Genomic DNA, 144,179 nt, shown 5'->3' on the forward strand with positions numbered 1-144,179 from the left:
TAAGCAACAGCAGTCAGTGGTTCAGCTCATTTCAGACTGGGACATGCTGCAGACACAACGGGAGTGAGAGTGAAGTTCTGGTATTTTGAGTTGGTCAATAACAATCAAAATCCTTTTTCTTTTTTCCCCCCAAAAATCATTTTGTATCCATAACAACCCTAATTCAGCTTGGCCTTGCAGAAAAGAGAAGTGGCATCCCACTCATTAGTGCTTTGCAGTGCTCTGTTCCCTGGCATAGGTGGGAGCAGCTTTAAATCGTTGGGGGGAAAGGGAGGAAATAAAAGAGATAAAACACGCTTTTTGAACCCTGTAATGTAAATTTGCAGACAATTATTCATTATGAACTGCCTGCAGCATCACACCTCTCTCACCTTTGCTGGAATGTCTGAACATTAGGGTAAACAACACAATGCTGTCTTATCATAATGCGGTCTGCTTCACTGCAGCAAGAACTTGTCAGAAACAGATTGTGATGTTGACTTCTCAATAGGGGGAAAAAAGGGCCTAAATTAGACTTCTATAAAAAGAATATTGCATATTTATTTCCACAATAACACCAAGGAAAAGCGTTAGTCAAGAAGCAAGCAATTGGGTGAATAAATAAGCTTGTCTTTGTTCTCATCAATTAAGTTATTACATCAGTTGGAAAACCAGTGAATTATAATACAGATGTTTAATGAAACACTGCTGTGCCTATAAGTCAAACTCCTATTTTGTGGTGTGATTTTGGCTGCATAGTTTTGTGTGTGTTAAACCGTATTTATTAGCTGATACCCATTATTATTTTGAGCAAGGTATAATTCAGTTGTCAGGCTCCAGCTCTGGAAAGGAGATTTAATCAGTGAGAGCCCGCTTTGCTGCTGAGCATAAAACAATGTGGGTTTCATGAAGCAATCACACCAGTGTGAAAAAATGGGATTAATTAGTATTGTACAAGAACAGGCAGCATGCTCATTAAAACCTTGTGAGCTGCCTCTTGATAAACTGCCACTTGATAGGGCCGCATTAATGTGACAAGGCAAAGACTTTATTTCCAAATCCTTTCTGATTATATCTCACTTTTAAGTTACCTGAATTGACTCTCCAAGGCTTTTGGAATACAAAGATCAAAATTGCAGCAAGAGATCCCCAAGACACCTGGACAAAGGAACCATGCTCAGATAGCAAGGCTTCAAAAGACAACTTTTTTTTAAACTCCCATTCAAACAGAAATCAATAGCTGTACAATGAAGCCGCTCCAAAGGTGGTAAATTTGCATTTACACTCAGCAGGTTGGGCTGAAACTAATTTGACAATTGGCAACTGCCTTAATGAATCCCATATACAAATTCTCTGTGTAACTGTTTACCAAATGTTTATAGATATATAAAGTCTTATGAATATTCCTATGGTTTCTAATATGCTTTGAGGCAAGAGGGAAAAATAGATAGGTATTCCTGTCTGTACATCTATTTTATGTAGTTTAGGTTTATTGCTGTCCAATGACAAACATGGGTATATATATATTTTATCCTTTCCTTTAGAAATGTTCACAAAATAAAAATGTAGATTTCCACTAGTGGATTTGTTTCTACATGACAAAATGTAATAGGAGATATGCCTGAATAACAACAGTAAATGTTGGATAGGATGTATTTTTGATCTTGTGTGTTATTTTCCTCTAGGCATAATGTTTTATTCCTTCCTGAATTTGTAGCAGTTCTGATGATTTACTTGCACACCAGTCTTTCCTTTTATTTATTTATTTTCCTCTTAGCTCTTGTGAATTAGCAGCTATAATAAAATTAAATCTGAACTTTTAATAGTTACCCAAATCTACAGTCTATTGCATGATGTATAAGTGAACCAAGATGCTGACTTTTATGTAGCTTTAGCTGACATTGTATGTAAGGGCAATTGTAATGCAATATACTTATCTGTCAGCATGTATTTGTAGGTGTGGAAAATGCCACTCAGAGAACAGAGATCTCTGATTCCCTGAAGCTTTTTCAACTATTTTATTTTAAGCAAAAACGTCTTGTTAAATCTCAACAAAAATTAAATTAATGCTTTCTACCATGAAGTCTGAGTATTCAGTTACCAATTAGAGATTGTTTGCAATCGTACTTGTGTAAATCTACCAGAAGATACCAGTGTAAGGCATCAGACTGGAGGCAAGGTACCTGAGCTGGCTAGATATGGATGAGTACAACACTTTACAAAGTGATGGGTTGCAATATTATTAATTTAAACCCTACGATTTCATTGTTGTGATCTGGGCTGCATGATGTAATGCAAGATGACAGCCATTGAATTAATAGAAAATGGGATTCATCTCTTGAAATTTCACACAAAATAGAAGCAAGAGAGACAGACAAAATAAAGGGAGATAGATAGACAGACTGATAAATACTACTAATACTTTTAAATTTAAACTGAATGGGTGAGATAATTTTAAAGTACTAATGGTATTTATCAACAGTAAGATGGCAGAGAAATCACTCTCTCTCTCGCTCTCTCATTGATTGCTTTGTTGAGCAAGTCAGTGAATATTTTACACTTTGTTTCTTTTATTTTAGCAAATGAACTGCCTGGAGCTAATGTAGTGTAAGTGGAAATTTCAAGCCCCGACATCCACTGCATGATCCTATAATAGGAACTTTCTTCCCCTGCAAGCTCTGTAGCATAGTCTAACAGCAAACTCCCTGCAGTCTTTCAGGTAATCACGTGGCTGATTTATAATCCTATAGCTTTGGAAGAGGTTAGCTAGGTAGTTTAAATCATTGGTTTTCTCTAATGAACTGGGGTCAGGGAGAAAGTATTGCATTATAAAGGCTCTATTTGGTTGTTACTTATGCCCTACATACCATATCTCCGCATTTTTTACATAATTTAAATCAAAATGCCATTTTACACAATGGTATTACTGAAAATTGCATAAAATGAGCATTCTTCCTCCTATTTATTCTATATCTTGGGGGAAAGAGGAGTTGGAGATTCGTGTTCAAGAGTAGAGAGTGACAATAGAATGAAGGAAGATTTCTTACCCCAAAGAAAATGTCCCACAGGGTTAAATTCTGCTCTAACATATGCCTTTGAAACCCCAATACTAATGCCTAGATAGCAGGGAGATGGGTGTATTAGTAATGCATGAGATAGATAAATAGGCTGATATCAGAGAGGTTTCCAGAAACTTGTCTAAAAGGTCCTGAAAGTTTGGAGGAAATGTGTGATTTCCATGGACCTCATAGGCAGCTGAGTCTTGCACAAGCAGCGCTTACTCAGTAGATCACCATCAGTCTTGTTGTCCTTGATAGCAGGACAGTGATGATACTTGTATACAGATACACTCCTTCTGGACAATTTTTTCCCCATTGTATTCAGGATTTTCTTCACCATCAGGCATTCAACCAGTTTTTACTTTGATACATTATTTATACATTAAAGGCAAAACTAATATTTGAGTTACTCTCTTTCCTGTGTCCCTCGGTAGCTGCTTAATGGAGTATGAGGGTATGTCTACACTGCCCGCCGGATCGGCGGGTAGCGATCGGTTTATCGGGGATCGATATATCGCATCTCATCTAGACACGACATATCGATCCCCGAACGCGCTCCTGTCGACTCCGGAACTCCACCAGAGCGAGCGGTGGTAGCGGAGTCGACAGGGGGAGCCGCGGCCGCCGATCCCACGCCATGAGGACATGAGGTAAGTCGAAATAAGATACTTCGACTTCAGCTACGCTATTCACATAGCTGAAGTTGCATATCTTACATCGACCCCGCACCCTAGTGTAGACCAGGCCTGAGACTCTTATTGTGTCCTGACACTTGAATGCCATGGAGCAACTGCTAGTGCTACTCTTTCCCTATGGTAGTTCCAAGTTTGGGGAGTAGTGGGGTAAATTATTCCTGTCTTGGCCCACAGCAATTTCAAATTGTCCATTTCCTATTACCTAAAGAGTTCTAGTAGCACAGCTTTTTTTACCACCAGGCCTGTACCGCTGCAAAGAAATGGTTAAGCAGTCACTGGGCTGCATTTAGAAAGACTTTTAAGACCCATTTCTTTGCCATGGTTTCCTTCCCAGCTGACTGTAAAGCTGCAGAAAGCAGAAGAGCATAGTATCTGGGCTCTTTCACTGAGCACTTCAATGTATCAACTTCAAGGCAGAAGCCCAGAAATCTGGGGTATTAGATATGCCATCATCAGGAGGATCATCCATTGTGAGCCATATTTAAGCAGCTTTCTCTGTATCCTCATATGAATGATTGATGAAAGAGACTGCCTATTTGCACATTGTTGTATGCAGTGGTGTCGTAGCCATGTCAGACCCAGCATGTTAGAGAGACAGGGTGGGTGAGATGATATCTTTTATTGGACCAGCTTCTGCTGGGGAGAGAGACAAGCTTTCAAGTTAGACAGAGACCTGAGGAACAGCTCAGTTGGGTACCTTGCACTGCCTTATATCCCTGCACTACTATGCCAAGTGAGACTCAATTTGGCACTCTGCAAGGTAGAGGGAAGCCAGAAGCCAGAAAGAACCCTCAGACTTTTCATGTGCAGTGTCTCCAGTTTACACATAGGCCTGGCAGGGTCAGTTGTCACAGCACAGACAGGTAATAAGAGTTATTCATTCTATCAAAAATATGGCATAAGGACCCTTGAATAACTGGAATCAGTCATGGAAGTTATCCCTGTATGTAATGTTAGATGTGAGGGTAACGTGTTTTTAAATTGTATGCTACTAAATACAGGTAGGGTACTGCCAAGTGCATTTCTAACCATACTAGTTAGTAATGATGGTATCCTGAACATCAGTGATACAACACAGGAAATAGCAACAAAGAGTCCTGTGGCACCTTATAGACTAACAGAAGTATTGGAACATAATCTTTCGTGGGTGAATACATGCATCTGACGAAGTGGGTATTCACCCACGAAAGCTTATGCTCCAATACTTCTGTTAGTCTATAAGGTGCCACAGGACTTTTTGTCACTTTTTACAGATCCAGACTAACATGGCTACCCCTCTGATACTTAACAAAAGAAATGATTATTCAAAATACTAAGGGAGAAACATCCAATGGCACTTACAGGAGAGTAACACTGGGCCCTTTGGTAAATGTGGGACTGGGATTCAGCCTGGATTGTCTTGGGGCTAGAGTAAGACATAAGCTGCCAGGACTCCTTGGTTTGGTTTCTGGATCAGCCTGTTGTGTGGTTTTGGGTAAGCCACTTGTCTGTATGCTGCAGCATGGAAACTACTCACCTACCCTTTACCCTCATGGCTAAGACCAAAGATACTGAAGAATTTCAAGTAACTTTACTGACCCTTCAAAAGAAAAATACACTCACCCCAGGTGAATGGGCAAGAAGGATTTTGTAGAGTTGATAGATCTTATATTAGCCCTGAGCCAGTAAAATTCCACCTCTTTCAGGAGATTTCCTGACCACCAGGGTGAATTCCGCTGAATAACTTGGAGATCCTGCAATAAAACAACACTCCTTTCTTTAGCGGGCCAGCTCTATGCAGTATGGTATATTGTTGGAGCACATTCAGCTTGGGCAGGGTGATGGACTATGATTTAATATGTCTTCTCCGTCTCTGTCTCCTCCAGTTTTATGAGCGTGTGCAGCCTTGGAGAACTTATTAACTCAGAAACTATGAGGATACCTCACCCATCCTCTGGTATTTCAATCTATCTAACTAATGAAACGTGTACAAGGTTGGAAGAAACTCTTCAAAACATTGCCCAAGATATAACAGTGAAAGCACTTGCTTGTTTGAAAGGTTTGCGGAAGGATCAATCTGTACAAAATTGTGAGCAGCAATGTCCCTCTTTCACTCAGATTTTTCATGCAAGCCAATGAGAGAAGAGCCAATGAGACAGGCAACCTGGAAAAGGGGAGGAGCTGCTCCAGGAGCTTCCATGTGGTCTTTGTTGCTATAGAAACCATTTCTTTTGTCTGCATGTGAAGCTGCTTTATTTATAATCCGGCTCTCAGGTAAGGCAACTTGTGTCGTGACATGTGGAAAATAAGAAAGGAGGATGGGGGTGCAAAAATGATTAAAAGAGGCAAAAAAACCCACCACAACTAGATACGTACACAGATAAAATCCAAGCATGTAGAGTTACAAGTCTTTTCCCCTTTTCAAGAATGCAGTAATGCACTCAGCCTGCTGCATACAATGTATCTGTATATATACAAATATCCTTGTCCTATAAGTATGTATATTATCTTTGACTTCCAACTGAGAATCTACAACCCAGTCGCATTTGAATGATGCAATCTCCCTATAAGTGTCTGAACAAAAGAAAAAGATATTTGTTTTATTTGAACAATTGATTTTTCCTGGCTGCATCATGCTAGGGGAGAGCTTTATAGTTACTCTCTTATTTTTCTTCAGTAGCAACACACACATAAAATATGAATTAGAGCTCTCATGTGCCCACTTTGAGGTACTATCCTTCTCTTTCTGTTTGTCTGAGAAAAACCTCAGTGATTGCCGTAAAGTAACTTCCAATTGCCATCTTGTGAAGTGCAAAATCCTTTTAGTTTTTACATTAAAGCAAAATCCCTTTAAGCTTTTAGTTGAAAAAGTGCTAAAGGAACCCAACCAGATAATTCAATGACTTGTAACTACTCTTAAAATAGAGGTGGATGGCACAGCTAGAACTCACCATCACATGTTGTTATTGAAACAAAATATTTAGTAAGTTTAAAAAAAAAAATTAGCCATTTATATGAATCTGCATTTCTAAACTGACACTAGCTAGGACAAAATGACAAAGATTGTCAGCCCAGATGCTTCAGCGCAGAAAATCACCAGCTGGTAGCAGAACCACATTTTTTCTCTGGTATACTTGTGTATTTACATGTGTTGTCCTCTTTCTTTGGAGCATCAGGTACTGCCAGTGTCAATAAAAGAGGTTTTTCATGATCCAGAGTGAGCCAGCTGAGCAGTATAATAAATACTTATAGCTTTTTTTAGGGAAAATAGATCAAAAAATAATTCAGCAGCATAATGTTACCTGTTTAAGGACAAGGAAAGAACTCAGGGACTTGGATATGGACACCCAAATGCCAAAGACAGGGGTAATATTTGCACTAAGTCAAAAAAATCACCTGGTGATTAAGGTCTTCTCTAACAACAAAATTATATTGCAAATTTCCTTGACTCCAAGCAGAATTCACTCTGCTGGCATTCTGAATAATGATAAGGGCCTGGTGATGCAATATATATTCCGGAACACTTTGTCCACATGTTATCGGAATGCCCACAATGAAAGAGTTATGGGAAATATATCATCATCCCTAAACTAGAGTTTATACAGAATATTACTCTGCCATGGGATCCCTTTATCTACATTCTAGATGGCCTGACAACGACTCCCCAAATGCTTGAAGCCAATTTAAAAAAGGATAGTAAGAGCGCTCTAATAGCCAAAGTTATTACCACTAAAGTGTAAATCAATGCAGTGTATATTCCAAGAAGGAAGTGTGGATCTGATTGAGCTTTGTCTTAATGGAAAGAGCGTTTTAGTTTAATTCTACATGCGTAAAGCCAGATTTTACATATATGGTGCCAGATTCTGCAGTCAGTTGTGCCTGTGAATCTCCTGTTGACTTCAGTGGAATATGCATACATTCATCTTTAGAACAGAAATTGACAAATGTTCTTCATTTTTTACCATATATGATTATATATAATCAGTTGCCTTCCTTCCTTATTAATCTAGCCCCATTAGTTTTGTAAACCCTATGTCAATGCCCAGCTTCAGCTGTGCTGTACCCAAGGCAAATGGATGAGAGACGTGGGGGTTAGAAGGGAGGAAGACTCTTCTATAGGTACTACCTCATTCATCCCTACCCCACCTCTGACCCCACTGTGTGTTGCTATTCAGGAACTCCACCACACGGGGTACACCAGCCCCTACGAAGGATCCAGTTCTGGATCTGACCCATAAACCTAATTATCCTGAGTTAATCCAGCAATGAAGAAAGTTGGAAATTGGTCTCTTTCTTATTAATAATGAAAAAAATGATGAAATTCTCTGAACCTGCCAATGTCACGAGCAATACCACTTTTCTCTAAGGTGACTGGCACTAGCTGTAGGCTCAGAAGTGCCAATTATAATTAAAATCATTATTTTCAAATACACGTTGGTTTATTCCTGGTGAAAAGTGAAGAGAATTTTAGAGTGACAGATCTCTGTAAAATATAAACTTAAAGAAAAAGGTTTTTTGAGGCTGCCTCTAACGATTCAGTTTCAGGTGTGAAACTGGCATTAGGTTGAAACATGTCTTCCTTAAAAAGCATCTTGACCAAGCTGGCATACTGCATTATATTAGTATAATTCAGATTCAGGCTGAGCCATGTAAAGAGAACAGATGGTTATTTAATGGCCTAAATTTTCAAAAGTCGCTAGTGATTTCTCAGTTCCTCCATGCTGAACTTTCAGACACCTTAAAAAGGCATGATTTTCAGAAAAGTGCTGAGTGCCCATCCTCTGAAAATCAGGTCCCTGTAAGAATTCTCAGATTGGGCACCTAAATTCACCAGCCACTTTTGAAAATTTTGGCCAAAGATGGTAATAAAATGTCAAGGAGCAGACCGAGCTCCAGAATTGTTTTTGGAGGGGATTTCAACCTGTTTAGAGATGGAGATTTGCCGGTGAGCTAAGGGCAACAAATTCTTTATGCGTCTGACTAGGTTTAACTATTTACCTATAACAATGTGCAAGTAACCATAGTATCTAAGGGTCATATCATTAACTAGGATATTCAGCATTGTCATGGCTGGAGAGAAGTCTCTGTTTCACCCTTGCTGGGTTTCTGTTCCATAATTTGAGCTTGATTCTCAGCTGTGGCTGCAGGAGGGTATAAATTGCATGCACGGGGTGGTGGTTTGTTCACTACTGGAGTAAAAACAACAAGGAGTCCAATGGCACCTTAAAGACTAACAGATTTATTTGGACATAAGCTTTCCTGGGTAAAAAAACCTCACTTCTTCAGATGTCACTACTGGAGTGGAGCTTTAAACTCGGGCCTGGACGTCACAGGAGCCCTAAAAGTAGAAATGGTGTCAGAGCATCTTCTGAGTGCTCTAGCCCTTCTAGCTTCTGCAACAGCCCCTGGCTGCAGGGAGAGAAGCAGGGTCTGTGAGCAGCTTGTGGTTGTATCTGCTCCAGGATGACTTTCTACCCCTGGGGACCTGGACCCCAAGTTTGGCTGGAAGGCAGTGAAACTCAGAAGCATCTGGTACAGACCGCCACCAGTAACTGGATACTGGACTAGATGGACCACTGTTCTGATCCTGAATGGCAACTCCTATGTTCCGATGGATTTGGTCAATTACCATTCTATTTAGATTCATTTGTACAAGGCGATCAAACAACCTCCTTTTCCCTGTGCATTTGTTCTGTGGTAACCCATTTGCTCAGATTGCATCTGCCACCATTTGTCAGCAGGAATTATCCCAAAGGGTACAAGGGTCTGGTTTGAAAGCTGGAAGCTAATGAGGGATCTAGATTTAATTCTAAAATGAAAAGGAGAAAGCTCACTGAAAGCTTGATTCCACTCACATTGCAAGTGACTAGATTACATGCCAGGGAAGATGCTATAGTTGAAGATTATTGCCAAGTGCTATTGAGGACGGCTAGCGAATACATTGCGCAGCTATTTTGCCATTGCTGTTAGTCTTAAAACCTTGGGTTTTTTCCTGCCCTGTAATCTTGTACTCATGTCCGTTACATTCCAAAAGTTTCTGTTTAAAAGCATTTCCGCTCAATATGATTAGCTGCTATTGGGAGGGTTCTGTATTAACGACTCAAAGCTTAACTTCAGATATTTTGAGGTGGTTTTAGTGGGCCTGGCTGAGATAAATGAAGTCTATTTTCCCCCTGATTGCCTTGTTGGATCTCTTTGTAACTTCCCCTTGTATTCCTTTCTGTTCAATACTTTTCAAAGTACTGAGAGTTTAAAGAGGTACAATAAATCCCAGATCAGTTTTTAATGACCATGGTAAGCCTGCTTGTAATATGTCAGTAAGCTGAGCCTAAAAGCCAATGGGGAATAAGCCATTTCTGCCTTAGTAATTGCCTCCACAGAAAGATTTATAATGTCATTATCTGAATCTACAAGAAATAACTCATAGAGCTGAAATACCCGAAAAATATTACAATTCTTTTAAAATCCAGTCATTCATAAATGCTAAATCCTAAAAGATTTTTCAAGATGTTTTATGTTAAAAAATAAAACCTAGTGAAAATATAAATGTACTTTTCTGAATCAGATTCTTCATGTATCTGTTTGCAGCCCTGTAGTTTGTTGGGCAGGAGAATGGTGCAGTGCATTGCTCAGACGTAGCACTGTGCTGTTGATAGCACAAATGAGTTCTGAAAAACCACAGAGAAAGAACATTCCTAGTCATTTTTCTTTATCTAAGTATGATTCCAGGGGGGAAGCGGGTTAGTTAGTACTGCAATAAAATTAATTTTAGCAATAAAAATCACTTTCCCCCTATTTTCCCATGAAAAACCGCACGAAATGTCCTGATAAATGTACTGCAGCACTGTTTAAACCATTTCAGCCAGCTTCCTTTGCCCTTAGCATTCCCCAATCAGAAGATATCATTCATTTCTTTCAAAATGCAGGAAATGCACTCTTCAATTTGTCTGGTGTTTAATAAAGTGCTTGAATTGCCATAGCTACCCTCATCTTCTGATGCTTTAATATAGTGCAAGATTTATACTAATTTCAGCTAGACTATATTCTTCAGAGTAGAAAACTATTACACTTTAAAAGATACTGTCAGGGTATTTTTCATATTTTTTTTAAACAGTAACCTCTTGGAAACTTGAACTTAAAATTTCTTCCCTGCTGATTTATTTTATTTTTATTTTTTTGTCTCTGTCTTGCATGCATGCATGCTGGTTTGTTGTTGCAGAGTTGCTCATGAGTGCTGGGCTTCTGGCATAATTTTATTTAATCTCTCTTCATAGAAATCTGCCTCCTAGTGAAGTGTATTTAAATAGTGATAAAACTCTAGCACTGGTTTTTAATGAACCAGTCCTCTGCCCACTGGGGTTTGATCCACTCCACTAGAGTCAAGGAGCTTTGGAGCATGCCCCCTGTCATGCTTTATGCATCGTAACGATCATCTACTGTGTTTGTTTCTTAGAGCTTATCTACATTACCCACTGGATCGACGGGCAGCGATGGATCCAGCGATCGATCCTTGTGTGTCTTGATCCACCTCCCCGAGACGCATAAGGGAAGTCAACAGGACACGGTTTCCTGTTGACACAGTGCAGTGTAGCCACCGCTGTAAGTGGATCTAACTACGTCGACTTCAGTTACATTATTCACATAACTGAAGTTGCGTAAGTTAGATCGATTTACCGCAGTAATGTAGACCAGCCGTGGGGTCCAATCTTGCTGTCTATGAAGTCCATGTTAAAACTAATGTTGATTTCAGGGGCAAGATTGTGCCCTAAAACTGCAAGCTTATTGAGGCAATAACCTTGATTGAAATCCTGGCCTCACACAAGTCAATGGGAATTTTGCCATTATCTGGAATGGAACCCAGATTTTACCCCATTTCCTGTACTGTCCTGCTCAGAATACAGAAATCACTCAGTATATAGTAATTATTTATTCATCATTATTGAGTATTATAAACTTAGAAGTGTTTTTTTTACTTTGGAAAAAAAAATCAGCTCCAGGAAATAGATGTTCGCTCCCATTCTGGGCACTCAGACGTTGGCAAGGTCTCCTGAATCTACTATGTCTGAAAAGAATATTGAAAGGTTTATATCTTGAATTTCACAGTGATCTACAAACAGAAGGGTGAGTATCTGCCTCTGGATGTGCATGCATTTCCCGTTAGCATTAGTGACATTCATGTATGTGAATAAGAAAGGAAAATACCCTTTAATATGCTCTTCATTTATTTACCTCAATTACAAGTTCTGTAGCTAGACTGTTAAGCTTTTGGAGGATTTTATCTTCTTTCTGAGACGTCTTCTATACTGAAACATAGCAAGATAGCTGAAGATTTTAGGAAACTAATGGACTTGGAATTTCTGAACCAACTGTCTTGAAATGATGTTAAAAAAAACCAAAAAACACACATGCACGCACAAAAAAAACCCTCCAGCCTCTTTTATGAAAGCTTATTTCCCTTAAAAGCAGCTGCATACTGAGTTGACTCAGATTTAGAAATTGAAGTAAGCTTGATGCATTGTTTATCATTAGCTTTTAAAGCCTAATCATGATTGAGATCAGAACGTAGCAACTAAAATAAAATAAAACCCAGCAAACTAAAACTCTGTGAAGGAATTGCAGAAGATGCAAGGTGACAGCCTGGAGTGAGCCATCTTGGGCCACATCCTTAAACAGGAGGAATATAAATTTGCTTTCAGCTGGATTGTCGATAATAGGATTGATGGCAGAGAGATCTTAAAACCACAATGAAGGATGAAAGAATATAAAAATATCCTATTGCTTCTTCTGTTGGAGACCCATCCTGTAAGAATCAGGGCTAAGTAAGGAATTGAGGTTGGCCAGGATTAGCCTCTGGTTACTCATTTTGTGCCACGCTTTTTCACTATTGTATGTAGCAAATGTTTGCTGACAAGCTAACCAGGAATAATAGAAGGATAAAGGGCTAGAGTGACATACTGAATGTTACAATTGTTATTCCTGTCTTCTAAATGTGGTTTACCTTTGACTGTGTCAAAGGTGACTAGTCTAGGACTCCAGGCAACTAGGCAGATGAACAGTTCAGGATATGTGTGTTACTCATACCTAAAAACCAAGGCCACCGTCCTGCAAAATATCTGCCTATGTGAAGTCCACTAAAGTCATTGAGGCTCTACAAACATGTAAGGGCCCATGCGGGTGTTTCCCTTTGCAGGATTGGAGCCTGAGTTATGAATACCAGCACAATCCCTATTCTTGTTCTCATGAAAATGCCCATCAGTTGGTTGGTTCACTTGTATCTTACATAATATACATAACATCTTTCAGAGGTTATTCTCCACCACCAAAAAATAATGGTGTTAATAACGGTAATATACATAACATATATGTGCTATCTTGGGCTCAGACTGTCACCTGGGAATATGGACCTTGTGCTTGGGATGCCCCATCAGTGCAAAGTGGTCCTACAGTGGCCATACAAGCTTTTTTACTGCCCCATCTCACTGCAACCCAGTGTAGGCATGTGGAGAGATGGAGAGGAGGAATGTGCCTCAGATCTCTTGACTAAAGCCACTTTTGCACTCTTCTCCTACCCTGAGTTGCACTGTGCACTCCATGGCAACAGCCAATGGTCAGAGCCCTTGTATCTGAACTGTATTTTCAGATTTAAGCCATGATCCTGCAACTGACTCCACATAGATAGACTCTTGTGCCCCTATGAAGTTAGTTGCAAGACTGGGGACATAGACTATAAAATTCTTAGGGTAAATATTTATAGGTACGGTGCTCAACAAATGAAAAACATAATAGCTGTCAAATACCATCAATTGTCCCATTGGCATCTCAAAATATCTCCCAAAGAGAACAGCAAATTCTCAAGGCCTCAGCATTCATGCAGCATGAATGAGAAGACAATACACATTTTGATAGAGTGATTATGAAGCAAGCATTTTAAGTAAAGGCAAATTCAATTTTTTCCCCCAAAAAACAAAGAGGAGTTGAATTAGGAAACTGCATCACTCAGTGCTGTGAGAAAGTGCTTAAGGGCTGGTCTACACTGGGGGGGTAGGGGGGAGAATCGATCTAAGATACACAACTTCAGCTACACTCTTTGCGTAGCTGAAGTCGAAGTATCTTAGTTCGACTTACCTGGTCGTCCTCACGGCAGCAAGTTGACTGCCATGGCTCCCCTGTCGACTCTGCTTACTCCTCCTGCCAAGGTGGAGTACGGGCATCGATTCGGGGATTGATTTATTGTGTCTAGATGAGATGCGATAAATCGATCCCCAATAGATCGATTACTACCCACCGATCCGGCGGGTAGTGTAGACGTGGCCTTAGTCTGTATAGTTGTGGTAATTACTGTCAAGAATCTCCTGTTGAGGGATCCTTGAGAAGAGGAAAATGGACACAAAGAACTAGTAAAAACACAGTCAATTGATTTTGGATTTATCTGCAGAGGATGGTTTCAGGAGGGAGGCAACTGTGGAAAATTTTTGTGTTGCTTGTAGCATAGATTCAAGCTTAGAAAAAAAACTAGAGCTACAGACTTTAGGACGACGATGCTGGGTGTACTGGGTGCAGAGGACTACATTCAGATTACTTCTGCATTATGTTTCTTAGTTTAGAATTTAAGGTTAAGTAACTTTTTTAATTTTAATTTTCAAAACAAAAATTTTAATTTTAATTTTCACTATTTTCATCCAATCTCCAAATATTACACATCTCTATTTGCATTCACAATTGACCCACAAAACTGGGTTTGGATAAATGGTTCTGGGTTTAGCCTATGTGTAATACATGAAAATGACATAGGTCAAGAGAAGAATATTTAATGTCCTTAGACAAGAGCTAACTGATCCATTATGTTCCTGTGAATCAAAATATGGGGGAAAGATCCAATCACATTTCCATTTGTCTACTTGAAACCTTAAGCTTGGGATATGAAAGATCATTTGATAGCACAGGGAGTATCTGCCAGTGGAGATGGGACTAGGGAGCGCAGAATATACCAGGACAACACAGTGAGTGAGTCTGTCATACACATAAATCAGCCACACTCCCTCTGAATTTCTAATTGTTTCCCTAAAAAGGTTTTAGTCAGCCCCTTAAAATGATGATCATACAAATGCATTTTTATGGTGTCTGTTTGCTTTTAGTTATGCAAATTTGTTCAAGAGAAACGATGCACTCAAAATGCTCTAAAATTTTTCAAAACTTACTGATGTCTATAGTGTGACAGAATGTACAGTTAATGCACACCAACGGGGTCTGGGATTGTAATGATTTGGCGGGGGGGGCATTCTTTAAATAAAGAGATCTCTCCCTTAAAAAGGAGAACAAGACAGAATCTTTTCTTAAGAGAAGTCTGTAAATATTGGTTTATAATCTTTGCTAATGCATTTTCTGTTCAGTTGCTTGCTGGGTCTATAGTGGGAAATTGGAAATGCAACTGCAAAGGCATAGATTAATCTTTTCACTGTAGTGAATATATTTAAACTTCCTTTTCTAGTATTAGAATTCCATTCATTTTTATAATCCTCTTCATAGGTGGGTTAGTGCTGAAGATCAGAGGAGCCAAGGAGACAAAGGGCCAGGACCATCAACATCCAGCACATTCGAATGCTACTTTTAATGCTTAATTTAGAAAGTGACATAAGAGTCAGCAGTTCCAGTCCAGCCCAAGTCAGCAAGGCAGGAAATTGTTACCAATGTGATGGGCTGCTTACTAGCTTTCTACAGCTGGATGAAAATTGCCATTTATTTTTCAGCTTTTCAATAAAAAAATTATCCCTGAAAAAGTTTGGGTTTTGAAAACCATTTTTGGTAAAAAAAAAAATTCCGTGTTTGACCCAGCTCCATAAACCTTTACCAAATACTGAACATTTTTGCCAAACACTTTTTGGTTTCTGTCTGTGGATGTGTTTTGTTTTCTCAAAAAACTGGAAAAATTTGAACAAAGTGCCTTTTTTTTTTTTTTACAAAAATGTTTCAACCAGCGCAACTGGCTTCTATTCCAGCTCTACAGCTGTCCTGCTACGTGACTTTGGGCAAGTCACTCTACTCTCTGTCCCTCTGTCTCCAACCACACACTTCCCCCTTGGTCTTTCTTGTCTATTTAGACTGTAATCTTTTGGGTTGTGTAATTGTATCTAAAGTACCTAGCACAATGGGACCCCAGTCACAGGTAGGGACATTAGTCATAACCATAATACAAATAATAATAATAATTAATAAATATCCGCATAAAAATAAAATATCACAGCCTGATATTTTGGCATTGATCGGCTGGGGCAACTAAACGGCAGACTGACTAAGCATGGAGACTTTTAGATCAGAACTGGGACCTACAATCAGAGGCGGATTCATCACTCCTTTACACTAGTTTTGCACAGCTGTGACTTCAAGGGAATCATAGCAATTAAAACTGGGGCAACAGAGTGGTGTAATTAGGTCCCAGCACTCAACCTCTGAAGGTTGAGGCAAAAATGATGCTTGCATTGTTGTGGCTTATGCTGAACCTGGTTTAAAAGTCTATCTGGCAGCTCCCACAAGTGCTAAATTCATATATTAAAAAAAATAAATAAAGCAAGATGAGGAAATCAAAACTGTGACTATGATGCTGTGAATTTATAGAGCCCTGCACCGTCCTAAATCCACAACAGAGCTCCCATTGATGTCAGTGGGCATTATATGGCCCATAATATGTCAGGCCATCTAAATTCAGTGGTTTAGCACTTAGAGGAGCCTTTTGGAAAACATCCTGAGTGTTATGATTTACAGCACTGTAGAGCTGATTAAAAAGTCACTCGTTAAAAAGGTATCTTTTATTATAATTGCTAAATATTTTTTGGTGTGGTTAGTAGGTTTCGCCTTTAAAATGATTTGTGTGTCCTGGCTCTTCTCCCAAGCTGTCAGATCAAAGCCACTGGCTGGTAAAAGATTTGTACTGGACTGAAGGGAGCTTTGCAATGCTCCACATTTTCACACGTACACACTGCACAAGTAGGGGGAGGCAGGGTATTCCAGCGGATAGGGCAGGCGCTCCCAGCTACTGACTTGCTATGTGATCTTGGACAAGTCGCTTCACCTTCCTCTGTTTCAGTTTCTCCAATGGCTATAATTCTTTGGTATTTCTACGTGGAAAGCAGGTAAGTGCTAGGAAATTGATGATCATGCACGTTGATGTCAGTGCACCAAATGTGATAAGGAAAAGTGCCCCAGTTTGGGACTTCTAAGCAGCGCATACAGGAGCGTAAATATTGTGACAATAGTAGGCCCATACAAGCACTAAAGTAAGCTGATCCTCTCCCCCATGGCTCTGGTCTCCCTGACTTCTCTTCCTCCCCATCCTGGTCCTCACTACATGGAGCCTTTGTGTTGTCCTGTAGCTGTCTACATTGGGAAGGGAGAATACCAACTAATCTATCCAGATTCTTCTCCCTGTTCTAGAGGTGTTTGTAAAATGGAAACCTCTTCCAAGGGCAATATATGTTTTTGAAACATTTTTCATCTCAAACTGGGCCAAAATATAAAGAACACTTTTTTTTTGTGGGAAAGTTTTTGAAGAAAATATTTGTTTTGGAGCAACCAAAATGGATTTTTTTTTTTTTTGGTTTCCTGGCTGCCCGTCAGCTCTGGAAAGGTAGAAAGCCAGGCCACTCAGCCTTCCCCCACAGCTTCTGGAGCCAGAGACCCTGGGCACTCAGCGTTGCTCCTCCCTCCCAGCTTTCTGCCTCTCCAGCTCCCAGAGCAGAGTGTGGAGGTTGAGTCAGAGAGTCAGGGAACTCAGACTCAGCAGCCCTCTGGGAAAGCTTTTGTCAGTTTTATCCATTCAAAGTGAAATTGACAAGACCCTTGTAGGCAGGCAGCCGTGGCGTGATCATTTCAATATTCCCAATGGAATCAATTCTTTTCTGGAAAACTGAAATTTTCTTGTAGAAAATTTTGGTTTTGCAATAAATTAATTTTTCATCAGCACATCATTCCAACAAAACCTTTTTTGACCAGCTCTACTTTGGATCTGCTATTATATATGTCCCAGGACTTGTTAGATTGGATCTTAATGAACATTCCAAGCACAGCTTGCCAGACGGAGTGAGTCCTGATTACTAAAGGACTCTGAGTCTCTGACACCCAATCATAGACCGGTGTGTTCAGAGTCACAGAGGTCAGCAGTAACTGGTTTTCCTTATCACACCACTAGTGGCTGCATATCTTCCTATAGTTGACAAGCAGCATCCTCACAGGAAAGTCTGCTCTGTGACATTGCTTGCTAGGAATGGGATGGATCACTTGTGGAAGAAGTTGATGCTGGCAGAATACCATGCAAGTGAAGTCTACAGTATGCACAGTGCCATTTAGCTTCCAGCAAACCTGACCCCTGTGTTCAGAAAATAGACCAGACAAGCCACCTAAACAGTGATTGGTGCATTGTGGGATAGAAGCATGAGGACTGTTTGTACCACTAGCTGTATTATGTCAGTGATTCGTGTCCACATTGTCATTCTATGGGTGGAGACTGGACTGGGTGAGGATCATATAATGGTTACCTTTATCTGAACCAAGTCTAATCCAAATAATGATGTGATTGCCTGTGAATTGTTGGGAGCATTTAGGCATATGTGTTACCAGAGACACACATGGTGGTTAGCTTTGCAAATTTCTCTAGTGTAGCCAAGGGCTGAGGATAATCCAGAGGAGAGAGATGAGTTCACCTGATAGGCAGGAGTGAATCTGGTATCTAAGAATATCAAGAAACATCCTTAAAAAAGCAATTTCATAGCTGAGTTGCATTTTCAACCCACCTTTACTCTTGACTTGAAGTCTGCAGCCACCTCTACAACTTTGTCTTCTGAATAAGATACTGCTTTTCTAGCAGAACAAAAGAACCATTAATGACACCAATTAACCAGTGTAATTCTCATTTACACCTCTTTATTACCTTCCATATACAGTATGTGATACATCATACATCCCATTAATTGTTAACATACACGTAAGTCAAGATCTTTTATTATACTGGGTCATCATTCATTGATACAAAGATATTGTCACATTACAGCTGAGTCCACATGCACCACTGTAATGGGGAATCCAACACCATTTTCACAGCAAAACTGATTGTATAACTAGGCCCTTTGAAAATGCTTGGTATGAAATTTGGTCCCCTGCCAATAGACACTGATGAAGAGCAAGGTGTGATAGGGACTTGGAGTGAGTTTTGTGCTGTTTTAAATAAATATTGAAATACATCATTTTGGCCATTTTAAATTAGGACACTGAGCAAGATGGTTATTTAATCACATTGTGATGCTTTATGATTTCTACTCATCTAACAAGCATAATATGAAGGAATTCATTTCACTAATAAAGTGGCACCATTAGTTTGAAATCAGGGGTACAATTTTGTAAAGCCATAAGGTGAGTTAGGATCCTCCTGTTTTCAGAAGTGATGTAAATACTTAGGATCTTTTTGAAAATGGGATTTAGACACTTTTGAAATTTTTAAACCTAAATTCTCATGGTTTTATTCTCTCTCCTGTTGTTGTATGAAAGACACACACATAACAAGAAACTAACTGACTCTATATGGGAGATGTGACATTAACTACACACAAAGTGCTATCACACACACCAAATAAACTGGGAAATATATTGTGTCTCTACTCTCTTTTGAGGATAATTGTTATTTGTGACATTAATAGGTGAGAAATGTTCAGACATATATGTGTCCCTTAACACTTTGCATTTCTATTGGACTTTTTGTTGAAAAGTCTACAAATGATTTGTAAATTAAATTAATGTTCACAGTATTTCTGTAAGATAGGTCAGTATTATCATCTCCTGTTAGCAAATGGGTAAATTAAGTCACAGAGAAGTTTAGGGAAGTTAGGATCCTAAATATCCTTGAGGATCTGGGCCTTAGTGTCTCTTCCTAGAATGAAATAAGTCATTGACAGAATAGGAACTAGAACCCTGAATGCCTGATTCTCCACACCCCGTGCTAACCACTAGGCAAAGCTCCATCCTCTGTTCAGTAAGCTGTCAAGCTGAAATTTAAGATGTGTCTGCTTGACTTGTACATCACTTGCTTTACATGGGATTTTTACTATGTGATCATTGGTGGACCATTATGCTCAGTTCTTAGTACTAGTAACTGGAGCTGATCAGAAAAACTTCAATGGAACAATTTTCTATCAGAGACAGCAGCTATATAGAAATCTATACACTTCACAAAATCTTGGTGATCTTACCAAAATTTCACTTTGGAGAAAAAAACGTGGGAGGGGAATATTCTGACAAAGTTGACATCCCATTTTGACATTTTCAGAATGAAACGTTTCAGTTTTTGCCTTTGAAATGACTTTTCATTATAAAATTGTTTTATTTTGTATGATTATATATTATAACAGCATAAAATAACATTTAAAAAGTCAAAACCATTTTGATTTTGTTGAATCAAAATGTTTTCATCAATCCAGAATGATTTTTTTTTTGCAGATTTCTCTTTTACACGGAATTTCCAAGTTAGGAGCTTTTGTTCCTAGTTGAAACGAAAACAAATTTCAAAATGTCAAAATCTTCCAAGAAATGGACTTCCGTACAACTCTACTAATAACCCTTCGATTGCGATGCACTGTGGAAAAGCCCCATTGGGAAGAGTGCCTTTGATCAAAACCTTTCAGTGCTACAATGCTTTTGGTAGAAGGAGCAGCTCTGCATCTCTTCCTCCCCCACCCTCGGCTCCAACTATTCTCCTCCTTGTTTAGGTGTGGTCTCATATAGTAACAGGTCATCCCCTCAGCTGGCCTGCACAACTGCATGAAGACTTCTGGTGAGTCTGCATTTTCTTTGTGTCCTCCAGGATCTTCCTCAGCTGGCTTGGCCTTTTTCTTACCTTGCCCTGCATCTCTGTGGCCCTAGAATATTGCTCCTCTACTGTCACCCTGTCTATACATTCCAGCTCCATTACTCCTGTTACTTAATTTGAACCAAAGAGAACGAGAACTAGGAATTAATAGCAGGGTATTAAATTAATACTTCAACAGAAAGGACGGAGTCATTACAAGGTAAACTTACTACTGTTACACTAATACACAAAATGCATCTATGCTTCTGTATTCAGGGCCGGCTCCAGGCACCAGCTTATCAAGCAGGTGCTTGGGGCAGCAACTCCGGAGCGGGGTGGCACTTTCAGGTATTCGGAGGCAATTTGGCGGAGGATCCCTCACTCCCGCTTGGAGCGAAGGACCTCCCACTGAATTGCCGCAGATCACGATCGCGGGTTTTTGGGGGGCGTTTTTTGGCTGCTTGGAGCGGCAAAACCCCTGGAGCCAGCCCTGTCTATATTAAGCCAGTATGTACCTTTATAATATACAAAGGGAAAATAGCTACAAGAGTGGTTTGAGGTTAAAGCCTCCGCAGATATACAGCCTAACAAGGTGTTAATCGGACAGCAGGTGAATATAAATAGAGAGCGCAGAGTGTAGGTGCATGAAGAAGGTTAATTGTGGATGCGAAAGCAGTGTTAATGCTGTATCTCACAATAAAGACCTGCTGAACTTTATGTACCTGAGTGGAAGTCTGTTACCATAATGACCCTCAAGAAGCAGTAGTGGTTTTCATTCTCTTTGACTGTACTTTAGTGGTTGACTGAAGTAACAGGCCATGAAACAACTTTTAATAAGTAACTGAATGGCTTCAGGGTGACAAAAGCAATTAGCTATCAATAATCCATCCCTGTTATGCCTCGTGCCCCAAATTACTTCAGGATAAAATCCTAGTTAACAAGGGGAGGTTTCTCTAGTGAGATAGACCATGTATGCAAAACCTTTTCATTGCAAACTTACTACTGTAATAATAGTCCACCACGGCACCCCATTGGTTATTAGAGGACCATCTTCAAAGCAAGGTCTGTGGCTTCTGAAGAACACTGATAAATCGTCATGAGTAACTATCTTTTATCTCCATTTAATAAACAGGGAAACTAAGGGCTTATCTATACAGTAACTAGACACTCAAGGCTGGCTCCTGCTAGATGACTTGGGCTCACAGGGATCGGGCTGCAGGGCTTTTTATTGCTGTGTAGACTTCCAAGCCAGGACTGGAGCCCAGGTTCTAGGACCCTGCAGGGCGAGAGGGTCCCAGAGCTTGGGCTTTGGAATTAAGCATGAGTGTGTTTATTATTTTTGTGTAAGTCTGTGTATCTCCTCTGCTTAATAAAGAGTAGTTGTGTTTAGAATTCTGTGTGTCTGTTCACTTGCACTATCATGTGCCCCTGAACAGTTAAACTGTAAACCCCAAGTACCCACATGGCTGGTGTTCTGGGAGAAGGTAGGTTAGGTAGTTGGACTGCAGGGTTCCAGCTGTCAGAAGGGGGTACTAGACAGAGGCTTTCTAGGCATATGAGCATGTGCCTAGAGACCCCAAGCCAGGGACAGTGCCTGGACTCTGTTCAGCATCAAGAGGCTTAAAAAGCCCATAGGGCCCAGTAAGATGGATCCCAAACAGAACAGCTTGGGGAGTGTCTCCCTAGGGGGAGCTCTACCAGGGCGGTGTGTGTGATACGAGCTCCTGGAACCTAATGCTTTAACCACTAGACCGAGTGCCTCTCTGGAAATTGGTTGAATTGCTGTATAGCTTTCCTTCCCTGCCCGTATTCTCCGTGGTTCACTGTAAGGAGGCTCCATTGTTGATTCACACAGTTAAAGCCCTGCATAAAGCTGATGAAGTTCTGGTGATTCATTGTGGCAGGTGTGGCTCATTTACTCTATCTAGATTTAAAGGCAGGATCAGGAGTGGCTGTGCTCTTCTGGAGAGTGAGAAGAAGCTAATGAGCGAGGGTTGAGGAAGGTCTATGGGGAAACCCTAGCAATAGCCAAATTCAGGGAGGAAGTGAATGCTAATACCGTGTTACTGTTGCGTTACCAATGAAACCAAACCCCCGGTTGGAGATGAGTTTCAACACTTACTCAGGGGTCTGTGTGTTCTTGCTCAGCCCATTCCCATTCACCTACAGTGATTTGTTATCTCGTGTACAGCAGTCTTAGAATTGGAGTATGAAATCCCTATAGGATACAAACCAAATTATAGAATATAGAGAAAGAGAGGGGGAGAGAGAATTATAATTGTATGATAGGGGGTGTGTGTGTGTGTGCGGTAAGCTTGCATATCTCTATCTCTCTAAAAATAGACAGCATAAAGAAAATCTTGGATTTCACTGAAAACAATAATTATGCCAGTTATGCTGAGAGCAGGAATACAATACTGAAAGTATGAGTCTGTGCAGCACATGGGGAATGGCAACAATACAGACATTCTGGGGTGTCAGTAGTTAATGCTCTCGTGTTGGGGTGGGGTTGCCTGCTCTTCTTTGGAAACAAGGAGTGAAATCCTGCAGGTCTGACACAGACCTTCTCAGAGAAAATTCTATTGGCTTCAGTAGTATTGTTCTGAGGCAGGGTTTGACCCAGTGCATTCTCATCATTTTAGGGTGTACCAAGCTTCACCCTACAGGCCCAGTTCATCACTGGCACAACTGCATTGACTTCACAGCAGTGAATTTAGCCCTAGATTTCTTGGCTTTGGGGACAATGAATTACACTGTTATATCAAAGAGGTACTATAAATATACAGAGGGAAAAAATAAAGCAAAAATTTCATGGAAGGCATTAATTACAGAAGGAAATTCCTACTATGTATAGAGGGATCATTTCAAATCATGAAAGAGCTTGGATATGGATCAGAATGTTGCAGTTGATCTCTGTCTTTATAATGAGCTGAACCAAAATTCTGGATGCAACCACTGTAGGGGAATTTGGGTCTGGAGCCAAACTTCATGGCTCAGACTCATTTCTGATTAAGTCATCTGGCTACCTGCTGACACACGAGGAGGAATCTTCTCTATTGTTTAGTCAAGTTAAGTTTTCACACGATGAGGCCTCTACTGTTACATTTGGGAGACCATTCCAAAATCTAATAGATTTTACATTCATAAAATATTTCCTGATACTAAGCATACTGTTTCCATTATTCCTAGTTATAGTCCTTTAGACCAAGTTCAGTATTTCCTGTCCCTTCTTGGCCTTCACCCACATCAAATAATTGTAGAGCACTATCCTATCCTTCCTAACTCAATATTTGTCTGGTACTGAGACACCCAAATCTGTACACACATTGCCATATAGAGCAGTTTATCAGGTCCTTGGTCTCTGGTCTGGTGTTTCCATGTGTATAATCCATCTTTTAACCCCTGTCCCCCCACTGAATTGCATTGCAAGCCTATATCTAACTTGTCTATTATCAACGTGAGTTTTCTTCTGTTATTAGCCTTTCCCTCTCATTTTATTTATATATTTGACTATCTGTGGCTTGGATTATTGTATGTTTTTCTTACTAACTAAGCAATACCACTCAAAATTGAAAGAGTTTATTGTAACAAATTCAAACAACCACAAAGTCAAATGAAACCACGATCTGCTGGTGGATGTTGCATAAGTAGAAAGAGCCTTAACTCCTAGATTAAATTATTCATTGCAAATTTTCTTCTCAACTCTAGTCTTTGCAAAACACAGACACACCAACAACACTGAACCATCATTCCCAGAAGAACAGGGCACAGAAGTAGCATTCTTGTTTTGATACTTGCTTTCTCTAATCATTTATGTATTACTGGTCTGGAGATTTTGAAAGAGAAAGTATTTCATCCTCCATTTGCAAAAAAAATACTAGGATTTCTGTGGCCCTGATTCTCCAAGTATGATCAAGAAGCACTTGGGGCAAATCTGTGATCCAGGAGACCCGGCCAATTTCCAGCATAAATTAGAGTAGCTTGAGGAGTGCTCTAATTTATGGTGTCTACTAACAGAATTGTTACAGCAGCCAGGGATCAACTAAGCATAGGGATAGCCAGCTATTTCCCATTTTCCATGGCCACATTTCCTATGTCTGTGGCTATGAAGAGGTACAGCAGCCGTGTATCACCTAAGGATTTCCTAATGCAAACTGGGGTGGGTCTATAGGTGACAGGAGTCTCTATAGTCCTAGCAGTATAAAGTAGCCCTGGTTATCAGAGAGTTGTTTGAATTATATATTTTTTAAATTGTCTCTCTTCAAATTTTTTGTGTCTGCACGTGTCATGCACACGTGTTCTGTCCCATCTCGTGGCACTGAGACCGCTTAGAGAGAGATTAACGAGTCTGCTCTACAGCCTTAGCTAAGGGCCATATGGGTTTTAGTTTATGCAGTAGAGGCTCATGCACTAAGCTCCAGACTGGGGTCTGTCGGCGTTACAAGTGGGACTGAACCTGGGACCTCTGGAGCTTAGTGCATGAGCCTCTACTGCATGAGCTAAAAGCCATACGGCCCTTAGCTAAGACTGTAGAGCAGAATCGTCAATCTCTCTCTAAGTGGTCTCAGTGCCACTAGATGGGACAGAACACCACACCCAGGAGGTGTGTGGGTTACATGCATATGTGTAGGGAGATGTAGGGCAAGAGTCAGACTATTTTTTACAAAGTAAACAACAACACATCTCTGGAGTACAGTACTAGTCAGGCTCCAACACTGGATATTGTGATTAACATCCCCGTTTTACACATCACAGCCTACATTCAGCCTAATTCAGTAGCCTTTTGTGAAACTCTTCGATAGCTACATGGGAATCAGGATGAGCGCCCGTTAAAACTTAAATAGCTTCCCAAAGAGGCAAATGGGCCAGGGATGAGTCAACTGAGATTTTGATAAAAACCCAATGGGAAATCTGTCTGTGAGTCAACTCATACGAGCTAAAAACATAGTAATGTGAACAAAGCTCAGCAAAGCTTCTCCGGTTGCCCTGAAGTATTAAGTGTTTCATTTGTGAAATCCCTAAAGCCTGCTAATACTTGAAGGCTTTGCATGATGCAGAAGGTGCACTGCAAAGTCAGGGTTAGTGCAGATGGAAGCCAAAGGACCAAGATCATTTTTTGTGTCTGTCTGACAATTCTTAAAGCTTAATTTCCGATTTTACTAGTGGATTAAAAATAAGATATCAGGTGGTATGTTTAGGATATTTAAAGCAACTGTACAATGTTTCTCTCCAGGAAGTTCATGTAACTCCAAAATGGTTAACTTTTCAGAACGAAATCACTGGACCATATATCATGTAACTCCATTATATTCACCCTACAGCAAACTACTTTGGCTGTTGAGGAGATATCCTGAGTCCCTGCTGGATATTGTGATGTACAGTAATGAAAGGTCACTCATGTTGTGTGTACTCCAGAACATATCACATAGATTGTATGATGTTCATGAGACCAAAAAACAAGACACCAGTCAGGCACCCAGCTAAGCAGTATGGCTCTCAATTAGTTAAAATAGGAAACATTAAGAGGAAATATAGTTTGAAATGAACATGCTGAGTTTAAAAACATGGTGATTATTTCTCAAACAGAGAAAAACACATTGTTTCAACATGTACAGTATCACTTTTATTGGAGTCACAGAAAAAATGTCTCCTTTTTAACGTCAGCTGAGTTGTTTTCTTTGTTAGAAAGACTTTGAAAAGCTAGGGTGCCATCTATTTTGTGTAGGTGAGGTTTTTATATGTGGGAGAACCCCCAAAGTCTAATAAAAACCTTTTAAGTAAATCTCACATAGCTCTAATCTCTCAAAAGCTCCCGTGTTCTTCTCTGCTGTTCTTATTTAATTTTTAATAGGAACAATTCCATGCAGCTCTGAAGCATGGCTCAATTAAGAAATATTCCTACCAGGCAGCTTGTAAATCCTGGGAGGATTTTTTTTTCCCTGCAACTCTCAATTTTGGTTTGTTCGGATTTAAAAAAAGAGTTTATTTTTAATTGCATGTTCCATTTCACACTGTTATTTACAAGTAGACAAAATAGCTTTCAAAGGCTCATGTATTTTATGCTAGAAGGAGACCACAGAACACCTTGCTATCGTAGTCTGAAATTACAAAAGGGATCTTTGATCTAATTCCCTAGGTATTAGCTGTTCACCAAGTATCTCTAGGTTATGGGAAGTAATTAAAAAAAATCAACCCAGTGTCTGAATCAAAACTCCAAACCCAGGTATTTTAAAGTAATCAAACCTTAACTCCTTTATGATTCACTTTTACTCTTACAGTTTATGGCACTGTTCTTGCTGCTCTAGTTAAGTTGTATCAGCATTTCCATTATAAAATGCTGCTTTCAGGGGTTTATAACTTAACTGCAAAAATTTGCTCTAGGTTGAAGCTAGCATATAAAATTTGAATCTGAAGGAGCCATCATGACTTGCTTGGAAAATCAATCATATATATATATATGATATATCTGTCAAAATGCAGCATTTTTGAGAATCCCATTGTGGGATCTTACAGTGGCTCACAATGCTGTTGTTGTGTCTGAATGAATGTGCATTGTCATTAAGAGAGCAGTAAATTGTACTTTCAGCAATACCACTTTGCATGGTGGTCACAGCAGATTTTATTTGCTGATCCAGAGTTTACTGCTGTCTATCAGAGTCTTTGCATTTACATCAGTGGATTTGGATCAGGCCCTAAGGAGGGCCAGGTCAACATTTGAGTGGGAGACTTCCAATGAACACCCAGCGTGCTAAAACAATGGTATCTGTAGGTCAATAGACGGTGTTCTTTCCTCTGAGTCCCTACCGAGCTGATGATATGGTGCTACTTGACATGCCATTTTAGATGGGATGTAAAACTGGACAGCTTGGCTGCTTATACTTATTAAAATTCCCATCACACTTGCAGTAGTTTTAGCCTAACTGGTTGGCCAAATTCCAACGTAGGTAATTACATTCTGCCTACTTAAGGGTCCCCTGCTTTTTTCAATGGGATATATCTGCCTTAACTTGCTAAACTTTTGGATGGATAAAGTAGAGATCAGTTGCTACTTTCCATGCTGCTTGTCCAATACCTATAAAAATACCTATATCTCTATATAAATAGATAGATAGATAATAAGGTATCCAACACAGGTAATTATATATGGGTAAATATTAGAGCTGGTTGGAGGATGACAATTCCATTTCATGACAACTTTTGAGGTTTCAAAATTTGTTGTTGTTTTCGTTCCATGTTAGAACAAAACCAAAACCTTTCAGATGCTTTCACAAAATGGAATTGTGTCAAAATGTCCATTTTCAGATGAAAAGGGGTAGGGGTCCAATGCAGATCTCTTTCTATCTCTCTCTCTCTCTCTGACCAGGGAGTAAACTCTGGACCTCAGAAAACGTTGTCAAAATCTATACATCTCTGCAAAACATTCTGGCTTCAACAAAAAGCATATTGTGATGGAACAATTCTGCTCTCTCAAACAATGCAAGTTATAAACATCTCAAAAAGTGCATTTAATTTTTTTTTACAAAGGCATTTAAATAAACTGGCATCTTTTGATCCAAACCTTGCCAAAGTCAAGAAATACAAAGTTATGACTGACATGTCCATCTTTATCTTGTATAGGACTCTCACCAATAACAATGAATTAGGGGACTGAAGCAGTGATCTAAACTATGAAATTATTGGCTTCGGTTACTTGGCATCACATTATTTCACCATCAGTCAGTCATAGTTTTTATTTTCTGCTATTCTTGAGTACTTGAAGGCAAATGGCAAAATTCCACCAACCAAACATTTATTTTTCTGCATTCCATTTTTATACACTTTTTGTATTTTAATGAAAAGCAGTTACACAAGTTATCTCCACAATCCTTGATCTTCTCAGAGACAAGATGTGCCAAACCTCACTCTTTCGATCAGATCCTTTGTTATGTAGGTCAGTGTCCCTCCTTTGAAGGCAATGACTAGTTTACAATATCTGAGGACCTCACCCTTTTATTTTATACCCCCAAAATCACCATGTGATAAGTGCCATTAAATAGCATCTATTGACCAAGAAAATTCAATGCATGTTTCAGGAGATTTCATACTGCAAACTGTGTGGCAATGGAACTGTGTGGCAATGGATTTGCTTACAAATTTCCAGAGTCATTATCAAGATGTGGCCAAATTCAAAACAGAATTGTTGTTTCCCAGCCAGACCTTGTATAAATCAATAGATTTACACCACATTTCCCCATCACTGGAAGCACATTTCCCCAGTATGTAATAGAGCATCCCTAAAATGCTTTGGAATAATCACACTTCCCTCAAGATATGACTAGAGAATATTTATATGTGAAAACTATGCAATTTGAGAACTGCAAACCTCATGTTTTGCCATCTATGTCAATTTCCCTACCCATCAGCCACCGCTGCATGGATATGTCTAGGGAACAGGGCTGGAGGCTCGGGGCCTTTTTTTTTTTTTTTAGGGACACCCCATCATTTTGACCTTGTGAATCAATCTGCAGGGAATAATAGGTCCCCAGTCTCACCTCAATGATATTTTAGCCACACTTGCTGAAGAAGCAGGAGTCAGTCACATGGTTATAGCAGTCGCAAGTTCTACCCACAACAAGCACCCAATTAGGTATATTTGGTTATTCTATAATTTTCCTTGCAATGTTAGTACTGATGCCAGGTGCTGGACTGACAGCCCTGGTAAATGAAACCTGAATTTTATTCCAAACTAAGGGTAGTGATGGTGCAAGAATCACTACACTGCCTAAGTGTGCTTCATGCCTAACCTGGAGAGTCTGCATCCACAGGTACAAGGAGAGCTGAGACTCCATTACCTGTTCAAACCTTAGTACCTCTTCTGAGACTGACAACAAAGATTCCATTTGTGACCTTGGTTTCTATCTTCTGAACACTTGTCTGCTAGGAGCTGGCCTGAAATAAACAAGTGCACTTCACATAGGCCCACCAGATAATAAACATGGATCCAAGGCTGGATTCTTCAGTCTTGCCCCAGGAGGCATATTTGATTTGTTGCCATTTCAAAAGGTTTGATTAGATTTAACTCTTACCATGCCACTAATACTAAGTTCAGTCTGTTATGGAAGGAACTGAAAATTGCTTACATTATATTATATACTTAAAAAACAGTTTGTCCACTTTAAAATGATGCTTATTTACCAAGAAAGGAAGCCAGCAACTGTTCTGTCATTGGTGAATAATGCCATATGAGTCCCGATTTATGCAATGCTGGGAAAATTATTGCCTCTAAATATAGCCTTGTTTGATATGGAAGTGTCTTTGGAATAACAAATTTTCTCTTATGGACGTTAATATTATACTTTAATAAAACCAAAATCACTGCTACAAATCTCAAATTTAGCTAAAGGGCATGCATTGTAAATTCAACTTTGTTACCCTCACTTTCATAACTCACAAGAGCCAGTCCACTTGGTGACTCTGATTTACTTATTCCTGTCTTACTAGAGGTGCTGATAGAACAAATACATTGTAGTATTTTGTACTGAACTGACAGGAAAACCATGCTTAGCCCTGTGTAAAACCTTCCCATTGTTTAATGCTTTCTGTCACGCTATCACATTCTCTCTGCATAATAGAAACAGCACCCACAGCTAGTAGGCTGCAAATTATAGAATAGTTCATCATTCAAGGCTCCCCAGCGTATGATAGTATTGCAAATATTTATATTAGCAGCTTTTGTGTTTGCCTGCAAGACTGGAGATCTTTCTGAAAGTCATATGGAGAACATAGTAATAACTACAGCTCCATGCACAAACACTGACCATCAAAAAACAGAGTGGGTGATGGAACTGCTGAAGTTCCAGCCTTTTACAAACTTGTTTTTCCATTCAGGGCAGAAACACAAGTCAGTATTTGCAAGTAGTTCCTACCACCCAAATGCCCATGCTTCTTTGTGAAAATAGTGAATGCTTTGCCCTGCAGTAAATTTACAATTATGACAGATTAGATGGGTTTAGATGGAATTTAATAGAATTTCTATACTACAAAAGCTATGTTTGCTGGCTGAAGTTTTGAATGTTGTCCTTGAATAAAACAGATGGAATTCTGGTGGGGAAAGAAATGATGTTTTGTCACACACACACACAGACACAAACAACTAATATCGTCCACTATTGTCAGGACTAGAATGAAGACCTGTTTTCACAGGGAGATAACTTAGCTTTAAAAGAGCCACTTGGGCTCAGTTGTGCATTACCTTGACCATACCAGTGTGGGAAACTCTGGCAGGAATTCTGCCTCAGAACTCAACCAACAGCTGCCAGCATACAGGAAGAACTCATCTGCTACGGCACCTCTACAGAAGGGCAGGATACTCATTGCACAATCTGATGCAGAGAGCCCTGGACCATGCAGGGCTGCCCACAGGATTCAGGGGCCAGGGGTCTTCGGCGGCGGGTCCCAGGGCGGAAGAACCCCCCACCGCCGAATTGCCACCGAAGACCTGAAGCGGAAGAAGCTCCGGGGGCCCGGGCCCCACGAGAGCTTTCCAGGGGCCCCGGAGCCAGTGAAGGACCGCACTCCAGGGCCCCCGAAAAACTCTTGTGGGGGCCCCTGCAGGGCCCAGGGCCTGGGGCAAATTGCCCCACTTCCCCCCCCCCCCCCCGGGCGGCCCTGGGACCATGGTCTCTGCTCTAACCATGTGTGTTCCTCTGACCAAATGGACTGCATTAATTTGTGACATGTCCCTATTACGGGCCACACAAGGGGCTGGGCTCCTGCACATTCTCCCTCCCTCACACTCCTGTCCACTCATAGAAATGTCTCTCACTACCTGAAATACTAGATCTTATTATGGGAGAGACCAATGTATTTCCTTGCCCCATTTTGGGACGTTCCATTCATATGGATGCTTTTGTTATCAAAGTGCACAAAGAAGAGAAAAGGCTTCCTCTTGTGGAGACTCATTTACATTTTCACAACTTGCAAATGATTGATTTTAAGAATGAAACACTGTGCTAAATTATGCAGAATGGCCTTTTTAGATCATATGTTTTTGGTGTGTTGTTTGAGAAAATGCCCGAGTTACACCTGGAACTTTTTACATCATAGGTACAGAAATGTTTTTTCTTTTTCCTTGGTAATGCTCGCTTCCTCATTGACATCATTCAGTGGGTGCCTTGATTACAATACTTACAAAATTGACTTTCAGTGGGACTTTCCCCCCCCCAAATCCTTTAGGCACTTTTGAAAAATCTCTCCCATAATATTCTAGGTGCCTCCTCAAATTGTAACTACTTGGCAGAATTGAACAGGCAACATTTCAAAATAACAATCCCCTACCCCCCCGAAATCCCAACATCATCCTTACAATGGTATAACCCAAACAGCCAACACACATTGACATCAGGTAGCTCATGGTGGGTGTTGCAGTATCACAAGCCAATCAGACTCTCTGTGTTACTTGACTGGAATGGACTCTACTAAAAAGAATCAGAGGTTTGACTGCAAGTATCCTATCCTTATAATACACTAATAGGTTTACACCTGGAAAGTGCAGTAAGAAAATTGCAAGTGTAAAATGTTATGCACGTACAAGTGGAAGCTGGACAGAAGCCTAGTTGAAAATATATCCTTTTATTTCACAGTATGGCCACAATCCTGCAATCTTTAAAATAAATACCTTTTGCAAGGGAGAAGTCTACAGGCAGTTACAGTAGCCTTCTGTGTAATTATCACTTTAAACTAAACACCCTGGGTTGTTGTTTTTTTGTGAACCAAGCTGCATTTGGTCCTTTGAGGAAATATTTTGAGATGGATAAATGTTAAAGTGTAGCGGTGAGACGTCACAGTTGTCTGCAAATCTGGGGCGGTCGTTGAATTTCTGACTTTGTACACTAGTTTATTTCTTATATCCATTCATGAATCATTTGTTAGTGATACAATGGTTATCAGATGCCACAGGAGCATGAAAAATGTCCACTCTAATAAACACTATCGTAACTGTCACTTCTTTATGATGTGCAGGAGGATATGTACATGGGATTGCCAGCTTTTCATCAGCGCAAAGTTGGACACCTTTTCTTGGGAATTCAGTTCCTCATCAAGCTGTCCTTCTCAGAAGTTAATTTGGTGTAGTCAAGACAGGCAAGCCTCCCATGTGCACACCTGCATGCCCACTTGCCCCTGCATCAGGGAAGTTGGGAGATCAAGGATAATATGCTATTTTTGGTTCCCACTCCTTGTTTGAGATGATTTACTGATCATATTAATTAATATTATAGGCTGGTTTTATTGAATTAGATACGTTTTTTTAAATGCTAGAACAGAAATTGAACTCCTATCAGGACCAAATAACCCAAGATCTTGAAGAAAAATGTAAGCAGTTATGGAGTATGAATAAGAACAGGATTTTTAAAAAGAGCTGGCCTGAGCTGTAGAGATCAGATCTGTACATGGAGATGAGCTTTCACAAAGCTTGGGGGGACAGGGGGTGGGGTGATGATCACCTCTAGGATTTCTAAGAGAACAGGAGGGCAAATAAAGTTAGAAGAGAAAGAGACAAGCAGGGAGGATGTAGGCAAGGACAGAATCCTGGCAAGCCATGAAGGTGAAAACAAGGAGGAAGTGACATGTTCATAGTAACGGGACAGGAAGATCTGTTTTAGAAGTAACGTGCTGAATAGCCTGTTTTTCACTCCTGTGCTAACAGTAGGCACAGTGGGCCTGATTCTCAGTTACACTAAAGCCACTTTACAACTCCAGCAGCATAAAGCAGCCTCCTTAAAATGGGCTTAAATGTAATTAACGCTCATTTTAAGGTCCCTAGACCAGTGAAAAAAGTTGCCTCAATGTAAATGAGAATCAGGCCCAGAACTTTTATTGTGTCAGATGCGTTCTTGCCCCACTATGTTCAAGGCTCCTGTTCCTCTCAATACAGGGTTACCAATGGCCTGATTTTGAAAGAATGCCTCCAATTTTCTCAGCACAAAATTATACCCACAACTTACTTATGGGTGTAAATCAGAGGACGTGTAGGCAACTATCAGATTGTGCCCACCTATTATGGTAAATACTGTCATTTGTGCTCACAATTAAATGAGGGTGCAGGGTCTAACCAGAAAAGAAAAGAAAAAGCCATGTTGAGGCCTTGTTAAACTTTGAACCTTAATTATACTTTGTAGGAATCCTCAATAATATATTGAAGGTTCTGAAGACTATAATGAGAGTTTAAAGGACAGAACAGTCCCTCATTTTATATTGTTCCATAATATGTGGACAACATGGTGTCACTCCATATAGTGAATGGCAGGTAACAAAATAGCAGAGTTGCCTGTGTTTCAAATGTGTTGTCAGTTTTCCAGATCATCCTGAGGCCCAAGGGCAATCCCTGCACCCTCATGACTGGTTCCCTCCTTCAGCTGCCCTTTTCTTTATCACAGCTGATTAATCCATTTCCCACCACCATCACCACCTCCCATAGAGTCATAGATTCCAAGGGGAGAGGGGCCACTATGATCATCTGTTCAAGTCTGACCTATAGAACACAGGCCATAGAACTCCCCACAAATAATTTCTTTTGAACTAGAGCAAATCTTTAAAAAACAATCCAATCTTGATTTAAAAATTGCCAAACCGCTTGAATCCCCTTGTTCAAGTGGTTAATTACACTCAGAGTTACAAATGTATGCCTTATTACCAGTCTGAATTTGTTTAGCTGTAGCTATTGGTTCACTTTTGGTTATACTTTTCTCTGCTATCTTGAAGCACCCACTGTCAAATAGTTGTTCCTTATATATGTACTAATAGACTGTAATCAAATCTCCCTTTAACCTTCTCCTTGTTAAGCTAAATAGATTGGGAAATAGATTCCCATTTATAATCATTCTTGTGGCTCTTCTCTGACCCATCTTGAATTTATCAACATCCTTCTTGAATTGTGGACACCAAAACTGGACACAGGATTCCAGCAGCAGTTTCACCAGCGCCAAATACAAGGTTAAAATAACCTCTCGACTTCTACTAGAGATTCCCCTGTTTACGTCTTAGCCCTTTTGACTACAGAATTCCACTGGGAGTTCATGTTCAGCTCATTATCCAGCTTGGCCCCCAAATCTTATTCAGAGACACTGCTTCCCGAGAGAGTCCCCAGGCTGTCTCCTAACTGGCTCCACGCATCTCATCCATCTGGATCCTTGCAGCCCCTTCTGCCCTTTCTCTATGACGTCTCTCCCCCAGCACCTGAATGAGCCCCCTTTCCTACTCTCTACAAAGTGCCCTGGCACCTTCTGTTGCTGAGGAAAGAGGAGCAGCCAAAGATCAGGGAAGAGAGGGGAAACTGACCTGCCCAATGAAAAGCAACTTAGAGAAGATGTATCTGCTCCTCAGCCTGGACTTTCAGAAATCTAGGATTGTCCCAGACAAACTGCTGCCCTTGCCTTCTGTATTTGCTGATTCATTTCTGAATGCATAAGATGAACCTCAGGAAGGTCGGGGTTAAACACTGTGGGGCAGATCTTCAGTTGGTGTAAATCAGCTTAAATCAGCTGTAGTCATTGGAACTATGCTGATTTACACCAGCTGAAGATCTGGGCCAGAAGCTGGTTTTTAAAATTATGCCTGGTAACTTTACAACCTATAATGACTTTTGTAATTATGACCATCGCAACCTCTTCCCATGCTTCTGGATGGGCACCAGAGAGAAAATCTCTCCCCTTTCTATAGCATTGCATGGCTAGGTCCATTACATGGGTGTTGGGATGGTATCTTCCTCCTATTGCCAAACTCAGCTTGATAGACTGATGGTCTAATGCCACGTAATAAATCCTAAGTGCCTGTATGAATACATATGGCGGAGTATGCATCATATTAGATAAGAATGGCATTTCACGAACCATATAGTTGCAAAGTAGAGCTGACTCTGAGTGATGGAGAGGTGAAGACTGTTTTAGGTTATAATATAGTGTTCCAAGTGAATATGAAACTATTTGGGATTATCAATACATTTTTAATTTAAACAAATCAAATTATACTAAATTAAAGATGTATTTTGCCAACACTGTAATATTAAATGCTTAAAAATGTTAGATGTCTGAGATAAATATAATAAAACAGCTTGTTTAATCTACAAATTAATCCAAAAAAATAAATTGCATTTTAATTACCTTGATAATGATCAAGCCAAAGCATGACTGGCATATCCCTTTCAAGAGATAGCCAAGAAGCAGAGAAAAGCAACATTATGGGTCAGATTCAGCTGTCATTTACCCCCCTGAAAATACTGAGTAACTCCATTCAATTCAATGAGTTTATTCCAGTTTGCAATGACCTAATTGAGAACAGGATTTGGCTCTGTACCTGAAGTTAGGCCAACACATTCCTACCCTGTAGATGGCTCTAGTAATGAAAACCTGTCTTGCAAATGACTCATTGTGAGAAGACAGTGCTGAAGATGTTGAAAATCAGGATGATGCATTTGAAAATGAAATTAATCAATATGAAGATGAGGATCAGCAGTCTATCAGAGCAGAGCTGTTTGATAATAATGAAACCTGAGGAAACAGCCGGCACTAGGGAAACACATGAAATTGCAGGAAATGTCAGTGATAATAATGAATTAGTAACTATTTCAAGACACAGAAGAGACAGAGTTTGCAGACAAAGAAAGGTGAACTAGAAAGTTATGGTACTTGTTGAGGCCAGATTTTTTGAAAACTTGGCTGTATACATGTGTATGCAAAATATATGTCTAATTTTCTTCTGCAATTACCCTAATTGTGTATTCAAGTTAAACAATTACCCATGCAAAGAAATTTTATTAGTAATTTATATGTTGAGCTTCTCAATCTGCAATGCAATGATGGGAGCTGCATGTGCAAACTAGGTTATTCAGTTACCCGTGTACCTTTTTCCCCCTGTCAAATCTGGGACAAAATGTTTATCCAAAATTAGGTAATGGATTAAAAGGTGGAACAAATGCTCCTCAGTTAACATCACTAATTGGTTAAAACAACCAATTATTGACACAATCACTGATCCTATCTTGCAAGATCTTCTCTCTTAGAGATAGTGGCTACTCCTCAGCACACAGCAGCTTTAACAACTACCATCCCCACCAGTGCCTCTGGCCAGCACACAGCAGGTTGTCATGTGGCATTTCTTACTGCAGTCACATATCTGTATTCATTGACTGCCCTGGCTGGCTACTGGCTTGCAAGCAGAGTGTCAGTTTTAACCTATAAAGCCCTAAATGGGTTGAGCACTGCCTGTTTAGGTGGCTGCTCTCCATTTGGCATACTGCAGCTGAGGTTAACAGAGATATTGGAGAACCCTGGTTTCAAAGAGAACAGGAGTACTTGTAGCACCGCAGAGACTAACAAATTTATTTGAGCATAAGCTTTCGTGGGCTACAGCCCACTTCATTGGACGCATAGACTGGAACATATAGTGAGGAGATATAGATACATACAGAGAACATGAAAAGGTGGGAGTTGCCCAACGAACTCTAAGAGGCTAATTAATTAAGATGAACTGTTGTCAGCAGGAGAGAAAAAACTTTTGTAGTGATAATCAAGATAGTTTCAAAGAGAGCAAGAGAGAGCTGCTCTTGGAGAATTCACCTAGAAGGAGACCTTAGCTTTGGAACTTGCTCCCCGTGGCCCCTTCTCAGTAGTTCAAATCTGTTGCCCTACAGGGGTGCACTACAAACTTGTCTACTCCCCAGGTTTTGAGAGCGGGAAAGGTGAGTGGAGTCTTGATCGGTGTGCATCAGTGGCTGGGATTTGTTAGTGTTTTAATTCCCCTTTTTGGGTTTTGAGAAGGCTGCTTCACTTAGTTTTGTTGTATTGGTGGTGGTGTGTTGTTTTGTGTATTTAATATATGACACAGGCTCCTAGAGGCCCAGGATAGGCACTTTTTAATGCTTTGTATAAACCTAAAGAAATGTATATCAGGAGGAGCACAGATAAGTAACTGGTGGAAGGGCTCAGAGATGAATTAAAATATGATTTCAGCTGACATTCATCTGATGAGCCTGAAAGGGACAAAACCCCAAACAGGAGGAAAAAACAAATTATGAGACACACATACTTGGCGAAGTAACCTAAGGTCACCACTCCATGTGCCAATTTTTGCACATGGCATGAAATCACTGTCTTTTTTTTTTTAATTGACTGCTTTGAAGTAGATACAGTTAACTTAATAAATGACAGGTGTTGGCAACTGTAAGCTGATCTTAATCGCCGCAGCAGCAGCCAAGAGGGGGAATTCTCCATTGCCAGTGATGGTAAAGAAACTGGCAGTAAGAGGCTCAAGGTCTGTTTCCGGTCCTAAATGGCTGCCTACATGGCAGCCATTACTGTAGTATCTGAGTGCCTCACAATCATGAATGTATTTATTCTCAGAGCAGCCCTGTGAGGTAGGAAAGTGCTGTTATTCCCATTTCAAAGATGGAGAACTGAGTAACAGAAAGACTAAGGGCCAGATTCTCAAAGCCCTTAGGAGCTAATTCCCTTTATGTACCTAACTTCCACTGAAGTCATACTAGGTGCCTATCTGCATCTTTAGGCACCTAAGCACTTTTAAAAATCCGTCCCTAAGTGACTTGCCTGAAATCATATAAGAAGTTTGAGGTGAAGCAAAGAGTTAAACTCAGGTTCTCCAAGTCGTCCTCGAGCTGCCTGACCACTGGGCCAACCTTCCTTCTAGGGCCTTGTTGTTAGGGTGCAACATGTGATACGCTGTCCTGGGTGGCGAGGGCTTGGCCAAGAGAGGGGATCCACTTTTGGAGTACAGTAGGACTAACTCTTGGAACTCCTACTGAAATCACTGACACCAACAACTAATCCGTAAGGATTTGGCCATCATTTTGTAAGATGTTGGCTGGATGTTTTTATTTATTTATTTTTAAACATTTAACAGTAAACAGTGGAGTGGAATAGTTAATCTACCCTACCCTTCAAAACGTAATCCATAGTCAGTAACTCTAGCATAATATGTAAAATGCAGCAGGTTCTTGGGAATTACACAGAGACTGAACTAATGTGCCACCACATGGCTGCAGAAGCCACAATCTAGACTTGGATAGATGTTTATTATATATTTACCGGATCATACTCCTAAATCTAGAAGCTAGACATCTTCATGGGGACTGGTGCTCATTTACACTAGTGGTATTGTAAAGGCACCTTAAAGCGAATGTGTAACATTTTCAGAAGCACCTAAGTGAGCACCTTGACTTTCAGTGTAACTGAGGACTCTAAGTCCTATTCAGGCATTTTTGAAAATGTTGCCTAGTGTAAATGTAATTTTCACCCACTTTATAGCTACTTCATGCTGCCAAGAAGGTACAAAGTACAATTGTAAATAACATTTACTTGTATGATCTTCAAAATAGTGCTTCTAAAGATTAAATGAAATCCAGGTTCACACATTCCTTGGAATTGTATTGCAACAGTGTTTACTGCTTCCCAGAATCTGGGAAGCAGTAATTGCAGAATCCTATTTTAATGCCATAATAGAAGAATATTTGCCTAGTAAACTGGAATAACCAGGTATTGCCTTTTTTCTTGGGTTTGAATTAAAGGGTTAGTCTGAACTATACATCAAATTGAGCACAGGGGTTTAAAACCCCCTTTATTGGAAGAATGCAAACAATATAGCCTATCTTTTTTTATTTTTATTTTTCATTTTTATTGAGTACTTTTAGGACCTCTGATGACAAAGGGGGAAAAACAGACAAAAATATTGCTTTCCGTCTATTGTAATAAATAATTTGCCTCAAGTTCCAAGTCTGTTGTTAAATGAAATTTGAGGTAATCTTCTAAGCAGAGCTTCAGGGCACCTGTGACTTTTAAATGGAACTATTCTGTTTCTAGGGAAATACATAGTTTTAAAAATTAAGCTTGAGGCTAAAAGCCTCAAACAATAAATCTCTTCCAGCACACTTCTCTGGGGATAAATGTACTATGCAGTCTACAAGCAGAGCACTTGGCCTACCTTTGGGTCTCAGGGAAGCAAAAGTTCCTTTGTCCTTCCTTAAAGTATGGATTCCAGCTGGAGATCCTCTGTGCCTTGTTGAGTTTTCAAAGACTCTAAAACATCTCCTGAAATTACTCCATCTGTTGACTTGGCAGATGATCTCTAAACAACTAGAACGGGTTAGAAAATTATCATCTAAACATTTTTTGTCAGAAAATGCCATTTTTGCAACATTGCAAACAAACAAACAAAAAGTCAATTCCAAGAAAAATTCTGGGGGGGGGGGGTATATTTGAAAATGACACTTTTTCATTTCTGAAATAAAATTCCAAAATTTTCTGATTTGGTGGGAATTTTGTTTTGAATTTTATTGGGATTTTTCACTTTATTTTATGATCTGCCAGGAACAGTAGTACATACTATGCTCTACAACTGACATGTCATGGTTACGTTACATAACGGTTAAAATAGTCTAGTTTAGTTTTACTTTAAAATCATTGAGGGCAATTTCTGCTTAGTACTGATGGGTCTAGAAAAGAAGAGACGATATTTCCCAGTGTTTCCTGTTTGTGTTTGTAATGAGGACATGTGGCCTCATGGATAGAGCCCTGGCCTAGAGCTCAAGAGACCAGAGCTCTATTCCCTGATCTGCCGTTGTCCTGCGTGACCTTGGGCAAGTCACTTCCCCTCCCTGTATGTCAGTTTCCCCATCTGTAAAATGAAGATAATAATACTGACCACCTTTGTGAAGCACTGGGAAATATGGAGGAGTTGGGAGGGGGAAATGAGGTTTGCTGGACAAGGAGACTGAGACTGGGGCTGGAGCGTTGGAAGTCAGGGAGAATTTGGGACTCTTACAAGGAGCCCAGAGAGGGAGACTGGGGCTGGTTGATCATAAAGAGTGGGACTGAGATGAGGAGTAGAGACTGAGACTCGTTGGCAAGGAGAATGGGACTGGCAAAAGGAGCTAGGGATGGCAGAGAGTGGAACAAGGACCTGGCTGGAGGTGATGGGGTAACAGACAGAAGGGTCTGTGACCAATAGACCATTGTCCTCCGGAGTCTAGAATGGATCCCAAAATTCCTGAGTTTTAGCATTCCTCTGCTGTCACAATTATCTGTGAAACCCGCTGACAAAGTGTGTCTCATCCTTCTGTCCTGCTGGTCCACATAGTAATAGTAGGTTATCACCCTCTATTAGTTATTCCATTAACTCAGCTGGTAGATATCTGTGTGGTGGCTTGAAAGGTCCCAAGCCTACTGATGAACCATGTGGGTGTCAAAATGATGCCATATGAAGGAATCTTTTCTTGGGGGGGGTGTCAATTTGCTACAAAATTACACACAAAAACCATATTAAAAGAACATTGAGGTTTGAAAAACCAAGCACTCAGAAATAGGAAACGTGGGAATTAAAGTTGCCTGGGCAATTTGGCCCCTTTGTGCATAGGCATTATGATATAGTCTTTAATTACAAGGCCACATTTTTCCTATGGGATCTCTGCTTCATTCACTGCACAAGATGGACCTGCTCTTGGGATGAATCAGGGTTCACAAGGGAAGGAGGGAAAGAAGGAAGGAATCTGTTGTCTATAGGACCCCTCCTTCATTTCTTGCAGAATTTTGAAGGTATATAGTGAATGAGGCAGACGATTGCAGGAAGAGAAAGGATAATCTCATGGTTAAGGTACTTGAATGCTGACCTGAAAAATTGGATTCTATCCTTGCCTCTGCCACAGAGTTCATATGTGATGCTGGGCAAGTTACTTTAACCAAATTTTCATGGGTGGTCACTAATTGTATGTTTCTCATTTGCTTTGGTGTCTGACTTGAGACCCTGAACTGCAAGAGTGCTGGGCACTCACAACAGCAGCTAAAATCAGTGGGAGCTGTGCTTGGGTATACAAAGTACTTTATAATGCTAAGTACTTTTAAAAATCAGGTCCTAGACATCTCAGGTTGGACACCCAAAATTAGTAGAAACTTTCAGGTAAATCAGTTTTTCTTCTGTAAAATGGGGATGATAATATACCCTCATCTGACTTGGATGTTGTATAGATAAAGTAATATGTTTGTCAAGCACTGAGATACTATAATGATGGCTACCAGAAAAAAGCCCCAAAAGAAATTAATCATTCTGTCTTCAGAGCAAGGGTTGAATAGTGTGCAGTAAATATGGCAGGGGCCACACTTTGAAGAAAGAATTAAACAAATTATTGAATAGATGCTCATTAGTCAAGTACCATTCATTCTGATCACTGTCTGAAGCAGAGGTCCTACAGAAAAAATAGCTACCATGATGCATACACACAAGGGGGGATGAATTAAGTTCCCCAGGCATATATAAATAAGATATAGATTTTTTTTAATACACCCAATGGTAGCGCAATCTGTCTATGAGGGCATTCTTATGATCCACTACCTTGTATTATATTTCTGAATGTTACATATTAGAAACAGAGAGTAATTATTTTTGCTCATGTATCATAAATGTTACACTACAATGTAGCCAGCTATTGTATTGTGCAGCATCCCCAGACAAATGAACAACACTTTGGTTTCTATCTCATTCTGTATTTAGACATTTATATTATTGACTTACATAGAGGCTGACTGATCTAGCTGTTTTCAGTTTACTCTTCAATGCATTATGACTTTGGTATTTCAGTCAATACATTGATCATTTGTATGACGCCCCATCTTAAACTGTTTAATAAAATGTAAATAACAGGAAGGTATAGCCAAAGTCAAAATAACTCACTATTGCTGGTTATACACTCGTCAAAATCCTAAAGGGGCCATGACCTGATTGTAATTTTCCCCTAGAGCCATACAATAATTTTAGCTGTGAAAGGAAATTTTATGGCATGTAAGATTAGCCCACACTAATGCAAGGTCAAAAATAATAGAATCAATAAGCAAACTCAATCCTGCTAACATTTTGAGAAAATTACTACCAGAAAACAATGTCAACAATGGATTGAAATGGGTCTCCAAAGTTGTCTTATTGATTTCCTTTCAGTTTCACGACAATCTAACTCTTTTTTTCCCCTTTGCAATATGGCATTCTTTTGCTTTTTTTTTTCTGCCCCACCCCCAGATCTGCAAATTATAACTGTGGAATATTTTTTTGCAATGTCTACTATTATATGTATGGCAAAATAAATGTGATTACGCCTACATTATGGAATAGGAGAGAGCCTCTGATGCCATCAATAAATGCCTAAAAAGCCATAGACTGGTTTTAAAGGTTTAATTTTGTTTGTGATGAATGAAAACACCAGCACAAAATAGAAAATAAAGTGAAAGCAACTTTTAAGGTCTGTCTGGAACTGTCAGAATCAGGAATATTAAAACTAGAGAGAGAAATTCAGTGCTTAACATGTACTTGGTAAGTATTGCATTTCACACAGTTAATACTTTATGCTACCGTATAACCCCAAACCACACAAGTTATGTCCATGAAATGAATGAGTTGCAGCCTTAACTTTAAAATGGAGAATGTGTGGTCTAGTGCTTTGAGCCAGGAGCTGACTTCCTGTTTTCCACACCAATCTGATACGATTGTGAGCAAGCCGTGTAATTTCTCTGTGTGTTAGTCTAGCTTCCTGTAATAAATGTGTAATACATCTCCCCTATAGGGTGTATGCAATGTGTTAATGTTTGTACAGTGCTTTGAGATCTTGGATGAAAGGCTCCATATGAAAACAAAGCAGTAGCATTCTCTCTCTTTTGCTTTAATTCTTATTTAAATATGCCCAAAGGTTGAGTACACCACTTCTACTCTTTCCCTTTACGTGGGTGACTGGATGTTTCTGGTTATTTGTATATTTCACATGAAGCACGCCTGGTATGTTGAGCTGAATGAATAGTGGGAGAAAATGCTGCAAATATTCACCTGAATTAAAAGGTGTATTTTGATTCAACCCATGTCCGTGACCCTTTCATGTTCCTTTTCAATGAACATTGGAGTACTTCAGCTTTGCTGACACAAATACTTATGGAAAAATATTTTAAGCTCAAACGCTTGAATATTCATCAAAAGCAAAATTGCAATTGGATTTTCAAATGTAGTAGAGAGACAGTAACATATGATCTGCATAACAAACCAACATACGGTGGGTGAACTGTGACTATTCACAATGAACTGTTCATAAACAATCTGCGGGGCAAAAATAAGGAGTAAACTTGAAAATTTTATTATATGTTTGCAGACAATTCATGACCATGAAAAACTAAATTAATCAAATCTATTATTCATTGCTTATCATTTCTTCAGCTCTTCTTTAAAGTATCTTTCACTAAATTGGACAGCATGCATTTGGATGGCAAAAAGCCAACATTTCCTCAGAGGTCAAATAATTACCACCATTCCCCCAGCCTAGACTCTCAGCCACTATGGCCTCAATTTAAGAGAGTCTCTCTATGCACGTGCTGAAATGATGCCTATCCTTGTAAAACAAAATGTCCTGTTACGCTAACATATGTGGTTATCCAGTAGTTCCATGAGCAATGGGAAAACCTCTTTGTGGGGGACTAATCCTCTTGTATGTTTGGAGGTCTGACATTTGCAAGCTATAGTTTCTGACCAGAGATGGTTTCAGGTTGTGATTGGCATTTTGAAGTCTTAAAGTCAGGAATGTTTGAATCTGGGATTGTAGTTTTTGGGTCTATCTCTAACATCAAAAGTAAAAGTTGTTGGGTTTTTGTTGTTTTGTAGTGAATCAACTTCTCATATCATTACAATGGTGTTTGAGCAGTTTTTATATTCTGAAAATATAAAAGGGGCATCTCCTCCACCATTAGCTTGTGCGTGTGGTTTGAGGAAAAAGAGTATGTGAGACTGGGAATTGAAACAAAGGTATTGTTGGTGCCACTTATTACCACTGTAGTGTTGTGTTGTGTTGAGTGATTCCACTTGTTGCCATTTCTAAGGGAGGCAGGTGCTGTTGGGTGAGGACTCTGGCTGCTTTAAAACGTACTGGTCTTTTTTAGACAATGGGGTGTCTCTTCTTATTCCTTCACAGATACTGATATTACAACATCTTGGATGTACTGATTTCTCATTGGATTCACTTCATCAGGTTTCACAAGAATATTCTTGTTTTATTTTTCCAATCATTGTGGGCTTGCACTCTTCAAAACCAGCCAGAAATCCAAAGCTAAAATCAGCTAAAACAATGTAAGACTCTTCAGGCAGGTGATGTAGCAGAATTATGATACATCATCAGGCAGAACACTACAAAAACTAGTAGTACAATAAGATGAGTTGCACCAGTGTTATTTGTGTGCATTTAGGTCTAGTCATTACAGTGTTTGATTATAGCAGCCCAATCTCATACTTTTTTGCTTTCCTTTTCTCCCCCCGCCTCTCTGAGTTTAATATTTTGACCATGCAAATGTATTTTCGGTTGAGGCTTAATAATCTTCAGACCTAACTGAGATTTGCTGTAAGTAGAGTCAACTCAACTGATTTTGCTGGAGTTATATCATATGCACCATGTCATACCTTTAGCACTTGAGCAAAATTAATTTGTATTTTTCAGTTTTCGGCTGCATTTTCTTTTCTTTTAAAATTTGTATTTGAGTGAGAGATGAATGGGTCACATTCATCTCTGGTGTAACTCCACTGAAGTCTGTCTCCAGTATTTCTAGGGCACCCTTGAGCATAATAGCTAAGTGCTATATACAGTAATTAGGGTTTCCATAGTGGACTCTGCTCTGTGCTTCTCCAAAGTTCAGCAGTTTTGCATATGTCTTGGGTACAACACAACTCCCTTCCTCCCCCAAACATAATCTTTTTGGGCTTTCTTGTAATAATTATATTAATTATTATTAGGGGCAAATGTATTATATAGTCCTGATGTGGTCGTTGCTGTAGCAACATCTGTGTTTTGCAACAAAAGCAAGTGCTGCCTTCCTTATAAATAGGGCTTAACTTGTCATAAGGGCAGGCTATCAAAAGTTCATTTGAACAAGATGATTTTCTGTGAGCCTGATGCCACCAGCAGGAACAGATGTTTGGACAAACCAGTATTGGCGACTACTCAGTATGCAAGATTTAGCCAACAAATAACGGTGGAGTTTGTGAATCTAATCAAACTTTGACAGTCACCCAGAACTTGTTTGGAATGCATTTGTCACTGTCATTTTAAAAAAGCCTCCAAAGGGAGTTGTCACATAAAAGTGTGTGGTATGAACTCAGGGACCTAAAAAATCAATCATGGCAATTATTTTACTAAATTATTTTAAACAGTAGTGTGTCCAGAAATCTCTCTGTTAAATGTCTGCTGTCACAGCAACAAGCTGTGCTGTTTCCATCTCTGACCTTTTTCATGTTAAAATGTGTGTCAGTATGTAAAACAGAAATGCTCCATACTAAGATAACTGCAGCACTGCTTTGCTTTCCTGAACCAAAGGTCCTGAAGATGCATATTTTGCAGGAAATGAGTATAATGGGACAATTCACCATTTCGTAAGGGGGGGGCAGAAAATCCCAACAACAAGCAAAGGTTGCTTTTTTTCTATGGTTGTTTTGTCATGTTCATTTTCACTGTAATATATTTGAGGGAACAGAATGAAAGACTTAAATGGCACACGTGGTGAATAGATGATTTGATGATCAAGTGTGAAATGACCATTAAAGCATTGACCATTTATCCTTAATACTTAATTCAGACCCGAGATCCTAAGTTAAATGAGTTTAGTGGTTTCAGATCAGTACCAAGTGGACAGGAGTCCATATGTCACAGAAATCTAAATCACCATGTGCAGTTGAACAACAGCAACAGCACTGACTTAGAACACACAGGGATGAGATTCGTGGATGATGACAATAAGAATGTGAGTAGTTCCCCCAAAGTGGGTTTTGAGAAACATTTATGGACATTTCCAAAACATTCTAACTTTTTTGTAAAGGGTGTTTTAGAGTTGATTGGTTTGTTTGTATTATTATGTTTTTGTTTTTTCCCTTATGAGAAATTATGGCCTAATATTTGTCCTAAAATTGGATGCAACACCCCCCCTCTCCAAAATAAATAAATAAATTAAATAAACAAACACTACCACATCAGCAGCTCACTATGGACACTTGGGAATTGTGCCTTCATGTGACCACAACTAGTCATTTCAATGAAATTCCTTGATTCACCTGTGAAAATGTGGTAAGTGCATGTTCTATTTCAGTGCACACAATTAACACACAACTTACTTCAAAATTAGGCCTTAATGTTTCACATCTACACAGTCATCTTCATGCCGAATAACACCAAAAGGAGGTGGGTTGGTGTAAGTCCCAAAAGCTTCATTTACTCCACTGGCATTATGCCAATTTCCACCAACTGAGAATCTGCCCCACTGTTCCTTAGAGATTTTAGTCAATAAGTGGAATCAGTGTCATCATAGGCGTGTTTTTTAAGGCTACATTAAAAGACATTTGTAAGGCACTTTGTCATGCCGGGATGAAGATGCTCTCTAAGTGTGAATTTATTACATATTTATGTGTACACACTATGGCAATATCTGGCCGTGATTGGGGTCCCACTGTGCAACATGCTGTACAAACACCGAATGAAAGAATTGACAATGTAACATAGATATTATTACAAACTTTATATACAGAAATCACATCCATCATCTCTGGCATGGAAGGAGCCCACTCTTCTATTTCTCTTAGTTCTTTGCCTAGAAAATCATGAATGTATTTGGTTGATTAAATGTAACACATCAATAATATCTGTATACTCTTGTGCCTCAGAACTTTATAAAATCAGCCTCTGGGATACCTATTATTGTAGTTATCTGTAAATATATAAATCTGGTACAGGCAAGTAAAGGAAATGAGCTGTAGTAACACTACTCTGTTCTTCCACCCCAGTAAAACTCTGGCATTGGAGAGATTGCTATTGTCCGTTACTGACCCAACCTTGTGATATTTTTTCCTGAGTGAATGTATTTTTCTGAATAAGGGAGTGGAAGTACATAAACACTACTCTGGTAACCTGTTTGGTTTCCAAACAAGACTCTGAATCAGTGAAAAACAAAGCTGTGAGGGCCTGTTGCAGCTGAGATACAGATCTAAGATTGTGTAGTTGAGCCAAGGTGCATGTCCCAGAAACCAACAGAGAGTCACAGCTGTGAAAGAGTGCAACAGACTGGCCACATGCAGAACAGCTATTCTGGGATACTTAACCTGAGCAAATGCAAACCCAGAAAACCTGTTGTAGAAGTCCAAACTTGACCCTGAAATAGCAAAAAGCAAAGAATTCCAAAAATATAAAATACCACACACACCCCCTCCCAAATTAAGCGTGATCACATTGTTAAAGCATGGAGACTGAATGTCAGGAAATCTGAGTTCTATCCCAACTCTACCCTCCAACTTCATTTCTGACCCCTTTTGTGACACTGAGCAAATTACTAAACTGCGTATGTGTTATCAACTAGACTGTCTTCCCTGAGCAACAGATAAGAACCACAGAAGAAAGAGGGCTATTTATGTTTAAACACAGAAAATGGTTCAATTTTTGTCAGTTCCCTTTTGAATTAATCTGATTACAACTGCAGCACAGTCCCAGGCCAGATGTGAACTGTTAGCTCTTCATGCTCTAAGCCACAGTACACAGCTCCTCCCATCTGACCAGCCACTGTAAATGTGCTCCATGGTTTGAAAACAGAAGAACAAAATCCTTTTCAGAGAAACTGTAACGTGGAAATGAGGCTTGGAGCAGTAGATTCTCTCTTTTGAGATTATTTGACTTTGGAAAGTAATGAAGGATTGCAGGAAGGTTAGATTCATTCTCTCCCAGAAGAAGATAGTATGAGAATTTCCTGGAAAATAATAGAGCCACACGGTGGGTGAGGTAATTTTTTTTTTTTTTTATTGGACCAACTTCTCTTGATGAAAGAGACAAGCTTTTGAGCTACACAGAGCTCTTCTTCAGGACATTAATAGTATTGTAAATCTGGGCTAATACTGACATTTTTTTCAGGACCCTGAAAGAGAGCTCCGTGTAGCTCAAAAGCTTGCCCCTTTCACCGACAGAAGTTGGACCAATAAAAGGTATTACCTCACCCACCTTGTCTCTCTAATACCTTTTTTTCTGTGAGTTGAACCTTTACAATTGCAGACATGTATGCAGAAATAGGAGCCATTTTGTTCCCAAAGTTACTGTAGCATTTTACATATACAAACACAGTGTGCTCTCTCTCTAGCTTATTTTGTTGTTGTCATTAATTTATAAAATAGTAATTCTGACTCACTCATTGATACAGTTGCAGTTGAAGTACAACAAAAGAAAACATACCTATAGTCTTCATGAGGGAGAGAGCATATGTATATTTCCTCTGTACCAGCTGCAGTAACTTCACCTCATGCCATAGCAGCTACCCCTGGAGACAGTCAGACTCTAGGGGGCCATATTTTCTAAAGAGTTCAGCTCTCATTTAGGCACCTATATTAATGGCTGGGTTTTTCAAACGTGTTCAGCTGTTCACCTGTTCACCCAGGAGCTACTGAGTGCTGAGAGCTTATTAAAATCTGACTCTAGCATTTTAAATGTGCAGTAAAGAGAAAACAGCACAGCTGGTATAGAGTTGCATACTTCCATTGTATTATTGCCTGTGATACGCCAGATGTTTTATGTAGGATTTTGAAGCTAGCTAAAAATTTGACCCAAATTTGCAGCCAGCTTACATTTCACTGGGGTTATGTGACATTTTATACCATGACAGAAGTCCAGACTTGACCCTGAAATAGCAACTGCTATTTAGCTAACTGCAAACATGCTCTCAAGTTTTGAAGGGAAAAGACAAAAATTATTCTTCAAAAACATGATTCAATAATAGCTCCTGCACTGAAAATGGTGGAGGGTGGGAGATAAAACTAAACTAGTTTCTTCATATTAGCCTTATACATATCATCTTGAGAAAAATAGTGCAATATGAATAGTGATCACTGGTTATTTGGCACTCATCTTCTAAACCAAATGGCACGTTGGAGATATCACATGCAGGATCAGGTTAGCATGTAGACTGAGCACATATGCTACTTAGTAAAAATAATAGTCTCACCAGATTCACTGAGACCTCAAGGCCAAGAATCTGTTGTCCAACTGGCTTGTAAGAAAAGCAAATGCTCAGCCGAAGCTTATGGGGATGATACTATGTTAAAAAGGGGGATGCAATCTTTGGTGCAACCTTACGGAAACAATCTGAAGAAAGGCAGAGAATGAAGTAAAATTCAGTGCAAGCCTGGGGCAATGATATTACTATATGAGGCAAAACCATGGATACTCAGTTTAAGAAAACATGGTGAGCACCATTTACCCTCTCTACTCTGCTAGTGGAAACCAGCAGAAACTTGGGTAAGGAGGCCCCAGAGTCAAATGTCTACCCAAAGCGGGACTTAGAGCAGCGCGAGGCACCCTCACTATGTTTGTGGGTTCCAGACATGGCTGATGCAGCCTGAAAGTAAGTAGGAGCGGCATTAAATTCACTAGGACAGGAAGTGTGGTGCAGTGGTTAGGGTACTAGCTTAGGCTAGAGTTCAATTCTCTTCACCACCACAGATTTCCTGTGTGGTGCTGGTGAGTCACCTAGTCTCTCTGTCCCTGAGATCCCCCTTTTAAAAAAAAATGGGGATAGTGGTATTAATCTACCTCAAAGGGGTGTTGTGAGAATAAATACATTAAAAGAGTGTGAGCCATTACGGCAATGGGGGCCACATAAGTAACTAAAATACATACATAAAATAGATGTATAATGACTCTAGGATCTGACACATGGCACATTGTTCTAATCTTTTTTTTTTTCTAGCTAGAAACACTTTCCCATAGGAAAAAGTCTGTGCATTTAACCTGTATGATCTGTAGCTATATAAGTAAAGGGAGTGTGTGTAATATCATAATGGGATATTGCCATGTGTGCCATAAAATCTAAAGTTAGAAATACATAATGCAAGAGCAGGTTTTCTCACTTTATTTCTGTATCTGGAAAGTTCAGCACTGGCACCATATCAATATTTATTAATGCATTGTGAACTAGAACCTGTGATTATTACTCATACTATCTCTTACTTTGCAAGCTTCAGCTCAGAAGAATAAAACCACATCTGCTTTTACTCTCCCCATATTTTATTCAATGTTTTAACAGCTTTGCCATAAATATCTCATCCATTATGATTCAGTTGTGACTGTATCAACGTCACATCTCCTGTTTTATTGCTGTCATTACTGTTAAACAACACACTTGTTAATTCTGTTAACTAAGTTCATTGTTCTCACTAGTCAGCAATCCCCATTTGTTGAGTCCACAGCATTATTGGTTGTAAATCAAAACCAGTGACTGACTGAAGCATTTTCCTTCATTTGGAAAATGACAATAAGTTCTACATAAAGGCTGCTTAATAAAAAAACCTATTTGAGAGGCCAGGTAATTACTGATTTAGTGAGAGCAGAAATACTGGTATTTGTTCTCTGCAAGTCCCATCACATCAACCAGATGAAAGAGGTCTGAGTATACACTAAGTTGAGGTGAACTACTCAATACATGTACTTGATACTATCAATAAAAACAAGATCAATGAAATGAAGGGGGAAAAGGGAAAGAGGGAATGTTAGGGTATGTCTATACTACCTGAAAGATTGGCGGGCAGCAATCGACCCAGCGGGGATCGATTTATCGCATCTAGTATAGACGCGATAAATTGACCCCCGAGCCCTCTCCCGTCAACACCTGTACTCCACGAGAGGCGCAAGCAGAGTCAATGGGGGAGCAGCAGCAGTCAACTCACCACGGTAAGTCGATCTAAGTACGTCGACTTCAGCTACGTTATTCACGTAGCTGAAGTTGCGTAACTTAGACAGATTTCCCCCCCCCCCAAGTGTAGACTAGGGCTTAGAGAAACAGTCAGATGGAAAATATCTTGCTCAGTTTTATAACTACTTACCTTCCATTCTAGCTCTAATGCTCATTACTTCTTGAAGTGGGCAAGCCCTATCACCCTTGACATAATCCCGAAGCTTCCCTGCTCCGTCACAGTAATAGCTTCGTTTGGCAGGGAAGTGTTAGGTGAAACAGTCCTAAAGATACCTTGACATATCTCTCTTGCTCAGGACCTCTGAGTTCTGGGAAATATTCTTTGTGCCCTAAGAAATAGTATTCAGAGAGCACTGGAATATACTGTGATTAAACTGTGCTGTCCATTCCAAAATAATGCATCAAACTCTTCCCTCAAGAGAGGGAAGTTCACTCACACACACACACACACACACACACACACACACACGCCTATGACAAAGAATGGTTTGATCCATCCTTCCTGTGGGAAATATTTAGAAGAGCTATTTTAACTTTGAAAACTCCACTGGATCACTGCTTCTTGGATCCAAACTGCCCTGGAGGGCTATGTGCCCACTCTGACTTCTGCCAGCTCTCACTTTGATGAAGTGCTAAGCGTGGTACCTTCTTTGTGTGTAATCACTTTCCCTTGGGAGTGCCCAGCAGTGATGACCCTTTACCTAACAAGCACCATTTCCAATATTTTTAAATAAAACCAGGTTTATTTGACACTGAAAACAGAAAAATCAAGAGTAAATCCAAGTTAAGGAGAACGTAACATGCTCATCACAGTGTTACACTAACTATGAAGTAAACTACAGAGGCTAGATCATATAATTTAAAATCTATTCATTAAGCAGGATTAAAAATCTGTACAATTAGTCTATTTACCTCTGTACTAAACGCAGTCTTGCTCCCAGTCTCCTCACTGCAGCAGGGAAGGGGTGCACTGTAGTAGTTCTATCCCTGTTGCTGCTAATGCTCCCAAATGGACCAGAGCAAGCACTTTGATGGGTACATTGAAAGAGCAGAGTCAAGACTCCACCCACCTGCACAAGAGGGTATGTAGCAGTTCTGTGAAGCCTGCAACATCCCACACACAGGAAGTGTCAGCATGGTACACTGGTGTAAGGGATTAAAGAGGCATAAATCCCTTGTACCAGCACACAAATGGGTCCTAACTGGGTCCTAAACAATTACAAGATGTACTAGTAAAACATTAGTTCTCTTGCCTCCAGTAACTATGCACCTACATCTAGGATTGATAGCAACTGAGATTTGTTGAGCTGCTGCATCTTGGCCCATTTCAAACTGACTTTTGTGCAAAAAATAGAATCTGCCCTTTTAAGGATATGTGAGTCAATTGATTTCACAACATGAGTAAGCTTGTCTTATTTTGAAAAATATGTAATCATTAGATCTAATTTTTTTTAAGTACAATTCCTAAAGGAAAATATACCTCGCTTATGATTTGAAAGTTGTCTCTTGAGAAATCTTCTATGCCTGGTGATCATTTGAATTCCTTGCAGTCCTTAACTTGCTGGCTGTGTGTTAGAAATCATTTTAAATGAATTGAATAAAATTCACAAGTGTTATGTGCCAGCATATGATGAACTCTTAGGAAATATGACTCAAATCTAGATTTTCTTCTTTTTTATTATAATAAATAGGAATGGACACACATGATTTTAGTGACACTTGTCTGAGTGAGATCTTTTCTTGGCTTGTTATCAGTTGGAAGCATGTAATGTGTTGGTTAAGTCAGGTGGTTCAAGATATTCACAAGATTGAAAATTTTTATTTTGCTATATTTCATTGACATTTCCTATAGATACATAACAGGATGGAACCTCTACAAACCAAATAGTGCCCAGAGTATGCATGGGTGCAGCTGCTATTGATGCTAATTAGGCCCAATTCCGTAAATAAAATACAATTAAATTAAATGTTGTTGTTTTTTCCTGAGATATGTATATTCTCATTTTTAACCTACACTAGCCATTTTCCCCAGGGGGTCCATAAGTGAAGGCTTTGTTCACCCTAACCAACTGCTGAGGTCAATACTAGGGTACGCCAAGCAGGCAGCCCTGTCAATGGAACCAGATCAGATTCAGTACAATAAAAAGATCAGACAGTGCGGCCTAATAGAGCAGTATGGCCTAGCAGAGGGACTAAGGAGACCTTGATTCTATTCCCATCTTAACCATCAGACTGCTGGGTGATCTTGGCTAAGTCCTTTTAACCTCTCCATGCCTCTGTTTCCTCGTCTGTAAAATGGGGATAATGATACTTAACTACGCCGTAAAGTGCTTTGAGCTCCATGGATGAAAAGCACTACATAAGACTAGATATCCTACTTAAATCTACCTGGCCACCTTTTGGGGGAACTTGGACTATTAAGGGGCAGATTTTCAAGTGCTTGGCACCCACAGTCTGGATCAAATTTCCAAAAGGGCTCATCTCCAATTTAGACACACAAATAATTATCAGAAATGCTCAGCACCTAGCAGTTCCCTTTGTGACACTCCTGTTTAGACTTTCAGAAGATGATGCAAAATTGTTCAAAATAGTTAAGTCAAAGCAGACTGTGAAGGTTACTAAGGGATCTCACAAAACTGGATGACTGGGCAACAAAATGGCAGATGAAATTCAATTCTGATAAGTGCAAAGTAATGCATATGGGGGAGGGGGAGGGAAATAATCCCATTATACATATAATGTGAACTGTTACTATCCAAGGAAGAGATCTTAGAGTCAAGCAGTCAAAAAGGTTAACAATATGTTAGGAACTATTAGAAAAGGGTTAGAAAATATGATGGAAAATATCATAAAGCCAATATATAAATCCATGGTGCACCCACACATTGAATATGGTTTCCAGTTCTGGTTGCCTCATCTCAGAAAGGGTACAATGGAACTGAAGAAGGGCAGCAAAGATTATCAAGGGTATGGAAGGCTGCCATTTGAGTAGAGACTAAAAATATTAGGGCTGTTCAGTTTAGAAAAGAAACAACTTGTAAGGATTTGATAGAAGTCTGTAAATCATGAAATGGTGTGTGAAAAATTAACAGAGAAGTGTAATTTACCTGTTCACACAATACAAAGAACTAGGGGTCACCCAATGAAGATAACATGCTGTAGCGTTAATACAAATAAGAGGAAGTACTTTCTCACACAATACACAGTAAACCTGTGGAACTCATTGCCATGGGATGTTATAAAGGCCAAAAGTATAACTGGGTTAAAAAAAGAATAATATATTCACAGAGGACAGGTCCATCAATGGCTATAAGCCAGGATGGTCAAGGATGCAACCCATGCTTGGAGTGACCTGAAACTTCTGACTACCAGAAGCTGGGAGTGGAAGACGGGGGTGTGGATCACTCCATAATTGCCCTGTTCTGTCCATTGCCCCTGCAGCTCTGGTATAGGCCATCATTGGAAACAGGCAACTCTTACGTTCTTAAAAGCTCAACATCCCATGTGTGGACTGAACGTCTGGCCACTTATGTTAGTATGTTAATGGGAGCTGAGCTCAATCTATGCCCGTTTTGGCTAAAATTAAACTAAGATGGTTGTGTTGAGCTCATGTGCTTATAATTTGACAGAAGCTTAAGTACCTTGCTGAATAGCGTACAGCAAGATGCACCTCATCGGGGGCCCATGAAGGTAAGGTACTTCCCACCTGCACTAAAGTAAGAGACTCCTCAGGCCAGGCAGGCAGGGTAGTCTTTGTTTAAGTTAGTATTGTATCTGACCCACACTCTTTCTTCATTCTCTGTAGCCTGACAGCATATTTTTGTATCGCTTTTTTGCTTAACCACCTTTTGCTGTGATCAGCCTCCACTCAGACAGCAGTAATGACTGAGACAAGCAATATGCTAATGGTATAGTAATGCACTGCATATTGTAAAGCAGTCACTGGTAGAATGAATCCTAGTGAGGTTCGAGAATGGAAAGGGGACATGGGGTGGGTCTGCTTCTCCCTTCACCCATGATTGCCCGGTGGGATGGGCTATTCTCATGGACCCATCCTTCCCTTCCTGGTCTTAGGTGACATCTCCATTTCAGTGCTGTGGTCCAACTCTAAAGCCTCGGAGTGGGTCACACCCTCAGCCCCCTATTGTCTTTTTAGCTGTCACTCTGCTTCGGAGAGCCAACTTCTGAAACCGAGATCATGTGGGAGACACTCTCTCTGGTATCGTTCCCATGTCGAGGGGGCAATAACAGAGACCACTCTTGGGTGTGGTGCACGGTGGGGTAGGGCTGCTGTGGGGCAGTTGCCCAACTATGGCTGAGGAGAACCTCCTTGGTCAGCACTGGAGCAGCATTCAAAGGGAAGAGAGACAGGAGTCAGAGCCTGCCTGGGCAGTGAGGCTCTGGTAGGGTTCTGTGTCTCCAATGGGCCAAGTTCAGGGTTTGGCCCAGTGTAACTTCCATTAGCTTTGACCTGAGAATGTACCCGGCTGAAAGGAAAATTGTTACTTAGGTTGTAAAGAGCTGTGTGTATAAATGGGACACCACTCACCTGGCTGCACAAAATATGCTTCAAATTATGTCAGTTTAAACTGGGCATTGTTCTTATTCTGTTGCATTGTGGGAGGTTTTGTTTTCGTTTAACAATCAATTATTACATTTATTGACAAAGAAATGAAAGGACTTGAGGGTACAGTGGAAAGCAAAGGCCTGCTTTATTCTAAATATCTTCTCAGCTACACCTCTACCTCGATATAACCCTGTCCTTGGGAGCCAAAAAATCTTACTGCGTTATAGGTGAAACCGTGTTATATTGAACTTGCTTTGATCCACCGGAGTGCGCAGCCCCGCCCCCTCAGAGCACTGCTTTACCGCGTTATATCTGAATTTGTGTTATATCGGGTGGCGTTATATCGAGGTAGCGGTATATTAAGTCTGTTTGTTTATAAGAAGTCTGAAAGCGGCTGCTGTGTCCCTTTGCTGAGATGTTTTATGTTTCTGCAGAATTAGTAATTGGAGAGGGAGCGCCACTAATTCCCATTTCCCCATTTGCAACTTACTGCTAAGTAGTATATCAAATTGAACACAGTGTGTAGCTCGGCTCAGTGACAATCAGTTTACCCATTTGTTGGTATTTTCAATTGAATTTAATAATGGAACTAAAGCTGTGTGGAACAGGGTGGCAATTGAACCTGTTCTGCACATGGGTTTTGTTTGGAGATTCAGATCTGAATCAACTCCAGAACTACCAGTGAAACGCAGACAAAACACAGCCCAAAAGCAACTTCAATCAGCCCAGGCTTGCTATCATTTTGAAATTTGATCCAGAATGGCTCAGAACTTGATCCAGTCTCTCTAAAAGGCTCTCAGTCCTTAACTGACCTGGTGTCAGGTTGTCCTATGATTAAGGCTGAGAGTTCTGGGTTCAATTTCTCACTTGTGCATAACCTTAGGCGTGTAATGTAACCTCAGTTTCCCCATTTGCAAAATGAAGTGAATAGTACTTTCCTATAAGGGGTTATTTTTGAGCCTTTACTTCAATCATATTTATAACCTGTAAAGAACTCAGTTCCTCATATGAAAGGAACAGGGAGAAGGACTTTTTTTTTTTTTTTAAAGAAGTTGTGCATAATTCTGAAGGGGACTTCCTTACCCTAAACTTTGCTTTCAGCACATTAACTGTATTCCATATGGACTTTTAACTCGTTTTAACTCAGCTTTGTTTCCTTTCTATAAAATTTTGTTCCAAGGAATTCTAAGGAGGACTGATCTTTTCAGTAGGAAGCATAGTTCTGAAAAGAAGTGACTAGAATGTGGGAGGGATTAAATAAGTTAGCATTTATATAGGGCTTTACAACACCAGAGTTTTCTACTGTACAAATATTAAGGGTTATAACCCTGATCTTGTGAGGTACTCTGCTCTTATCAACTCACTGAAATCATTGTGCTTGTATTCCTTGACCTGATTCTGCAAGCCTTGCTCACATTGAGCAGTACTTACGCATGCAAGTAATTCCGTGGGTTCAATGGGGTTCATGTATTAATAGGCTGAAAGGTGAGAGAATTGGACTATATCTCTCACTACTTTACAGTACTCACGGATAAGGGCATTTGGTGATAACTGTGATACCCACTATGTTGGGTGGTTTTGTTTTGATTTTATTGAGCTGTTGAAATCAATGGGATTACTCAGCATGAGTTGTACTGGAAGGGTTGCAGAACTGGAAGATGATACGCCATGGAGATCCTCAAAAGTTAATTCAAATGGCCACTTCCGGCACTAGCTTTGGGGTACTGACAGTGAGTACAACACAGTGTGTTAACTTATATGCCATTTCCATAGCAGCTAGGAAAATAAATGTACATCAGTCCTGAAGCTCAGGCCTACCTGAAGAGAGGCTTCCTGACTGAAAATTTCAGTAGCCCAGTCTCAGTTCTAGACAAGCATTTGCCAGCTGGATGACCTCTACCTGGGCAACTGAATTTGTATTTGGGAATGTTATTAATCTGTGCCAAATGTATGATCTCATGTGAAGCTTGTACTTGGTATTATTTAATTTGGTTCCAATTATTCCAGAAAAAACAATTAAGAAAATGAATAATTATAAAAGTAAGGTCAACTCAATTTACTTTACTAATGTTTTTAGTTACTAAACTCATTATTGCTAATTCATTTCATAATCTTTGCCATCTAACCTCATTTGTTTCATTTATAAGTGGCAAGAAGGGAGCATCATAAAACTTCAGTGAAAACAAAGCAGCAAAACCATGTCATTTTAGTGATTTCCTGAGCAAGTAATTATCCATTGTTAACCTTTATGGGAAGAACTCTTCTGATTTAACCACAATATAGTTGTTACATTTATCAAACAGAAATTTCTCTCCTTCCATTTGTAACTGCAACTGCCTAAAGTGAAACAAAAATTTAATAATTGTATTATATATATTTCATTTATAACATATATATCAATTTTCTAAGGCTTAGAAGCAAGCCATTTTGCCTTTTTACTACATAATCAAAACTAAGAACTTATAAGTGAATTTCAAATAGTTTTTTGGTGAATCTGAGTCCTGGGCTTGCAAATATACCCTGGAAACCTTTTAAGAGCTGGTTCTCTCACAGTATGTAAGACCTGAGCCAAGATCCATTGAAATAAACGGGAGTCATTCTATTAATTTCACTGGACATCAGCTCAGGCCTTTTCACTTTAATCTTGCAAATTACAATGTATGGGCAGATCCCTGCACAGTTTACACCTGGGGGAATTTTGCACTACTGCACGTGTGCAGAATTCATTACTTCCCTGTAGAAAAATGACTTTCTGACAGGGAAGCAAAGGGAAGCCTCAAGAGTGGTCACTCACCCCCTCACCTCCAGCAGAGCAGATGCATTATTTCAGGCAACGAGGTAAATCATAGCAGGGGGCGGTGCTGGGGATGCCCCGGCCAGTGGCTCCTTCCCTGCGCCGGGCCCAGCTGCTAATCCTGGCTGGACTGGGATGGGGAAGGACAGGACCGCCTTTTCCCCTAGGGTTGGCAGGTGTCCGGTTTTCAACTGGAATGCCCCAGTCAAAAAGGGACCCTTGTGGCTCCATTGAGCACTGCTGACCAGGCAGTTAAAAGTCTGCTTGGCAGGGCTGGCAGGCTCCCTACCTGGTTCCGTGCCGCTCCCCGGAAGCGGTGACATGTCCCTCGATTCCTAGGTGAAGGGATGGCCATAGGGGCTCCGTGCGCTGCCCCCACCCCAAGCGCCAGCTCTGCAGCTCCTATTGATTGAGAACTCCAGCCAATAGGAGCTGCAAGGGTGGCACCTGCAGGTAGAGGCAGTGCACAGAGCTGCCTGGCCACGCCTCCACCTAGTTGCTGAGCGACACATCACTGCTTCCGGGGAGCTGCCCAAGGTGAGTGTCACTCGGAGCCCACTCCCCAAAACTCCTCCCACATCCCAACCCACTGCCCCAGCCCTGAGCCCCTTCCCGCACCCAAACTTCCTCCCAGAGCCCGCACCCCCTCCTGCATCTCAAATCCTGCCCCAGCTCGGAACCCTCTCCTGGACTCTGAACCCCTCAGCCCCAGCCTGGAGCCTTCTCCTGCACCCCAAACCCTCATTCCCAGCCCACCCTAGAGCCTGCACTCCCAGCCGGAGCCCTCCCACACCCCCCCGCACCTGAACCCCCTACCCCAGCCCAGATCCCCCTCCCACACTCTGAACCCCTCAGCCCTATCCTGGAGCCTCCTCCTGCACTCCAAACCCCTCATCTCTGGCCTCAGCCCAGAGCCCATACCCCCAGCTGCACCCAAATCCCCTGCCCCAGCCTGGTGAAAATGAGTGAGTGAGGGCTGGGGAGAGCGAGCGACAGAGGGAGTGGATGGAGTGAGTCGGGGGACAGAGCCTCGGAGAAGGGGCAGGGCAAGGGATGGGGCCTCTTGTCAGGGGTGGGGAAGGGAGTGGGGCAAGGGTGTTCAGTTTTGTGCAATTAGAAAGTTGGCAACCCTATCTTCCCCTGCAAGGAGAAGACTGAGCCACCTCAGATCCACCCCCAGAAATCTTCTCTGGCTGCAGGACGCTCCGCACCTCTCCCCCTGCTTCCTGCCCCATTGCTCCTCAGCTGCAGGGTCACTGTATGGGGAGTTGCTCCTTCTGTCTGCCACCCATGCAACTGGATCCCTCCCATTGAGCCTTCCCCCCGCACCCAGAAGCTCCCCACTGAGCCCCCCACATCCTAACCCCCACGGCAATGAGCCTCACCCCCTGCATCCAGACCCCAGGGCGGCTCTAGGTATTTTGCCATCACAAGCACGGCAGGCAGGCTGCCTTCGGCGGCTTGCCTGCGGGAGGTCCACCGAATCCGCAGGACCAGCGGACCCTCCGCAGGCATGCGCCGAAGGCAACCTGCCTGCCGCCCTTGCGGCGACCGGCAGAGCACCCCCCCCCCTGTGGCTTGCTGCCCCAGGCACACGCTTGGCGTGCTGGTGCCTGGAGCTGCCCCTGCCAGACCCCCATCCCTGCACCCACACTACCACTTGCTGAAGCTCCTTGCACTTGAACCCCTACTCCAATGAGTCCCAATCCCCCTGCACCTGGACCACATCTCATTGAGCCCCCCACACCTGACCTCCCTGCTGACCACCATCCCCTCAGACCCAGACCTCCCCTGCTGAGCCCCAACCACCTTCAGCTGGACCCCTCTGCAGAATCCATTACCCCTGCACCCAGAACCCCCAACAACCCCCTGTGCATCCGGATCCCTCCCACACACTAAGCTGCTGCACACAGATTGCCCCACATAGAATCCTCACCCCACACCTAGATACCCCACACCAAGCCCCTCCACACTTGGATCCTACTGTGGTGCACTTGCCTGCCCCACACCTGGTACACCTGGCATGGAGGGGCAGTGCCCTGGGGTGTTTCTCGAGCAGGTGTCAGGGTCAGGTGCTGCTGAGTCTGTGTTCTGGGGGTGGGCTGCAGGGTGATCTCCCACCTCCATGCACCCAGTGGCCTGTGCTCCCCGCTGCCATGCTGGAGCCTCCACATTTATTTATTGACAAATACAATTTGCCAAATTTTAAAACTTTGTGTTCAGAAATATTTTTTTGTGTGTGCAGAAATGTTAATTTTTGGCACAGAATTTCCTCAGGAGTAACAGTTGTGAGACCTGCTGATGTCAATGAGGCGCTGCATGAGTGTAGGGGACCATCTTCCTGCTAGAGGAGTGGGTCTCTTTTCTAGCGTTTCTAGCCAAAACCAAAAAAACAGGAGGAGGTGACTGTGTTTAAAAATAAATAAATAACTTCTCTCCCATACACTTTTTTTTTAAGGGTTGGGTTCTGATCTCAGTTATGCTAGGATTAATCAATCTATTAAAATTACTGGTGTTACCTCTTATTTACTATACACTGATTTAAGATAAAAAAATGGCCTTAATTAAACTTTTTTAAACCACTAAACATGGCAGTTTGCTTTGAGTTTTAGGTGAAAGTTCTTATTTTATTTGAAGAGTGATCCCCAGTTATGACCAATAATGAAATAATTGTACTAGCTATAGAAAAATACTCTTATTTCAAAATCAAACTTGTAGTAAAATCCTTTGAGCTACATTGATATGTAGGGATAGTAAATTTAACAATGACATGTTGATGGGAGCTTTCATAATTCCTTAATTGTAGGGAAACCATTATACAAGAATGTTAAGGTGAAAAGGAAACCTTTGTAGATGTTTAAAGGAGCATAGCCACTTCAAGAAGCCTAAATTAAAAGGGGGAACAAAGGTCATGGACAGTCTTTCATTAGTGATGGGTTTATTGAGAGGGAAGCCAGGAGAAGAATAAACTACTATATAAATTTTCTCAGTATGTTGTTACCACGAAAAGGGAACATTTTAAAATGAGAATTTGGGGAAAAAAAATAAATGAAGATTGAGGTATTCCACTCCCCCCCCACCCCGGCCCAGTAGGGCTTCTGCTGATATTTTGGTAGCAGCAGGATATTTTATTATCTCTTCAAGAAGAGCTATCAGTGCTCTTTGTGAGAAGAGGAGTGGATACTGTGTAACTGCCACATCACAAGTGCAAGTGAAAACAGAGACAAAGGATGTCATGAACGGAGTGCTTAATACCATTACACATGGTGAGGCTGGGAAGAGGAATTCTACAGATCAAAGCAGCTCATGTCTAGGGTTTGAGGTCTTCTATCCCTCCCTTTTCCTCCCTTTCTCTCGATCATAGCCTTCATCCTTTCATCCATCCTCCTCTTTCCTCCTGATCTCCTCATTCTTTTTCCACCAATTCCGCTGGCATCCCCAGTTGTCCCCCTGAGAAGAATCAGCTCTCTAGATGATTTCCCAGCATTCCTATATCGAAAGACAGTGTGGATGATTCAAACAAGCAGTAACAAATTAGGCCAATTGCTGTATTAGAAACCCTTACAAGATCACAATTTTCAGAGAGGATCTGTTTAAAGCTTTCTGAAAATTGGGTCCCTTAAGAGACCATTATAATGATCCAGGAGTTCCCATTTGTTACTAACTTGGTAAAACCTAATTATCAAACATACCACCACTTGGAGGGGTCTGCCCTGAGCTGTGCAGTCATGGTCATGAGCCACTCCAGACACTGTGACACCCTATATGTATATATCTTTTGGGGGAGGGGCAAAGAAACATTATCTGAAACGAAACTGCTCAGGTTGGCCACAACTGCACATCTCTAGCACCTCTGTGAAAATTATACTAAACTTGACCCATAAAGCCTTTGATTACTTAGGTCACAAGATTATAAGTGTTGAATTTGTAAGCATGAATTTGAAAAAGTGCCAAAATGGCTGCTTTTTTTTCTTAAGTAAAATATTGTGACACCTCCACAAGGATCTTTCTAGTCAGACTTTTGGCTAAAACCTAGTGTGGGAACAGTGTAGTATCTGATATATCCTCTGCCAGAGATAATATCCTGCCTTGGAAGGGAGGTGGATTTGAAGAACTAATAGGTTTTTTTCCATCTATAACTATTGCCAGTATTCTCATATTATTAATCAGAAAAATGTGTTGCTGAAAAGTACATAGAATAACCATCACAATTGCCTGTACCAAAGGCAAATTTTGTTGAACGAGCAGAGATGGTGATGAATGACTTGATTTGAAATGTTTTTATCCTAATGGCTTCCTCTGCTGGTGTGTTTTTGTTTTTTGTTTTTGCTTTTTTTCAGTTGCCAAAACATTTTATGAGCAGATTTGTGGATAATGACACTCTTACTTGGGAGTTTAAATAAAAATCTGTTCCATTTGCAACTGAAAAGACCTAAAATTAAATTAAGCAAATTGGGTTGGATTCTGATCTCACACCGGTAAAATAAATCAACTGAAGTCGATAGTTACACTGCTATAAAACTGTGTAGTAAGTGAGCTCTCAATCACAGTCCTGTTGTTTCTTCCTTGGAGAAGGTTAGGGTCAGAAATGTCTAATACTGACAAAATATTATCTTGCAGTAAATTTTCACTATCCACTATAATGGGCTTTTAATATGCAGAAGTTCCCACTTACCTGGCCTAAGCTGGAGAGGAACCATTGGAAGAAAAAGCAAAATGAATTAAGCATTGCTAATTTCTTACTTTATAAAACAAATACCTACATTTTGTAATCAGTCCCTTTGTCTAGTATTCACTATGAGTCATCATACTTGGAGGGAGGAGTCAGAGGCCAAAAATGAGAAGTCTTTTGTCCAGACAGACCTCAGGGTGGGCAGTCACACAGAGCTTAGACTTGAGCAGAAATGAACAGGGGAAAAGGTTGTTTGGGAATTGTTTGATAGAAGTACTCATTCCTTGTGAACAATTTAACAAGAAGAGTACAGAGCTGACTAGTTTATATTTCTTTTTCATGTGTAACTCAGAGCAAATATTCAACACCTTTTAAATCCTACATTAGAACAGAAAGATGCAGGAACCTCTAGTTCATAAAAGGATTCGTAGAGCCTTAGGCCAGATCCCCAGCTGGTGTAAAGCTGCATAGCTCCATTGAAGTCACTGGAGGCTGTGCCACATTATATCACCTGAGGGTCTGGCCCTGTATCTTTTATTTGTATAAATGTGTGAGCCTTGTTGATGTCACCTGTACAACTCAGTTCACAGTCCAGTGGAATGAAAAGCTCTTTGTTAGGAGATTAAGTACTGAGAAATTAAATCTTATTCTGTAGAATAAACTGGAAACCTTAAAATGGTGAACCTGTAACTGTCCAATTTTCAACCTCCCAGGCAACGTGCCACTGAAAATGCCCTGACATAGCTGAAGCACAAGCATTGTCATGTGAAAAAATCTACATTTTCACATGTAAAACACATATTTTATGCACGCAAGGCCTATCGAGGGATTTTGCAATTCCACCCATTTTAGTGTGCAAGTATGGCATGTGCATCCAATGATACATCTACACTGCAAAAAAATGTGTTCTTATTTTGGATTAGCTAATCCAGGTTAAAATAACAATGAAGACATGGCAACTCGGCTTTTAACTCAGGCTGGTAGCTCAGGTTCAACCCCAAACTCCCTTATAGGCTTTAACTCAAGCTACTAACCTGTGTTAAAAGCCAAGTTGTATGTCTTCATGACTATTTTTTGTAGTGTAAACAAACCACAAAGAGGCCTTAAAAAATGTGGCCCATTATCGATCTTTCCAGCCAGCAGAGTGTATGATGTATGGGATTTTTGCATGGCATGTTTCCACATGTAACTAGAAAAGGCCACTATACTGGAAGCATGAACTTCTGGAATATCATGGGAATGTCATGGGAACTTCTGTAATATCATGTATCATCTCCTAATAACGCCAAAATGAACTTTTATGTCTCACTTTGCAAGGAGATGCCCACAAAGCCCCCTATGCTGTTTAATCCTTGTAGGATGTCCAGATCTCATTGCAAACATAGGTGATAAATCTGCCAGCATCTGCATCTTCAGAATGCTCCTCCAAAACAGTTATACAAAACACTGTAATATTTTAATCTGTAAACATGCATTTTCTTTTTCTTAAAAGTAGGTTGGAGAGAAGTGTAAATTAGAATCCTTAAATCATAAGGTGACATCCTGGACTCATTTAAATCAATGGCAATACTCCAATTGACTTATAGGGCCAGCATTTCACCTATAATATTTAGGATATAAAAAAGACCTTTCAGGTTCTACCTACACTATTATCAGGCCAGTGCAATGTTGTTTCCTATAATATATTTTCTGGTGTTTATTTTCCAGTCTACTTTTAAACAATTGGGTTTCTACCACTTTCCTCAGGATATTATTCCACAGTCTAATAGATCCTGTTCATGCTGGTCTTTGAATCGGCTTTCAAATACCCACTAGTTTCTTCAAAGCCTTTTGAAAAAGAATTGTTTTCAAGGATATATTTGCACTGCCAGTATTATGATTTGTTGTTCATCTTGTGGATTTTTAAAGATCTCTGTACTTGGTATTCAAATTAATGGCCTTGCTGTATTTGGCTGGATAAAACACATTCAGTACAATGTACATAATACTTACATTTCTCTGATATGCATACTTGGTAAAAGCTTTCTCAGTTTCATCATTTAGACAGGTAGGATCCAGTAAATCATGCACTGCACTCAGAGTGGGATGACAGTGGGGTTGCGGGTAGAGGAAAATAGCAGGCAGCTGCTGCAGGAGACCTATCCAAAAGCCTTGAGCCAATGTTTAAACCTGAAAGGTGTGAAGTGGTTTGAAATGCATTAAACATTATTCCTTTTCTTTCTCCACTTTCAAATGCCTTATTGGAGGTTTCAGTAGAAGCTTATGTTTCCAATATATGGTCTGCTCTTGTTTCCAACCCCATATGTACCAAAGTATCATTCTAAATCCATTCTGCCACTGGCCAGCTGCGGACCCTCGCACATATCACTTAGTTCTAGATTTTCAAAAATGTCCACTAGCGTTGAGTACTTCTGTTTTCTTGGATATCAAGCTTGAGACAAGCTGAATATCCTACACGAGCTGATGCAGGGTCGCACAGCGGATTCAGGGGGCCTGGGGGCAAAGCAATTTCGGGGGCCCCTTCCATAAGAAAAAGTTGCAAAACTATAGAATATTATATTCTCGTGGGACTGGGGCAAATTGTCCCATTTGCCCCCCCTGCTGGGCAGCTCTGAGCTGATGAAGTCAATGAGAGTTGCACGTGCTTGACAATGCTCAGAATTGTACTTGATATTTCTAAAACTGGAGGCCCAAATACTGAGGTGCACACAACTAGTGGATAATCTAGTCCTGAATTTCTCTGATTCAGTTTCTCAGTGTATAAAATGAGAAAGTGTCACTCTGGATTCAGCACTGTGCTATGCCAGCTCTGACAGAGGGATGTTGTGATGATAACAGAGTATCCATAGCCCCTGCTCCAGTGGGTCACCCCACCTCTTGGACATTTTTGAGCCTAGATCTATCAGTGCAGACCTCATTGCATGCTGCAGAAATCCATTTGACCATATCTGTATGGTAGTGGCAGCAGCAGCAAAGTGGAATGGGTCACCCGGTAATCTGTCAGTAGAATAAAAATACATCCTTGATCTCAGTCTGAGAAGGAAAGTCTCTGAGCTTGATTCTCCTCTCACTTTTATACCAGTTTCAAACCCTGTCTTGGAAATTGGCTATTCAGCAGTTAAAGTACAGTAGCTAGGGGACATCTCCTACAGTATATACAGTGGACAATGGAGAAATACTACCTGAGGGCCAAATTCTGTTCTCATGAAGGGGTAAATTCAACATAACTCCATTGATTTAAATCTAGTCAGTCCAGACTTGCACCAGTGTAAATGAAAGAGGAATTTAGCCCTTGGCTAGAATTTCTCCACTTGAAACTCTCCATTCTCCACAGTAGGCTGTACAGATATGCGCCCCCATTATGACTTTAGCAACTGTAAGCTTAACTGCTGAATAGTCAGTTTGCAATACAAGTTTTGCTATTCATAATTATTGTCTGGAGGAAAAACATCAGTAGACTGTGTGCATAAACAGGCCAAGTATCCCTGTTAGATGAAGGCAATGGTAATTTAGTGGAAAGGATCAACAGAAAGGCAAACCTATTGCATCTCATCATTCTCCCTTAAGCTTTCACTTAATTTCCTCCTAACACACATTGTCATGACTTTTTTTTAATTTCACACAAGCTTTTGTCAAGGTTAGAACATCTAATCAGTGAGAACAGAACTTTTTTTTTTTTAATTTAAATTCACTGCTTGCTAGTCTACTCCCTTAAACACACAAGAACACAAACTATCTTCACAAACCTATATACACACTGTCTCTCATTGTCTCAGATCCTTGTGTGTGTGCACATGCTCTTTCTCTGCTTCTCTCACTCACGCACAATCACACAGTTTTCTTCTTCAGCATCTCCAGTTTTACTTCATAACTATAACATATCACTGGATCCCCTCTTGCATGGCAATTGTCCTGTTTTAAAAAAAATGAAGAAAATAACCTTTTGCTTACCTTAAACCTAAAACAATAGGTGTTTAACTGAGTGTCAGAGAGAGAAAATTAAAATAATCAATGTAATTTGCAGTCTGGTCAATGTCATTGGTATTAATTTACCGCTCCTCTCAACTGATGAGAATCCTTTTACCCTTTCTGCTACTTGGTAGCATCTCAGCAAAAATTACCAGCATCACCCCACTTCTTGCAGTAGGCTGTGAAAACACAACCTACTATAGGTTTATGCATGCACATTCTAAAAGAAAAGGTACTACATTTCTCTTCCAGATTTCTAAGCCTTGTTTATGTGCTAGCCATATAAGTATTATGAATAAGAATATAAATTCCTTATTGTTTTCACCCAGAGCTTAAAAAATTCTAAAATCTGTTCCAGAAATACAATTTAGGTATTTTTCGCCTCACATTAATTGATGATCCTGCTGCTGCCATAACGAGGCAGTTTCCCAATAGCCTGGACATGTCTCTTCTTTAGCTGAGGTCATGATGATAACAAAGATTGCACATTTAATAGTCGAATGGGGGGGGGGTGTCAGGTTATCTATCAAGGAATCACTTTGATCCATGACTTCTATGAAGCACACGTCCCCAAAAGAAACTCTCTTGTACCTGTCCCATTGGGATTGAAAGCTCTTGTATATAAGGAGTCAAAGATAATTGGGCCCCCACTAATCCACAATCCCATTAAACTGGTCACCGTGAAACATGGAGATTTATGACCAAACTTGTTTTAATAACAAATCTTTCAAACTGATTTTTAAAGGGATATGCTTCACTAATTTTATTAGTTGCTAATTCCATATTTATCTAGCCATTATTGGTAAAATCTGTTTAGCTTGAAAACACAAAGTTTTTCCCGTTTTTTTTTTTTTTTTTTAAATTCAGTGATTCCTGAGTTGTTGAGGGTTTTTTGGGGTTTTGGGGGTTTTTTTCTCCACTGGATTCCTAAAAGCAGCAAAAAGATAGCCAGAGTTCTTGTTTATTTCATTGTTTGCGCACTGGTATCATCAAACATCCACAAGAACGTGAACAGATCTGAGAATAGTTTTTGCTTGTTCATTTACAAAGTAGAACTGTACAAAACTAAAGGGTTTAAAATTTCATTATAAACCCCCAAACCTGGGTCAGACTCACCAAAATTATTATTTTTTTTTGGTAATCTTGGGTTTACTCTCCATGGTACCAAATCTATCCACTATCTAGTTATTTGTAGCATTCTTACTTTTATTATTTGTTGAAGTTTATTAAGTGATCCCTAGAGGCCCCAATCAAGATCAGTTGTGCACTGTACAGACACCTAGTAAGAGAGATTGTCTGCTCCAAAAAAATTACAATGTAAATAGGAAAGATAGATTAAGTGAATTGTCCAAGGTCACATGGGAATCCTACATTAGATGAGCATTTAATGAGATGAGCATTTAATGCATTTAAATGCATTTAATGCAGCTCTTCTGATTCTCATCCTAGTTCAGTAACCACAAGACCAATTATTCCATTATCATGGCCACATCTTGGGACACGTTTCAAGCAAACCCAGGTTGACTGTGTTCAAGCCTGAAATCAGGTGAAACTTTTCAGTTGTGGCCGAGTTTTGCTTTGAGCTTGGGGAGCACTCACAGGGTATAAATGTATGCAAAGTTAATGAAATTTAAAAGATGTTTGCAGGGAGGGGTGTGGGTCTCAGAGTCCAGGTTCCAGCCTTAGTAGGAATGCCAATACCACTATTTTTAGCCATGTAGTTCAAGCAGGAGTCCGAGAGTCATGGGAGATGGGGAGGTTGTTTTGGTGTTTTTACTATATAGATGTTCCCATGGTTTATTGTGTGTCTTGCATAAATGGTAGCTATTTAGCTTTCTATAAACAGGGAAGGTACTTGGAATCAGAAGAATAATCTCCTCCAATGTATAGCCACTTCTTAATGTGATCAAGCATTAGGTCCCTTAACTGAGATTCTGTCATTCTCTAAGGTCCTGATGCTATCAAGGACACTCATGCTAGTGTACCTATATCAGTTCAGTTACTATAGTCCAAATTTCCCAGTGCAATTTAGTTAGCATCAGTGCAGTGGTATAGTCTGGTGTAGCACTGGTATAGCTACATTAATGTAGTTATACCAGTGTGAATTTCCTTAATGGAAGCCATACCTAATGTTCACTTCCTGACAGTTTTCTGGGGCTTGGAATCTGCATTTCAGCCAAACCCTTGTCCTAGCATTTTCTGATGAAGGTACAACACCCTATGTTCCTTCTCTTTCATACATTTTAAATTCATGTCACTTGGCAATCCATATGAACAGGCCTTTCCTTTATTTTCCATAATCTCTAAAGCACTAGGAGAAAAGCTTTGGGAGTGCACCAGGAGAAATATGTCGATAATTATGGTTTTAAAATTTTAAGAGGCTTCATGCATCATATGAAGTTTTATACTTCATCAATAACTTTAAAACATTTAAATTGATTTATCTACAATTGTGGCATATTTAAGACTTTTAAAACACCATGGCACGTGTGGCTTTCCCTGCATGTTCTGTATTTTGAAAATACTTTAGAATACGTTAATGTGTGACGTGTCTACAGGCTATTAAAAATTATCAGAGGTGTAATTAACTCTTTAGGCTGTCTGCTTAATGAAAGCAGCAGATATACTAAGGCATTATATATCACTTAGGCTCAGTTGTGCTAAATTGCTCAGCCTTTAGTCACAACAGTTGTAACAAAGCTTGGAATAAATCATGCAGAGTGTGCTCATAATGCTAAACCTATGACTTTTGTTTGTGCTTTTGCCAGCATGAATTCTTTTTCATTTCGACAACGCAATAGAAACAGAAAGTGTTTCTAGTTTGTTCTGTTCATGTTAGATTTAAATTTGTGCTCAGGTGTAGGTGGTTCTCTTTATTTTTTCATAGTCAAACCCTTTTTGTTTTTGTTTTTCCTGTCTGCAATTAGTTTAGATCAAAGAATTTCAGCCTCATTAATGAGTTACTTTGAATTATTTTACTGGTCATTAGCTGACCGACTAGCTAGAGTTTCTGATCACCTTTCAGTTCCTCACCCTCCACCCGACCTTCCCCACTCATGTGTTGGTTTGGTTTTTTTTTCAAATTTACCTACCTGTTCATTAGAGATGGTCAAAACACAGAATTTCCATTCTGCAGAGAATGCCAACATTTTGAAACTTCCTTTCATCCTTAATCAGAACAAAAATAAATAAATTTCAAAAATTCCAGCAAAATGAAAATTCTGAAAAATATTGTTTTGGAAGTATAGAATCGACCTAATTGAAGCACTTGGTTTCAGACCACAAGGCCTCAATATTTTGGTATCACTTCTCCTGCCATGGAAGTGCAGCCATCACTCAGGATGCAGAAGCTGTTTCCTATTTCAGAGCAGTATTAAACATTGTACAAATAGGAAGATGAAGGAATACCACATCCAACAAAACTGCAGAGGACATTTATCAATTGAGGTACATATGTGGCCCCATCCCTATCATAGCTTGAGTGCCTGAGAATCGTTGAGTGAAATAATAATCACATTGCCCTTGTAATTACGGAAATATCTTCATTTTGCAGATGAGGAACTGATATTGGATCCTAAGATCACAAGGGAAGTGTGTGGCAGAGGAACAGAGCTGAGATCTTCTGAACCCTGCCTAATCCGGTAGCAAGGCCATCTTTCCTTGCTCAAAAATAGGCAAGAAGTTGGACATCGCTGTGAGGTTAGCACCCTTACTAATTTTTCATAGATCCAAAAATATTGCCCATCCTTTAAAAAAAAAAAAAAAAAGAATGCACTACGGCTTATTTCCTAAATCAACCATACGCTGGAATTTTATCTTCACTCCTGAGTGGAGAGATCACATAAAGCAACTGCAGTCAATATTTAAATTTCATGTGTTCATATTTAAAATAGAAAACAGGGAATTGTATGTAATAAAACTGACATTTGTGCTGACCCCTTATCACCTTTTCGACTGTGGTTCTTTCATAGGGGGGAAACAGTCTGTACTCCAGGGGGGGTAGAACCTTGTTCTCTTTTTGAAATAGCTTGAAACAGAATCTCCCCAGAGCACATTTACTCACACGTCAGAGGCACCTCACCCTTAACTTTACAGTGATAAGGTGGGGGCCTTCTGTCCACTCACAAACAGAGCTGAAAATTATTTCTGCTTCTCTGCTGACAGATCCTGTCTGTCAAAAATGATAGATGGGCATTTTCTTAAAGGAAAAAAAAACACTTGACATGAAATTTGAAAAATGGTGTGGCTGCTCTTGGCCAGACTTTTTAAAGAAAAGTTGACAGAAAATTTGAAATATGGCTTCTAAGCCCATTCTATCATCGTTTTTTTCCCCATAAAGAGTCAGCTGCTCTCCATTATCAGTATGCCATTTGGGCCAGTGAGTTAAATATTATGATCTAGCACTGCACAAAAGTCTGAATGTTTTTACCATATTTACATTGTATTGGCATTTTTCTGATAATGAGTTGAACATTTAGCCACAAATTAAAGAATTCGTCCCAGATCTTCAGAATTGAATATGTGCACATTTGCACACCTAACATGCTTGCATATTTATGACCCAGTCCATCTGTCACTGAAGTCAATAGGAGTATCTCCATTGGCTCCAATGGGAGTTGATTTGGCCCTCACAGCACTTCATGTGTGAGTGCTTACCTGAAGGCAGAATTCATCCAATATGTATTCCCACTAGTGTAATGCTGTTGGGTACTGATTCCATTCTCACTTCATGCTGATGTAAATCAAGAGTAATTCCAAATGAAATCAGTGGCACAAATGCTCTCCTGCTCCCAGATCCAATTTGAAAGGTGGGATGGGTCAGCCCTTTTCTTCTCAGGGCCAATGTTTGTTGGCCCTGGTATAGATTAAAGTAGCGTCAGGGCTGCTCTAACTTGTGACAGCTGGCAATGCTGTGCCTAAGGGATTATATATCATATGGAGATGTCCAGAACACATTGTATTCAGGCTATTCTCTTTCTCCATCTCTAGTAACATGAACACACCCCTGCACACTGCTCATGAATGGCAGAGTGGCACAGAAGCTAGGTACATAGGCTCTGTAACAGATAAGAACTTCCCTCTGCCAGGGGAGTTCTCAGCTCGCCAGATCCATCTGCTATCTTGAGTAGTGCAAAGAGGCTGGAATGCTGTAGAGAGTCCAGCTCAGTGGTGGTATTCAGTTGCAACACTTCTGTGTGTGAAATCAGAATCATGTCATAGGTATCAAGGAAAATGAACATCTATAACAGGACATGTATGGAAAGTTAGAAAGCCCACATTCAGTATCTAAAGTTAATGAAGTTATAGTCTTTAGGTTTGAACCTTTGATACAGCAAAACATTTTGTAATACACACACTGTGCAAATGCAATTGCCATTTTAAAACTTGCTCGTATCTTTTGCTGCATTAAAGTATGGTTCCTCCAAGAGATCTAAAGACCCTAGTCCACCTAAAGGATGACGTGTCTTAAGAACTCAATACATTTAGTGATGACAAGCCTTTTTGTTTCTTTTGAAAGTAATATTGGGCGTAAAAAGCTATTTAACTAACAAACTTTGTTACCTTTTTCTAACAGAAATAAATTCCCAAACTGACTGTCTTCATGTTTTCTAGGGGCAAAATATGTTGCCATATAAAACCTCTGTGAGTGCCAATTTTTATTCTAGAATGAAATTTCACCACAATGTAAGCCTTCGATAGTAGGAATTTATACTAGATATTACAGTTATTGAATGTAAAATTGATACCAAAAAGGTTTAAAAGCAACTGCCAAAAGAGGTTGGTTGGTTGGTTTTTTGCATTGGCTTGAAAGGGCTATACAATAATGATTTATTTTTTAAATGTAAAACAAAGGCTTAACTGTCAAAACAAAGGCTCCTTAATAACAGGTGATAAGCATAGTATACATGCTTAGATTGTTGGTTAGGAATGTTTGTTTAGCTAAACAAAATCAATACCATCCCCCCAACTTTCTTGAGCAACCCTACAATAACAAACCATTGCGTAACACTGTAGTGTTCCTGAGCAATAGGAAAGTCAGACCAGTGTGCAGAGACCACTACTTATGAGCAATATTACAATAACAAAGAAGGTTGGAGCAAACCAGTGTCCATACCCGGTGCTTATGAATAGCATTACTGTTAACAATCCACTGTGTCCAAAACACAACAGTCCTAAATAACTTTATAAATATGAACCAAGAAGTATGTGAAATACAGGGATGGGGGAATTTGCAAAGGAACAGATTTCTGCTTCCATTTCCCAATGGCTTTATTTTAAACTACACTGAGGAAAAGAAGATTTTTAGAACTTATTAAAAATAACTTTACATTGCCTTTTTAGATTGTCTATTGATATCCTAACCCATACTGGCATTTGTTCATCCAGATCTCTCTACACACATGTATTCATAATGATACATCCTTCAAATGGCACAGTTCTTCTGCGGTTGCTACCTGTCAGTGCTTGTACTCGAGAACCTTGAATATCAGTGACTCACTAATGTTTTATGATATTTTACCTTACTTTATGGTCGTCATTTATGACAAGACCAAAATGACATAAACTGCCATAAAGCAAAGCAGTGCAATCATACAAATGACCATAAATCAAGGTAGCAACACAAAAAGGTCATAAAAGGAAAGAAAATTGAAGAAGAAAACATTTGAGCTTAGATTCAGAAGTCTGGAGTTAGCAGCCCCAAAGTTGAGGACAGATGGATGTGAATAAAAGCAAATTCAGTGTTCCACTGTTACTAATCATTTTGTGTGTGCATGGCTGCATCGACAGATTGATACATTGTTAAATCTTCTTTACTTATAAGCCAGTTATGATGCATATATTAGGCTGCATACAGTGTGCCCAGGTCTTTCTGGTGACACATTAGCTTCTATTTGTCTTAGTTTGCTCTTGAAGTTGTCCCCAATGTAAATAATTTTTAAGGAAATTTCCCCATAGCCTTTACATATTTGTTCAGAGACCATTTTACTGTCCTGTTGCATTGTAAAATAGTCAGGGTAGGTATAGAGACTTCCTAGAAAGATGATGCATCCTTTGGCTGGGAGAGAGGCCGTCTAGTTTGGTCAAGAGAAAAGATTGGATGTTGCTTGGAAAGGGGATTAAAACAGAGCTGCAGGCATTTGTGAAGTGGGGTGGGTGGATCAGGTTAGAAGTAATAGTTTATTCCTCTGTATGAGGTCAGAAATAATTGAAGGGCTCTGTCCTGTGTGGTGGTCAGTGTGCCACGGGAAGGAGTGAATCAATGGGAATGGAGGCCCCAGCCTCTCACCGTATCAGAGGCTAAAAGGGAGAGGGGGGAACTATATGGAATGTAGTAGAACTGTATGTGCACCACACCTTAAAGTTATACTATCATAAAAATGAGAAACTGCTAGTTGTAGAGATAACAGCATTTATGAGGAGGATTTATGGGCAGTTCGTGTGGTATGAATATATACAGTACAGAACACCAGAGGGGATGAATTCCAATGGACAATCCTGTTGTTTTAGCAGTAACTTGAACGTATTGTCGGTATCATTATTTGACTAATGGAAGTGTTAATGGAATAATATATATTTCACCTCTTTTTCCACCCTGTGCCATTCACCTCTATGTTAACAGCTACTGGTGCTTAACAAAAATGTGTACTGAGATAAACATTGAAGTTTAATTACATTTATTTTAACACCCTATCTTTGCTCATCCTTGTACCCCGCCCCCCACACACACACACCCTACTTGCAAAGCTATTTTCAATGGAGTCTGTTTTCTTTAAACATTATAAATAAATATTTTTATTCCTATTCTTTAAGTCCACTGCTTATCACCCTATAACTCTGCTTCTCTCTTTCTAAAGCCAGTCTCTTTCCCCTTTTGTTGGTACAGTGGTAGCATTTCCATTAGTTACTGATGTAAACTCTGCCAATCGTATTTTATACATGTATGGCCATTTTCATTCCAAACACATAATAAATTATGTACATCCAACCCTTTGAAATGCAACTGGTTCTGGGGTGGAGGGTGGCAGCCAAGCAGGCAACTGTTCCTGGGAGGTGCTGAGCATTCACAACTCCCATTGTCTTCAGCTCACACAGTATAAAATTGCTGAGTCAAGAAATCAAACATCGGCTAAACTGATCAGGTGCTCTAGTGCATCCCTCTCTGGTGCTAGATTGCTCGCTATGGAGTATTTTCAACAGCAGTTTGTAATTGTGCGAATGAAAGTGATGGTAAAGAACATCCTGACTAGTGCTGGGTGACATTTTTCATACAAAACTTTTTTTCTCCAAAAAATACAGATTCAGGTTGACCCAAACACTTTACAGATTTGTGTTGAACGTGCCAAATTGTTTTGGTTGAAAACAGCAAAAACAAATTCAGAAAAAAATCACTGGTTCATTTTTACATTTTTGAAATGCCTTTTTTCCAAAATTTCACTTTATTTTTATGTAATAAATAAAACCTAGAAAACAAAACCAAGTTTGGCCAGATGAGAAAATCAGTTATTCTCACAGCTCTAATCCTGACCTCCCCAAAACACAACAAGGAGGCCATATGGACTAGAGTAAATGAGCTGGAAAAACACTTGAACTCCCAGGAAGCCCATGTGAATGGAAAACTACTAGATCTGTTCTTTTTAAATGATATAAATCTTGATCTACTGCTACTGGCTCAGACGGGTTAGGGAATGGGGGATGCAAATGCAAGTAAGGAGAGGTCTTTGTACCAGGGGGCAAGGCAGGCAGAATTTGCATCCAACTTCCTGGATGAAATGCTCCCTGTGGAAGCTGCCATGGGATGCCCTGAATCAGTGAATCCCACAATCCCCATGGCCAGCAATCCCACTTTGGGGGTTGTGCAGACCTCTCTTTCCTCCACCCAATGCAGGAAAAGAGATTTGGGGTGCCTTGCACCACTGCAATCTACTTCTGGGTGGATTTTACGCAGTTCAGGGCTCTGTGGACCTGGGAGTCCTAGGATATTAATTCATGGAAAGAGCAGTGGACAAGCCCTTCTAAATATCTTTAAAGTGAAATAATCTCAATGGGAAAGGGTGGTCTTGTGGAGTGGGAGCCAGGAGTTCATTTCCTGGCTCTGCCATAGACTAATTGTGTGACCTTGGGAAAGCAATTTAATCTTTCTATGCCTCAGCTCATGCCCTGTAAAATGGGGAGGATGCTACTTCCATATCTAACAGGGGGCATTTTGAATATAAATTAATGAATGTCTATGAAAAGCTCAGAAACTGTGTGGTAATGGGGAGCATATAAGTACTTAGATAAATGAAATAATTATAGGCATTCCATTACCCACATATCACAGTTGTGACCAGAGACCGTGGCAACTGGATGCTTTATTGATGGATCATATTAATACAAGATTATTAGATATGCCCTCCTTCATTGCATCTGTATGTCCTACAGTAAGAGCAATGATTAAATTAATCCAATTCAATCTGAACAGGCATAGGGCCTGCTTTTGTTCCCATTCTAGTCAATGACAAAACTCACATTGAGTTCAGTGGGGTAGGACTGGACCCATAATAGAATTCCTTTGTTTCTTGTGGGTCATCAGCATTCTCTTGCACTTAAAGATCAGGACCAGACACCAAGAGCAGAATACAGTGCTTCTTACTTGCAAGGGCAATGTAATCTGCACAGAAATCAGCAGGATAACTCACATGAGGAAAGGGTTTGCAGAATCAGACCCCTAGATCCAATTCTTCAACCATACTACATATACCAAGAGAAATTTCATTTGCCTTTAAAAAGACTTTTTGCAGGACGGAGTTACCCTGCTCAAAGGAGCACTCTCTCTTTAACCTCTTTTCACTGACATGGAACTTTTATTTATTACGATGGAGCTTCTGCTGTTACTCTACTCAAGAAAATAAAATAGGACAAATTAACAGAGGGAGCCAAGAGTAAAAAAGAAGCTGGTATCTGCATTTTTGATGCAGTCTATGCATTCTCATTATTACATTGTCTTTTTGTATTACTTTTGATTTATAATGTAATTGGGGAACTATGGAAATGTTAATGGGAATGATGCTGTTTTGAAAATGACAAAGTTGTTTACTAATTACTGCCTTTAACTTAGGCTAATTTTTGTAGTATTAAAACACTTTAGAAATACCCTTTTTTGAGGGTTGCCTTGAAATTGTTGTCTAGTTTGAACTCAGTCTTCAGTTAACTGAGTTTTCCCCCTTAAAACTAAGGACATGTAAATTAAAAATTTGCTACACTGGAGTTCAATCTCAAACCTATTCATTTAGTTAAATATTTAGATGAGAAATTGTTGCTTGTATGTTTATTTATTTATTTTTGTAACATCCAGTGTGCTGCTCATTATCTTAGGGGAGATGGAGAATATTGCAATGATTATTAGCGAGCTTGGTAATGAGATTACTGAACCATTTGGAGTTGACTTTTTTGTGATGCATAATTACAGGGGTTTATTTACAGTGTGATTTTTTTTTTAAATGATTCACATTTGTATTCTTTGTTCTTTGTCTGAAGGATTCAGTTCTTTAACTCTCTGGATGCTTTGCAATTCCCCCTGAAACGGAAATGAAAAAGATTGTTAAAAAATAAAATATAAACAGAAAGATTTTAAACAGCTCTGTAGGCCTGATCCTTCAAACTCATGTATACACGAGTAGTGTCACTGAGGTCAAATGGGACTATGCATGTAAGTAAAGTTACTAGTGTTTAAGCATTTGGTCTAGGTTACTGTTTCAGTGTCCATTGAATCTTTCCTGACTTCATATTGATTTCCATTGGCACTGGCTGGGACCGTAAATATATGATATTCTGATAGCATATGAACAGAAAGGAAAAGCCACCCGGCAGGTCTCAGATATCTAGCAAACATAATGTGGAAATGTATATCGTTTTATTTCTTGCTTCTCTGAATGACCTGGGCCAAAACCCATTAAAGTTGATGTAAAGACTCTCATTGACTTCAGTGGACTTCCTCCTGTCTTCCTCCTTTTCCTGCAGTGCTGTTAATATGTACTTTCATATGCTTCCTTTAAACCAGGGGTAGTCAATAGGCAGACCAAGGGCCAAATCCAGACCACCAGATGTTTTTGAATCTTATTTACTTTCTCTGGAGTCTGAACTTTGTCTATACCTTGACCAAGAAATTTGGACCGTGACAAAAAATAATTGACTACTCCTGCTTTAAACCAAGTCTCATGTGATCCAATGGATATACCTCTTGCACTGTATTTTTCCTTTAAATGAAATGAGTTCTTGCATCATAAACACTTGTGTACTATGCAGTGGCATAAATACAGCACATTTCTGAGACTACACAGCAAAGATGTTCCTTCCCATCACAAAGTGACAGAGAACCTGATTAGAGTATCCCTGCCATGAGGAAAAAAACCAGACAAAAAATATTGTATGTTCTGGGTAAATTTTACTCTTCAAATTACAGATTCAGCTAAACTGCTATCTCCCTCATTGTGATAACTCGTCACACTGTCAGAATTTAAGCACCTTAGCGATCTTCTGGGAGTAAATGTCCTTATGTACATGTCTTAAAAGATAGCTACCCTGGGGTTTCTATCAAGCTTACATGATCATATATTGATGCTAGGCTTATTTATTTCAGTGGTTCTGAAGTACAGTTAATCATTTTACTAAGGTGTCCTATGTGGTATATAATTAATAAAACATGTTGGCTTTGGAAGAAAGCTGTGCTGAAGATTCAGGTGAACCAAGAGAAATATAGTTGCTTCTTTATATTCAACAGAGATCCTAGACTGTAAAGGTTGAGATCGTCCATGGACAGAAATGAGGAACAATGTTAATTTTTTTCATATACCCCCCCCTTCCCATATCACTTTCCACAATCACTCAACTTAAACACTGATCAACTGCTAAATTTTTGCCAAGAGAGAGAGTAAAATCATTAATTTAACTTCTCACTGTTTTGCCTCTGGTGACTGCTGTCACTTCAGGTAATAGCTTGTCTGTGGTTCTGACCCAATTCCAAACCCTGTTTTACCATACTCAACCAATTAATCTAATGGTTCATTAATTGCAAACATCTGAAATCATTAGAACCTGATTGAGCACAAAAGCATCAAACCCTGGGAAGCTGTGACTGCTTAGCCAGCAAATGGTCTCATTGCAAAGGAATGTCAATGTTTATAGTAAATGTAACCTAAACTGGGGTGTTCATTGACATATCCCTCCATTTGTATACAACGGCTCTGACATCTATCAGTTCAAGAGTGCATGATTTATCCAGTGCTATATCCTGGAACTGACAAGCCAAAGATTACAGCTTAACCTACATGAAAGCAGAGGCTGTATGTATTCCTAAAATAAATATTTAGTAACTGACAAGCTCTGGTTAATATTAATTCATGATAGAAAGCAGTCAATTTAAGCTTACTTCATGCCAAAATCTATTTGTATTTTGTAAATCATTTTTCATGAATGTGGTCTAGAGAGGCTCAGGAAAATATGGGGAGAGGGAAAGGTTGCTCTGTTATTTGACTTACATTTTATACATTACCCATCTGTATTAAAAGAGAACCTTCCACTGATACATTCTTTTCCAGTTCTAAACAGTAATTTGTATCTAAACAGCACTATGATAGTAACTAGTGATGTAGCTGATGTTTTTAAGTGAATTTAGTGCGTGTGAAAGAACTCAAATGGACAGCATCAGAGAATGAAGCCCTGTGTTTACCCAGGGAATGTATACAGCATGGATAGTAGTACTGCTAGCACACAGCCCCTTCCTTGTGCCTCAACCCCCAACTGGAGGATGAACTTCAAGGAGATGGGAGGTCCGTCTCTCCGACCTGGTCAGTCTTTGACTTTCTGTTTTAAAAGAGTCTGTCAGTGGTGCCAATTGTGCTGATATTTTTGACAATGGGTAAAAATGGAGGGGAAAGGAATGGGGGGTGGGGATTCCACAAAAATGTTTTTGAATTTTCACATTTTCTGAAATTTTTTGAGGAGCTTTGTTGATATGGTCTTCTCCACTATAGTAAACAGTCTAAGACCATAAATTAATGTTCCACTGGCCAAGGTTAATTTCTGCATAGAAAGAAAGGGAGATATTGAGCTTGTTAGTTCAGAGTTACTAAGAAGAAAGATTTGAATATGTGTGCAATAGAAAAATAATATTGTTGCCCTTTTCGACCTGAGCAGTTAGCCAATATTCATGGTCTTCCAAGTTGTTTCTGTTAGAAGCAGACGGTGGAGTTGGGTATTTCTTTGATGCAATCCTGTATATTTAGAAGAATTCACATAAAGTACTCTTTCCTTGAACACCGCAGGAATCAAACAGCAGGAGGCAGTTTCTTTGTACGCAGTTCCCAGCCTCTTTCCAGCCAACACTGCCCAAAAGCTATCTCCCCTACCTTTTCCCCAAAGTCACACTACAGGTGCTTCCCTTGCAGCTTCCTTGCTGCCTTGACTACATGCTTTTGACATGTTCCTTGGCTGCTTTACTCACTCACTCACACCTCCATCCAAAAATACACAACCCCTTGCACGTCTATTCAGTCCACAGCAATCCTCTGTCCACCTACCTCAGATTCCTGACCAGCCTTGCATGTGGCCTGTGATTTGGGCGGTGGCTCCAATTGTTTCAGTTGTCTTAGCCCATAAATGAGTATGATCATGTCTTATGTTTATTCTGAATGAAGAGTGGCTGTTACACCCACCAGCTTCAACAAGATTTCACCCAACCCTCGGCAGAATAATATTGCCCCTTTTTGACCTGAGTGGCTAGTTAAAAGTTTGGGGTCCTGGGGATGCTCCAGATGGAAGTAGAAATTGGTGGTCTTTTTTTTTATGCAATCTTGTTTATTAACAAGTAATGTATGAAGTCCTGCTTTTCTGAACACAGGAGGAACCGAGAACTAGAGGCTATTAGCTTAGAACACCAAGATCTTTAGCCAACAGACCAAGAAAGTTCTCTTTGGCTTTTTCCAGAGTCTCACTATGCTCACCAGCTACTGCTTGACTTTCTTAATTTTTGCCTCTGCCTCTTTCTTCTGTTCTTGTCTGTTCTCTAGTCCTCTGTGTTCTGCCAATATTCTCATTCTCTCTCTCTCTGCTCTCACAGTCCAAAACCGCTGGGTGGGTTCACCTAACTCTGTTGTCTTAGGTTGAGGCTTGTGATTAATTTGTCCTTACAGTTATGATAACAGAAGGGTAAGTTCACACCCATTAACCTCAGTGAGATTTTTAACTCGACCCATAACAAGGTTGCAGCTAATTCATAACAATAATACTGTAGGTATAACAGGCCTGAACCAAAATTTCCTATTCAGAAACATCCAAATTTTGGAGGTGACTTGTAATCTGACCTTTGAGCTCCTGTTCTTATTTTCTGCTCAGTCCCATCTCGTGTGTGTGTGTGTACACATATGTGCAATCTATATTGTAATCAGACCTGGGTGAATTGGAGGGAAAAGATCTGGCTAGTGGAGGGGACTATCACCCACTTCAACATCCATCCAGTAAAGGACTCCATAATCACTAAAGTACAGGAAAAAGAAGGGCTGAAAGGGGCTTAGGAGAGAGCCACCTCATGGGAATGGGAGCACACAGCTGGAGCCAGCAGCCTAGGAGTTGGCTGTGGAGATGCCTGAGGAAACTCTGGGGGTATTTCTACATTGCATAGTAAACTTGGGTCTGTGGGACCCATGCGTGCAGGTCCATTCTTTCTCAACTCATGCTTGAGCATCCACACTGCAAGCCGTCATATCCATACAGCGCTACCAGACCTGAGTCCGATCATGTTGGCTCTGTAGTGTATCCCAGGGTTCTTAGTGCCCTTGCTAGCTTTAGCCACTCTAGGGCTTGGTTCATAATGTACTGTGGGAGAGCTTGTCTGTCCATCCTGTGGTACTTGACCAGAAGTGATCTTAGGCCCCCAACACATCCAGCCAAGCCATTTTTGAGTCTGCGCGCTCCCTACAGCCGAACATGTATCCTGCACTGGCAGACGAACTTCTCCTGTTCACATTTTCACTCTTGTTTCGTGATTCAGGCAGACATCTTTGAGATGCTGAGGGATATTTTGGTGGCAGTATTCGTCCTATTGAAGACACTTCCCGGATGGAGGTACAGACATGGACAGCCAGGACCCAGCGGATGCTTCTCATGCCTGTTGAGATAACTGCAGATTCCCCATATGTAGATTGGTGCTTCTGGAGCAGGGCCATGATCCCAGACCAGTGGAATCACATTGTCATGCAGACTTGGGATGACCGTCAGTGGCTGCAGAACTTTCACATGAAGAGGTAGATGTTTCTGAAGCTATGTGAACAGCTTGCTTGGATCCTCCAGCATCAGGACACAAGCCTGAGTTGGGGCATGCTGGTCCAGAAGCTGGTTGTTATAGTCATCTGATAGCTTACTAAAGGTTCCTGACTAACCAGTTTGGTGCTTGCAAGTCAACTGTGGGGATTGTGGTGATGGAGTTTTGTGAGGAAATCAGCACTGTGATTTATCTGAAGGTGGTGGGAATAAGCAATGTTCCTGAAATAACTGCTGGCTTTGAGAGAGAGGGCTTCCTGAACTCCTCTGGGTCTATCAATGGGACTCGTAGTTTGACCTCCACTAGGAGCATATGAGTACACAGACTCCATCATTCTGCAAGCCCTGGTTGACTAAAAGGCAGGTTCATGGACACCAGCATGGGGTGTACTGGTGAGGTGCATGATGCTAAGGTTTTCTGGAAATTGGGACCTCTTCATGGACAAACTGGGGTGTGGCTTCCTTAATACCCTTTACTAGACTGCCTTTTGGGACAGAGTGAGGATCCATTGGTTTCATCTTCTGTGTTGTTCCTAGGGCAGGGATTCTCAAACTGTGGGTCGTGACCCTTCAGGGGGTCACGAGGTTATTACAAGGGGAGTCACAAGCTGTTAGCCTCCATCCCAAACCCCATCTCACATTTATAATAGTGCTAAATATTTTTAAAAGTGTTCTTTCGTTATAAGGGGGGATTGCACTCAGAGGCTTGCTGCGTGAAAGGGGTCACCAATACAAAAGTTTGAGAACCACTGGCCTAGGGTAACTGCACCTTTTGTATTTCAGGCAGTCGTAGTAAAGCAATTCTCTGTTGTTTGAGTGTGGGAATGTTTATGGGAATTCACCAAGGGATAGATCTTAGTGCTTGGAGCACCAATAGTCCTTGCCCTCGCTACCAAACATCTAGCAAGAACATATATACACACATAAGCGCTCTCAATGACATGCTGTATTGTGATCAGTGATGATACAAATATTATAAATCAGATTTTCAAAAGAGCTTAGCATCCATGATTAGTGTGCACCCAGTGCATATGTGTTCATAAATAATGCATATATATTTAATATCTCCTATATATAGTAATATGCCAGAAATTGCAACAATTCTATTGTTCAGTAGATTAAATTACTTATGGAGTGACATTTTTAATTCCTTGACAATTTTTTTTTAATGGAAACATGGTTCACAATATTCAATGAAAACATTACAATCCTCTGTCATTAGGGTGAATTTTGTTTGCATGCTCTCTTCCTGGAATACTGATGTTAATTTTTACTTAACTTTAATCTTGCAAGGTATGAAGCAATTTAACTAAGTAACCTTTCATTAAAGTTCAGTGCAGTACTTAGGGGTGTTGGGTGCATTAATTGTTAGCTGACAGCTATTATTTCTGTGAAACCTTTTTATAGTAAAATTTCTGTTTGATGAATTGGAATTTACCAAATTTGCATTTCACTGAGCCACACTCAACTTGTGCTTCGAGTTACTGTAGATATTTAACTGGAAAACCAATAATTCTTTAAAGTATTAAATATTTATTCAAAAATAAAAAAAATCACTTAGAGTTCATTAAAGATTGAACTTGGATCTCGACAGTGTTGACTTTGTATGCAGGGAATCATAATAGTACATTATTAGAGTAAGAGCACTTTTTCATATAGATATGATTTCATAGCCAAGGCCAAATCCCGGACTGGACCCTGCTGTGTGTTGTGTGTGGCATGAAGCCTACTGGAGCTGTACTGGCCAGCCTGGCTCCACAGCTGCAGAGACTTAATGGGAACCTGAGGGGGAAATGCTCACCAGAAGGGTTGTGACTTTCTAAGGCTCTGCTGGGCCTAGGGATGAAGTCACAGACTTTGCGCCACCCAGGCACTGGGAGGTGTTATTGGATCTCATAGTGCGTGGGCAGAAATTCCATGGCATTTCCCCTGCTAGTAGACTGAGAAAAGTTAAATTAAACAAACCTTGTTCTTCTGGCTGGTGCCCCTTTCAGCCATTCAGCTGAACCAAATACCTGCCCCGCTACTCTCCCCCACACCTCAATACTACAAGAATCAAAGGGAAGGGCAGCAGAAAGATAAGGAGATAGCAGCAGTGCTGGTGGGGGAGGGGGGGAGAGCAGAGAAAGCAAGGGAGATAGGAGTTGAAAACTACACCAAAGTTGTGAGCCTGAAGAGGAATAAGCATGGTGGCATTACCAACAGTGACAGAGAAGGTGGATTTTGAAGGTAATTAGAAGAGTTTGAATTATAGTCAGTTGATGGGAAAACATCCTGGAAGTGATGTGAGTCTGAATGAAGGGTGAAAGCAGAGAGAGAAATCTGAGAGCATTAGAGATGGTAGCTGAAGCTATGTAATGGACTGAATGTGGTTGTCCAGGGAGGAGGTGTAGCTGGAGAAGGGGAGAGGACCAATGGTAAAACCCTGAGGGATGACATTAGGAAGCAAAAAAGAGCTGCAGGAGGAGAAACCAAAGGGGAGAGTAGTTGTAGCAGTAGGATGAGAACCAAGAGAACACAGTCTCTCTGAAGTCCAGTACACTAAGAGTGTCCAGGGAAAGGGGACGGGCAGCAGTGTTGATGGTGGCAGAAAGATTAAGGGTGAGGATGGGAAACAGGCCATGTGACTTGTATGCCTTTTATGTGCATTGGACTTGTCAACAATACACTACGACTAGGACTGGTCAGAGCTTGATTTAAAGGGAAACCACTCAAACTTTTCTTTCAAACTTCCTTATGTAAGCCTTTCCTTGCTCATTGATCATGACTCCCTCTGCTTTCACCCTTGTTCCTCATCCTTAAACTGCAACCATCCAGTGTGAGCTTACTGGGACAGGGACCCGTGTATGTGTTTCTGTGAAATGTCACACATATCAGTATATAAATAATAATGAAAATATCCTGCAGGTGTTTCTCTCTCATTCGGTAGTTTAAAATGAAGCACTATTGACTTATTGGTTGATGGCAGACTGGAATCCCATCTCTAAAATAATCAAAGAGGTGAGTAGAAGTTGAAATATGAGTCATACCTAGGTATCAAAAACTAGCCTAACCTGACAATTACCTGCAAAATGTTGGGTTCAGTGTTGCTTACTTATGAGCTACAAAAAATTACTGGTTGAGATCTCATGGTGTATTGTCTCATCAACACTGGCCATCACCTACAGTCATCAGCTAAAACCTCTCTAATGCATCATCCTGGACAACGATCCCTCACTTTCACAGGCCTTGGGAGGCAGGCCAGTCCTCATCCACAGACAACCCGCCAACCTTAAGCATATTCTCACCAACAACCACACACTGCACCGTAGTAACTCTAACTCAGGAACCAATCCATGCAACAAATCTCGATGCCAACTCTGCCCATATATCTACACCAACGACACCATCATAGGACCTAACCAGATCAGCCGCAACATCACCGGTTCATTCACCTGCACGTCGACCAATGTAATATATGCCATCATGTGCCAACAATGCCCCTCTGCTACGTATGTCGGCCAAACCGGACAGTCCCTACGTAAAAGGATAAATGGACACAAGTCAGATATTGGGAATGGCAATATACAAAAACCTGCAGGAGAACACTTCAATCTCCCTGGACACACAATAGCAGATTTAAAGGTAGCCATCCTGCAGCAAAAAAAACTTCAGGACCAGACTTCAAAGAGAAACTGCTGAGCTTCAGTTCATTTGCAAATTTGACACCATCAGCTCAGGATTAAACAAAGACTGTGAATGGCTAGCCAACTACAAAAGCAGTTTCTCATCTCTTGGTGTTCACACCTCAACTGCTAGAAGAGGGCCTCATCCTTCCTGATTGAACTAACCTCGTTATCTCTAGACTGATTCTTGCCTGCATATTTATACCTGCCTCTGGAAATTTCCACTACATGCATCTGACAAAGTGAGTATTCACCCACAAAAGCTTATGCTCCAATACATCTGTTAGTCTATAAGGAGCCACAGGACTCTTTGTCGCTTTTTACAGATCCAAACTAACATGTTACCCCTCTGATACATGACCAGGAGAGAAGAAAACAGAGCAGTGAGGAGAAATGCATGTCTTCTAATTGCGATGAGGACTTCTTCTCTACTAGAATCTGTCTCCTGACCCACTCTGTCAAAGGTTGGTTTAATTAAATAAGCAGTGAAAAAGCATGAAGTGGAAAATTATTGGATTAATCACACTTAGGAGACAAACAGAAGAAATACAGAACCTCGGGTGTGGGAACTGCCTTTTCCAAAAGAAAGGATGGAGGGGAAATTGAGTTGTCTTATGGTATATGCCCTGGTTGGAAACCTCATGGAATTCATAGTAGCTAGTGACCAGACTGCTCTGGGAACCTTGAACGTTTTCAAATTATACTAATTGAAATTCCCCATGTTTGCACTTCACACATAGGGAAATAGACTTTCCAGCACATAAGCTATATCAGGATCTGAAATAAGTAAGAGCAGAGCACAGCACCATTATGGAAAATGTTAGTGTAGTAATATGTGATGTACCTCATCCGGTGCATCAAATGCCCCAATAACAGCTATATGGGTGAAACCAGACAATCACTACAATCTCAGGTGAATTCACACAGCGTGTTTTTGTCTTTTATCATTTTTCTGTCACCTATGGGTGAATACTTTTTACAAAGAGGTCAGATATGGAGTGATCAATCAGTCCTCATGCTCAAAGGAAACCTGCACAATACCTTCAAAAGACAAGCATGTGAACTTAAATTCATAACTCTGTTAGACACTAGAAATCATGGGCTCAGAGACAGTGGTTTTATGGCTTTTTACAACAATTTGTAACTACGAACCCTTGAACAGTCCAGCAGAAGAAGAGACAAACATTCAGTTTGTTGAAAGCAGAGAAATGGACATAGCACATTCTTTTAACAAGAACTAGTCAGGAGTGTATTCTAATGGCTCCACAAAGAATAAAAAAGATTCAAATAGATTGGGGGAGACATCTCAATGGAATGTCAATGCTAAGCAGAGTACATTAGAAATTGACAGCAGGATGTTTGAAATATACCAAGCTAAGAGCAAAGGCAGGCTGACAGATGGTGTGCTGCTGCATGTCCCTGAGATGTGGGACAAACAACATTTCAGGTTAGGCCCATGTACAAGATATCATCACGTTTTAAAGTAACTACACAGAAATGCCACATCACAGCCTCTACACGGAAGCTTCTACCAAAAAAAAAACCCCCGTAATGAAGGATTTTGAGATAATGTTGAGTGCTAATCAGACAGCAGGAAAAATTGTTCATAGAAATTTTCAGTTTTTCTGTTTCTACTAGAAACCCATTTTGATAGAAATTTTCTGACTTTGTTCTGAGATTGAATGGCTAGTGAATCTGAAAAAGTTCTGTTTGGGAAGATGGAAAAAGATTCTGGAAGAGACTTGAGTTCATGTCAGGGACATTTCTGAAAGTGCTGGAACTCAGGCCTAGCCTACGCTACAAAGTTAGGGCGACGTAAGCCATGTTAGGTCAATATAATAATTTATGTGTCTACACTACCGACTCTTTTCCGCCGACCTAAGTGGCCTGTAAAGTAGACTTCTGTACTCCACCTCCGCAAGAGGCGTTGCGCCCTTGATTCGACATCCACAGGTTGACATGGAGTTAGTGTAGACACTGCATTGTGTAATTCGAATGAAATGGCCTCTAGGAGGTGTCCCACATTGCTCTGCTGTGACCGCTCTGGAAAGCGCTTTCAACTCTGCTGCATATCAGCCAGGTACACAGGAAACATCCAGTCCCCCTGTTAAAGCCCTGGGAACTTTTGACTTTTCATTTCCTGTTTGATCAGTGTGGAGGGCTCATCAGCACAGTTGATCATGGAGACTCAAAGCCATAAATGCGTTCCAGCATGGAGTACACAGGAGGTACAGGATCTTATTGCGGTGTGGGGAGAAGAGTTTGTGCAGGCAGACCTCCAGTCTAGCAGAAGAAATGCTGACATCTATGCCAAAATCACACGGGGCGTGGAGCAGAAGGGTTATACCAGGGAAATGCAGCAATGCCGCATGAAAATAAAGAAGCTTCGGCAAGCGTACCAGAAGACAAGGGAGGCAAACAGTTATTCTAGTTCTGCCCCACAGATACGCTGCTTTTCTGAGGGGCTGCATGTGATTCTCGGCAGCAACCCCATCACTATCCCAATATGCTCTGTGGATACCTCCCAGGAGCCCTGGGTGATCTCGAGCAACAGTGAGGAGGACATTGTTGACGAGGAAGAGGAGGAGGAGAATGCGTGGCAGGCAAGCCTGAAGAGCCAAGAACTGTTTTTAAGCCTGTTTTTAGCCCATCGCTTCACAGGACCAATTGCTGGCGGAGCATGATGCGGGGAAGGCACCTCTGGCATTTTTAATATTTAATCTGAATAAAAAAGTAGGTGTAGTGGTGGCCACTTCAGCTACACAGAAGATGATCTCCAAAAAAGACTGTTTATGTGCACAGGGATGGCCATGGAATCCTCCATGGAGATCTCTAGGAAGCTTTCATGAAGGTACTCTGCAAGGTTTCTGGGAAGGGCTGCCTTATTTTGTCCACCCCAGTAGGACACTTTCTTGCACCCCTCCAGTATTGACTCTTCTGCCATCATTGTGGCACGCAGCATAAGGGCCAGGTCTGTACCCAAATGCTTTCAGCATCTGCTCCCTTTCCACCTCCGTTACCCTCAGGAAAGTGATATCGCATATAGTCACCTAGGGGAAACTGGGGGAATTTTCAGTGCTAGCCTTTAAACTTCAAACAATTCAACAAGTAATCCTCCCCTTTTTGGTGAAATCTGGGTCACACAATCATGCTTACTCAAGCGTTCCATGGTTGTGGTGGAAGGGATCACCGTGTGTTGCAACCAGCATTTAAAAAGGCGGGGAGGCGGCTTCCTGTTTGTCTCCCTGTCCCCCCACCCCCAAACCCAGTGCCACTTTTGAAAAATCAAACTATGTGGGGGGCTTTACACTGGTGCCTGTCCTCAAGCACCAGCCAGATTGCTTGGGGAAAGGGAGCTTTTCTGAAGTTGCAACCAGTGATGCCAAGGATGTCTTCACAAAAGCTGCAGCACAAGACCTCTCGCCCGTGCCTCGTGGCCTTACTCACCATGGCTGGAGCAGTGAACCAACTCTTGTCGTAGTCAGCAGTTGTGATTATGTTGTAGCTTGCAAGGAAGTACATTGAGCAGTCTCTCTCTTAATTCTTTTTATAAAAAAAAAAAAAAAACCTTGCACCAGAATCAATGTATGCCTTGTCAATGCTACCCTTGTGCTTTGTATTCTTTGAGCTGAAACCTTGTCTGCTAGCGCATCCTCCACACCAGGACAGAGACTTTCCCAGATTAGAAGGCGGAAAAAGAAGACTCAGGAGGACATGTTCAATTAGTTAATGTGTGCCTCTGAGAGTGACAAGACGGAGCTCAGTATGTGGAGGATTACACTGTCCTGGACATGGACAGGAGAGCATGCAGGAACAAGAGCTTGCCATGCAGGAAGAGATGCTGCAGATTATGAGGGAGCAATTGGACATGTTGAGGCGTCCAGATGAGGTTCAAGAAAGGCAGCTGGATGCTACAGTCCCTCTTGCAGCCTATGCTGAACCTGCTGCCATCATCGCCAAGTTCCACATCCTCCTCCCCAAAACGTCCTATGAGGTGGGGGGGAGTTCAGTATCCCTTGCACTCAACACAAGGACCAGAAGGCACCTATTCCCACACCTCTGATTTGCAGTGCAGTTGTAAGCAAGCTGTCCTTGTTTCTCTTTCTCCCCCTACCCTGGGTTGTTAGCCCTTTTTGCCCCAGGTAATCTTACTTTTCTTTGCTGTCTCTGTGTGTTTGTGTGCATAATAAAAACTTAATGGATTGAGGAGAAAAGGCTCTTTATTCATTCAGCCCACTGTGGCTAGTGGGGGGTGGAGTTTGCAGGGGAGAAAATGCAATGAAGGGGTCAGCTTGGTAAGGAACAGCACAGATAAGTGTCACATTATTGTGGATCATTGCTGAAACTGGTCTTGAAAGCCTCCCAGAGATGCAAATGGGCTCTTCTTATTGCCCTGGTGTCTGCCTGGCCACCCCACCGGAAACTTTTCTCTTTTTGTTTCACAGATAGTATGGAGCACCACAGAGCTATTGCCACTCGCTTCTCCACTGTCAGAGCAGCTCTCATTTTAGTATTGCTGCGCTTCAGGGCTGGGGAAAGCTCTTCACACAGTTCCTGGAAAGTGGCCTTGGGCATTCGAAAGTTCTGCAGTCACTGTTCATCATCCCATAGCTGCATAATGATGTTGTCTCACCAGTCAGTGCTGGTTTCCCAGGCCCAGAAGAGGCGCTGAACCGTGTCAAGGTGATGCGTTATTGTCACCAGCAACTGCAAGTTGTTCCGCTCCATGGCTTCCAGCAGGGCTGCTTGCGGGGCATCACATAGGTCCATGCAGCAGCTCCTGTATTGGCTGAGCAAATACTGTAGGATAAGGTGTGAGGGGTTGTAGTGCTCACAACAGCAGTGTACAGCTGAGCAGGGTCCATGCTTACCACGCTATGGCATCTGCATGGGTAACCCAGGCTTACAAAAAAGACTTGGTTTGTTTGTCGTCGATTACGGGGAGGTAGGGAGAGAGGTAAGTGCATCCTGGGAAGCTAACGCCATGTTCCCTTAACCACCTGTGCAAATGTTTTGGCCCCATAAGGCATTGCAAGCCCATCCCAAAATTCCACTCACTGTGGGATAGCGACCCAGAGTGCAGCGCTCCGTGTGTCAATGCAAGCCCTGCTAGTGGGGATGCGCTCCACCGACACAATGAGCATAGTGGGGACACGCAAGATTGACTTGCTTAAATTGGAGACTCAATGTCGACTTACATAAAATTGACTTAACTTGGTAGTGTAGACATGGCCTCAGTCCACCGCCTTGTGAATAAAGTCATTGGAGTCAGTTTGCATAAGTAACATTCTAGGCCATGTTGTCACAATCATTTAACTCTGCTACCATTCTGATAACATGAGGCAAGTTTTCAAACCAACCTCCAAAATTATGCCTGAAAATTTTCCATTCCTACTGGTTTCCCCAATAAAAAAATTTATATTTACATACTCAGGCAGCTACAGAAACTAATTACGTTGGTAAGTAGAAATATCATTATCTAAATTGCACAAATAAATGCCCTTTCTGCATGCAGAAAGATGCGCAGGCAAGATTTACATAGTCATCTTCTGAAGTTGTGTTTTGGAAATTTTGATCATTCCTTTTTAAATTCTCTCTGGCTTCAGAAAACCAGACTTATGTATTTGGGGGTTTTACATGTGTTTTGGGTTTGTGGAGGAGTTTGAGGTTTTTTTGTTTTTTGTTTTTTTTTCCCCTCCTCCATCTTTTTTCTTGTGATTACATTCTTGTCTCCTTTATTTGAAAATGATCTCTGCATGTGTGTTTTCTATTGAAACGGTGAATCTTAAGTATGTCAACGGCTGCTATAGTGAGCAACTTCTTTGTGATGTATGCTAAAAAGAATCTTTCGTGGAAAGACGTATTTGGCACAGAGTGATAACTTCAGCAGTGGAAACAAACCTGACTGTTGCTTAGTTTCTAGCAACTAGGTCACAGCATTCTTGACTGTTAGCATCACTCATTGGCAAGGATAATGCACTTCCTGATTTCCTAAATGAACAGGATATTTTTAATTTTGCACAAAAAGAAAATCAGTGAGATAGAGAGGGAAAGGATAATGTGTTTACAGTGTCCTAAGGGAAGCTTTCTCTCTGGGATAAGTTTCCTAAGGGGCTGACCCAACCTCACGTGTTTTTGGTGCAACTTACACCTGCAAAAATTGCACCTGCAGTTTTGTACATGCAGAATGAATTACAGGTGCAAATCAGAGCATTTAGACATCTAACCATATAATTTACACTTGTAATCACGAAGTTGGAGGTCCAAGTACCCAGAGCTGTCCTGTAATTCAGTTGCAGGTGCAAACATATGGGTGCAAATGAGCCCACAAAAAGAAGGCTGCCTTTTTTAAAGTACTGCCCCATATATCCTTTTATGAAACTATACTTTAAGGCAGGAATCGGCAAACTTTGGCATGCGGCTCACCAGGGTAAGCATCCTGGCAGGCCAGGCTGGTTTGTTTACCTGCCGCATCCGCAGGTTCGGCCGATTGCAGCTCCCACTGGCCATGGTTTCCCGCTCCAGGACAATGGGGGCTGCAGCCAGCACATCCCTCGGCCCACGCCGCTTCCTGCAGCCCTCATCGGCCCGGAGCGGTGAACCACGGCCAGTGGGAGCCGCGATAGGCCGAGCCTGCCGACGCGGCAGGTAAACAAACCAGCCCAGCCCGCCAGGGTGCTTACCTTGGCAAGCCGTGTACCAAAGATTGCCAATCCCTGCTTTAAGGTCTGATTCCAGTACAGGATAGCATGAATTGAGAGCTATGTGACAGCCTTTATTCAGAATTTTCTTGTTAGGTTTGTTTAGTTTTACAATTAACATTAGTGCTGCTCATTGCACCTGTTATGTACACACTGATTGAACTAGAATCCATGCTTTACCTAGGCAATGTCATCTGCTTTGCTATAACTGGACAGCAAGAATTCAATTGCCTTAACTCAGGGCTAGGCACCCTATGGCACGGGTGCCGAAGGCGGCACGCGAGCTGATTTTCAGTAGCACTCTCACTGCCTGGGTCCTGGCCACTGGTCCGGGGCGGGGGCTCTGAATTTTAATTTAATGTTAAATGAAGCTTCTGAAACATTTTTAAAACCTTATTTACTTTACATACAACAATAGTTTAGTTCTATGCTATAGACTTATAGAAAGAGACCGTCTAAAAACTTTAAAATGGATTACTGCAAAACCTTAAATTTAGAGTGAATAAATGAAGACTCGGCACACCATTTCTGAAAGGTTGCCAACCCCTGCCTTAACCCATTTTAGAGCTGAAAGGACATTTTCAATCTTAAGCAGTTTTAAACAGAAAATGGTATCTCAATGTTGCCTCTGGAAAAGTTTCAAAAATATGGGAGCAAATGGGAAAGAAAAGGAAACAAAAATGGGGAAGGAAAAAAAAAGGGGGGGGAACGATTTAAAAATCCAAAACCAAATGTTTATTGGGTTTTGGTTTTGTGGTGACTTCAGCAATGTTAAAGCAAATTAACTTCCCAGACCTTAGGATGTGTGATGGTCAGATATGTTGATACAAAAATGTTATGAAGTTGCCATTAAGGTTTTGTGATAGAATCTGATAAAGCTGGAGGTCTATTGCTTTAGGTATATGTTGGAGATGGCAGCCAAAGCCTCATGGAGTTTTGGAGTGTGATATCTGCAGTTGGCAAAGAATGCAGAAGACTTCTTGCTTCATTTGTGATTTTTATGCTTTTGACACTTTGGGTGACAGAGGCTTATCTTGATGAAATCTTAATTGTCACTCAATATAGCTTTTTGTTTTTTTATTAATAAAATTTATCTACATATATTAATAGTATGGCTAGATTTTCAAACATGCCAGGCATGCTGGGGCATACATCATTAGCACATGCAATTATGACAACTGGATATCAGGTAATGGCTTGCAAAAATGACAGTAAACAGTCATTTGCATGCACTGTTTAACATTTTGTATGTGTAGTTGTGGTACTTGTGCACTTGATTTAGGTGTCCAAGTGCACGTCTAATGTGTCAGAAAATCTGTTTCACAATCTGTATAATAATATAACACTTTGGGATACCCTGTGAGAACAGGTGTTATATAAAATGTAAGAGTATAATTGCTGTCATATGCAAAATGCTCTTAACAGGATGATGTCTTCATGTCAAGAAGCAAGCAAACCTGAATGTTGTTTATCAAATGTAGCAGATATGGCTATTTTAGAGAAATGAAAAGGGGGGTGGAAGAGAGAGAGAGACTGTGTTAAAGTTTATATTTTTAAAAAAAAACAGAGCTTTCTTGGCAGCAAGGAAACAAGTGTCTGAATCCTTTCCCACTAATTTTTCATCTACCCCAAAGTCAAAACAATACTACAACCTTCCATTTCTTCTTTTATAAGTGAGCTCATAATAAGTCACTCAGAGATGAGTGTAATCATACTACAATGCACAGTTAGGATAATGTACAACTGAGACTCTGTAAAATATATGCATCTTGAGGAATCGCGGTATGCCTTGGAGGAATGCATTAAATGTTATGGTTAATTAACTAATTTACTCAATCAAGTTTAACAGTGGTTTTAACTTTAATGGCACCATTACATTTTAATATGAAAATAACAGGCTGTATTCCTAGCGTTCCCTCCAGTCCGCCTCCTCTTTACCATCCACTTTACAGTTTGATTCTGATTTGTGAAGCCTTATACCTGTTTATAAGATCAAGCACATGTAATACAATATGTCTGGTGTACATTACGCATGCACACCTCACAAAAAGGTTTGCTGAAGTTGTATCTTCTGACAGACACAATGTGCATTCTTTGGGAATTGCAAAGATTTTACATGTCCTTCATGCATGTAAACATTTGAATGAAATTACAATGCAAGGACACTTGGGGCCCAATCCAGCAAAATTTTAAGCACATGCATAACTTTAAGCCATTGAAGTAAAGTGAGACCGCTCATGCGCACTGAATGCAATGGGATTATTCATGTGCTTGAAAGTTATGCACTTCTTTTAGATCCTGTTCCTTCCTCCCCTCCTCTCCTCAAGTCAACTGCAAAATCTCCTTTCACTACAATGAAGTACAATCAGGCCCATTTTTCAAATGGCTGTCCTCACCTTTTGCAAATACAATTTACCCCCACAAAACTTGCATGCACCTGCAATTTTATACGTGCATTTGAGTTGCAGGAGCAAATCTGAGTGCATGTGCCTTTAAAATAGATTGGTGGTGCAATTCATTTTGGGAACCCAAAGTTAGAAATGCGAGTTTTACAGGTATAACTCACCCCTGTAAAAAGGAGGCTAAGACTCAGCCTGGCTGTAGAATTGGGACTTAATGCCCACCATGTATGTTCATAATGTATATACTGACTGCAGAGAGGAGAAAATCCATCTTTGTGTAGAGGGCCACCACAAGGCATGTGTACCACTTAAGTCCAACTTAAGCCCTCTTGCACAAAGGATTTCAGACTGAGTGTATCAGTATGCACAAGAGAAGGAAATGATTGATTGAAAATAGCAGCAGCAGAAGCGAAGAGTCGAGGTGCCTGAGAGAAGGCACCCATCTCCAATTTATATTAAATTTAATCGGACTTCTGGTATGTGCAGTAAATCTTCAATATACAGCTATAGATTACTTTTTTGGAGAACTTTTACTATCAAAGGTACAGGAGACTACTGTAGAGATTAACTAGCAAAAGTTGTACAAGACAGTGGAGATAATGAATCATGAATTCTGTAAGGGTGAACCTACCATGCTGAATCAAAGTACAGCTGCCTCAAATTTGCTCTGTGTGCATTTTGCAACCAGTAATTTTGTCATCAATTTTCATATTTTTGTGTTTAAACATATTTGTCTTTTGGACAAGATAGGTCATATTTCATACATTTGATGAATTTTCTCCTTGGTCCAGTTTTACAGAATTTGCACTTAATTAATTGCACAACCTTTAATTCGACAGACTTGTTTTTAATGTCCATGTAGTTTCAAATGCACATACATAAAACAATTCCCAGAAGTAATTGTTTTTGTGTCACTGCCATTGAAAGTTGCACTTATTAAAATGTATAGAAAATGGCACACATTTCCACAGTGGTTTACACTAAATGGCATGCATGTTGTTTGCATGTCCTTTGCAGTGCCTCTATTGAAGTTGGAATATTGTGCAAATATAGGTACATGCATATACAACGACACTGACTTCTGAGAGTGCATTGAGCATTGCCTGTGTACAGTTCTGGGCTTGCCAGAAATGCTCGCTGTTTTGCACGCACGCTTTTGCAAATGTGGGTCATTTTTCATGTGTGTACTAATTAGAAAGAAATCCAATTATATGTTGATGTATCATTTCAATTTGGCATTCACTAGAAATATTTCGTTGTTAAAATGCAGAAGAAATCCTGTGTGTCCAAATGTTATATAAGCCTGGCTATAAAAAAAACTGCCTTTCATTATTACAAGAGCTAAGCCCTGATGGCTGAGGCACTTTTTAAAAGCTTCCTTAGTTCTTAGCAGATTCACAAAGCACAACTACTTCACCCATCCAGACAGCACACTGTCTGGAAATGTGCCCATCAAATCTGTCTGTCAAGCCACCAGGCTTTTCCATGCCTGGTAAAAGGCAGACAGGAAAGAGTAGACAAAGGTCAATCCTTGTCAGTTTCTTTGTAAATGTAATTGTACTGCCAGTTTGCAAAGCACTGGCTTGTATCCTAGCAACTTTGTGTATACGTGGAAGAGTTAAATACATATTTTTGCTTGTGTTATTTTCACCAGGGTTTTTTCATATTGTGGTGTTTTTTGCTTTGCGTAGTTTTGGTTTTTGTGTGTATATAGAAAATGCAACCTAACATAAGCAGTCATGCTAGGCACTGAAAAAAATCTTTTACTTAAGAGAGACGGTCTTCTAATAATGGTAGAGTAGAACTATACTCATCAAGCCAGGTTCTGATTCCATTTACACGGACATGAAACTGGAGTAACTCCATGAAATTAGAGATTTGCTTCATATTCATATTAGTAAACTGAGATCAGAATCTCCGTATATTTAGGGATCCTTTGGAGTAGTCTCTTATAATGGGAGATTGTCTAACAAGGATTTTATTTTAGTTTTCACTATGTTTCATAAGTTACTCCTGTTTCGAACAAAGACAAATAGAAAGGACAATTATTTTATTGGTGAGTTTGGTGTGGATTTCAGGTTGGGGAGAAGATTCATATTTATAGGGACAAATTCAGCCCTTGAGTAGTGGATTACAACTTCACTGGTACTAGTGGAAGTTACACCCACTTACACCAAAGATAAATTAGGCACAGTTAAAGCATTCAAACTTCAGACAAAACTGCGGGGCCCAAATTCTCTGCTGATGTACATTTGCATAGTTCCATTGACTCTTTGAATGAGTTGGCCCAGAACATGCATTTGATGTTGAGGGATACATTTTTTTTTCCAGGAACAATTTGTGCCTATAAAATTGGTGCCTGCAATTCTGATTCCCCAAAATAAATTACAGGTGGACACGTGCCTTTAACTATCTGAGTAGCACCTGCAATCAGATAGCTAGAGGTATAAATTCCCTGGTTTGTGCCCTCAACTCAACTGCAAGTGCAAATATGTGGGTGCAAATTTTGCAAGTCCAGACAATCCTCACAAAAAGGGAAGCCTATCTTCTGAAAAATTTGCCCTGATTACAGTCAGAGATGGAGCCATAATACTATGTTAATCCAGTTTTAATTTAATGGATTAAAATCTCTGATGATGTAATTCCTTCAATTTCAATGAAGTTACACCAACAGAAAATTTGGTTCAACGGTTTTAATAGTTGTACTGACTCTTGGGAATGTATCATTATAGACGTACTACCTTAACTGATAAAAACTAGAAAGTCAGATGTAGTGAGGAGAGATAGCTCAGTGGTTTGAGCATTGGCCTGCTAAACTACCAGGGTTGTGAGTTCAGTTCTCGAGGGGGCCACTTAGGGATCTGGGGCAAAAATCAGTACTTGGTCCTGCCTAGTGAAGGCAGGGGGCTGGACTCAATGACTTTTCAGGGTCCTTTCCAGTACCTCCATAACATAAAAAAAAAGGTATAGGTAACTAAAGATATACTGATGTGAATTGCTATCTCTCAGCATAGATGGTAATGACTCATACTTTGCACATGTTCTATTTTCCTCATCTGTAGATCTCAAAGTGCTTTGTAAATGTAGTGCCCAAGCTGTGCCTATAATGGCGACTGGAGATTTCAGGGTTCCAAAAGAAGCCTCCTGGAACACTGTGGTGCACAGGGGGAGTGTACTTGTGGTGACGCCTTCTTAATAGGTTGCAGCATGCATTGCCCTCTGTGGCTGGCCAGTTCTGCGAGCCCTACATGGTGGGGGCAGGGGAAAGCCATGCCCGGCTCTAACTCTTCCTCACCCCACTTATATATGGTTCTTCCGTGGTGAGCGGGAAAAGGAGGGGCAGTAGCCAGGGGTAAAGGGAGAGCTACTTTTGCTCTCTTCCCTCTCCAATTCCCTTTACACCTCTTGCAGTGTCAGGAACATTGTTAGGGATAATTCTCCTTATAGGAAAACTGAGGCACTCAGAGGTTAAGTTTTAAAAAGATTTGGTGTCCCTTTCTATGAGCAGGTCATGCACCTACAAAATGTGCATTTTTGCACCTGGAAAATGAATAATGGTCACAAATCTGGGTCTTGGCTCCTAAAGTACCAGACCTGGACACATAGTGAGAGGCTCAACTAGTCAGGTAGATGCCCGCGGTTGAATCTCAGCCATTAAAACGCAAGTGCAATTTTTGCCTTTTGAAATATGGTAATAAGTGATGTGGCCACACAGAGTTTGTGGCAGTCAGGAGCACAGGTCTCCTCGCTCCCATCCATACCATAGCCACTGAATGCCACCACCTCTCTGCATACGAAGCAGATCACTGGGCAATATTAGGCGGCTGACATTTTAGGCCGACAGGTTTTTCATTTCATACTGGCATCAGCGTGTGCCAACATCAGCTAGGTCATTTGCTGCTGCTGCTGTTTTATTATTTGCTCATTTGAAACAGCTCCATATTGTCACATTAGAATCTTGGCTCCTTTGTAACCGTTTCATTTTGCATCATATTACGTTTCTTGTACTTGTTCATTGCAGTTTCTAAATCACTGCTGGACACAAAGCTCTTCTCAAAGAGGTGGTTTCTTTTGGCATGGAAGGATAATTGCCGGAAATTACCAGCAAATGCCTTCTTTTTTGGACAGGCCAGATGTGCATACTACACTCCTCCTCCCCGTGCTCCAACAGTTATCAGCTGTACTAATTAAAACATTAGTTTTAAATCTGGTTTTAAATCTAGGTTCCAAACCTGCAGCCAGATTCTCAGCCCTTTTATGGCACCTTTATTCCTTTCCAGGAGCACAAACAGACCATGAAGCCAATTTAACTGGCTAGCTGGGATTCCCTCATGGGGAGAATTCTTGTGTGGTGGCATGACCAGGGAAAAGAGGACACACCTGCATCACCCCTCCTCCCGCCCCCATGTTTCAGGTATCATTGGATGCAGGTATCATTGGCCTCTTGATATTCTAGACAGCGGGCACAATTTAGAGTGCTCCTGCTGGCCTAATAAAAACTGGTAAAATCCAGGATATTCAGGGGGTAAGACTGCCATTCCACCCATATATCACCCTGTGGGCCTCCTGCATTGAAGGAGTCAGATCAATGCTAATGATTGCTCATTAAATAAATAAATAAAATTTCAAAATGAAATAACACAAATGGAAAAAATCCAGGTTTGTGGGGCAAAGACGCTGACTGAACTAACTAGAAACAAATAAGAAAGGTCTGAGTAGACTGTTTGAATAAATCACAAACAACATGTTCTTTGTTTTTTAATGTTCCTGGTTGTAATGGGGTCAGCTGCCTCCTGAGCACCCCCTCCTGGCCAAAGGTCACTCTGCAGCACCCTGCCTCTGTTTCCCCCTCTTCTGAGCCCCCTAAGAACTTCACACAGGATTTCCTGTGCGCTACCACCATCACCCCACCACCCCCCGACTGTGGCTCGTTTGACAGAAACCGTTCAAAATAATCCTCATGATCCCAAAATAGAGCCCGTTACCATAAGACAAACATTCATCCTTAGCTCTAACATCACAACTGTCCCAGTCTGTTCTCTCAGCCAGTCTTCCTTCCTGGAGCTTAGCCTTTTGGCTGTGACCTCCAGGCCCAAACCCAGTTAGGGTTTCCTACAAGAGCCTCATTGGGCTTTGGCCTCCAGACTCCCCTGAGGTCAGGATTTTTCCTGCAGCAGCCTTTCCCACTTCTTGCTGCTCTTGATAGTGGACTCATCTGATCCGACTCAGGTGTGGCTCCTCAGGGTTGGCTAGCCCCAGGCCTTCAAGCTTTTAAGAGGCAAGCTACATGGTTACACTGGTAACTAATAGACTCTTAGCTTAGTGAGAAAGGTGTGGAGGTTCTTTTTTCGGGGGGTTCCCCTGTGACTTTTTTCCAATTAACATTGTAATTGCTCCTTAGAAGCAGACACAAAAGATCTCAGTGCAGAGGAATAATGTCCTTACACTCATGTTATTTTCTGTTCCAGTGGTTCTTTGGACATTATTATTATTATTATTATTATTATTATTTATGTTATGTTGTTTTATGTATTTCAGCTGGTGACAGGAGATCGTCCATAGTTTTGAACTGAGATTGGGAGAAGTTTCCACGCTGAGCTGAACTATTCACCCACCTTGTCTGTTTGGTTGGAAATGGCATAAAATCAGTTCTCTTGGGTATTTTCTTCTGTTCCCAGCCTGAACCAGGAATCTTGATGTAATGAAAAGTAGTGAGGAAATAAAAAGGTAACTGAATATTTCTGACCATTGGAAAGGTTCAACGTGGGTGTCATAACATACTAGTGAAGGACTCTAATGGTGCAGGTAAAAAGGCAGTGGATGTATATGGGAGGCTGCACTATCTAGGTAGGAAGGGCTGGCTCTGGCACCCAAGTCTCAGGCACTTGCCATTGGTAAATCACCGGTCAGTCCTTTGTTTTTTCATTCTGTACAATATGTAATACTTAGCTATCCCCCCGAAAGGCTAAGCCTGATCCAAGATCCGCTGAAGTCAATGGGAGTCTTTCAATGGATTGTAGTTCAGGCCCTTAATGAATTAGTATTTACGAAGCACTGTGAGACCCTTGCTGGCACTACACAAATAATACATAATGTCAATAGTAATTATAGATTACAGTGATGGGCACCACAAAAATACCTAAGGTAGATAGGCCTTTTATCTTATGGACATAAGAGCTATGTATTCTTGTTGTTTTCTTACATAAACAATAGCTGCCATTCAGTCTGAAAATATCTTACTTTACTTTGCTTCTTAATACCTAAAAACAATCAGGACAGATCCTCAGCAGGTGTAAATTGACATACACCCATCTGGCACCAGGGTCTATACTATCCAGAAGGTTCCTAAAAAATTAAGCCATTTTTAGTTAGATAAGAGCAGGTGTGTAGGGAGGAGTACACAAAATTACTTTAAAAAACCCCTCTCTTTGAGCTGTTTTACTTTATTGCTTTTAAAGTAATCTTTTAGTCAAAACAATTGTATCCAAGCTTAAAAATTCACATGCCAAGTTACAGCTGGATGAAATGCAAACTGATTGAATTATAAACCTATAGAAAACTGATTTTATTATGGAAATGTAAACTGTCCCCTAAGCATAGTATGGGGAGATGATGCTATAACAACATGCCAGTAAGTAATAAACAACCCCCAATATTACATCGCGTGACTACATACAGCTAGAAATGTATCTGTTTGGGTGTTGAATTATCCCCAAATTTGAATTATGGGCATAAAATTCAAATTATCCCTTTCTAGTAGTATAAAGCCTGACAGACATATTTTTTTAATAAACCTCTTGTGCTGCTTTGCATTATGTCACATCCTCCAGCGTTAAAGCTGCAGTTTTCCTACCATGATTCATCAGAAATCAAGGGGGGGGGGGGCGGGAAAGTAGTTGAGATCTGATATACTGAGCACTCTTAAATTACACAGCAGCTTCAAGTACAGTGTCTGAGGAGACAGAAGCAGAGTGAATAAGTACGTCTCAGGCTGTCATGTCCATGAACTGGGAAACTCACTGGCTCATTGAATCATTTTCTGGTACTTCTGCTCATCCATCGATACAGTAGGCAACCAGACCAGGTTCACAGAGATGAAAGCCAGAGTAATTCACAGCCAGCTGTAATTCTTTATAAAACATACAGTAAGTATTTTTGTTGACTCCTACATGACATTTCCAAGGTGGTTGGGAAACCAGGCCATTTGTTACATGGCATCCAGATCAATAGAAAGCACAGAGGAAAGCAAGTAAAGTTAAAATCCAGTGGAAAGAAGGGCAGAACAACTTTCGAGCTTGAACACTGATGGTTTAAATGGAGAGTTCACAAATGCATCCAGTTTCTTCAGCAGGCAATATGGGGCCTAAGGATGATATTCAAAAATATTTGGTGTGTGGAAAATGTACTGTGGGATCACTATGTGCAGTTAACATGTTTCTGTCCCGGCGTGTAAATTAAGTGCATTTGCACAGTTATCCAGTTTGTGTGCAGCTGCAATAATTGCATATGACCATTTATACTCACGTGTATACTCCATTCTGTGCACACTCTTGCATAAGTGAATCTCTCTTCACTTACACTAATTTTACACTAATGAATCTCTATGGATGTCACTGAATTAGTTACATATTTATATCGGCATAAGTGAGATTAAAATCAGTCTCCTAATGTTTTGGTAAATGTGTTTTCCTAGCGTTAATCTATAAAAGATGCAAATAAAAAAATCATACTAATCATGCTTGTTATGCCATATGGATCTCAAAGGGCCTAATCCAGAGCCCATTGGAAGGACTCCCTCCCCTTGATTTCACTGGTCTTTGTTAGATTCCACTTTTATAGGGGAAGAAACTGAGGCAAGGAACGGTTCAATGACTCACCCAAGGTCAGAGGAAGTCTGTATCTGAGCTGGGTCATAGTCGTACACTTTAAACACAGCGCATCCTTCCTTAACCTTTAGATTTTGTAAACAAGTTGTACTATATAGAGAAGGGGCTTATTCTTCAACGTTTGCATTCAGATCCAGATTTTCAAACATCCCCAGTTTGGACCCAAGGTTTCCTTTGTAACATTATAAAGATGGGGCCTATTTCAGCTTATGTTTGGAATACTCATTATTCAGAAGTGTTTGCTTCCAGGTCTTTTGTTGATGTGTTTCCCCTCCCTTTACATTATGGAAACAAATCCCTGATTTTCTTCCTCTTAGGGTTTCTAGTCTCTAGTCACACCTCAGTGTCTGAAAAATTAACACATCACCTGGACTTTACATGTAGAGATTTAACTTTTGATAAACAACAAAGTCAGCTACTGCTGTGCTAGCTATTTTTAACCCACCTTGTGAGTGTGCTTTTTTTATTGCTTTATACAGCATATCTGATTCTCTCTAAAGCACAAACTAAAAAATCTATCCGGCTGTCATTTGCTGCATAGTGCCATCTATCATCATGCAGCTTGGCAGCTCTAGTGCATGACAGAGGGAGAGAGGGGAGCTAAAACAGGAGGCACAGTCAAGGACTTTCACATGTAACAAAAAAAAACTTGTCACAGTTATTTATGACTCTTGCTAGGGCACATAATAGGACACATAAAACCTCTGTTTCGGTTTCAAGCACCTTCACATCCCTGCTCCCTTGTCGAAGTTGGTCGCAGGCAGTTTTGCTTTACACATACAATTTCCTGAACAATGCCGAGCACTTGTGAAGTGACAGTGACAAATACTAGAGATGCTGGCTGCAGCTCTGCAGGCAGCTACAGGAGCAGCGGTGTCAATAATCCAGCCCGGCTGCCAACGATACCAAAACACCAATGTGAAATTCTGCTTCTCTGGCCAACTGCCTTTAGTGTTATTGTTTTGAAGTTGTAAGAAGCTTCCTACGGCCCTATGTAATCCCAAACCCTATAGGAAACAGAGTGACTCCTGTCTTAATTTGTCAGAGGAAACTGTGCCAGGAATCAGATTCTCTGATCTTCAGTGTAGTTTGGTTTTGTGATGGCTGAATATCCCTGTTCCAGAATGAATGGTTCAATTAGGATTTTTTTTACCTCTTTGCTGGCCTAGAGTAAGGTCATTTTTGTCAGGTTCTATCATCTCAGCCTTGTGCCGTGGTATTCTTGACTTTGCTGATCATAAAGTAACCTTTGCTTCAGGTCCCAGCTGAGGAATTTCACAGACACTCTGTCTACTAGCTCTCTAGATGACAGGCTATGCAGAGCTGTGCTGCTAAGGGTACCTTGCTAATTAAACATCAAACTTGGGTCCCGTCCAATAAATGATTTTTTCTGAAGTACAAAGCAAGAGAGTAAGAGCACAGCTAGATATTAACCTTGATGTCCCCATTAAAGTCCTCTGATACACTTTTTGTTTCCCTTATCTCTTTAGTGTTTCTGAGCTCCAGTGTTAAATAGCAGACTATACATATCTTTAATCAAATTAGCAATAGAGAGCCAGGATATACTTGCTGCCATGAAACAACTCAAGTTGAATATAAGGTCCACAAAAATGCCAGGAATAGGAACTAACCAGAAACAGTTGAAAACTAAGCGCACCAACTTTGAACTTAACTAAAACAAACCAGAACTTCTCTGCTCCTAAGACAACTACAAACTAGCTTCACTATGATCCCCCTCATTCCATCTCTATACTTCTGGATAATACCTTTTAGTATTACCAATTCAAGACCATGTTTATCCAGCCAGAATGGCTGTGAACTCTTCCTTAACTTACCAGAACAAAAAACATGCAGACCTGGTAGGAAAACAGTTAGAACTAATTCAAATATAATATTTTTAGAAAGGAATTTGAGGTTCTTCACTGTTTTGAAAGAGCAGTTTAAAAAAAAAAAAGCCAAACCAGGCCATGACCTCAATATCTTTTCTTGTACCTGCCACTTGATTTCTCTGGTATGTTGCTTCCTTGTTTCAGGTATGTTGGAATGAGTGTGCAGGCTACATGCTGCGTGGTGAATTCTAACTTAGTTATAGTTCTGATTGTGGTAGAACCATCTTGTCATGACAGTTCCAACAGGTTAGAAGAGTGGAAAGAAGTGTTTAGAGAGTGTTCTGACTTGGTCCTGATATGTTAGCAATATTCATTTTTCAGCTTACTTAGCTCTTCCTCTCATCGGTGATATGAGAAACTTTTTACATATGGTAAAATCTGTCTCTGCCTGTTTCTCAGAAATTCACCTCCCAAACCTCTCCTCAGTTCAATAAAAGACTTCCTAGCAAATAGGACTTCTTGCTGGCTAGTTGCATAAAAACTTGTTTGCCAATGCATTTTGTTTACCAATACATAAATGTTAGGCATAGTATGCACAACATTAATGGGTATGATATGCACTGCGTGTGTGTGTGTGTGTGTGTGTGTGTGTGTGTGTATATATATATATATATATAGTATCCCTCAGTACATTACATAGTTGAAGTTGGCTTTGGCATTAGAAGAGGCATAAGCCAAGATACATGAATGGTATGTCCTAGCTCAGGTTTGGATGTACTTCTATGCCTAAATGGTTTGGAATGTAGCATCCAAAACAGAGATAAGAAAAGTACAGAACAAAACAACAAGTTAAGGAACTGTTATGAACTGGTGCTGGATTTCAGTGATGTGCAAAGAGTTCTGTAACTTGTAGAATTATGCTATAAATGCTCCTAGCTGAAATGCATACCTTGGAAGCACACCTTCTGTGCAAGGTGAACATGCTGTGAGAATATGCTTCCCAGCAGGAAGGTATGTGTATGTCTCCTTTTCATAGTGTACTGCTTTGTCTTCAGAGAATAAATTTGACTAAGTTCAGATATTTGGTCTCTTGAACATTTAAGAACAAACTGTAAGTGTAGTCAATACAAATATAAGCTGAAGCAGCTGTTTGTTCTTCACTTCATCTGCACTAGAAATCACATGCCATTTTCTGTTCCTTGATTCCTTCTTTCCAGGTTACACTTACACACACACACACACACACACACACACACACACACACACACACACACACACACACACACACACACACACACACACACACACCCACCTATAACTTTCATTTTATTTCCTCTCTTTATGTTTGGGATCCTTCTTTTCCCACCTTAGTGAAAATAGTAGAGGGATCAAACTTTAAGAAGAAATAACACCTGTTTCCACCAGCACTAATAATTGAGGATGTTTTCTTTACATAGAAAGTATCTGGTTGGCAGTACCTGCTTTGGCTGGATAGTAGTAACTGGTTCTTGTAGAAGGTACTTGGACAGGTCATTTATGTGGATGTTCATGTCTATCCTTAAAACAACAAAACAAAGTGCATCTTCTTACTTTAACTAATGTTTTGGCATGTTCTTTACCTGCTGCATCTCAGCCAGGGCTTTTCTGGACTTTACTAAGCAAGGTGGCTACAGTGAACTGCAGTGTTGTTGTAGCCATGTTGGTCCCAGGATATTAGAGAGACAAGGTGGCTGAGGCAATTTGATGTGGACACAGCAGGGAAATGAGGCCAGACACGTGCATGGAATTAAGTGGTGGGTCATAATCTTTAGTAAACTTCAGTACAGGAGAGGGGCACTACCCACCCATCACCCATATTCTCCTATACCAGGCATTTAATTGGTTCCAGTGTGGGGATTACAGGACACATTACCATATAAACCTAACTCAGCTCTCTGAGTCCTAGGGCCACCGTGAGGGGGACAGAGGGTGCATGAAAGTGGGGGCCTGGGCCTACAAGGTCTGACCTTGGCCTGTGAAGGCCACAAGGTCTCACTTTCTCCCATGAGCCCAAGGCCCATCACCAAAATCCCATGTCTTTTACCTCTCCTAAAGCACTGGGATCTTACAGACCCCTTATTTTTTACTGCCCTGTTGGAACAGCCCTTTACTTCCATAACAGTGCATTACACTGACCCTCCTAAAGTGCTGTTTATACCTGCCTGGGGAGTGAAAACTTTCCCATCAATAAATGGAAAGCAAACATTGGTGCTTTTTTTTTTTTATTTACTTTTAATGAGGTTTTGGCACTGGCAACCTGCTGTCTGTGAATGCTTGCTGGGCAGGCCGATAAGGAGGCCTGCACTCGAGCCAAGTTCCAGGTCTATTTTACCTCGGGGAAAATCAAACTGCTGTGTTGCCTTCTGTCTAAATTCTCTGTCATCCTTACGACCTAGGGCCTGACTCCTGCCGCCTCCAACATTCTGCCCTGCTCCTGGAGTGGGCACCTGCAGGCCATATCCCTGGCTGAAGCCACCAAGCCGTTCCCTGCTACCCACCAGAAGCCTGAAGTGGGGAGAGGCCTAGCAGGACACAAGGAGCAGTGCATTCCCGAGCATGCCCCTGGCCTCTCCTCCTGCATGCAAGGGAAGGGGTGGGGGCCAAGGCAACAGACCTGTTTCAAACAGTGCCACTGGGGACACATGACCCCACCCCAGCTGCTGTAGAGACACTATATCACCTCCCCAGCAAGTAGTGGGGGGAGGGGATGTGCCAGCAAATCTGGCCCCACCAGAGCCACCACTGGTCCCGTCAAGTTTCCCCACCAGTTGAGGCAGGTGGGTGGCATATCTTTTATTGAACCTGAAAAATAGCTCTGTGTAAGCTTGATCGCTTGTCTCTTTCACCAACAAAAGTTGGTCCACCCGCCTCGTCCCCTTGTCTAGCTAAAGTGAACGCTATTATATATCATATAATAGTTCAACACACTGTGCAAATGTGTTCCCTGACACAAAGTCTGCGACTATGGTCTTCAAGCAGGGTTGTTTTTTTCTATAGCTGCTCACTTAAAGTGATGTCAGAAATCATAAGGGAGATTGAACATACTGACTTAATGTAGTTCTAACAATATGTTTGCAAAATGGTTTTTTTTTCCTTTCCAAGTCATTAATAGAGAGTGCATTAGTTCTTCCACCACAGCCTTAGATATGGTAGATGAAATGTCTGACTTACGTATTGCCCAGTGGTACTGTTATGACTGTATGAATTACTTTTGCATTGTTGACCCATGTGCAATGAATGCTGAGAACCTGTTGTCCTCTTGTTAATTTCTGTCCACCTTGTATTTTTCCTACATACTTATATCAGAGGGGTAGCTGTGTTAGTCTGGATCTGTAAAAGCAGCAAAGAGTCCTGTGGCACCTTATAGACTAACAGACGTTTTGGAGCATGAGCTTTCGTGGGGTGAATACCACAGGCATCCGACGAAGTGGGTATTCACCCACGAAAGCTCATGCTCCAAGACGTCTGTTAGTCTATAAGGTGCCACAGGACTCTTTGCTACATACTTATAGCATCTTCTAACTGTGCAGCATTCTGTGGAGTGGAAAAACATTTCTGATAGGAGTATGAAACCTCCGATTTAGAACAAACATGAATTTCTGGAAAAACCTGCAAGGAACCACTACCAGTGGTGACTATAAAATCCATGCAGTGGACATTTTATATGGTTTACACTTGGTCTTTAATGCTCTGCATTTTACTTTGGGTTTGCTGCTCCGGTAGATACAAGTTTACATTTTCATATCAGATTTCAAGTGTTTTGGGAAGCTATGGAACTGTAAATCCTTGGGGGTAGGGGCTGTTTCCTCTTTAAATTTAGAAAGAACGTGGCATATGTTGGATGCTACCACAGTGTAAATAATTATTAATGATATGAATGCCTGGCTATGCAACTGCAAAATTCAGAGGTCATTGCTATTGAAAGAGCTTCGTTTTTGATTTTTGTTTTTTTTGTCCTTTCTTACTCCAAATTGTATTTATTTTGAATACAAAGATATTCACTCTCCCTCCCTTGCGCTATATTTTACAAGGCTATGGAAATGCTGCAATAAAGCCGGTTGCCATAGTCTGGGTGTGTTGACCCTGAGCCTCGATGAGGCAAAATAATTACAGAATGTGGGTGAATGCACAAATTTTGAATTAACGTGTGTCTTTAGAATTGGAATATGGCTAAGAATAACTGTACGACAGATGTCGGTATTCCTCACTCCTTTGTTTACATTTTCAGCTCTCTCCTTCTCCTATAAAACGAAGGTTTCAACTTGTTCCTCAGTAGTATCCATTGGATTTGTTTAATAATCAAACATATCTGATTTGATTGGCTCGTGCTTTGGAAATATACACTCCAGTTAAAAGAGTAAAGGTACGTGCTAAATTCAATGGCCTTTGCATGTGAAAATTAGCCACGTTTTGTAACCTTTCCCCCTTAAAAATAAAATCTGTCCCAGAATGTCCTTTTCTTGGGCCAGATTTAAAAAAAAAGGCATTGCAAACATATGCCTAATTGGAAAGGGGGGGCTGTACATACAGATGAGCATAAATAGTCATTTGTGCACACAACCATCTGATTTGCCCACACCAACCTGGGAAACTGTGCACAAAAACTAGGTATGCAGTGACGTGCATTTGCATGCCTAACATTTTTTGAAATCTCTGCTCATAATATGTTTTCCCTAAATTGTAGATTAACATATAGTGAAAGATCAACAAGCAGAAATAACACGTCTTTTATCCTAATGGGGAATATGGTGGTGGGATTTCCTTTTTCTATCTTATACTCATTCACGCAAACCATGTTGTCTGTCACATGAGTGCATCGACACACATTTCCAACATGTAAAAAGTCGATTGTTGTTCAAGGGTGCCTATCAAAGTTTTAGATGTGGCTTTAATGATGTTTCTGCACTAAAAAATGTACCTAATTAACACATTCTTTATTAGGCAGCCAATGAATCACTGTTCCAAAGTAAAAGGGTTTAAAGGGTTTTTTTTTTTAAATCAAGCTCTTAATTGAGTTCAGAATTTTAAATTATTATTAAATATTTAGCCCTATTTGGAATTTTATTTCCTCTGATGGCACAATGCATTGTTCTTTGCCTGAGATTCTGACACCAATTTAGCAAGATGTGGCAAACATACAGCTACCAAGGAAATAGTTTCCTTAGCAACAAGGAACCTATTGACAACTCTCAACACAGAACCCACTTCAGCCCCAATCTGTGGTGTTTCTATTTTTCTGTTTTCTACTGTTCTTTGCAGCTTTACAAGTGTGACATTAGAGGATCAAATTCTGCTCTCCATATACACACAGGCAACATCAGATCCCATGGCAATTGTACATGTGTGTAAAAGAAGGTGTTGGTGAACTATGGTTTGTGCCATTAAAACCTGCATATGTATCACTGCATATTAATACTTAAAACCTGTCTGCCATTTGAGGTATTTCTCATTCTAAGTAAGACTGCAGTAAAATCCAGTGGTAAGCTAAGTACCAGTTTTTACTAATGCCCATTGTAAAGTAGGAGGAATAGGAACATGACTTTAGTTAACTATAGCCAGAAGACATTTTGGACAACGAATATTTACATGTAGTCAATGCAAGAAACCTGTACAAATACAACATTAAGCATAAGACGGAAAACCAAAAACATTCAGGAAATTCAAGGTGGATGAGAGAGAGAGAGAGAGAGAGAGAAACTGTTAACCAGTATAACACTTGAGAACTGGCCTTTGGCCCCATTTATACTGTCAAAAATAGAATAATGTATTTTCCTCTTTTAATACGAATCAAGGAAAGGAACTATAATCCTGCATTCATGGAAGTGTGGCTAATAATTTTGATGGGAGAAGATCCAGTACACCTAGAACAGGGGTAGGCAACTTATGGCATGCGTGCCAAACACGGCACACAAGCTGATTTTCAGTGGCACTCACACTGCCCAGGACCTGGCCACCGGGCCGGGGGGCTCTGCATTTTAATTTAATTTTAAATGAAGCTTCTTAAACATTTTAAAAACCTTATTTACTTTATGTACAATAACAGTTTAGTTATATATTATAGAAAGAGACCTTCTAAAAATGTTAAAATGTATTACTGGCACGCGAAACCTTAAATCAGAGTGAATAAATGAAGACTCGGCACACCACTTCTGAAAAGTTGCCGACCCCGACCTAGAAGGTTACCTATTCATTACAAGGCTCCCCCGTTACTCTAAATCGCTTTCTTATTGATTCTATCAGTGCATGTAGACACGTGTCTCCCATTTAGATCCCAGTCCTGCAGGTGATTCCATAGAGAAGAAAGATAGGCCAGTGGTTCAGGCAATAGCCGAGGAGTTGGTTGGGAGAGCTGGGTTAAAATCCCTGCTCTGTTTAACCTTTGGAAAATCACTTAGGCTAAGATTTTCAAAAGTGACTAGTGATTTGGAGCATTTCAATTTTTGGATGCCCAACTTAAGGCACATTAAAGGGACCTGACTTTCAATGCTGGGCATCTACCCTCAGAAAAACAAGCCTCTTTAAATTGTCTCAAGTTGAGGACCCCAAAATTGAGGCACTCAATGTATCATGAAACATTTCTGAAAATCTTGGCCTTAGTCTCTCTGTGCCTCAATTTCCCTTCTGTAAAATAGTCCCTTATAGAGGGGTTGTGCTGATAAATACATAGAAGGTACTCAGATACTATAGCAATGCATAGATTCATAGATTCCAAGGCCAGAAGGAACCATTATCTGTCATCTAGTCTGATCTTCGGTATAATACAGGCCAGAGAACATCCCAGAAATAATTCTTAAGTGTATTTTTTTAGAACACCATCCAACCTTGATTTTAAAATTGTCAGAGAGAGACAATCCACCACACTCCTTAGTAAATCGTTCTGATCGCTAATTACCCTCAATGGCAAAATGTCAAATAGCACAAGGCCAAGAACCAATCCCTGCAGAACCCCACTAGAAATGCACCCTCTTGATGACATTTCTCCATTTGCAATTACATTTTGAGACCTATCAATTAGCCAGCTTTTAATCCATTTAATGTCTGCCATGTGCATTTTATATTGTTCAAGTTTTTAAATCAAAATGTCATGCAGTATCAAGTCAAATGCCTTTCAGAAGTATATTATGTCAGCACTATGACCTTTAACCATCAAACTTGTAATCTCTTCAAAAAAGGGTATCGAGTTAATTTGGGGACCATATAAGTGCCTAAGATACTGGCTGACTTCAGTGGGCTTCAGTGTAGGCACAGGGGCTGACTGCATGGAGGAGTTTGCAGCACCAGGTCCTCAAGTTGTAATCTCCTTGGGTTAACGACAATCTTTTTGCACTTTGTGCAGCACCAAGCATGTCACTGGTACTTAGCAAATAACAAACTATTCTTATTGATTTCAGTCTCATCGCTTAATTAATACTGAAGTGATGATCCTTTCTTCAAAAATGAAACTGGGAATGAATTAGTTAAATTTTATGCCATGCTTTGAAATTACAAAGCACTGTATAAATGCTAAGTCTTAACATTATTATTACATCCAGCCAGCTGCTATTTGGAACTCAGTGTTTTGTTTCCGTCAGCGTTAAGGACTTGGGGCCAAATTTTCAATAAGGTCTCCAAAGCCTACCAAGTGTGCAATCACAACCATGTGCTCATATTCATTTTCACCCTAACTGTTGCACAATCTTAACACTGTATACAATTAAAGGAGAAGGAGGCAGAGAATGACGAAGATACAGCTTTTGGGCTGAGAGATAAAGCTTACCCTGGCGAGCCGCGTGCCAAAGGTTGCCGAGCCCTCGTTTAACTGTTTATATTTATCAGTGAATTTGCCTGAAGTGTTTGTTAAGGATGCTTGCTCAGGTTTGCAAAGGCTGGTGTATCTCCACTTTCCCTTGATGGAAGTGGTGAACCAATTAATAAATTTGCACTGTCCATCTTGAGCAGTGCAAGATGGTATATTCCTGAGGTACAAGACTGGGAGCTGGGGGGGATTTGACTGGTGCCTTTCTCTGTCTGATTCATGTGTGGCTCTGGGAGCATTCATGCAGTCTAGCTGAGTGTGGGGCTCCACATGTGGGTGTGCTGAGTGATAACAGGGCCTGGAGGGGTTTGCTGCTTGTCACTAGCAAAGCATTGAGAGAGATAGCCCAGGCTGGAGAGTTGAAGAGGCGCAGCAGTCCCCTCAACTCTCACTCCAGGGATCCCGTCACAGAAATAACTTCAGAAATCCTTCCAGAAGCAAGTATGTAAGGAGAAAATGTGCTAAATGTAGTGCACCATTTTGCAATCACTACTACTGTCTTTATTTTTTTCAGCTGAAACTATTTGCCAAATTTGCCCCATATTCATGAGTAGTTTCCATTGACCTAAAACTATATATTTTTGGCTAATAAACTATTTATCTGAAAAATTTCGCCCAGCTCTATTGGATTGTGCAGCTGAATAGAACTTATGCCAATTATTTTTCCCTCCCCAGACCTGAATGACCCAATTCACTTCTTTTGTTTGCATCCTTTTCTTGTAGAAAAAGATCACAAATGTTCAAATTTTTGAACCTGTGGCAGCTCTTTAAGAACTCTACTTTCTTGCGGCTAAACTGCTTTAATTAAATTGCTGTATCAGCAATTCCACATTGGACAATTCTTTTATTTTGAATGGTTGTGATTTGATTATCTCTTCTATGAAACCTTGCAATTGTGTGGATATGCTTTTGTATAATTAGATGAAGTGCGATCTGAATACCAACAATATTTCCTAGCCATTGGTTTTAGAAAACCTTGCCAGAGAACATGCTAGTAATAAACTGAAGGGTTTTTTTATTTTGATGCAAATACAAGTATTATAATCACCATATACTTTTGCATTACTTGTTCTCCAATCTGAGGAAATGCTGATTTAAAATATAACTTGATACAAATTATTCAGTGGAGCATAATAAAAAAACATGAAACTTCCTTCCATAACAGTTTTACAGGCATTTGGGCAAGGACAGTAATAGTTCAGTAGAATTTTTGTTAAAAACTGCTAGCTAAGATGCTCTTGTAAGAAGTCTAATGCAGTGTGCAAGTATGCACCTGTGTAAACATACACAGTATGGGGCCAAACAATCGGATTATGCAGGCATAACTGAGAGAGCATAATTTGGTCCATAATCCTTAATTGATTTCTCTGAAACTGTACTCTGAAGTATTTCCTCAAAAGTGCAAGGTATTCTGTTGATTGCCGCCTGACAGTTGAAGGTGATAGTGATTGAAGTGTGCAGACTGACGCCATCTTGGCTTATCTATAGAACATGTACAGGAGATAGAGCTGAGCGAATCATTGACTTTTTTGGTTCAGTGACCAAACTGAAAAAAATTTCATTTCATGTTAAGCAAAACATTTTGATCAAAATATTTTTTTTAATTTGGGTTGGGGATGTTTTTATTCTTTTTTAATTAAAAAAATCTAGCTAAATTTCTAAATTTCAAAGTGAAAAGTCAATTTTGACTTTTTTAAATTTGTTTTTCAGCTGAAACTATTTGTCAAATTTGACCCAAATTCATGACTATTTTCCATTGACCCAAAACTGTAATTTTTGGTTAATAAACTATTAATCCAAAAAATTTCACCCAGCTCTAACAGGAGAGGCATCACAATGTTCTCCAAACTATCCTGTAAACTTGCTTCAATCCTTTGGCTCATCCACTTTTAGGGACGAGATGGAAGTCCAGTTTCTAGTCCCATGTAATCCTTGGCCTCACTGATATAGGGTCTGATGAATCTGATCACTCAGATGGTGATCTTGCTGATGGGGCTGCCTCAAAATGGCTTTGCAAGCTCTGTGTCTGATAAGAAGACCATTACTCAGGGATTACCCAATATATCATGTCTTCTGCATTTCTCTCCCTTTTAGCCTGTAAGCGCTACGGAGGGGGGGTCTGTCTTTATTTTTGTGTGTGGTACAGTGCTGGGCACAGTGTCAGTGCTAGACATACTAAATAACAATGCAGACACTTCTCATGATCCAACAACTTACTTCATTGGCAATTCGTTCCCAGAGGCAACTAAAAGCCTGTTTGAAAATGTATCCCTCTGTGTATATCAAATAGTGATGATTTTCCATTGACCTCTGCTGGATTTAAGCAAGTGACCTGGAAGAGATTTAACCTCTATATCTTAATGCCAGCTCCCTGAGCCATCCAGTCCCTCATGCTCAACATAGGTGTAATTTTTGTTTTTGTGTGTGGGAACAGACATTTCAATTTCTTGCTTTCGTCTCTGGTGCATAATGATGCCGAAGAGTAACATTAGGGATATGCTATTGCTTCAGTTTTCCCGACACTTATTAAAAACTCCAGATGAATACACCACCGCCTGTTGAGGTCACTCATGCTGAAACTCAGTGTTACATAGATATTGAATGCTGTGGATTTATCATTGCTGAATTTATGTAACCAGCCCCCCATGTCTCTTTGGCTATAGATTATCCGGAATTATGCCAGAGGAGGCAGGATCCTGGTGAATCTCAGGGCAGATTCACTCCAGTCTGCCAGCAGCAAGTGCAACCCAAGAAAGGCCAGGTGTGGGAAGCGTATTGTCAGGTCATCTAATCAACTTCAGAGCTTTTGTGAAGCCCTGCTGAAAACTAGAGTGACCTCAGTTCCCTGGTGGCTGACTTCCCTCTCCTCCTGGGGTTCACAGGAAGTAGTTGGTCTCTGCCCAACCATCAATGAATCTGGCCCACGTAGCTTGGACTGTAATTTGTGGGTTTTTTTAACAAAAGAAGTGTGAGGCTGTGAGAGCAGGTTGAGTTTATCAAAACGAATTTAGTGAGTCCAGAGAGTTCAGAAATAGACCGAGCCAATTCTGTACTGTCGCTGCTCAGTGGCCTGTACGTCATCTTGAGCGTCTTCATGTTTTTACAGATGGCTGCATTGAGTTAGAGGCTCATAGGAAAAGGAGCTGGAAAGGTTGTCTGCGAGATGTCAAACACCACATTTCTTTTTCTATTTTCATGACGCTGGATTTATATTTGCTCTAATAAATATAATGCATATACCAGCAAATCTCTCTGTAAATATACAAATTATTCCATATCTAAAAATGAAAAAAAATCTGACAGAATAAGAATTTCAAGGGGCTTTTGTTTGTTTATTGCTATGTGGAGTTTTGTTATACTCACTAAGGATATTTATAGTTCATTCAACCCTGAAACCTTCAAATTCCACCAGTTCTGGGTGAAGGAGACAGGGGCATTGTTTGTTTGTTTGAACGGGAACACAATGTTCCAGCAAATTCACATGGGAAAGGTAGAATTTGAAGGCCCTGCATATGAAATACACAAAAACAGAAGATAATGGAGATGAACAGCATAGAGGCCAACTAAATATGTATAGGCAATCATGCTATTCAACTACACTATGTAGTTCCTAGAGAAACTACCACTGACAATAACAAGGTATTGGATCACCCATTCCCTTATCAACACATGGCACCACTGGCATATCATAAACAGGCTGGAACATGACAAAGGACTAAGTTAACAGAACAAAGATGCCAAGAAGCAACACAAATATCCATGATCAAGCTGTGGCAAATGAATATGTATGAGGACTCAATGACACAGGGGGGACTGGCAGCTAGTGAGTGTGGGGGAGAGAGGGACGTTCTGTGGGGTGAGTGGGACCAGAAGTCTGGGGAGTCCAACCTTAATTCACCACCCCTTGTGCATAGTCTTATTCCATTATCACATATTATTTTTTTCCATAGGACCCTGGCCACATTCAATACACAGGATTGACCTGCTCTGGGGATGAATCAGGGCTGTGTACTGATGGAGACAATTGTCTGTTGGACCTCTGCTTCATTTGTTGCAGAAGTTGAAAGGTGTGTAGTAAATGAAGCAGGGTTTGCAAAAGACAGGAGATTTAATCAGAGTGCTGCTCTGGAGGATTGAATTCTATACCTGCCTCGGTCACAGAGTTTTTATATGTGGTGCCAGAGAAGTCACTAAAACCGAACTTTTCACACACGGTCACTATTGTATGTTCCTCACATTATGGATGTCCAGCATGAGACCCTGGGCTAAGCAGTCACAGCTGTTACTAAAGTCAGTGGGAACTCAGCTCTGAAAATACAAACTGATATGTAATATTAGGTACTCTGAAAAATCAGGTCCCAGGTGTCTCAAATTGGGCACCCAAAATTAGTGAACACTTTTGATCTTTATCTCTGCCTCAGTTTCCCATCTGTAAAATGGGGATAATAGCTTCTCATCTTAAAGAGATGTTGTGAAAATTAATTAATTAATGTTTGGGAAGCACTGAAGGGCCAGATTTTTAAAGATATGGAGGTACATAAAGATTAGAGCTGAAGAACCTTTTGGTTTCTGGGTCAAAACTTTTCTGCAAAAAACGCAAATTTGGTAGCACGAAACATTTTATGAATTCATGTCAGTTTTGCCAATAATTCGTCTAAAAAAACTTAGAATCCCCCCCAAAATTCTGAAAAATCAAAACAACATTTTGCATTGAAATTAACTTTTTTTCTTTTTCTTTTCTTAAATGCAAACACAGAAAAGAAAAGTGCTTGAACTTGAAATTAAATGTTTGGTTCCAGGTCAAACTAAATGTTTTGTTCAATCTGAAATTGTTATCTTTTTATTTTCACTGAAAATTGTAAAATATTTCATCTTCTGGTCAACCCAAACAATTTTTTTTTTCAGAATTGTCAGTGAATCAGGAATGCTGCTGTTTGTGCAGCTCCACTAAAGATGCAGACAGGTGCATGGTGGGCTTTGAAAAAGCACTTAGATACCTAAATTCTATTGATTTCACTTTAGAAAATCCCATTAGGCAGTTTTCAGAGTAGCATCCGTGTTAGTCTGTATCCGCAAAAAAAACAGGAGTACTTGTGGCACCTTAAAGACTAACAAATTTATTTTAGCATGAGCTTTCGTGAGCTAAAGCTCACTTCTTCGGATGCATAGAATGGAACACACAGACAGGAGATATTTATACATACAGAGAACATGAAAAGGTGGAAGTATGCATACCAACAGGCAGAGTCTAATCAATTGAGATGAGCTATCGTTAGCAGGAGGAAAAAAAACTTTTTGAAGTGATAATTAAGATGGCCCATAGAAGGTGTGAGGAGAACTTAACATAGGGAAATAGATTCAATTGGTGTAATGACCCAACCATTCCCAGTCTTTGTTTAGACCACAGTTAATAGTATCTAGTTTGCATATTAATTCAAGTTCAGCAGTTTCTCTTTGGAGTCTGTTTTTGAAGTTTTTTTGTTGCAAAATTGCCACCTTCAAGTCTGTCACTGAGTGGTTAGAGAGGTTGAAGTGTTCTCCCACTGGTTTTTGAATGTTATGATTCCTGATGTCAGATTTGTGTCCATTTATTCTTTTGCGTAGAGACTGTCCGGTTTGGCCAATGTACATGGCAGAGGGGCATTGCTGGCACATGATGGCATATATCACGTTGGTAGATGTGCAGGTGTACGAGCCCCTGATGGTGTGTCTGATGTGATTAGGTCCTGTGATGGTGTCACTTGAATGGATATGTGGACAGAGCTGGCATCGGGCTTTATTGCAAGGATAGGTTCCTGGGTTAGTGTTTATGTTGTATGGTGTGCGGTTGCTGGTGAGTATTTGCTTCAGGTTGGGAGGCTGTCTATAAGCGAGGACTGGCCTGTCTCCCAAGATCTGTGAGAGTGAGGGATCATCTTTAAGGATAGGTTGTAAATCTTTGATGATGCGCTGGAGAGGTTTTAGTTGGGGGCTGTAGGTGATGGCTAGTGGTGTTCTGTTATTTTCTTTTTTAGGCCTGTCCTGTAGTAGGTGGCTTCTGGGTACTCTTCTGGCTCTGTCAATCTGTTTTTTCACTTCAGCAGGTGGGTATTGTAGGTTTAAGAATGCTTGATAGAGATCTTGTAGGTGTTTATCTCTGTCTGAGGGATTGGAGCATTAGGCAGTGTTTCCCAAACTTGGGACACTGCTTGTATAGGGAAAGCCCCTGGTGGGCCAGGGGCCAGTACATCCCTTGGCCCGTGTCGCTTTCCATTGTCCTGGTGCGGCAAACCGCGGCCAGTGGGAACTACGATCGGCCGGACCTGCGGACAAGGCAGGTAAACAAACTGGCCCGGCCCACCAGGGGCTTTCCCTACACTAGTGGCATCCCAGATTTGGGAAACACTGCCATTAGCATCATTCAGCATCTTTAGCTCCCTAAATACATTTAAAAATCTGGCTCTCAGATACTAGAAAACCCCAGGAGAAAATTAATTATTCTGTATTCAGAACAAGGTTTGAATAGTGTGAAATAAATAAAGCATGAGGCCACATTAAACAATAAGGATAAAACAAAATGTTGAATAGCTGCTCATTCAGTGAGCACTGTCCAGCCTGTGCACTGAATGAGGCTAGGGACCAGTGGAAAAAATAGTATGTGACCATGTAATTAAAGACACATGCACCAGGGGAGCAAATTAAGGTTGCATATATAACCATAATTTTGGCATTTTCCAACTTCTGGAGTGTTTCACTTTGCAACCTTAATATTCTTTTAGCATATTTTTGTTTGTAATATATACATTTTTCAAAGCCACCTTGAGGATTTCGTGCCCAAATTCATACTAAATTCAATGGGAATTGTTTGTCCAGATCCCTTAAGTGTCTTTGAAAATCTCATCCACCGTAGATATTTGCTGGCAGTTCAAAATAAAATAAAATAAAACCCTGTTTGACCAAAAACAAAACCAAAAATTCTGAAAAATGCCCTGAAATGATTCACTGACACATTTTTTAAAATAAAAGCAAAAGGAAGTCCTTGAATCTATGAAAATGAAGGGCTAGATTCACAAAAGAGCGGGAGGAGGAGGTGGCAATAGTGGTGCTGCTCACTTTATAACTTTAAGGGTTTGTCTATTCAGTAGATGGGAACATGTTGCCTAGCAGGGATACGCAGATCTGCTAGCGCTACTCAAGCTAGCTCTGTAAAAATAGCAGCATGACCACAGCTGCCCAAGTACGTGCCCAGGCCAGGTAGGATTGTACTCAGGCAGCTAGCCCAACCCATGCTATTTTTAGTATGCTAACTGGAGCAGGGCTAATGGGTGTCTGTCTACCCATGCTGCAAAATACCCTTGCAGTGGTTGTGTAGCCATGCTTTCAGTACTGTGGTTAAAGCACTCGCATGGGAGATATGGGTTCAATTTCCCACCTCTTCCTCATGTGAACTTGAGTCTTCAGCAATGCAGGAGAGTGGCCTGGGCTATGGATATTTTGCTGGGCTGTCTCTCAATCTCTTTCCCCCACTTCCTTCATTTTTGTGACTAGCACCTAAATCCCAAGAAAAAAGAATTGGCCAAAACTATTTGGTGAATTTGTGTCAGATTTGTGAATAGTTTCAGGTCAATGAAAACTGCACTTCCAGGAGAATAAACGATTTGTTCAAAAAATATTGCCCAGCGCTAATTCACAGTATTTGGTTAGCAAACAAGAAGGGAACAACCTTTTGCTAAATTACAATGCTAATTTCCATTATTATTCAGAAAAGCCATGCGAAATAGACTGGGAGGTTTTCTTCCTAGACTTTCAATACACATCTTTGTCACTTTCTATTTCCCTAGTAAAAATATCCAGATACAAGTGTTCTGCTGTAAAACTCTGTATGTATAAATATCTCCTGTCTGTGTGTTCCATTCTATGCATCCGAAGAAGTGAGCTTTAGCTCACGAAAGCTCATGCTAAAATTAATTTGTTAGTCTTTAAGGTGCCACAAGTACTCCTGTTTTTTTTTTTTTTTTGCGGATACAGACTAACACGGCTGCTACTCTGAAAGCTGTAAAACTGAGTAAATATATGAACACTTCAATAATGAAAATGCACCCAAATCAGCAAATGATGTTAGATCTCTCTGTGAATACACTGGGGACCAAAAATACAAAAGTTTTGGTGACCATCAGATTTTGGGCATTCGGTATTGGACTAAGGTACCAGTTTTTGCTAGTGATTTGAAAGGCAGAGAAATAATCCAGTGACTATGCTGCAGGCTGAATTGACTACAAATTACTACATGTTTCTAAGGTTAATGAGAGAGGAATTGAACACGTTCACACATGTGGATATCTCTGTTTCTGTAAGAGCTGTTAATTTAGGATAGCAGTAATAAACCTATAAATTAAAGGTTCTTAATTGTCACTAGAAAATATTGCTATTTTTAAATGCAAATGTAAACTGGGGGTGGGGGGCTTTCTTTTTTTAAAAAATGAGCATGAGTTAAGCAAAAAAAAAAAACCCTAGGATTTTATTTTCCTTTTAGCTTTAACTGGGGAAATGCTGAATATGCAGTGATTTTTTTTTACATTAATAATAATAGGAAATGGTAGATAGTGGCATCTCAGCACAATTCTAATTTAATGAGAAACAATAAAATAGTTTTCCAAAGGGGCCTATTTAGGCCCAAGAAAAGGGAATATTAAAGTTTCAAGATTTATTTTACTTTTGTTAAGGTATGCTGATGTGCATTTTCTTTGGCTATATTCTATCTGTTGATTAGATCTTTTATAACTTCCTTATTTGGGAGGAAATTGGACTGGTATTCTTCAGACCAGATCACTTCAAAAAGTTGTTCCACCAGGTCATTTTATTATAGTTAACAGTTGTGTTGATCTACATTGCAAAACATTTGCTTTTGTGTATGTATAACACAGTTTTGTGCAATAAAAAGGAGTGCAGATTCCAAATTCAGTTGCACGAATCTGGATCTTAAAGGTTTGGGAAATTGAGGGGTTAATTACTGATCAAATCCTGGGGAAATGCTATGGAAGCCTCTCTAAACAAATTGGTTCTTATGTGCAACAACAGGGCAAACATTGTGGTGGTTTTGTGGTGTGGATGAATATCTGGTAGAAACAGGAGAGAATCCATTTAATGTTAATGAGTATTGTATGAATATATCCAAAGGAGAAATTTGGCCCATAGCTTTAGCTACTTGCCCAACTGTGCCCAGGTGTTTTCTTAATATTATTTTTGTTGTGTGAAAAGACACAACAGCACCTTTGGCTGGAAATGTATTTCTCTTTGTCTTAAGGATAAGTTAAAGGTGACCTGCAAAAGGTCTTGCATCATTTATCTATTATAGTTATCCAGATCTGCAGCCCTTCTTAAGTCCCCTTAAAATTGTCTTTAGGTAGCACATGTGGATTTCTGTAGCGTATGGGAACCTTCATCTGTTGTAGGGTTGACATATAACCAGCCCTACACAAGTTCTTCTGAGATCATTTGTACTAAGGAGTAATCTGGGGCTGGGAGAGGGAGAGGGACAGAGTGTGATATAACAAATTTTGTAACATAGTTGGGTTCTTTTATTGAAAACAAAAAAAATCATGTGAACTTAGTGTTGGTAAAAGACAAATATCCTAAAAACTATAATGGCATTAAGAATTGGATTCTACCATTAGTAAATACGTTTAGATGGGAGTAACTGTGAGGAGATGTACTTTTCAGAGCAGTTCTCTGTTACAGAACTATTCTTTTCTTTAATTGATCTTTCACTTTATCTCTGAATTTCTTCATATTTGATTTGGGAAATATAGATTTTCTGGACTAGTTTACCTTCCTCATGCTAAATCAACTGTGTCTTGATAATGGGAAGAGCTTTAGTTTCTGATCATATAACCCCATTCATTTTCAGCTGTTATGTTCTATGTAACATCACAGCATCCTCTCTTCAGTCCATTGCAATTCTTCTTCTATAATTGGGCTTCAAAACTTGTGTTTTCTCCTTCCTTTAAAAATGTACATGCATATAGTCCTAGGATATTTGACTAGTCTAAGACAATAAAGGAAGTGACATTTTCAGAACCGTAACAATTTAGCTTTTAGATCATCCATCCCCTGCCTTGTTTTAGGTGCTCATTTCTAACCCAGATGTCTTGAGACACCTTCTTGGGTAAATTTCAGTAGATACCAATATGATCAGGAGTGACAGTATACTTGCATTATAGTTCCATAATTAAGTGCTGGGATGTGGATTTAAAACATCATTTACTAGTTTCTCACTCTATAATATCTGTTTAGAAATTAGGAATTCACTCTGTCTCCTTTTCATTACAAACTTCTATGCTTAAAAAAAAAAGTCTCTCTTCTGAAGGACACTTCCTGTATAATCCCTTTGTTAGGATAACGGGACCATCTGGTCCCATCCATCTCACTGCAATTTGATCCTGGGTTAATTGCATGCTGTCAGCAAGCATGATTGACACTGTATGTTTTCTCTCTTCACTAAGAGTAGTTCATTCCCAAGGCAGCTCTTCTGAATTGTAGGACATCTTTTCAAAGGGGCTTGGGTGGGAACATATACCTTTCTAAAGTTTTACTAGCAGCTCCCTGAATAAAAACATATTAAAATATAAAATAAATCTGTGGCAAGGCTGATGGAAAAGTGAAATTCAGTGGTTTTATAACTATTTTCTGCTGGTGTTTTCTCCTTTTGCGTCAATAAATTAGTGAGCCCGTTGTTTCAATGGTGAAACATGACTCCCCTTGATAATGCATTTTTGTGACCACGTGATAATATGGACCCAAATTCAGCAATGTGTTTGTGGTCACAATTCTCTTGACTTCAGTGGAGTTGTGCCAATTTATGTCAAGCCTGAATCTGAATCATGAAGTTACAAAATACATAGAAGCATGAAGTACTGCATGCCAACCCCCTCTGTACTAATCTATCTGTCTGCTTATCATAGATTTTCCTGATAATTAAAATCCTGCAGTTCTTACTCAGGCAAAACTCATGATGACTTCAGCATGGGTTTTGCCTGATGAAATGTTAAAGTTTCAGTGCCAGGTGTATGCGGCTTCACTTGAGGTTCAACAATAAGTTCCATGGGTCAGTCACAAGAGCTTTATGTTGTGCAGTAAGTGTTCTCTGGCTCCTGCAGCACCTGATTTACATGTCCACTGATGGACGACCAAGATTCACTGTTTGCCATGAAAAGAAAAAGGCCAACCAATTCATAAGTTTAAGGAAAGCCGGTTTTAACAGCTCTATTAGTTTTACAGTTCAGACTTTTGCAAGCTTCTATTTGTTATGTTGAAGTCATTTGATTGCGAGAGTTTGAGGTCTAAAATTCCATAGGCCTAACCCTTCACTACTATGTGCCTTGTGCACCCTTTACACCCATGTGAAGTGGATGTGTAATGCAACCAGAGTAGAATGGTAGCATTCTACATTCGCTTCCAACTCTTTTTGCATAGGTCTAAATGATGACACCAAGCAGTGGAGACTCATGCCCCATTTTTCCAAGCAGGGTTTCTACTGGGAGAAGGCACCAGTGCAGTTCATTCATTCAATATCAACTACACAGTAGGGAGACCCATAAGGGTGCTTAAAGTTGTAGCAAGTAAAGGTAAACACCGCAGGGGGCAAGAAGATGTAAGAGGAAGTAAGAAGCAGCCAGTTTTCTATTACAGATTCTTACACCTTCAGCTGGTTACTTTTCCTGCTACAATCTTGCTCTTCCACCCCTTCAACAGCTCATTTAAACCACCCCAATCTTACCCCCACCATACAGGGAGGTGAAGACTTCCCCTTCATCTCTCAGGGAATCAGAGATGCTTACACTGCATGTAGGTATATCACTGTAACATTCGCACCAGCTCTGAACCTGGTCTCATGTATTTATTCCCACAGATCCGGAATAACTAACTGACCAAACACCTATGAAAATATTCATCTGCCAACCATTTTCTATAATCTTTCCAATGTTGTTGTTAGTTATTATTTGTGTTGTAATAATACCTAGGAGACCGCTGTTCAGGACCCCAGATCCTGTACAAAAAGATGGTCCCTGCCCACAAGACCTTGCAGTTCATCCCATCCAGCATCTCAGACCTGAATATATCACATACTAACTAACTAACTGATGAGCCAGGTTCTATTCTCAGTTGCATTGTAACTGAGAATGGAAACTGGCCCTCTGTTGTTGTTGTTCCCCCTTTAGATGTGTGATAACTGGTGGATCTCCTTGTATAAGATGACGTGGGTCCTCCATAATATTATCGAACGTCATTTGGAGTAGAAATGACTGTTTCTTTCTGTTAATTTCTTTGGCTGTTTTGTTTGGCAGTTGCTATAATTTAACCACAACACCTCTTCTTCCCACCCTCCCCTCCCCACTGCATTGTAGATACCTTCCTGTTTCTTCTCATGATATCTTTCACTGCAACCCCCAGTTCTCCTACACAAGAATTAACACATTACCATGTTACACCTCAAAATACTACATCATGTTACATCACAATACTATGCTCCCTCTGATCATTTCTTGGATATTATTCAGATCTCAAGCATCTCACCGATGAGCTGGCGAGATGTCGAAGACAGTATTGTCCGTACTAATTCCATCCCTCACCGCATTCGGCAATTGTCAGTGAGAACAATGTTCACTGAATTAAACTTGTTCCTAGTCATCAAATTACTATAACTTAGTTTTAGCAAATACAGTAGCTGCTCAAAAAACACATTACTTTGTGGAGCTGGGTGAAATATCTTGCACATATAGCAAATGCGGCAAAATTTGCCAGTTCACTGATTTTGCAAAAAGGCCAATAAATAAATTAAAAAAGAGAGCGAGAGCAAGAAATCCCCATTTTTTCCTACTGTAATATCGCTAATTACCACATTAGCAAAAAAGATAATTTCATCAACAAAAAAGTGGTATTTGTACATTTTATGTAAGTGATACTGGAAGTAGTAAACAGGAACAAAGTTTGTCACGCTTGTTCAGACCAATACTGGCAACTACATGACAGCATGGAGGTGGGGAAAAAACCAACCTAGGGCCAGGTCCTGGGAAGGAGCATTGTCTAGTGGGTAGGGCACTGGATTGGCCTCAGATGAATTCCTGTCTCTGCCACAGCTGTGTGCCTTTGGGCAACTCATTCTAGGTCTCTGTAACTCTGTTTCCTCTGCCATATTTTGCTTGTCTTGTCTAGTTAGACTATAAGCTCTTCGATGCCGGGACTGTCTTTCGCTATGTACAATGCCTAGCACATTGGTTCCCAATCTTAGGTGGAGCATCTAGACACTAGAGCAGTGGTTCCCAAACTCTGGTCCATGAGCTTCATGGCAGTCCTTAGGCATAGGTGGCATACGCGGCTGCATAGGGCACCCAAAAATTTGGAGCACCACCAGGATGTGGGACTGTTCTGCTTGTGCTGTGCTCTGACTCCACAGTCCCTACCCATAGGCAAGCTGGCCGGGATTGTGTGCAGTTTGCACCCGGCGTCTTCCTAGCTGCATATGTGCAGAGTGAATCAGGGCAACCAATCAGCAGTGTGGGTGGGAAATTTAAAAAAAAAAGAGGGGGGGGGAGAAAGTGGAAGAAGCCCCCTGACTCCTCCCTCTCACTCACTGCTCACTCCCTTCAGCCCACCTGGTGGCCAGAGGGCTTCTCTCCGCTCTATGGGAGATCAACAAGATAGGAACTGGCATGGAGCTGTGGGTGCTGGAAGGGAGCCGTGCATGCTGGAGAGCAGAATCTCCTCTCAAAGCTGGGGGCAAGGGGGCCACTGGCCAGAGCTTCCATCACCCCCCATGCAGATTAACCCACAGGCCAACAGGGCCCAAGGCCAGCGCTTCCCTCCCCCCCACCCCCGGACAATATGGGACACCCAGGAAAATGGGCACCCAAGCAGACAGCCCAAGCTGTGGGGCGGAAGAAACCCCAAGCTCACCTGGGTGCCCTGGCAGAAGCTGTGCCGGCGGGGCAGCAGAGGGAAGCCCCAAACCCCAGCAGAAGCCACACTGGGTGGGTAGCAGAGGGAAGGGCAGTGCCAGGCAGGGGGAGGGTTCTGGGGGTTTGCAGGGGGTGGGGTGACTGTGCCCCTCGACACACTGAGGTCAGCAGCACCGGCTGGAGACTGCCTTCAGTGGATCCCCTGCCTTCCCCTCCCCCATCCCTCAATATCCCCCCTCAGTTAACTTGCGTAGGGCCTCATAAATCCTAAGGACGGCCCTGATGAGCTTGATGGTCCATCAATTCATTTCATACCAGCTGAGGATCTGGCCACTACTATGTAATGCTGCACATAGGGAAAGTTTTCCTGCCTGATCTCTGTAGTCATCAGTTTATGTCCTGAAGTATGACATTTGATTAACCTTAATTCAGCATCGGTAAGTGTAAATGTTGATACTGGTGATAGTGGAGGCATATTGAGAAAATTACAACTTTTACTGTAATATAATATTGGCAACATTCTGTCAGTTTCGCAAAACATCTCCAGCTTCTCTGCCCACTTTTGCTGAAGCAAACAAATATAATCATTTGTACTCACTCCCACCTCTACATTGTTGTCCAGAGCATAGTCATGACATGTAGGATATAATCTTAATATAATTCATGCTTTTTTGCCACAAAATAAATGAGTATTTTAGGTTTATAATGCCACATATTATAATACTGGATACTATGAAAAGCAGTAGCTGATTTACAGGCAAACATTCTGACTGCAAATATCTAAAGTATTATACACAGGATGTGGTTATCTGTCCCTTTGTAGATACATCATGAGTATACATATACTGTAGACTAGAAAATTAATAAGCTACTCAGAAGTTTAGTTGTGTTCATTTGTGTCTCAGCAGTTTGACTGGGCTTAGCCCTTGAAAACACAACCCACATGTTGATATACCTTTTGTAAATGTCAAGAGAGGATGCACTTATTCCTTTGGATAAGAGGTGGCAAGCTACTGAATGCAGTTTGACTTTCCTGTTGTATTCATCCTGTCCTCCCAAACAGAAAATTCATTTCTCCTAAAAGCTGTAGTCAGGATATTTTCTGTTCACACGAGTAAGGAAAATACATAGCGCTTAAAACCAATCTATGCCTGCTGTCTGGAGTCCTGCTGGGGCTAAGGAAGGAAATGAAGAGAAGATAGAAATCAGTCCCAAATAAATAGTAGAGAGAACCTGACACTCTTCCGCTGTTGAGAGGACCCTTGGATAATTTGGGAAGATAGAAACATAGGACATTGGACTGAAAGGAACCCCTTAGGTCATTGATTCCAGTTCCCTGCTATCACAGGCATCTCTGTCCTATAATCCCATTCATAAACTTTTCAGTTATCATTTATTGTAAGGTTTTCTGTAGATAAGCAGGAAGGGAATTCCTCTGCAGGTTTACCACGCCAGGAGTGAAATCCTAGACCCGTGGAAGTCAATCACAAAAGTCCCATTGACGCCAATTGATTTCACCCCTTAGAAGGGCCGTTTTCTTCTAACACTTGTCAGGAAGCAAGCACTGTTTTAGAATCCTTCACTGAGGATCAAAAATGTGCCAACCTATGCTTTGCTGTGGGTTCTGATCGCAAGGATTCTTAATTTTATTCTATATGGGGTTTTATAGTGTTCATCACTATGGTAGTAGAGCACCTTCCATTAGTGCATTAAGCCATATGACTACACAGCTGTCATGTGTTGTTTGTTCTCTCATACTCTCCACACAGAGAGAAATATGTGCCAGGTGGGATTTTGTTTTGATAATGTGTGTCTTTTTAGATAGATAGACGACTAGATAGATGTTGCTATGTGTTTATATTAGACAGAGCAAGGTTAAAGAAATGTGCCTTGTACTTAGAGCAGAAAGTGGGGAAGTTTGTAATGGTCCTTAGTACCTGGGGGAGTTCATCCCTCAGTCTCAGACCACTCCCAGAGAAGGTTCGGTCACCTACACAGATGAAATTTACTCTTCTTACTGAGAGTTCTATTGTGCCAGATGTGTGTAGTTGTCAACCATGGTCTTTGTCCCAGAGCTTTAGATGATTGTTTAGAGATGCTGAGCCCAGGCCATGGAAAGCTTTGAACATAAAGAATGAGACCTTGAACTTGATTCAAAATTCTATGGGAAGCCAATATATAGAACAGACAACAGGTCTGATATGTTCATGGTAGCTTGTGTTGCTGAAGAGATGAACTGTGATGTTTTGTACTATTTCGAGTTTCCTAAAGGCTGAAGGCTTCACACCCAGGTATATTGTATTTTTGTAGTCCAGTGGAGAGGTGATGAAGGCATGATTAACTGAGGCCAGGCCTTCATCTGCCAGAATGGCAGGGAGTTTCCTAGCCAGGCACAGAGAGGAGAAGGTGCTATTTGTGGATACTGCTATTTGAGAGCTCAGCATCAGTGAGGAATCCAGGAGTCGTCCTAGACTACAGACTGAATTGACCAATTGTGGCTATGTATTGTTAACCAACAGAGACCTCACTGTAGCTACCAGTTCTTCATAATACCATCCTCTGCCCACCACTTGCTTCTGGCAGCTGTTTTTAACCCAAGAGCTGAGCTCATCTAAGCACTGGGCCATCCTAGTAGTAATGGTATGGTCATATGTTGTGAAGGATAGGTAGAGCTGTGAATGATCTGCATATTGCTAGCACTTGAGTTCATGTTCTCTGACCTGCTCACCTTGTGGTTGCATGCAGATGTTGAAAAGGAATGCAGAGAGAATTGATCCTTGTGGAACTCCATAAGTCAGGGGGTCTAGTGGTGGAGGTGCAGTTCCCCTTCACTACTTATTGGGAGCATCCTTCCAAGAAGGACTGAAACCATTTTAACACGTGCCCTGGGCCCCTGCCACTTCTCTCAGGTGAGACAGCAGAATATCCTGGTCAATAGTGTTGACTGCTGCAGAGATATCCAGGAGGATGAAAATGGATGTCTGTTCTCTATCCATTGACATTAGGAGATCATCCATCAGTGCCACTAAAGTGGTTTTGGTTCTGTGTCCTGTCCTGAATCCAGATTGTGCCAGGTCTTTGTTAGCTTCAGTTAGATGAGCTTCTAGTTGGCTTTCTGTATGAGCTTGCTCAGAAGTGGAAGATTTGGCACTGGGTAGTGCTTTGTTAGGGCTAAAATATCAAGGGTGGGTTTCTTCAGTTTTGGTTAGACTATTGCGTATTTAAAGGAGGAAGGGAAGATTCCTTCTCTGAATGAGGCACAACAACCTACACAAAGGAAGGTATCCGATGACATGTCTATATAGGGACATTCAGGTAAACCAGATTAACATTGCCAGTGAAGACGTGCCCTTAAGTTTTGAGTTTAAATTCACACTGTTAGTTAATTTGGTTTACCTTTCCTGAGTGTCCCTTTGTAAATGCGCACTAAGTGGTATCTTTTTTGTAATCTCATATTGAATATACGAGACCGAGTTCTGCTCTCATTTACACTGGAGTAAATTCAGGGTAACTACTTTGAAGTCAATGAAGTTATCCTGGATTTACCACAATGTAATTTAGAGCTAGAGTGACCAAATGTCCTGATTTTATAGGGACAGTCCCAATATTTGGGGCTTTTTTTTATACCTATTACCCCCAACTTCCTGTCCCGATTTTTCACACTTGCTATCTGGTCACACTATTTAGAGCACAATTTGGCACAAGACTGAAGTGTCTTCTCCCTCACCATAGTGTAGTTTCTGCATATTGGTGCTTTTAAATCTCAAGATTCTCACTAGTTTGTGGAAAGAAATTTCCTCCCCATAATACAACTAGCAACAACAGGACAACAATCTTACCTGTGCCACATTTCCTGTGCAAAATGTCTTCAGGCCCAATTGACAGATAGGAGTAAAGAAAAATGATTGCAGGCAGCAAAACTCATCCTTCCATCATAAGATATATGCATTTGAATACATTTTATAAAGTTTTTACTTAGAAGCATTTAACAATAGGAGCAACTTATATGAACAGTTCTTTTTTTGCTCCTAAGTCCAGAGTCTGTAAGGCTTTTCTTTTCAAAACACAGTCATCTTTGCAAAGCACTTTCATATTGTCATACTTGCTGGGGAAGAAATTCAGTCAGCCATTAAAAGGTGGGAAAGCTTCCTGCTGTTATGTATATGAGAGCAGGGCATTGTCTTGTCACATGTCAGATACGCAGCAGTAGAGGGAGAGAAAATCCTATTGGTATATGATGGAGTTTGCGAGATCTCCAAACCGTAATTATTGGAATGCGTCCTGGGATAAGTGATGCTGTCACTGAACCCTGATTAGTTCTGAGGCAGGGTGGATGCAAGAAGGAGGAAAAATGATGTCAAACTTGTTCATTAGCAGCTAGTAAAAGCTACCAAAATTGTACATTGTGAAGAGCAATTTGTCATCCACTTGCTTTAAATTAGAAACTTGGTAACACTATGCACTTATGTTGCACCTTTCATTTCTGGACCTCAACACGCTTTATATACATTAACTAAACCTCACAATGTCTCTATGAGGTGGGCAAGTATTAGCATGCCCATTTTAAGATGGGATAAACAGAGGCACAGAAAGGGTAAGTGACTTCCCCAAAGGTCACCCAGCAAGATCAGTAGCCAAGCCAGGAATAGAATTCAGGAGTCTTAAGTGCCAGCCATCTTCTCTAACCATGAGACAATGCTCCCTCCGACTGATTTAGAGAAAAGAAATACACAGCTGGAAAAATAGTTCATGACAGATGCATCGATAAGATCAATGAGCACGTAAAATACATTTCTGAGTCTGCATCTTGAAAGCCACATATGGGATATGAGTTTTAGATACCCAGATCTCAGCATGCTCAAGAATTCTGCCCATTTACCATGTTTAATAGACATGACCATTCTCAAGACCAGATCATTGGCCCCACTAAATCTGTTCTGTCCACCAGTTGGATGGTAACAAAACAGGCTTAAAGTTGGTTTTAGCCAACAAGTGGAGGATTCCCCAGATATAAAGCAATTCTTCAGTGTTGTAGGGCTACCCTAATGGCTTCTATATCACTTCTTCCCCCAGCATAGGAAGCCTGGCTCAGGAAACGGAAGCATGGAGAGAGTACTCTAGTGATCCCCAAATGCCAGAATAGCCCTTGTGGGGTCATGGGAAGCCAGAAGCAACTTAGAGCAGCCCAAAGCTTCTCTGTTACTCCAGGAGTCAGACCAGCTCAAAATCAGGGGAACACAAAGGAGGCTTCTCCCTTTTCCACCGCTCAAGCCCCAGACTATAACCCAGCTGCTGCTCAGGAGGTCTGTGAGCTCAAAAGTTCTCATGTACACCTGGGCCATTCTTCTTGATGTCACTTGTTTGAACATTTCACAAAAGTAAACCTAGCTTTCGGCAGACCTTTGAATGCTTTATTTAAAAAACTCAGTAAATGTTACTCATTAAATTGTGGGAAGATAGTCATCCAAAAAATGTGCCTGGGAACTTGTGCGGCAAAAGGAAACAAAACAACAACAAAGCAAGTCCACATTGTTTCTTTGGAGAGAAACTTTTTTTTTAAACAATCTACCAATATGAAATACTTTCAGCATTTCCTGGATGACTTTCTCAAGGCTTAAAACATCTAAAGGCATTACTGAGTGCTGTACTTGGAAAAAAGCATTACTTTAAAGACTGGACAAATGATGCACAAACACTTTGTAATAGTTCCTCTAAGCTGGCTATTACCACAGTGGGTTTATACATGCATAGGATTGGTCAGTTACTACTTCCAGTCAATGCTAAAGAGGGTTCTCTCTATATAGAAATGAGGAAAGGACTAAAGGGGATTTCCAACCGTAAAACAAAACATGTCAGGAGGGAAGGGGTTGTTTCAGAGTGACACTAACAGCTATGTGGGGAGGGAAATATGGGAAGGCTTTGTGTGTATTTATAGAGCACTGGAGAATTGTATATTTAGAGCCCCCAGGTGAACTCAACCATACTAAAAGAACAACATTCAGTGGTGTAGGGATCTTGGCAAACAGGTTCCTGTGACATTTCCTGGACATATTCCAAAGGGTTCAATAGCTCCTTGCTACAGCATGTTTTCCAGCTTAGTAATGAAATGCAGAAACTCCCGCCAGTAATTTATTACAGTTATCAGGGAAATTTGTTTTTTCTTTCAATAATTTTAACCTCGTGCTACGTGACTGATAGACAGATGGACACTGGACCAAATTCTGCACCGATTTACAACACCTTGACCCCCACTGCCGTCATCCAGAATACGGGGATTAGGTCTAGAGAGATGTGTAAAAGGATAAGGAAAGGGGGGAACAGGTTGCATTCCCACCCTGTTCCAAATAGTTGACACGTGCCATATAAGGTTGGTTTATCCCTTTCTTTGGATTTAACTTTATTGGTAACTCAAATAATAACAGAGCATAACCTGCAGGCAGAACTTTCTCCCAACTCTGTCTTCCTCTAGTTTCCTTGGATAGGATCATGCCATATATCCCGGTGGAATTAACAAACCACATCCAATACAATCAGGCACCAAAATATACTCATCGTCACCCTTATGCAGGATTCTAACTCCCACTGACAGGGAGGTCAACAGCCTGGCATCTCTGTATGGCTGTAGGACCTGCCATCCTGTTACAAGGGATAAGGGCCAGATTTTCAAAGGTATTTGGGTGTCTAAAGGTGCAGATAGGCATCTAGACACTTTTCAAAATCCCACTAGGTGCCCATCTACACCTTTAGGCACCTAAATGCCTTTGGAAATCTGGCCTTAAGTTACTTTTTGGTACGTTGACCTAAATAAATCTAGATCCTGAGGGTCTGAAAGAAGGTACAAGTGACAACAGCTTCCACAAAATGATGCAGTGGTTAAAATTCCAGTGATGAATGGTTGCCTTTTCCACACATGCACTCAGACCACTGGAAAGGCAGAGCTGCACTACTGGTAGGGAAAAGAAATAGAATGTAGACACAGCCTTAGACTCATGTCTGAATTTATCTCAGAAAATAGTTTGAGCCACAAAATTCAGATCCAGATTCAAATCTGGATCCAAACTTCCCAGGGCATCTACTTTGTCTTTATAGAAATGTGCATGAGTTACACCTGAGCTGAATATCCCCAAATTTCAAGGAGGTTCAGATCTAGGCTTCAACATCTGGCACAAATTGTATCATGGCAGCTCATATAAATATACATGAAGGGCAAGCGTTTTGCCTTTGGAATAGATCAAGTGTCAGGTTCTTTTTTTTTTTTTAAGTCCTGAAGAAGGAGACTCTCAAATCCTTCTATAAGGCCTTTGTCCCCATTCTAATACCCCCTCCATTTCAAAGTATGCAAGATGAGCCCTTTGCCATACACTGAGAGCTATATTGATAGTATCTTTTCAGGACACAATGTAAATATTTCCAGTGACATGAATGGAACAGTCCAGATCAGTGGTTCTCAACCTATTTAACATTGTGGGCCACAATGTGTTACCCAGGCCGCAGGTTGAGAACCTCTGTGGCCCCACCAAGTCCCCCGCAGAGACCCCTATGCCCAGCGCCTGCCCCTGCCCAGAGACCCCTCCACAGAGTGGGACCATGAGTGGACCCCACTACTGGGCTGGGTGGCAGAGCAGCCCTGGACCCTGCCGTGCAGCAAGGCAGTGCAGCCCCGGCACCCTGGACCCCACAGCATGTAGCAGAGCGACCCCAGACCGCACAGCATGGGGCAGGGAAGGGCAGCCCAGCCCCGGACCCTGCCGCGCCAGGTGGCAGGGCAGCCCCAGACAGTGCCAGGTCCCATTCCGGGCAGCAGGGCCACGCTGCGTTGGTCAGCAGGGCTGGTGGGACCCTGGACCTCACCACACTGGCAAGGCAGCCTCCCAGCCCAGACCCCAGTCACGCAGGCCCTGCGACCTTTAGCGCACAGCGGGGCCACAGCTATGTGCTAATTGGGCCATGTGTTGAGAACTCCACTACATTCAGCTTAAAGCAGAGCGAGGGCCTATCAAGGAACCGGTTCTGGCTCTCTGGTTCTCTGCTTCACCTTCAGCACAGTTTGCAGTGTAATTTATAGACTACAGGGCTGACTGCTCCAAAGTGCGCCAGCCAGCAATTTTTCCCCAGGGACCATACTTCAGCACTGGTATGCCAATGTGTATGCTCCAGCCACTCCTTTTACCTGACCCTCCCCACCTTGGGGAGTTGTTATAGCCTGATAGAAAACCGTTACATGGGAACCTTTTCCTAAAATAGCAGCAGCACATCACCCATTGCTGTGGGACACTGCTAAATGTGGGTGGTTTGAAAATAATTATTGTTTGATCATTCAGTGCCTAGCCCTTCTCCTGCTCTCTTCTGAAATTAGACTGTTCCACTTCTAGCCCTGCCCTCCAGCTGCTGAAGCAGAATTATCTGTCTCTAAGGTTCAAAACAAAGGATTCCTTTCAAATAGAAGGGTGTGGACTCGGATTGCTTGCCAACTGGTATAGAAATCAAGAATTCAGTCCTGTGAGGAGCTAAGAATCCTCAACTTCCGTAGGCTTCAATGGGAGTTGGGGACATCTATGACCTTGTTCCAAATATCTTTCAAATATTGCTTCAGTCTGGAGAATCATATGACAGTTCTGTTGTGTTAAATGTGGACTGCATCATATGTCATCCAATTGGCTTTACTTGTGAGGAGATGCATTATGGGTAGGGCCCTACCAAATTCACAGTCCATTTTCATAAATTTCACAGTCAGAGCATTTTAAAAATCATGAATTTCACAGTTTTGGATATTTAAATCTTAAATTACACAGTGTTGTAACCAATCATGAATACGTCTTTAAAAAAGGCAAAATATAAACATGGAAAGCCCGTAAAACTCAGCGTTTCTCAAACTGGAGGTCCTGCCCTGACCAAAAAGGGGGTCACAATTACAAAGCTATTGTAGGGGGATTGCAGTATTGCCACCCTTACTTCTGCGCTGTCTTCAGAGCTGGGCAGCTGGAGAGTTGCAGTTGCTGCCTGGGTGCCCAGCTCTGAAGGCAGTGCCCATTCCAGCAACAGGGTAGAAGTAAGGGTGGCATGGCGTGGTGGCAGTAGTATTGCCACAATTACTGCTGCGCTGTTGCGGGCGGTAGTGCTGCCTTCAGAGCTGGGTGCCCAGCCAGCAGCCACTGCTCTCCAGCCGCCCAACTCTGAAGGATAGGATAAAAGTATCCAAAAGACCAGATTTCACGAGGGAGACCAGATTTCATGGTCTGTGATGTGTTTTTACTGCTGTGAATTTGGTAGGACCCTAATTATGGCATGGTCAGATTTAACCTGATGCAATGTTGTACAATCACTTTGATTGTTTTAAGTTATTTCAAGTCAGTCACTTATTATCTTTTGGCTTGCAAATATTGACACATCAGTATTCTATCCATGGCTGAACTGACATGAGCATATAAATACAAAGCTAAGCAAGCTGGCAAGTACTTTTTGTTACAGCTACTCAAATTAAAGACAGGTACTTTGGTGTGTCTTCTACCAGAAACAAACTGTGAAAATTCATTTCCCAGTGCTATCTGAGTATATATATTTTTTGTAATTCACCATGATCACACTATATATGCAGATAGAAGTTAAAAATAAGCTTTTCAACTCTTCCTTGTTTATACAATATTAGCAGCACTTTATAGAAGTGGGTGCTAATTAAATGCTGCATTTTAATGGATTCTGATGAATTTGTAGAGTACATGCTAGAGAGACTTTCAAAATAATTTACTTTTAAAATAAATGGGATTATCAAGATCAAAAAAATTCAAATATGTTTTGATTCCCACTACCTTTATCACCAAACCTATTATGCTTAAATGCCTCACATGCAGAAAAGAGTGGGGGGGAAAGAGGATCAAAGGATTTTTTGCTCACTTAATTTTTCAAGCGTGGCTATTTAAATAAAGGTTTTCCCCTTATTTTGATCAACCTGAGACAGCTAGTTATAGGCCAGATTTTGTAAGTGTTCAGCCATGAATTTGCACACAAAAATCAAGTAGCTGTGCCTTTGAATGGCTAATTAGGCACATCTGCAGACACACAAGAACCAATGTAATTTGCACATGCAGTCACAGGAGTTGTAAGTGCATGTTAAGCACATATATTTTGCCCACACAATTGCACTTTTTTGAAAATCTTGCCCAGAAATCTTTCAAAAAGAGATTTTTTGTGTTTTTTTTCTACAAGATTTTGTTGACATTTTTGAGGCTTGTTTGCTACTTAAACCACAGTATGAAATCTCAGACCCCATCATTTTGATTTATGGCATTTTCCTGAGAACTAAGTGGAGAGCTCTCCAGTATGAAGTGTTCAATCGTAATTTACAGGGCTACAAGCTGCTGTGCAGGATAGTGAAAGCTCAGGGCTACATTCTGTGCTGTGACTCCCAAAAGAGAGAGTCCAGGGGAAAGGCCGTGACCTTTGTACCATCTGGATCCCAAGGTGGACCCTGGAACTACTCTAACTTGTGCCAGCCTCCCCAAGGCTGCCTGTGGGATGCGTTGCAGCCCAGAATTTCTATAACTCTGAGGAATAAGAACCTCTTATCTCTGACACACTCTCAACACTGCTCCTGCACTGAGGGAATTATCTGCCAATCTCTTGTGGATCATTTATGGCCCTTATATGCTGTCAGAGACATGTCTACAGACCAGAGTGGAGGGCAGAATCACCACTCCTCCAGAGTCTGAAGATCTTGAAAAAGGTCAAGGACCATGTGCCTAATTCTACCAAATGCTCAGCCCATTTGGCAGACTGCTGAATTCCCTCAACACCAATCAAAGGTCAATGGGAGTTAAAGATGTTCAGTCCTTTTGGAGTAGTTCTTCAGTAGTTTGATCAAGTCCTGTGTCTATACTCAAGGGCATCAGTCAGAGGCACCACTCTTTGCCCTTGATATTAGGGACAGGTGCATCGGTTTGGATGAAATAAGAAGTGATCCACATTGTCATGGGGACTGATCCTTTCTGGAGGTTCAGAAATCTGTGTTAACTTCATTCTTGCACTTCTCTGTGCTTCTGAGTCATAGATCAGGTTGGAAGTTGAAATGACAAAATATTTTGAAAGTAGCTGTTTTTGTGTCTGGGAATGTAAAAAGGCAGAGCAAGTCTATGCCTTCTAGATACATCAAAAATTCAAGGTATACCTTATTTGTTTGAGTGAATTATTCAACCTTAATTCAAACATAATGTGCCTAATTTGCCTTGTGCTTTCAACAGTTTTACATTGACTCCATACGTTATCTCCTAACAAATAAGAAGAGAACCAGACCCTTAGGTACAAATACAAACCATAGTATTTTGGTATTCCTGCTGCACAAGAGCATAGAAAAAAATTCCCCAATTATCTCTCTGCCCAGTTGCAGAAGCACAAATGGCTTTCATTTTTGCCTTCCATAACAATGGAAAAAACATCTCATAACCGAGATCTCCATCCAGCCTAAGCAGGTTTTGAAAATACAAAGAGGGGATAGGGACACTTCAAGCAAAGTTAATAAAAATGGCAAATCAACATTGTCAAAGTTATTAAGAAATTGCCTACTCCATGAAAAAGTGATTGCAAATGCAGAGACAATAAAATCTGAAAGTTGTTAAAGTCCAGATTGATTACACATATGATTTTCCATTTATTATATTTCATTATTTTAAAATGGATACTGAGTCATAAACATGGCTGCCAATAAGTCCACCTGGGTCCTATGAAAAAGATAATAAATACTCCTCCCTGACTTTTTTCTGTCATATTACAGATATTGCAGAGATTGCTTTGGGGCTTTCAACCAGGGCCCTAGAAACCTTGTCCCCTGTGCTTTTTTCTACTCCATAAGTCGTGGTTATAAAGCATTTTCATCTGTGTTCCATATCAGAAAGCATCTGCATTATATTATATTTCATCTTTGAGCCAAGAAAGGAATATGTTTTTGGAATTTCTGAACACTGTCAAATAGTTTTCATTGCTAAAAAAGTAGGGGGGGAAAACCCACCATATAGTCTTGCAATGACCTGAAATAGAAAGAAGGCCTGCAAGAAACTTTACATGGATAAAAGATATTGACCGACAGGGCCCAGTTTATCCCTGGTGTAAGCCCCTTTAACTTACATCAGGGATGAATTAAGTTTACTTATTGTCAATAGCATTTTGCAGTTGAAAAGAAAGAAAGAGAGAGGGAGAATTTGCTTATTAATAGTAAGCTACATTTCAGTATTCTGTAACAGCAATAAATTAGCTGAGCTTAAATATGTTCTGCAAAGTGGATAACAACAAAAAATAATCATGAATATTTCACGTATGAAAACTAGATTCACAAAAAAGCAAATCCCTTGGAGCATTTTTTTATCATTATTTCTAAAGTAATTTATTTTCGAGTAATATAATGTCAGCGTGGACTTCACTAAGCACAACTACTTTGTTAAAAAGATAGAGGCATATACATAGTACTGAGAGCCAAGAATATCTGGGATCTAATGCCAGTGTTGACACTCGTTCCCTGTGTAACTTTGGGAAACTTCGCCTCTCTATCGCCTCTTCACAACATGTAAAATGGAGAAAAAAATATTTAACTCCACAGGACTCTTATGAGGACAGATACGCCAATATATGTACAGGAATTTGAAGATGGAAACAGCTATGTCAATGCAAATTGTTAATTCCTTTTTTTAGGAAACCAACATAGTTAACACTTTAGCAATCATTTTTTGCCTTTTTGCCCTGTTTTAAATTATCATCTTGAAAACGCACAATAGCAACTTTTTGCTGAACTTTAGCCAATCAGGATCATCCCTCCAAAATAATGTAAATACAATTAGTTGATTTAAAGCATATTTCATGTTATGCTTATCTGCTAAGTGTTTCAGTTATGGCGTTCATACAGCATGAGTCACTCATACATATTCCTCAAGGAAGAGCCAAAAGATGGAAGGAAAATGCAGCCTGAGGAAAAAGTCTATAAAGATTTCTCGCTTTTCTAATCCCTTCTCTCTAATGTTTCTTTGTAAATTTGTCAGATGGGAATGAAATTGCCTCATAACTCTCCAGACGTGAAGAGCATCACTGCACAAAATTACGTACTTGTCAAAGCAAGGGGGAATTTATGTTGGTGTTCCTGAGATGTGATTTTATTCAGTCTATTTCCTTTGTGCACATCATAGCAACTAGAGAGACAAAAACAACTAGTTTATGTATATTCTTTTTTCCTTTGGTTTTTTTTTTTTTCCCACTCTGGTGAATTTTTTTTTCTATTTTTCCCTTTTGTTCCCCCCCCCCCTTTTATCTACTGCTTATTGCTAGTGACAGTAAACTTCCATCCAACAATACAGTGATGATAGCAACTATGATTCTACCAGCACTAGGCAGTTCAAACAAGTACTAAGATAATTTCCCTATGGAGCACACAGGAAGGTGTGGGTTCTTTTCCGGAGCCATGACAAAAACTGCTCAGGAAAGATTTTGGTTCAAAAACCTTTAACATGTCTTCCAGACAACGGAAACTTTATTTCAATTAGTTCTTTCCCCTGAGTTTTTGTATTGTAATTTGAACTCCGTGCATTTCCCATCTGAAGGCTTTGCTTTTGAGTCTAGCCACTATGGATAAATTTGCCATAAGCCTCTTCCCCGTATGTTTAGGTCCAGCGCCTTGGCACTATTTTGAAATTGTGTGGATCTTGGATTTTGTATTTTTTGTTGTTGTTGTTGTTCCTTTATCTTTAAGACTGGGATTTGCATAGGAGATGAAGGGATTTGGGCACCTAAATCCCATTGAATTTCAATGATACTTGGGTGCCCTAGTCCTCCTAGGCATCTTTAAGAATTCCAGCCTTAAATATTATGTATACAGGTATTTGTCTGTGTCCACATTGTTAGTTTATTTTTGGAAAATATACAAAATAGGTAAATAAAGGCCCAGTGCTTTATCTGCCAGATCAAATAAATGTATCTAATTGATCTCCGGTTCTTTACAACACCTCTAATTATAGTATCCAGATTGAACCAGAAAAGCATTGTCCATAATGGACTTCATGGTGGATTCTACTGTTCACCTCTCCCAGACACTATCAGTTCTTCTAGGTTTGTTTTGTTTGTTTGTTTTTCTTGACTTCTGTTATAATAGCTGGGTTTCCCGACGTGTTTTGAAAATAGCTAGTCTCTGGGTTAGTCTTGCTTTATTCATGCAGGTAGTCCTACTGAATCCTTACTTATCTGAACTAGATATCTATGGGAAGCTATTCATAGCTGGAGTTGGGCACAAGTTACAAAGTTCATATATGGATGCAGATCTGGACTTGCAGGCAGAGGAGGTCATTTCCATGGTGTGGTCTCAAGACCATCTATGTTGTTAGCATCACACATGGTTAAACTAACCAAATGAACATGCAAAACTAAAAGTATAGTTGTGTGAAGTAGTTTACAGTACAACTGGAATGTCGCTAAAGGAATAAATGTATTAGGGAAATCTTACAAAATCTAGTCGGACACATGCCCAGAGCAAATAACTTTTCTTCAGAACGAAATGAACTATTTTTTTTTATCAATATCATGAACATGATTATGGGGCCAAGGAGAATTTATGCCAGGGCTGCTAATCTGCCGTGACAATTTTACAAGGCGATATTAGAATAGATAATGTACTTAGTGTGTAAACTATCTAGGGCAGGGATTGCCTTTTTGTTCTGTGCTTGTACAGCACCTAGCACAATGGGGTTCTTGTTCATGAGTGGGACTCCTGGATGTTTCCCCAGTACAAGTAATAATAATACAACTAGTGAGCCTCTGAGCTGTTGAGCCCTGCCCCCTACCATCACAAGTAGCCCTGTTGTATAAGTGCACTCATCTATTTGTCCAGTCCTCTCTAAAAACCAAATAAGTTGTTTGCCCCTACACCACCTGCTGGGAGACTGTTCCAGAACCTCACCTCACCTCTCTCTTCTAATTTCCAGCCTGAATTTGTTCTCAGCCAGCGTATATCCAGTTTTTCTTGTGCCAACATTGTCCTTTAGCTTAAATAGCCTTTTCACCCTCCCTGATATATTTACCTGTTAATGTATTTCTAGAGAGGAATCATATCCCCTCTCGGCCTTCTTTTTGCTAGTGTAAATAAGCCTCCTCTCATAAGATATGACCTCCATTCCCCAGATCATCCTATTTGCTTTTCTGTGCACCTCTTCCAGTTTAAATTCATCTTTCTTGAACATGTACAATAACATTAATACTTCTCTATGCAAATATATATTTATTTTGCCTGTCTTATGGTTTGATCCTACAAGCAATGTATGTGTGCAACTACCATTGAATTCAATGAGCCATTAATATTTGGCTATTAATGTTCAAAATTGATCAATGTTTTGTCTAGAAGAGAGTATAGTCCAATGGTTCTCAAACTGTGGGTTGGGACCCCAAAGTGGGTCGTGACTCTGTTTTCATGGGGTTGCCAGGCTGGCGTTAGATTTGCTCGGTCTTGGGCCCAAGCCCCTGACCCGGGGCAGCAGGGCTCTGGCTTCAGGTTCAGCCCCAGGGAAGTGGGGCTCAGACTTCGGGCAGGCTCAGGCTTTGGTCTCCCCTCCTGGGGTCATGGAGTAATTTTTGTTGTTAGATGGGGGTTGCAGTGCAATGAAGTTTGAGAACCCCTGGAGAACAATGAGCTAGCAGTCAGGACTACTGGGTTCTGTTTCCTGCACTGCCACAGCCCTGTCTTCTGACATTTCAGAGAACCAGTTTATCCATCTGTATATTGGGTATAATAACATTTCCCTCCACATAGATGGAATTGCAAGGCTAGTTTTAATAATGCTGAGGACGTGTTTTGAGAGACATATAAGAAAGATGGTGTGTAAAGGCCAAGCCACATATTGTGCTAAAGTAAATTAACAAGCTTCATGGCAGAATTTTCTACTATTACTCTTTTTTTTTTTACCCCTTTATATTTTCTCTGCTGTTTTGATCAGAACATACGTTGTTTATAACCCCTAGTTTACTGGCCCCAAATATCATTACAGCGTCTGCACTATGATATATGGTTGGTTGTTACCCTTTTAATGGATAAAAAAAGATTTAAGTACTTCATTCTGTTGCATTTTGACAGCTGTTAGCCATCATTTTTCCATTCACCTGCATTTAGCAATCCCATAAAGGGAGGCAATCTTAGAACTAACAAGAGCTGGGCACTGCAAGGTGATAATTCTGTATCACTTTGGCCTATAAATACCTGACAGGCTTTGCGCTGAGTCAGCAGTCTGTAACAAAGTGGCAGCCATGCCCTTTTATCTGTGTGAGTGTTTCACAGCAATTGGACTATCAGCCCCTGCAGTGAAAATCCATAGTATCGATCAGGCCATTTCTCCACTGTAATTCTTTTGTAGGAAATCCCTGATGACAAATTTTATCTGCACCACTTTTTGATCGCTGGTTTGATGTAAGTGATCTCCAAGGGCAGAGTTAAGCTCTTGGCCGTTCCACATTATCAAGCACTAGCTTTATTTACTGAAACTACATTTGTGGTCACCAAAGAAAATAAAAAGAGAGAGAAGGGGAGAGCTGAAAATTAGGAGTGAAATAATATTTCAAAGAAGCAGGAGTGGGGCGAAAACAGGTGCATTAGCTACTTGACTCTGTGTAGGTTATAAAAGCAGATGCCACATTTATAAACACAAATAGTAGAAATATGTTTTGATAAGAATGCCTACATGATGCAGGATGGTACATTGAAAGTGAAGTGTTTGTGGACTTGATCCTGCAAGCCCCTGCTTTTGTGATTGGTCCTGCTGGTTTCAAGAGGGCGACACTGTTGAGAAAAGACAGGTCACATGAGTAAAGGGTGAAGAATTAGATTTGACTCCATTTTCAGATTTATCAATCTTCCTTTTAAGCTGTTTCCCTAACACACATGTAAGGGTGCCTTAGGCCACAATGACGTTTGCTCTCCTGTTAAGACTCCCCCCTCCCTGCGCCCCCCATTATCTCAAAAGGTTTGGAATCTGAGTCCGGTTCTGATACTAATTCAAAAGATCAGATGCTTATACAAAGCTTGCACACAATTAATTCCCGGTAGAAATCTGTCAGTATTTGGAAGTGGTAATTAATTTTTAGGCCCTTTAGTCTCTTATTTGGACATGGAAACCCTACAAAAACAGGCTCATGAGAGTCTAGCCCTTCTATTTCTGGTCAAAACCAGAAGCAGAGAGAAACTATTAAACACTGAAGAACAAAGGCAAGGTGCAGTTCTAGAAGAGGACCCAGGTTTAGGATTTCCTATTTTTTAATTATCTTGCTTGATCTTTCCTTGTCTTGTGCCAGTGACACTTCCCCACAGAAGTC

At 40.6% G+C, this 144,179-nt stretch overlaps 2 long non-coding RNA genes across 3 annotated transcripts; both read left to right on the forward strand.

Annotated features, from left to right (window-relative positions):
- Window positions 1-5,836: 5,836 nt before the first annotated feature.
- LOC123348768 lies at window positions 5,837-15,399 on the forward strand. The gene is made up of 3 exons (XR_006573255.1): window positions 5,837-5,986; window positions 11,704-11,833; window positions 15,239-15,399. It is a non-coding gene; the product is annotated as an uncharacterized LOC123348768 (long non-coding RNA).
- A 21,707-nt stretch (window positions 15,400-37,106) lies between these two features.
- LOC123348615 lies at window positions 37,107-109,491 on the forward strand. 2 transcript variants are annotated; one of them, XR_006573221.1, is made up of 4 exons: window positions 79,901-80,136; window positions 82,338-82,590; window positions 100,913-101,101; window positions 109,357-109,491. It is a non-coding gene; the product is annotated as an uncharacterized LOC123348615 (long non-coding RNA). The 2 variants fall into 2 exon arrangements; XR_006573220.1 differs by lacking the exons at window positions 79,901-80,136; window positions 109,357-109,491 and adding an exon at window positions 37,107-37,254 and having other exon boundaries at window positions 100,913-102,284.
- The last annotated feature ends 34,688 nt before the right edge of the window (window positions 109,492-144,179 follow it).

The sequence above is a fragment of the Mauremys mutica genome, chromosome 13 (genome assembly GCF_020497125.1).
Source record: "Mauremys mutica isolate MM-2020 ecotype Southern chromosome 13, ASM2049712v1, whole genome shotgun sequence".
NCBI lineage: Eukaryota > Metazoa > Chordata > Testudines > Geoemydidae > Mauremys > Mauremys mutica.